The 139,796-nt window shown below is 39.3% G+C and overlaps 11 protein-coding genes across 27 annotated transcripts in view; 5 read left to right on the top strand and 6 right to left on the bottom strand.

Annotated features, from left to right (window-relative positions):
• The window catches only part of c1r (complement component 1, r subcomponent), a 36,323-nt gene extending 32,956 nt beyond the window's left edge, over nucleotides 1–3,367 (bottom strand). Inside the window, exons 1-9 of the mRNA XM_041987025.1 lie at nucleotides 3,260–3,367; nucleotides 2,682–2,895; nucleotides 1,681–1,864; nucleotides 1,448–1,588; nucleotides 1,093–1,298; nucleotides 838–985; nucleotides 622–740; nucleotides 451–529; nucleotides 238–372 (exon numbers count right to left, since the gene is read on the bottom strand). Coding sequence (XP_041842959.1) covers nucleotides 238–372; nucleotides 451–529; nucleotides 622–740; nucleotides 838–985; nucleotides 1,093–1,298; nucleotides 1,448–1,588; nucleotides 1,681–1,864; nucleotides 2,682–2,895; nucleotides 3,260–3,300 — 1,267 coding nt within the window. The 5' untranslated portion in view covers nucleotides 3,301–3,367. The remainder of the gene's footprint in view (nucleotides 1–237; nucleotides 373–450; nucleotides 530–621; nucleotides 741–837; nucleotides 986–1,092; nucleotides 1,299–1,447; nucleotides 1,589–1,680; nucleotides 1,865–2,681; nucleotides 2,896–3,259) is intronic.
• A 14,508-nt stretch (nucleotides 3,368–17,875) lies between these two features.
• c1s.2 (complement component 1, s subcomponent .2) lies at nucleotides 17,876–25,923 on the bottom strand. The gene is made up of 11 exons (XM_041987410.1): nucleotides 25,786–25,923; nucleotides 24,546–24,744; nucleotides 24,255–24,435; nucleotides 22,692–22,817; nucleotides 22,278–22,471; nucleotides 19,934–20,084; nucleotides 19,728–19,843; nucleotides 19,554–19,635; nucleotides 19,315–19,449; nucleotides 19,144–19,218; nucleotides 17,876–19,052 (listed from the first exon to the last, which is right to left on the bottom strand). The coding sequence occupies exons 1-11, from the start codon at nucleotides 25,797–25,799 to the stop codon at nucleotides 18,247–18,249; spliced, it is 2,079 nt and encodes a 692-aa protein (XP_041843344.1). The 5' UTR covers nucleotides 25,800–25,923; the 3' UTR covers nucleotides 17,876–18,246.
• A 301-nt stretch (nucleotides 25,924–26,224) lies between these two features.
• On the top strand, nucleotides 26,225–37,376 carry LOC121641332 (tumor necrosis factor receptor superfamily member 5). The gene is made up of 8 exons (XM_041987411.1): nucleotides 26,225–26,624; nucleotides 26,759–26,884; nucleotides 27,357–27,503; nucleotides 27,612–27,705; nucleotides 29,089–29,138; nucleotides 29,719–29,829; nucleotides 33,990–34,118; nucleotides 35,347–37,376. The coding sequence occupies exons 1-8, from the start codon at nucleotides 26,576–26,578 to the stop codon at nucleotides 35,562–35,564; spliced, it is 924 nt and encodes a 307-aa protein (XP_041843345.1). The 5' UTR covers nucleotides 26,225–26,575; the 3' UTR covers nucleotides 35,565–37,376.
• A 140-nt stretch (nucleotides 37,377–37,516) lies between these two features.
• rbp5 (retinol binding protein 1a, cellular) lies at nucleotides 37,517–39,926 on the bottom strand. The gene is made up of 4 exons (XM_041987412.1): nucleotides 39,452–39,926; nucleotides 38,922–39,106; nucleotides 38,444–38,545; nucleotides 37,517–37,820 (listed from the first exon to the last, which is right to left on the bottom strand). The coding sequence occupies exons 1-4, from the start codon at nucleotides 39,525–39,527 to the stop codon at nucleotides 37,767–37,769; spliced, it is 417 nt and encodes a 138-aa protein (XP_041843346.1). The 5' UTR covers nucleotides 39,528–39,926; the 3' UTR covers nucleotides 37,517–37,766.
• Nucleotides 39,927–40,452: 526 nt separating this feature from the next.
• Nucleotides 40,453–67,797, bottom strand: ptpn6 (protein tyrosine phosphatase non-receptor type 6). 4 transcript variants are annotated; one of them, XM_041988580.1, is made up of 16 exons: nucleotides 61,441–61,517; nucleotides 60,613–60,684; nucleotides 59,487–59,609; nucleotides 57,368–57,562; nucleotides 53,012–53,195; nucleotides 51,941–52,057; nucleotides 51,521–51,646; nucleotides 50,049–50,145; nucleotides 49,834–49,913; nucleotides 49,561–49,707; nucleotides 48,714–48,845; nucleotides 48,413–48,567; nucleotides 47,073–47,140; nucleotides 46,819–46,970; nucleotides 46,481–46,545; nucleotides 40,453–41,388 (listed from the first exon to the last, which is right to left on the bottom strand). In XM_041988580.1, the coding sequence occupies exons 2-16, from the start codon at nucleotides 60,618–60,620 to the stop codon at nucleotides 41,292–41,294; spliced, it is 1,746 nt and encodes a 581-aa protein (XP_041844514.1). In that variant the 5' UTR covers nucleotides 60,621–60,684; nucleotides 61,441–61,517; the 3' UTR covers nucleotides 40,453–41,291. The 4 variants fall into 4 exon arrangements, with proteins under 4 accessions (XP_041844514.1, XP_041844513.1, XP_041844515.1 ...); XM_041988579.1 differs by lacking the exon at nucleotides 61,441–61,517 and adding an exon at nucleotides 61,031–61,358; XM_041988581.1 differs by lacking the exons at nucleotides 60,613–60,684; nucleotides 61,441–61,517 and adding an exon at nucleotides 67,595–67,797 and having other exon boundaries at nucleotides 46,477–46,545.
• A 600-nt stretch (nucleotides 67,798–68,397) lies between these two features.
• Nucleotides 68,398–90,901, bottom strand: chd4b (chromodomain helicase DNA binding protein 4b). Of its 5 annotated transcripts, none has more exons than XM_041987144.1 (40): nucleotides 90,667–90,900; nucleotides 90,179–90,388; nucleotides 89,607–89,731; nucleotides 87,963–88,208; nucleotides 87,751–87,866; nucleotides 87,547–87,646; nucleotides 87,245–87,446; nucleotides 86,994–87,115; nucleotides 86,723–86,846; nucleotides 86,363–86,535; nucleotides 85,648–85,893; nucleotides 85,189–85,392; nucleotides 84,832–85,043; nucleotides 84,372–84,503; nucleotides 84,169–84,268; nucleotides 83,843–84,034; nucleotides 83,299–83,499; nucleotides 82,964–83,101; nucleotides 82,136–82,257; nucleotides 81,867–82,040; nucleotides 81,535–81,676; nucleotides 81,196–81,445; nucleotides 80,976–81,100; nucleotides 80,787–80,879; nucleotides 80,541–80,682; nucleotides 80,155–80,324; nucleotides 79,820–80,009; nucleotides 78,686–78,772; nucleotides 77,287–77,378; nucleotides 76,976–77,109; nucleotides 76,238–76,382; nucleotides 75,952–76,108; nucleotides 75,386–75,471; nucleotides 75,057–75,285; nucleotides 73,976–74,032; nucleotides 73,592–73,762; nucleotides 73,405–73,513; nucleotides 72,660–72,792; nucleotides 72,358–72,553; nucleotides 68,398–69,587 (listed from the first exon to the last, which is right to left on the bottom strand). In XM_041987144.1, exons 2-40 carry the CDS (start codon nucleotides 90,240–90,242, stop codon nucleotides 69,385–69,387), a joined length of 5,904 nt encoding a protein of 1,967 aa, XP_041843078.1. In that variant the 5' UTR covers nucleotides 90,243–90,388; nucleotides 90,667–90,900; the 3' UTR covers nucleotides 68,398–69,384. The 5 variants fall into 5 exon arrangements, 4 of the variants coding, with proteins under 4 accessions (XP_041843078.1, XP_041843080.1, XP_041843079.1 ...); XM_041987146.1 differs by having other exon boundaries at nucleotides 79,832–80,009; XM_041987145.1 differs by having other exon boundaries at nucleotides 86,363–86,532.
• Nucleotides 90,902–98,222: 7,321 nt separating this feature from the next.
• wnt4b (wingless-type MMTV integration site family, member 4b) lies at nucleotides 98,223–102,047 on the top strand. The gene is made up of 9 exons (XM_041988278.1): nucleotides 98,223–98,554; nucleotides 99,031–99,273; nucleotides 99,669–99,822; nucleotides 99,939–100,023; nucleotides 100,118–100,249; nucleotides 100,535–100,677; nucleotides 100,758–100,898; nucleotides 101,017–101,179; nucleotides 101,286–102,047. The coding sequence occupies exons 2-9, from the start codon at nucleotides 99,185–99,187 to the stop codon at nucleotides 101,453–101,455; spliced, it is 1,077 nt and encodes a 358-aa protein (XP_041844212.1). The 5' UTR covers nucleotides 98,223–98,554; nucleotides 99,031–99,184; the 3' UTR covers nucleotides 101,456–102,047.
• A 4,282-nt stretch (nucleotides 102,048–106,329) lies between these two features.
• cdc42l (cell division cycle 42, like) lies at nucleotides 106,330–111,584 on the bottom strand. 3 transcript variants are annotated; one of them, XM_041987809.1, is made up of 6 exons: nucleotides 111,487–111,584; nucleotides 108,279–108,383; nucleotides 108,110–108,182; nucleotides 107,896–108,005; nucleotides 107,430–107,627; nucleotides 106,330–107,287 (listed from the first exon to the last, which is right to left on the bottom strand). In XM_041987809.1, the coding sequence occupies exons 2-6, from the start codon at nucleotides 108,381–108,383 to the stop codon at nucleotides 107,198–107,200; spliced, it is 576 nt and encodes a 191-aa protein (XP_041843743.1). In that variant the 5' UTR covers nucleotides 111,487–111,584; the 3' UTR covers nucleotides 106,330–107,197. The 3 variants fall into 3 exon arrangements, with proteins under 3 accessions (XP_041843743.1, XP_041843744.1, XP_041843745.1); XM_041987810.1 differs by having other exon boundaries at nucleotides 111,420–111,497; XM_041987811.1 differs by lacking the exon at nucleotides 111,487–111,584 and adding an exon at nucleotides 109,637–109,660.
• Nucleotides 111,585–114,114: 2,530 nt separating this feature from the next.
• Nucleotides 114,115–120,866, top strand: mlf2 (myeloid leukemia factor 2). 3 transcript variants are annotated; one of them, XM_041987807.1, is made up of 10 exons: nucleotides 114,115–114,712; nucleotides 114,804–114,882; nucleotides 117,547–117,561; nucleotides 117,668–117,779; nucleotides 118,401–118,436; nucleotides 118,929–118,982; nucleotides 119,125–119,253; nucleotides 119,533–119,692; nucleotides 119,786–119,998; nucleotides 120,399–120,866. In XM_041987807.1, exons 2-9 carry the CDS (start codon nucleotides 114,857–114,859, stop codon nucleotides 119,992–119,994), a joined length of 741 nt encoding a protein of 246 aa, XP_041843741.1. In that variant the 5' UTR covers nucleotides 114,115–114,712; nucleotides 114,804–114,856; the 3' UTR covers nucleotides 119,995–119,998; nucleotides 120,399–120,866. The 3 variants fall into 3 exon arrangements, with proteins under 3 accessions (XP_041843741.1, XP_041843742.1, XP_041843740.1); XM_041987806.1 differs by lacking the exons at nucleotides 114,115–114,712; nucleotides 114,804–114,882 and adding an exon at nucleotides 115,990–116,294; XM_041987808.1 differs by lacking the exons at nucleotides 114,115–114,712; nucleotides 114,804–114,882; nucleotides 118,401–118,436 and adding an exon at nucleotides 115,989–116,294.
• A 915-nt stretch (nucleotides 120,867–121,781) lies between these two features.
• Nucleotides 121,782–126,343, top strand: LOC121642462 (gamma-enolase). 2 transcript variants are annotated; one of them, XM_041989219.1, is made up of 13 exons: nucleotides 121,782–121,903; nucleotides 122,527–122,612; nucleotides 122,735–122,830; nucleotides 122,949–123,007; nucleotides 123,101–123,170; nucleotides 123,281–123,414; nucleotides 123,507–123,729; nucleotides 123,820–124,017; nucleotides 124,533–124,609; nucleotides 125,023–125,147; nucleotides 125,248–125,356; nucleotides 125,653–125,711; nucleotides 125,881–126,343. In XM_041989219.1, the coding sequence occupies exons 1-13, from the start codon at nucleotides 121,797–121,799 to the stop codon at nucleotides 125,948–125,950; spliced, it is 1,413 nt and encodes a 470-aa protein (XP_041845153.1). In that variant the 5' UTR covers nucleotides 121,782–121,796; the 3' UTR covers nucleotides 125,951–126,343. The 2 variants fall into 2 exon arrangements, with proteins under 2 accessions (XP_041845153.1, XP_041845154.1); XM_041989220.1 differs by lacking the exon at nucleotides 121,782–121,903 and adding an exon at nucleotides 121,973–122,108.
• Nucleotides 126,344–128,576: 2,233 nt separating this feature from the next.
• Nucleotides 128,577–139,450, top strand: atn1 (atrophin 1). Of its 5 annotated transcripts, none has more exons than XM_041988931.1 (10): nucleotides 128,577–128,845; nucleotides 130,560–130,694; nucleotides 131,124–131,225; nucleotides 131,593–131,712; nucleotides 131,888–134,685; nucleotides 134,795–135,011; nucleotides 135,154–136,681; nucleotides 137,027–137,170; nucleotides 137,360–137,540; nucleotides 138,709–139,450. In XM_041988931.1, exons 2-10 carry the CDS (start codon nucleotides 130,668–130,670, stop codon nucleotides 138,740–138,742), a joined length of 5,151 nt encoding a protein of 1,716 aa, XP_041844865.1. In that variant the 5' UTR covers nucleotides 128,577–128,845; nucleotides 130,560–130,667; the 3' UTR covers nucleotides 138,743–139,450. The 5 variants fall into 5 exon arrangements, with proteins under 5 accessions (XP_041844865.1, XP_041844863.1, XP_041844864.1 ...); XM_041988929.1 differs by having other exon boundaries at nucleotides 137,027–137,194; XM_041988930.1 differs by having other exon boundaries at nucleotides 135,151–136,681.
• The last annotated feature ends 346 nt before the right edge of the window (nucleotides 139,451–139,796 follow it).

Here is a 139,796-nt window from a genome sequence, read left to right as displayed (position 1 = left end):
AGCAGATGGATAAAACACACACAGAAAGGCTTGGATTAACCCTGTAGATGATTACATCACCTCATGTTTCAAAAGTAGGAAATGTTTTGTATCAGTATACATGGCCCGGAATAAAAATGTTGCTTTAAAACAGCTTAACAGCAACACTGCACACATCCTGCCTGATGAAAATAATTACTGCTTAAATACCAGTCTCAGTAAAGGTAACACGTGTAAGAATGGTAGAAAGTATCTTACCATTTATTCCACCCAGTAGAGAATAAAATGGTTCATTACAGTGATACTGAACAACAGAAAGATACTGATTCTGAAAGCCAGACAGGAAAGTGACTCCTCCATTCAGCAAAGGCTCAGGTTCTCCACAATCAATAACTGCAAAGAGCATGAAAAAAATGTCAGAAAAGCAGATACAAAAAATGTCAAATCATTTTTATTTGAAGGTGTACATACTGTGGCATTCTGGTAAGGGGAGGTGCCACTGTCCATTGCTTTGGCATATGGTAGAGAAACTTTTAATCTCCTGACCTTCCTGACAGAAAAAAGACAAAATATGTCAGGCCACTACTACACCCACTGACCAGTATTACCCATCACAACAAGAAACACAACATTTATTCTAACCATAACCAGCTTGTATCCTTGGTCACAGCGCACATAGATGTGGTCTCTATAGAAATATTCAGTCAAGGAAGGAGTGACCCTGCCTTTAGCTACATTACCGGGTTCTGGACACGTCACCCCTGGAGACAACAACAACAAGTAAGCAAGTGTTATCAGCTGCATAGTTTGCATTCACACTAGGTTTAACTTCTCATTAGTGTATAATTTCACTCTCACTGTGTGTGCTGTAGTCCAGGCTCCAGCCTTTGCTCAGTCCATGGCCATCAACATGGTAGTCCAGTCTGACAGTGTTTGAGTTTGTAGCTATGAGTCCTGGGCTTGTTTCACCACATAGCTTCGTGGGCTTTTTGTCTTGGATGGTCACCTTTGAAACAAGAATAAAGCACAGTTTGTTCACATTAAAACTACTGTATATGTTCCTTCAACCTCTCTTTATTTGTATTTCTTTTGGGTCAAGTTGCTTACAATTACCTCCAACCAATGATAGAGACAGTTTGGACCTTCCTCAGTGTCCATACTCTCAATGTGGAAGTTGTCAGAAAAGTTAAGAAACACTGTGAAGCCAGATTCTACAGAAATGATGTACTGACAAGACAGAGCATGAGGTGGGGGATTCGGGTAGCCGGGACTGAACAGATGTCCCACTGGCTCATTAAATATGCCACCGCCACAGGACACTGGACAAAAAGAAAAAGGAAGATTCACCATTCAGATTTTCAGCTTCATATCCTTTAAAACTCTGAGCAGACTCTTCCAGTGGGTTGAAACAAAGATGTGAAGACCAGACAGTTCGGCAGCTAGCAAACACTTCAAGCATCAAACTCACATTTGCAGGTGCGCTGGTCTGAGCGAAGCTCGTAACCATGGTGACAGGCACAGAGATATGAACCAAGTGTGTTAAAGCAGATCTGAGAGCAGAGTGGACCTGAGCCATCTTGAGGTTCTGGTGCAGAACATTCATCTATGTCTGATGATAACAACGTCACAGAGTTAGTAGGAGACGGGCGGGGTTGTGAAGAAGAGAGATGAAAGAAAAGCTGACAGAGGAAGAAGAACAACCTATTGCCTGGTAATGAGCTGAAAAGCCCACATTCTGGTGGCGTTCTGAGTTGTTGTCATCTGTTTGGAATATAAGGGTGAGTTTGTTGCCTGGAGTGAAAATGGGCTCATAGCCTGGATGATGACCATCAGTAGAGTTCTCATTCCCACAGAACTTCCCCAGGACCTTTTCATTGTAAAGAACCTGACAGATCACACAAAAGTAAATTAAATTGTCATAAGAACCTCAAAGTTCATAGACCTGGAATCAGAGTCAACAAACAGGGCAGAATAATCCCAACTCTCAAGTAAGGGTTAAGGGGCAGTCTACCCCCAACCTCAGGAAAAGAAGGAAGAACAACATGGAATATTAAAAGATGTGTTACATGTTATTGGCATTGCCTACAGTTTCTGTGATAAAGAGCTAACAGGTTAAAAATTATATTGTACTTGAATTTCTTTAAAGGAGGGGGGGGGGGGCAGTTTAAAGTCCGGTTGCCTATCACTTAGCTGAGCTGTCCAAAGCTTATATTCTTCATTTCGTCCAATTGAACAAAAACTATGGTCGTTGGCGAAGTTGTCTGATATAAGAAAGGACAAAGCCTGGCTTAACATTGGCCTGGTATTTCCAAAGTGGAGAGCACTGTGAGAGCTATAGAGGCTGTAATTTAACTCAGAGCTAGCTCTTCTGGACAGTAAGTAAAAACATTAATGTTATAAGTTACTTTGACATGTTCCACAAAATGGTGATATTGTTTTGCTCAGTGTGTTTGTACATTTGTTCGCAGATGAGGCGAGTGGGGGGTGGTGAGGTAGAGGGAGGTGTGGCTCATACACACTTTGTTTTGGTCTACAGGGAGTGCACAACAGCAAACCTTTCACTGAAACGATTTTGCTTTTTGCCCCTTTAACAATAAAGCCATAATCACCAACATAATGTATTTTTAAATAGTTAATGAAAGTACAATAACAAACAGACACAGTCAGGTTTCAAGATGTATGTGTTGAAATATGGCTCTGACTGTAAGTGAGTCGTAATAGCAGCCTCCAGATGTTTCAATGTTCAGGTGTGTGAAGGTGAGTTGTATATGGAAGCCCTCTGGTACACTCAGGTCCCACTGCTCCTGTAGGTTTGGGGGGTATGGCCGTGGATACTGGGGGGACTGGATCTCCCCATGCATGGGAGGATCTGAGTCAGACAGCGGCAAGCATTCACAGACCAACACACAAAGAAACCTGGAGTGGTACATCAAAAAGAAAAAGAGAGAATTCAACCTGTTTATCACTGTGTGATCATCTGTGCTACTAGTCCAAAGTTGATGTAAACATGGAAGAACAAACAAAGTCACGCAATCACCACAACTGTGGAAGCCACATAACACCATTGAGACTCTAAATATAACACTCCCACACATATAAATCATATAAACCTGTGTTCACCTGTGGTATTGTACAGATTATTGGTATAATAACCCAACACGAGAAAAGAAAATAAAACTCCATATGGTAACAGGTACGTCCACATGAAAGATTTTTGGCAGAAAATCATAGTAAAAACTGATTCATATACAAATGGGTTTAAAATTTCATCTAAACTTACCAGATGATCAAAGAGGTCCGCCACATGCTGGGATTTAACATGTCCCTGATCGAACCGATGGGCCAGTGTAGGAGCAAATGTCTCACAACAGTAAAACACTGATGTTACAAGGGCTGTCGTTTCCAGTGTTTAACAACTTGTTGCGTTACTGTGTTGTTTATCTTGGCAAAGCAACTGAATGCTCGACTTTTTGATTTGCAGATAAATAAAAGAATAAAATAAAGAATTATAAAGATCTTGTTATCAGAACACAAACATAACATGAAATTATTACATTGTTTTAGAAGATAAGAAGAATTCTGCTTTGGTTCTTGAATAACCTTTTAAGCATGTGGCTCATTCTCTGTCTACCTTCATTCTACCACAGGAGGAAGATGTTTACATTTCTGGGGCATCACTATTGGTTTAGAGTTGGAAGTGTACCTATCCAGAGGACCTCCAACAGTTGTAGGAGAATCTCAGAAAAGATGCATCCTAGATCATGGAATTTGAGTTTCACTGTCTAATAAAGACTTTAGAACAGACCACATCTGTTTGTTGCAGTATGAAAATGTCTAACTGGACTGGATCACTAAGTTGATGCTGGCAGTGTTGTGCAAGTTAATGCTTCTTATGAACTACTTTAAAGTTCAGTTCATTCAGTTTAAAATGAATAGTTCATATTCATAGTTCACTATTTCTATTTTGAACTAGTTCAAAGTTCAGTTCATTTCAGTTGTTTAAACCCTCTAAGTGCCTAAGTCACAGAATTGTGAACAGGCCATGTTTCCAGAAAGAGTTTAAACTTGATACTACTTTCCACCACCAGAAGGCAGACATGTGAACCGGCCGTCAGCAATTGGCCACGGTTGTCAACGACTGGCCACCACCACTGCAAAACCCGTAATGTTATGTAATGTTATTAATATTGCATATTCCCACTCTGCAATAATAGCTGCACTAAATCACCACTAGTCATCATAACAGTCATTATGGCCTATATTCTTAACCCATAATTATTGCCAAGGCAGTGGGTCACCATAAGGTACCTTTGAAATTTCCCTATTCCCTCACAAAAAAGCTAAGATTTTCTGTTGAACTTCATATTTGTTATATTAAACAGATGTTTAGCCATTAGAAATGCATGTTAGTCAAGCTCTCACACTTTTTATAAATTAACTGCAAGCAAACAAATTACATACAAACAGAAAATCATGTCCTGTCAGGAAGACATTCACTGTCGAGTATACACATTGTAATTGCATAGTGGTTGTAAAATGTACATTTATAAAAAGCTTTTCAGTTCCTTCCTCAAAAATATATTTCAGTTAATAAAAGTGTTTGGATTATAATTAAATAATGGCCAACTTTTTGTTTTTCTATAAAATGTGTTACAGTTGCACTTTATTTTCTAAATCTAACAAAGATTTTTGATCAAACTTTCAAAACCAGACTATTTGGCCTTCATTTGTTTATATAGAACCCTACAAAAGCTTTTGCTAACTTGTGAAAGTAATTTGTTTGTTTTTATAAAACATGAAAATGACAGGGTGGACAATGACATAACAGGGTGGACCTTGGGAATGACAGGGTGGACATGTTAGGAAATGCCATTAAATGATTCCATTAATGCAAAAAAATCTAAAGGAAGTTATATTTAAAATAAACGTCAGAGGTTGTTTTTTCCATCGAGGGGAAATTATAGTTGAACAGACTGGTTTTGATCCATTCAACCTGCAAGCAGCCACTGAATCAAAATGCCCAAAATGAGCCAATTGTGTGGCAAATAAATAAATAAATAAAAAGTTGCCACAAAAAAAAGGTCACACACTCTACTATTTGGTTGGATCTGCTTTAACTTTGATTCCAGCAGCATTTGCTGTGGCATTGTTTCGCTGTAGCAAACTGAGGCCTTTTTATGGCGTTACATCGCTGCCAAATACCTTGATGAGTGTACCAAATACCCTGGTGAGCGTATTTATTACAGTTTTTCTCTATTGCTTAAACACATTTCACGATACTGCCCTCACTTTTCACAAAACTCTAAACACAAAACACTTTTCTAAAGCTACGTACACTAAACCTCACAGTTTCTTTTCAAAACCAACCCATCACACCAAAACAGTTGCTCATATGCTCAAAAGCAAACCCATCACACCAAAACAGTTGCTCATATGCTCAAAAGCAAACCCATCACACCAAAACAGTTGCTCATATGCTCAAAAGCAAACTCTGACACCAAAATACCACTCAAGGCCTGCAAAAATGTAAACACTACTGAGCATCATTAACCACATTACCAAAAAAATTGAAAGCACAATTTTCACAGTGTGAGACTGTTCTTTTTACAGTTTCACAACTGCCAGGATGCATTTGAGCAACCCTTATTTATTCTCAAATATGTTTTGGGCATTTTCTATAGATTTGTGCATTTCATGGGAATAGTTACATAATGCAGAAAATGCAGTAATATCACAACTCAATGCAAAAATGAGTACTAAACTCCATGGAGGATCCATTACACACAATAGATACTGTACAGTAACAATTGAGAACACAATGTTCAGGGTGCGATTTCTTTTATTACAGTACGTTGAAAATTGACACAGTATGTTGTATGTTGACACCGAAATCATGGAGAGGCATCACGTCGTCGGGCTGGGTCGGGCCACAGGACCTCATCAACGTCACAGGCAATATTGTCCATAGCCAAACAACGTGGGAAGAATGCCCTGGCATGCCGCACCCAGCCTTGGAACGCCTCCACAGCCACATCATCACAGGCCAGGTCCATAGCCCTGAGAAGGTTCTCTCTAGTGTAAGGTTGGCGGTCATAGACCTTCCACCGCCATGCTGAGAAGAACTCCTCTATTGGGTTTAGGAACGGAGAGTAGGGTGGCAGACACACATTAATGAATTGCTGATTGATGTTAAACCACTCTCTGACCTGGATGCTGCGATGGGAGCTAACATTGTCCCAGAGGATGACGTATATGGGAAGATCAGCCGGTCCAGGAATCTGCTGGTCGTGGTGATCTGCTGGCCGAGCATTCAGGTGGTCATTGTCATGCAAAACATCTCTGAGCTCTCCTAGGAAGGTGAGGAGACGCTCAGTGTTGTAGGCACCAAGTTCAGCATGCCGGTGGAGAAGCCCTCTAGAACTCATGGCAGCGCAGAGAGTGATGTTTTGGTTGGACTCGTTGTCCCGCTTCGGTCATTGTCATGCCGTGGACAATGACTGTTGCTCTCATTTCATCTGTAATGAAAATGCGTTGTCTTGCTTGCCCTCCTTCTCCTCTCGCTCCTTGGCCTGCTCCTCTTTGGACTGCTTCTCGCCCTCTTTGGCCCACTCCTCGGCCCGCTCCTCTCCCTCCTTGACCTGCTCCTCTCCCTCCTCGGCCCGCTCCTCTCCCTCCTCGGCCCGCTCCTCTGCCTCCTCTGACACAAACTCCTCTCCCTCCTCTGACACAAACTCCTCTTCTTCTGTCTTCATCATCCATTTTTGTTTTTGAACTTTCAGCAAACTGCACTGACTTATATAGGTGTGGTCACATCATTTGCAATAGGTGTTTTCAATTATGAGTCGTTGTGTTTACTGATTGACACCAGGTATGTTCATTGTGTTCAAGTTTTGCTGATTGTGGGTAGCATTTTGCATCACATGAGCTTCACAATGCATATTGGAGCAGAGTTATATGCAAAATGTGTTTTAGCACAGCAAATTTTGTTTTGAGTTTTGAGAAAAAGGGGATGGGTTTTGTGAACAGTGTCTACAGGTGAATTGTGTTTGTGGTTGTGGCAAAAGGGGGGGAGTTTTACTAAATGTGTTTAGGCAACTGGTCATTTGGTTTAGAGTACTGGGTTTTGTGTTTTGGCAATAGAGAAAAACTGTAATTCAGCGGCGCATTTCTTAATCGAGTGAGCGCATTGCTCTGATCGCAGGAGTTTTTAATTACTGGCGGGGCCTTGAACGCAACACAGCGAGCGTAAAACACGCCCCCCCACACTCACCAGTGCGCTCTCGTCGGAAAACTCTGCTCGCTCTCTCTGTTCAGAAGGCGTATTTGTCAGTCGGGGGCGGTAACCTTCTGATTAATCTGATTGGCCAGAATTTTCAGTTCCAATTCGGTGACAGCTCGGGAGTCAGTGTTCCTGCCTGCTGCTCCTGAATAAAGATTTTTTTTTTAAATGACTAGTAATGAGTAATGGCTAAACTAGCTACAGAACGTAAATATAGAGCAGCTGTAACATGAGCTAATATCAATGAGTGTTACCAAATAAGTCAACAAGTATGTGTGAAAGAGTAATACAAGAATAAAGAGGGAAGATAAAAGAGTGATAGTGAATAGAGATGCACAGGGAATCTGTGAAATATAAGTTAATTAGGAATCAAATTTAGGTGATTATTACTCAGTTATTGGTGGAACATGGAAAGCAAAAGGGACAAAGCAGTTTTCATAAATATTTAAACAGTTTAAATAAAATTTAATGGAGAAAAGCCTGTAAGCTCTGGATAATTACCTAACAAGTCATCTGCTCTGTGATTTTCTATTATATGTAGAGAATTCATGAAAAGCATTACAAACTCCAGAGGTTTCCCTGCTACTACACATTAAAATCCCCAGTACATGAAAAAACTGTTCAGCTTAAAATACAACACAGTACCCCGAAATGTCATCTCCGGGCTAAACATAACCAGCAATATGAGAACAAGGTGAAAATACGTTTCCACAAGTCATATTACACATCAAATTCCATGAATCAATGAATAACAATGCACTTGATCAGTACACTGAAGTAAATAATATAAGACCGTGACCACACTTTTTTTTTTTAACTAAAACAAAAAGGCTGTGAGGACATGGTGTAAAAGCACAATAGCTATAACATACAAAGGCAAAATACATTTAAACAAAATTGTATCACATTTAACTATGAGGCCAGATCAGTCTCAATAGGAATGAACTCACGCCAGGTTTTTCACAAATGCACATGCTCTGGTTTGCATTTGTATTTCAGAATCGGAAATGCACACTTGCTGTTTCACAAATGCACATGCTCTGATTCACAAATAGAATTTTGAGGCACACTTGTAAGATTATACGAATTGCTGAACGTGCATTTACGAACTGCTTCTCATTTGTGAACATCTCTGCATTCGTGAGAGAATTCTCTGCGGTGGATTTTGAGACTCCCCTGACGTCGCAGGGTAACGAATGTCACCATTGGTTGACTAATCTGTCAATCAAATTTCCGAGTGTGATTGACAGATTCATCAGTCAATCAGGTGTGTTTGCATTCAGCCAATCATACTGCTCCTTACATTTTCTCCATACTTTTAAACCTGTCGCAGAGCTATTTGAGCATGGTAGTTCAAGTCCAACTAGCGGGCAGACATGGAGGAGACGCAACAATCACAACCTGTAAGTAACACATTTATCTTACATTCCCTCGTTGTAAATCATGTAATTGTTAATTCGATAACATTACATGATTTATGGAGAAAATGTAAGGAGTTCATTCCTATTGAGACTGATCTGGCCTCATATTTTAACAGACGCAAATATGTTATTGCAGGACGTCGACAGAATTTACATGCATTTTCGTGACTTATAAGACTGATATTGCATTGATTTACCTCTGGAAACACAGATTCCAGTGTAGATGACTTAAGCTGTGTGACACGATGCATTAGCCATCAGAAGACTGTGGCCAAGGAATGGACATGCTCAGCAACAATACTCGGTAGGGCTGGGCGATTAATCGATAAAATCGATAAATCGAATTTTCCATTTCTGGAGATTAATTTTTTTGAAAATCTGGATTTTTTTCCATAGTTAGTTAGCAGCAGACTTAGCCCTCCCTCCACACCAGAACGGTGTTTGTGTGACAGATTTTCATTAAAGTGACCCTTCACTCATGCCTGGGATTTAGCTGTGCGTATAACTGCGGTGAGAAATGCTGCTCTCTATGAGATGCAGAAATCAACTTAACCCACAAACCCTAGTTAAGAGACAACCTTCATCAGGGGAATTATTTCTGCAGTGGATCCTGTATGATAAGGATCCAGATGGAAAGAGATCACAGATGCATTGTGTCGCATATTTCTATGTAAGATATGAAGTCGTTTATATGGTGGAAGAGCTATGACATTACATGCTTTATTTTTGCTAGCATTCATCTATATAAACAAATGAACGTTTTTAATAAGTTTATTTATGTTTTGTAAAAGAAAAGGAAAAAAAATCGATTAAAATCGGAAATCGGATTTGGTTATAAAAAATCGGAGATTTTATTTTTAGGCCATATCGCCCAGCCGTAATACTCGGGTAGGCTGAGTACTGTTGCTGAGCATGCCAACTAGAAGCACTCAGACAGCGCAGACCTCCATCAAGCCATAGGGTCACTCACCAGATTTATAAAGTTTCTAAAATATTTGGACCAGCCCATGTGGTACCAACAACCATGCCACGTTTACAGTCATAAAATACCCTTTCTTCCTCATTCTAATGCTTGGTTTGAATTTCAGCAAGTCATCTTGACCACATGACTAAAAACACTGCACTGCTGCCATGTGATTGGGTAAATGGGTAAAATGCACAGGTCAATTTCGAAAATTGGGATCAATAAAGAATTTACTATTATAAATAACTATATTCACTCACAGTAAGACAGTCTTGATCACAGCTTCCAGAATCTTTCATATCCAGATATGTCAGAGACAGTTGGATCTGGTAGCCATCTGGAACCCAGAGTTCCCATTGTTTCAGCAGGCTGGAATAGGACGGTTGGCAAAAATGAGGGGACTGGACCACCCGATGAGTAATATGCTCAGAGATGGGCACCATACAGCACACAGAAAAACACATACTCCTGGAAAAAACTGCAAACAAAGACAACTGGAATTAGATCACAAGTCCAAAGTTGCAAAGATAAACTATGTAAACTAAGAAGATCAATTTTCTAACTTAAAACCTTTAAGGTTGTACAACACTGCTTTGGTTTTCTGCACTTTGATAAAATGGCTGTAAACAATGGTTGTAAATGAGGTCAATGCAAAAATTGTAAAATAAAATGGAAAGTAATAAACAGAGACATCTTTTCATGCAGCATTCAGATCTAAAATCTCGATCAAACTTAGCAAATTTTACAGATGGTGTTGGCTAATCTTTTATCTGGGTGATTAGGATGTTATTTAAGTCTTTAGGAGAAATGTTTAATGCCAAAGTGGGCCATGAGTATTGCTGAGCCTGTAATTTGTTTTCCCTTACACTGGAATTTAACCTTTACAAGGTTTCTGTTTGTCTTGGCAAAACCTGAGTTCAATATGTAAGAGTACTGCACCAGTACTGACCTGACTATTTTTATACAAGGAGCAGAACTAACAGTATAAAACTGTGTTACACAAAAAGTTGCAAAGTATGAGCAGAAGTCTTGCGGTGGACTTCAGGGGGACACCAGTGATGGAAGGTGATCCTATATATATATATATATATATATTTTTTTAAATCTACAAATATTTTTTTATAAACTGTTTGTTAAGAGTATAATTTAAATATGAGAAAGCAAGATGTTAAAGTAGATGCTGAGGTGAATATCATTTGCAGATCAGAATATTCTGATACACCCCTACAAGAAACCTACAACACTGTCCATATATGGAGCCTAGACTTCACTGAATCTTAACAGATAGCAGACTGCTACAGCTGCAGTCGAATGTAATCATAACCTATACAATGCTAAGGAAATCGAATTTAAAATCCTATGAACTGCTGAGGATCAGACACTTTACTGTAATGAAGACATGGAAGATATTTGTCTTTTTCATAGCTTTTTGTGAGACTTCATCTAGAGCTGATGCAGATACAAAAGCAGCCCTGGATACCCTCTATCACTACATCAACGATCTGCAAAGCACCTATTCTGAGGGAGTTTTCATTGTTGCTGGGGACTTTAACCAGGCCAACATGAGGATGGTTCTCCCTCATTTTTACCAACATGTGGACTTTGCAACTAGAGGTGACAACATACTGGATCTTGCAAACACAAACATCAAAGCAGCATTTAAAGCAGCCCCTCGCCCCCACCTAGGCTCATCAGACCACATCTCTGTTATGTTGACGCCGGCATACAGACCCCTGCTCACCAGAACAAGGCCCTCCTCAAAACTGGTGAGTTTATGGTCCGAGGGAGCCATGACAGCACTGCAGGGCTGCTTTGAATGTACTGACCGGTCTGTGTTCAGAGAGGCTGCCACCAAAGACCAGGAGGTTGATATTGAGGAGTATGCTATGACTGTATCGGGCTACATTCAGAAATGTATGGAGGATGTCCGTGAAACAAAATGCATTACAGTAAGGGCAAATGAGAAACCGTGGATGACTACAGAGGTGTGAGCCCTGTTGAGACAAAGAGACTCTGCTTTTAAATCTGGAGACACAGCTGCTCTCAGAATAGCAAGAGCCAGGCTGAACAAAGCAGTCAGACTTGCTAAAAGGGCTCACTGTTATAAAATTTAAGATCATTTTCAGGACCACAGGGATAGTAGGAGACTGAGGCAGGGAATCAAATCTGTTACGGACTACAAGATCACTCCCCAACCCTGTGATGAGAACATCGCCTTCCTGAATCAACTCAATAATTATTTTGGACGGTTTGAGGCACTCAATAATACTCCTGCAGTGAAGGCCACTCCACATCATGAGGAGCAGGTAATGTGTCTTGATCCAGCTGAACAACTGACGGATGTCCTTACAGACATACAGTATTCAACATCTCCCTGCATCAAGCTGTTGTGCAATCCTGCCATAAAGCCTCTGAAATCATCCCGGTTCCGAAAAAACCCACAGTAACAACTTTGAATGACTATCGCCCAGTAGCACTAACACCCATAATCATGAAGTGCTTCGAAAGGCTGGTCAAAGGTCACATCACCTCCATCTTACCCTCTTCACTCGACTCACTTCAATTTGCATATCGCCCAAACTGAAGATGCCATATCCACTGCACTCCACTGTTCACCCTGATGACCCACGATTGTTGTGCTAAGTACGACACAAACCACATCATCAAGAATGCGGATGACACAACAGTGGTGGGTCTCATCCAGGAGAGCGAGGAGAAGCACTACAGAGAGGAGGTGAAACTTTTTGTAGACTGGTGTAGCAGTAACAACCTGCTCCTGAATGTAGAGAAAACCAAAGAACTGGTGATCGACTTCAGGAGGAAACGGCCCGTGCACACCCCTCTCTACATCAAGGACACTGCTGTGGTGATCGTCCCACACACCAAGTACTTGGGGGTCCACGTAGCTGACAAACTCACCTGGTCACTGCACATCTCCTCCACTGTAAAAAAGGCTCACCAGCGCCTGCACTTCCTGCGGCGGCTAAAGAGAGCACACCTCAGCCCATCAATCCTCACCACCTTCTATAGGGGCACCATTGAGAGTGTGCTAACCAGCAGTATCTCTCTGTGGCATGAGAGCAGCAGTGCCTCAGATAGGAAGGCACTGGGGAGAGTGGTGAGGTCAGCTGAAAAAATCATTGGGGTCACACTGCCACCCGTTGGGGACCTGGCGAGGTAATGCTGCCTGTCGAGAGCAGTGTTGGGCACGTTACTTTGAAAAAGTAATTAGTTACAGTTACTAGTTACTTCTCCCAAAAAGTAACTGAGTTAGTAACTGAGTTACTCCACTATAAAAATAACTAGTTACCAGGGAAAGTAACTATTTCATTACTTTTTTAAAGTTTAAAAATGTCAAAGAAGTTTGATTTTTTTCAGAAGAGGTTTCACAGGCCAGGTGCATAGAGTAGAACAGCAAAGACTGGTACCTGAACAGAGGTTTTAATATTTATTGCACCTCAAAAGACCACAACTGGTACAACTGTACTTCAAGAATTTTCTTCATCATTTCCACCTCGAAAACGCCGTCTTTCCCTGAGACTCCGGACTCGCCATCTCTGATTTTTTGTGTGTGTGCTTCTATGTGCTGGGTTTGTGTGTAAACATCCGCCCACCTGGTGTCTCTGATTGGCTTATAAAATTTTCCTCCAATCATCATTACTTAATCGCTTACCCCTGTTTTCACTACAGGGGAAAACACACACACATTTGGAGCTCCTGTGTCTGTGAGCCAAGCTAGCGTTAAACCAAGTGGGACGACCACTTCGTAGCTTCACTCAGTAACTTGTAGTAACGGCATTTTGGTAATGGTAACGGCGTTGTAACGATAGAAAAAGTAATTAATTAGATTACTCGTTACTAAAAAAGGCAACGGCGTTAGTAACGGCGTTTATTTTAACTCTGTTATTCCCATCACTGGTCGAGAGCAATAAGAATCACCAGGGATCCCACTCACCCCTCTCATAGACTGTTCTCTCTCCTACCCTCAGGAAGAAGATATCTCAGCCTGCCATGCAAAACGGTGAGGCTCCGTGATAGCTTCTACCCAACTGCCAACAGACTTTTGAACTCTCTGAAAAACCTCAGATTTTAACTATCTACCTCTGTTATCTTGCATAGATATTTGTATTTATATATATTGACACTGCATCCTCGCTGATGGTTTTATTTACTATATTTTATTATTCTTTAGTTTTTATTCTTAGTGCTTATCTTAACTGTTTGTTGTGGCCAAAATGCATCGTAATCTTGTTCTTCAGTGCATCTATGATGTTATGTTGAATGACAATAAAGGAATCTATCTATCTATCTATCTATCTATCTATCTATCTATCTATCTATCTATCTATCTATCTATCTATCTATCTATCTATCTATCTATCTATCTATCTATCTATCTAGCAAAGTTACCTCAGAATTTATTGTGAATGTTTTATCTTTACTTTTGTATTCACATCATTTTGTGTTCCATACAGTAACTGTTACTTTCCCAGCTGACAATCCCAGTAGCCATGAATCACCAATTTTCAGTCAGGGTGATGCACTGTTACCTTGGCAGGATTACTTACCACTTCAGGGACTCCATCACAAAACATGTTATTTGTCAGGTTTGGTAATTTTTTTATTCCCTTCTTTAGCAAATTAATGCATGTCCTCTAATCCACCACTGGAATGTGCACATACTTCTGTTTATTGGTTAGCGTGACACCTGCCTGAAAAAAAATGACTAAAACACATCACAAGGAGAGCTCTTGGAAATCTAGTTTTCTCTCAAAAAGCTGGAAGACATTTACAAGCTGAGAAAATGTAGCAAACAACAACATTTCAGTGTAAAGTAAATTAAGGTTAAAAAACAAACAAACAAAAAAAAATAGTAAACCAGAAGTTACAGTAGATATCACAACTGTTTCCTCACCCCATCATGTCTGCATTATATGTGCCATCCTTTGCTGGGAGACAAACTGGCATCATATGCATTGGACATGATCGGGTCACGCAATTTGATCGAGGCAATATCATTGTTGAAATGGAAACCATCATAATTGTTGTATTCAGGGTGAATATTGATATTGATGTTGTATTAAGACAGCATACTCAAGGGAGCCTATCATTCTTAGAACCAATTGATGGTATGTTCTGGAGCTTCACTGCCTCCAATGATCCTCTGAAAGCCAAAGACGTGTTCTGTTGGCTGTCCACAAACTGAAGATTATGACCATATACATATTATATTTAACAGAAATAAAGGCTTCATCTTACAGTAAACAATATGTTGATTGGAAAAAGTCTACAATTCACAATTTAAAATTAAATTTTTTCACAGTATGAACCATATCAACAACCTTTACAGTCAGAAAGGCTGTAGTCTCCAGTGTTTAGCACCTCATGGAATTAACTTTTTTTTATCTTGGCAAAACCAAATGCTTTTGATTTGCAGATAAAACAATAAAACAGATAATTGTGAGGATATTGTTGCCAACACAACTAAAATAACATGAAATTAATGCATTATTAAGAATATAAGAAAAATGTTGATATCGTTCTTAAATAAGCCTTTCAGTTTGTGGCTCATTGAGCTACCATCTTCATTCTACCACTAGAGGGGGATGCATATCAGGGATCAGGGAATTTGTTTTTCACAAAGTCTTTTAATAAAGACTTTAGAACACTATTTGTCGCAATCTGAATATGTCAAACTGGACTGGATTAATGCGCTTTTTGTTGTAATGTGGTATACGTTTGCTTCGCTCAACATTTTACCCATTTGGAACCTTTAAAAAGTATACTTAGTAAAGATGGGATGCACTGTGCAGAGACATTAGGGCCTGTATTGAGTAACCCAGGAAGTATTTCCATGAAGCACATATCAAGGCATATATCATTTCAGGGGAGTGACGGCACTGATTACATCCAAAGCCTCGATGCCTGGCTGTAAGTGACTTGTTAAGACTGTTCAAATCATGCACCACTGTGGTGGTAGGTAGTGGAGAGGTAGCTAGATTACAAGTTTTAGTAGGAGTATCACACAAATTCACACATAACTTTCAATGTCATTTATTTTTATTAGCAAGTAATAGTGGTAATGACAGAATGACAGAATAATAATACCAATAACATTAACTTGACCAGTAGATGTTTCTGTTGAGTGTTTTTGTGTTTATGTGCGATGAACGATTGACCCAGTGATTTCACACTTAAAGAGAAACTGATAATTTACTGTTTTGTAGTAACTTGTTCTGTAACTATATATATATATATATAGATAGATAGATAGATAGATAGATAGATTTTATTTTAGATATTTGTTTTTTAATCTGACTGTACTTGTTGTTTTCAGATGTGAGGAAAGGGAGTTGAAAACTCCAGGAAGTACAACAACCTGTGGAACCTACAAATCTAGTAAGTTTTCTATTTCAGCTTCAAGCTACCACATCAGACACTGTATAGACAATATATTTTTTTTTAAGATAAAAATATAAAAGAAATCTTTTTGCTTTAAACAGCGTTCCCGTTGTCCCAGTATCAAGGGGGAAAGAGGGAGTAAAGCACATGGGAAGTCATTTCATAGGAATAAAGCACTATTTGCAGTCTAAGCCTCTGGTCTTTAGCTATGCAGGAAAAATGTTAAATTCTTTACATATTAAAGATAAAATCTACAGTAGCAGATCGAACCATGGAACGCTTTACATTGAGTTTTATTCCACTGCAGTGTGTTAAACACCACTTGTTAAATGCCTATACTACTCAAAGGTGTACAAAGAAAATGTCTGCTATGTGTTAAGTTTCCTGTGAATGGTTTACCAATTACTACACTATGTGAAAAATCTTCATCACAGCATTTTGATCATATCTATGACAACACTATTGATAATAAAACTAGATTCATATTCAGTAAATCAGGCACACTTTATATTTCCCAGAAGTTGCGTAACTAAGGAAGATGTAAGCAGGTTGCCCCTGTTTCTCTCTTGCTGTCTCAGGTTGCTCCTGGATACTACCTGCAGGTTTGTGGTCTGGACTTGTGATGACCATTCTCATCTTTACTGTTGTTTTCATCTTATGGAGAGCAAGACGCAAATCACACAGAACGGGTGTGCACAACACGTCACATGTGTGGGTGTGTTCAGTGTTGTTTTTTTAAACTTTTGCTCTTATTCTGTTAAAAAAAAATGCACCTCAATGGGAGTAACGACTCATGTCATTAGCCACAAGACCCATTTGCTTTGAACTCATAGAGTTGAAGGTCGATGCTTATCTTTTTCATACAGATCCTCCCACTGTTTCCTCATACAGTGTTAACACCAAACATCTTTGGTTAAGTTCCTATTAACACTGAAAAACTTTGTTCCTAATTTAACATGAGTGGTCTCATTTATGCAAAAGTAAAAGTAACAGAAGTAGTTATCAAAGCCAGACAGGTTAAAAAAGGAGCTGCTAAATGTAATGGTAGACAAGCTTCTATCACGATGACAATGAGATAGATAGATAGATAGATAGATAGATAGATAGATAGATAGATAGATAGATAGATAGGACATACTATTTACTACAAAACAAGTGCTCAGTTGGTAGTCCACTTGTCATTCAATAGTCAGAAGGACACAACGACAATCATCTGTTGCTGTCAATGGGCAAGACACATCACCCTCCTTGTCGGCATCGCTTGTGTCCGAATGTGTATGAAAATTTCAGTGGTGGTCGGAGAGGCCGTTTCTGTCAGTCTGCCCCAGGACAGCTGTGGCTGCACATGTAGCTTACCATCACCAGGTATGAATGAGGAGTGGATGTATAATGAATACAATATAAAGTGCTTTGGGTGCCTTGAAACGTGCTATATAAATCAATCCATTATTATACGGTGAGTCTGTGGTGAATTTTCAGCTCGGGTGTGTGTGAGCTGAAAATGCAACAGTTACATTCTTTAATATTTTTGTCTATATTTGTAGTTGTAACAATAACTTTTTTGCTGCTCTCTTGACTTCTTTTTCACAGTTATAAGCTTAATCATTTAGACAACAGCTTTCTGAAAATGATTCTGTAATGCTAACAACATGAGTCTATGAAGTTAATGTCTTCCCATGACAGTACGCCTGTTTGTAACACATAGCTGAAGACACTGAGAGTAATTTTCATCATTATCTTTATGGTCTTATGTTTGTTTTTAATTGACATATAGGCCTACAGTATCAATTGGGGGAAAACATTTCAAAATCGTAAAACTTCTGTGAAATGTAATAGTGAAACTCTTTATTATTATATTGTTACAGTATTGAATATATTGATTCTTGCTGTATTTACGTCACTTTACAATAATTCTGGACATAGTTTGTAATTGTTCAGTAAACACAGAAGAGGAAATGCATATTTTATTTAAGTGTTCAGTCTGTTGCCTGCACATGATTTGCAATAATTTCCTTTAACACAAAGTGATCTGTATAGTCAAAATGCATGAAATGTTAAAATATCATTTGGTTATTACTATTAGCACATTTGATTACAAGAGTTTTAGTTTCATGAGCATAGTCATTACAGAGATATGAATTAATTCCTGCCAGAGTTAATAAATGTTTTTATTAGCAAAGCGCTTTCTTCCTCATCTTTTTCTAAGCGTGTTCTTCTTTCTCAATTGTGTCTTTAATCCATTCTACATAATTTGCCACCTTGGTGTAATAACCCTTGTTAGTTTGGCTAGTTATGGACTCCTCCTTGCAGGGGGCTCCCCAGGACACAATACCTGTCAGATAATAGGGCCCTGCACCTGCAGACAACATAGGCGTAAAAAAAGGACCTCCACTGTCCCCACTGCAGCTGTCCTTCCCTGATGCTCCAGCACAGAACATGTTATCAGTAAAAGTCATGGTTTTGTTTGGTGTGTTCCTACATTCAGCTTGGGATAATACTGTAATATGTGCATATTTCAAGAAGAGTGATATCATTCGTAACTGGTTGTTAAAGTCTGTCATCCCCATGCCTGACACCGTGCCTAGCTCATTTACCGACACATCCATGTTTACCTGTGGCAGACAAATGGGAAGTAGGTTTGGGCCAAGTTTCACTCTGGAGGAGAATCTTACAAGAGCAATGTCATTGTCAAAATTAGTCTGAGCATTGCTGGCAATACCCTTTCTATAGCCGGGATGTACTATGATCTTGCGACTATTGATGACAAATCTATCTGGTTTATTTGTGTCTGCTAAAGCCACGAATCTACCAAAGAGTTCCAAGGAAGTTTCCTCAATCCCATCCACAACATGAGCTGCTGTGACAGCCCACCTGTCATTAATAAGGGATGCTCCTCCTCTGTTTGGAGATTTTATAAGAAGTTGCCATGGTATTTCTCCCAGTTCTGCTTTTTCACCTCCTAAAATTCTGCCTGTACGTGAAATCTCATTTGAAGGTGTACCACACACTGAAAAACACAAAGATTATTAATTAAGTTAGATTTCTAAAATGAGTTTTAAAAAAAGACATGACAAAGTTTAAATAATTTAGCATCCCACCTTCAATGCACTTTGGTATCTCTGCCATGCCGCTCGCTGATACCCATATACCACTGGCATTGCATGTATATGTGTCTGAAAGATTAAAGAAAGCACATTTATGAGATTAATTATAACTAACACATTCATTTAAAACCAGAGAGCAAATAAGTGTAAGGTTGCTTTAATCACCATCTCCTTTCAGAGAGTAGTACTCTGAATTGCAGACAAACTGAATTGCGTTGTTATATTGAGTTTTTTGTCCTGCTGAGTCCACCAGCTGAAGGATGCTGTCTTCTCTCATCAGAGGCAAACCACAATCCAAAGCTATAGATATAAAACATAACACAGAGTGCATTAAACACAAGAAATACAAAGAAAAAAAAAGTTTTAGATAAAATGAGAACTGGATGTGCAGCAGTGGGACTCACGTTCACAGGGGTAACTGGGAGTCCACACACCTGTACTTTGGCAGGTCGTTTCATACTGTAATGATAGATCCTTGGTACCTTCCTACTTAGCAAAAAGATATTTTAATTAACTTAGCAGAGCCTTAACATTTGCATCAAGTGCAAAGCTACGGTTCTGTTTTTTTGTGCACTCACAGTATTCACAACATAGCCAACATCACAGTTTACTGTCACTGTTTGGCCACGATTATATTCTGGATTCTGAGGAGTCACAGAGGAGTGTGAGGTCACCACTGGGCCACAGACCTTGTCTGCAGTTAATATAGAGAAGAATAGTTATGATAATTTCCAACAAACTACTAATTCTCTTTTTCAGTTGTGTGAGGAGGACACTGCAGTACCTCTGGTCCTGAAGCGGAGACTGAAACCTTTGTTGGTGCCAAATCCATCTGAGGTGAAACGAATATGAATGTGATGTGAATGAGTGAGAAGTGGAGGTGGAGGAGGGGTTTGGCCACAGAATGGCCCCAGGGTCCCAGAGTGAGTTACAACCTGTCAAAAAGAACAACAAAACAAGGAAACGTCAACAACAGTGTGCTTTCAGACATCTAGATGAGCTGTACATCATTGAGATATACAGCACAAGTCAAAAGTTTGGATGCTTCAATGTTTCATGGGTGGTTCTTTATTTATACAGTTCTCTACTGTGTACAACAAAACAAAATTAAGAGAAATGTAAACATGTAGTCAGAAGAGTGTTAACAAAGCAAAACTTTTCTCTTATTTAAATTTCTGGAATCCACTCAGTCTTAATGACAGCTTTACACACTGTTGATAGCACTGTACCTTCATGAAGTTGCAGAGAATAAGTCTATTCAAGCTACCAGTTTAAAAGAAAACAGAAGTAAACTCCTGACCACAAGTTAATATCTACAGTTCACAGGAAATTGAGTTAATGCAACCTTTTACAATTAGGCACAGTCCTCAGGAATGCCAGTAAGAAGAGAATTGTTTTAAATCTGGACTTTCACCTGATTTCTACTAATTTAGTTGTCATTACTTTGGGAGATGCAGGAAGGGTAAACTGATGGTATCTGCATTTTTGGTTCCCACTGTCAAGCATGGTGGCAGAGGTATGATGGTGTAGGGGTCATTGATGGTGATGATATTCAGAAATCAAGGCAGCACCTGGACTAGCACAGCAACCCAACATCCTGCAACAATATATATACAGTATTGGTCCATATATATATTGTTGCATATATTGTGCATTTGTTTTGAAAAGACAATGATTCAGAAAGGTGACCACATATATATCAGGAAATTTAACCCAGTTAAGATGAATTGAGATGAGTAGTGATGGAGAAGCAGCAAGCTAGTGATCAGAATGTCAAGGCACTGTTCACACTCCAGTTACTCACTATATAAATCTAAATGTTAAGAATAAATACATCTTTTTCCTACATTTCCAAAAGCTTCTGAGGCCACATTTCTGAGAAATGATGAAGGCAAAGAAATTATTTCCAGTTTGCTCATCATCATTTGGACTACACTTGAATTAAATATTCACCAAGGTTAGTATGACACCACTAAACATTTAGGACAAGTCAGTTTGTGGGTCTGTGGATTTTGCTTTTGTCCACCTCCCATTATACATTTAGTTAGTGTGTTTAAATTCTTGTTTTACTTTGTTGAGCCTCATTTCTGGTGTATACTGTCGAGCCTCTGGTTATTTTAGTTTTAGAGTGTTTTTCTTTGTGGCCAGTCGTTATCCCTAGATATTTTCATTTGTTTTTGTCTTGTCTCCCTCACCATGTTACCAACTGTTTCTGGAGACATTATTCACCTGCATCCACTCCACCCCATCCAGTTTTATGCTCCTTGGTTTTCATTGTTCTTCACCAGATCCTTCCATTAACTTCTCTATGACAGCCTTATGTTTTTACTTCATTTCAGTTTCCCTCTAGGTTTGAGTCTATTCTTTTTCTGTCTTGGCAGGTTTTTAGTTTGAAATAAAGTTTTTAGCTCCAATACTTGACTGTCTTTTGGCTGTTTAGTTCTGCATTTGGCCTCTTCCTTAGCATGGAACATGACAAATATGTGGGCGAGTTTCTTGCTTCAGAAACTATGACGAGTGTCACAGTATGAAAAACAAAAAAGAAATAGGTGTGTTGCAACTTTGGGGATTAAAAAACTCTACATCTCAGCTACGAATTAAGCTAAATGTAGGAAAATCCTGTAGAAAAGTAAACTTGCTAATTTATAAAAAACATGATTTAGAGGAACCTGGAAAAAAACATGAAACTTGAGAACAATCCCAAAGCCATAAAAAGCTATCAAGAAGAAGAAGCAGGTTTTAGGTTCTCTACAGAATCCGCATGAATGAAGAAAAACTGTCAGTTAATAATAAACATCTAATAAACCTTTAATTATTGTCAAAAGTTTGTACTGACATTTGCATTTTTTGTCAAGAATAAATTTCTATTACTTTAAAGATTATGTTTAATTTTTGACATTAGACGTTTCTTCAGTAGATTTGCATAAAAAATACAACAATTAATATACTTACTATAGGTCTCAAGTTAACATGAGATGCTCACTTATTGGTAAATCCAACATTTCAACACTTCGGTCTGAACTTCCTCTTTGCTCCCCCCCCCCCCCCCCCCCCCCCCATGAAAAGATAGAAGCTTTAGAAAAAATGTGCTTTTATGATGTATCTGAGTAGTGTGACCGCACTCCTACCGTCAGTGTATCTATGCATTGGCCATCAGAGCTCTGTTCCACATCAAAAACCTCAGAGAAGTGCAGCTCCAGCTGGAGGTCCTCCTGCACGGACAGGGTGTACTGACAGTTGGAATTCTCTGCGTAGGCACCAGGCCAGGAGGTACTGGATATTTCACCTCTGGTCAACCCCGAAAGATCCTCTGTACAGCTCACTGTGTTTTATATAAAAGATATATAAAAAAATAATAAAAGTTAAGTCAACATGATACTAAGTATTGCAGCATTAGTCCCCTCTCCTCTTGATTAACCACTTCTTCTTCCTTTTTTCTCCCATTTTCACTTCAAGTTTCAGTGTTCTTTTTTCTTCCTGGATTTCTGACAGCACCTTGTTGTTCTTTGCACTGCCAACTGGTAAGAGATCATTTTTTTTACCCGTGCAAGTCTGTTTGTCCTCAGCAAGGTGGTAACCATGGCGACAGGAGCAACGGTATCCTCCGATGAAGTTGTTACAGAAGTGGGAGCATTGGGTGTTAGGATCGTCTTTACACTCATCAAAGTCTAACGGAGGAAAATAATTAAAGGTTAGATGTGCAAAAGTTGGGCAAAGTTTATAACTGTCTTTCAATCAAAACTTCTTCATTTTAAAAACACACTATTTAGAAAAAAAAAACACTTTTGCCTGCTAGTGTGCTTTGGCTCTTGGTGATTAAATAAACAAATAAACAAATATACCTGGTTTGTTCTCAAATTGACATACAGAAAATACACACCATTTCACATGTAATGTCTTACATATCATTATACTGTATCATTGAAGTCTCACATTTATTTTGATCTATTCAATGTCACTTTATTTCATTAGGGTTTCTGTCATTTGTTCATGCACATATCTGCCACTACAGCAAGTTGAGAGTTGAACTTTAGTCAGACCATTGCAAAATGTTTATTATTTTCTTTTTTATTATTTTTTTTAACCATTCTGTAGTAGATTTGCTACTATGATTGTGGTCATTGTTCTGTTCCATGACTCATTTTCAGACAAGCCTTAGCTGCTGACCTTATTTTTAACTTTAGAGTACTTTAGTGTACAGAGTCAATGACTCTGGTGCCCAGGTATGACAGCTGGAAAACAATTCCAAATTATCACCCCTCCACCACTGTGCTTGACAGTTGGTTTAAGGTGTCTGTGTTCATATGTTGTTTAGTTTTCACTAATGGCACTGTGCATTATAACCAAATACCTCTACTTTAGTCTCATCTGTGGGAAGAACATTGGTTTAAAACTCTTGTGGTTTGTTCACATGCAATTTTGCAAGACTGAGCTGTGCTGACATGTTTTTTTGAGAGAGTGAAGAGGCCATCTCTTGGCAACCAATCCAAACAAGACAATCTTGCTCTGTCTCTTTTTTTGATTGTACTGTGAACTTTAAAATTCAAAATGTTAACTGAGGCCGGTAGAGTCTGAGATGTAGCATGTGGGTATTTTGTGATTTTTCTCATTGCATACTTGGCCCTTCGGATGAATTTGCTGGTTGATGCCCAGTTGTGAGAAGATTGAAGTCCTAAAATATTTGCAGCTGGTGAATAATCTTTTTCAGTGTAGAATAATGGACTCAGTTCCTTCCCATACTGACCGGCAACAAGAATTGCTTCTCTAAGATTATTTCTGATGTGTTTCTTATTTGGAAAAAGGGAAATAATAATAATAATTTGCTGCTGCTTGGCACTACTTAGATGAGTCATTTTAGCAAAGTCTACACAGCATTTTTGCACATGAATTATATGTTTGGCCTATTTTCAAATTATTAATTTTTGTACTATTTTACAGAAATTATGAGATGTTTCCATATATACTTCAGGAGCAATTCACTTTTGTTTCAAAATATTTAGACAAAAATTTATTGTGTAGCAATAAAATGGGTAAAAAGAATACAGAGGAATTTGTTTGGACATACGCTGGTCAGGCTTTTATATATTTTCTCTTCAACTTCTCACCTTGGATGGTATAAAACCCTTTGAACCCAGTGTGTCTCTTGATGTTGGAGTAGTCAGAGTGGAACAGAAGCCTGAGGCAGCCACCCGGAGAGGAGAAGAGAAAAGGATTTACTGTAGTCTGAAGCTCCTCATATTTCCTTTGGCCACACAGAACGGAAATGATGTTTTCATTTGAGAAGACCTGAGCATGAACATGAGACAGAAGAAGTTGTGGTAATGAATTTTACAACAGATCAGTTAGTAACCTTGACTTTTTAAGTAAAAGTTTTACAGTTTATATTAAGGCCAGACCTTTATTCCATCATTTTCACAGTCTTGGCTTTCTTCCATATCCAGGTGGATGAGCCTGATGGAGAGGGTTTGACCCTTGGGAGCACACCTACTCCAGTTTAGACTAGAATGAGGTGGATAGCCACTGGGATACCCTGGAGACTCAACCCATCCCAGTAACAGTGAGTGGGCCGAGCAGGAGAGCTGCAGAAGCAAGAGACTGGGAGGAGGGAAAATATTAAATAGAGGTAAAAATGTTTTGTTTTGTTTTTATTCTTCTTTTTCTTATGTGACAAACTGGTGTTAGGCATAAAAAATAAAGAGATACACATCAAACCCTATTTGCACTGAAATATGTCATATACCAGGATATTTCTTCTTTAACAGATCTGTGGATTACTGTATGTCAAAATGGGTAAACTACTGGAAGGCAAATGGCTGGGCCCTGGGTAACAACATTTCCAGGGGAACTGTGCCATACATCCTGCAGGCATACAAAAAAAACAAGGGAAAGTTATCTCTAGAAAGCATTACTTGCAGAGAGAGCACAAAGTATTGATACTTAATGTATCAAAAAAGCACAGAACTACTGCTACTAACATGACAGCAGAGCTAAATAAACGTCTTGCCTCATATGAACCCAAGTAGCTTGTCAACAGCTCAATAAATCGAGAACAACGGAGGACGCTAAAGAAGCCTTTGATGCTTATCTGACCTCAACTGTGAAGCACCGAAGCAGCTCTGTGTTGGTTTGAGCAACTATACCATGAATTGCCTTCCTGTAGCAGCACTGCACAGAAGAGCTGTTCATCAATTTTGGGTAATCATTTGTTTTCTATTGGTATTCCTTTCTTTCAGATTAAGAATGCACTTATCCAGACAAATAAAATAGATTAAAACTAGCACAAAGAGCACAGCAGCTATGTCAAACACATAATTTGGCCTGAGCCATGATCAGATTTTGACATAGTCAAACATTTCCTGTAATAGATAAGAAACAAAGCCACTGTCCAAAACCTCTACAACTATTCCACAAATTATTGAAGCTGCTGTCAAAGGAGGACGAACTCAAAATTAAACAACTTAATTATTATTTAACATTTTTTTTGGGGGGGGGGGAGGGCTGTACAATCTTATATAAAAGAGAAGTCATAAGATACAAAATCACAGCCAAGAAAAAATAGCATCTTAAAGACTCTACCCATCTCCTGAGAATCAATACATTATAGTTATATAATGAAATCCAAAAACCCAGTCCCACCTGAATCGTAACATCGTTATCCGATCAAATCTCTCCTCAAATATACTCTCAGCAAGTCTTCTTCCCCTTTTCGTGTTGATTTATTTTTCATTTTCACCTTCCTCTTGCTTCCCCTCTTCCTCTCTCACTTATATTTTGCACCCGTAAGCATTTATAAAGCTATTTGTAGACTGTTTTTTTTGGTATGCTTGCAGTAATAAGGGAGTTACTGTGAGCAAATGGGGTAACAGGAAGACCAACTGAAAGAAACAATTCTCAGAGTCTACATAATAGATGCAGTTAGCTCAGCACCTTTCCCGCACTGCCTGGACAAAGGTTGATTGAAAACAATAGAGATGGAGCAAAAGGAAGGGGTGTTATAGAGAAAGGAAATATGTCATGACGCTGCTTTGCTTTGAACAGTTACAGTGCCACACTCAGCCTTTTGGTTACGGAAACACATGCACAGCTTACCTCACAGTGAGAGAGCCAGGACAGGAAGGAAATAGGCAGAGACACACGGTCAGAGAGACGACGAGCAAAACAGCAGATGAGGGTTAATGGGGGTTTCCATTGTGTAGGATTAGAAATTACATGACAAGTAGGTAAAAGAGATCTGACATCAGAGGGAGAGTGGAGACAAGAGCGTGAGCATCGAGTGAGCAAGCGTCAGAAAAAACCGTACCCTTTCAGTTCAGCTTTAATCTTGAGGTTAAAAGTACGTTGGTTGAAGACTACATTAGAAGACGGAAGGCTGAACCTTTTACACACAAGTGGAGGAATCTAATTAAATTAGCTACCAGTGACAAATATGACATGCGTTGAGAAAAATGAGGATGGCTGTGAATACTGTCCTGCAGGTTGGTCAAAATCTTAAAGTTTTATCCACTTTCTCTCTTTGTTTAACTTTTCCAATGTGCTGGATTACTCAACATTGCCATTTGCATCAACTACTTTTGTACAAATCAGCTTTTTTTCCCCTTTTTCTCATCAGGAAAGTATGCACAACATAAATGTAATTCTACACAGCAGACAAAATGTATTGACTGTAAACCTGGGACCTACACAGACTCAAAAAACACCCTGGAAAAGTGTTTGTCCTGCAATGTCTGTATACCCTGTAAGTTTAAATATATGCTGTACTGTATGCATGCACATACAGTACAGAAACACTCTTCCTTCCTCTTTGCCTGCTTCTGCCCTTTTGTAAAGTAACAGCAGATATAATGAGCATGAAGTTGCTCTCCATGTTAATGCTAGTACAAATCTTCTTCTTTAAAATCTTTCTTTTTACCATTTTAACCAGCTTTAAAATCCAGCAAACTTAGTTTATTTTTATAAATGCACTGTTCAAAGTTTGCTTCTGTTCCCATGCAACAGCAAAAGTTAATATCTCCAAGTGAGGACACTTTGAAATGTTTTACAGCTTGAGAATAAATGGGGAAACTGTTAAGCGTGTCATTTAGTATGAAGGGAAGTTCTGTTTCAGCTGTAAAACCGCCCACCCTCATGCACAGATTCACTTAAGCACATTTTCTAAAATTCAAAATAAAAAAGCACTAACACAATACTTTTTTTTTTTACTTTTATAGCACACAGAGTGCATACAGTAAGTAACTGTACAACTTCGAAGGACACAGTTTGTGAGTGTGAGACTGGTTTCTTCTGTAGCAATGATGTGTGTGACCACTGCCAGCCACTGACAAAATGTCCTCCAGGGGAAGGAGTCAAGGTTAAAGGTAAGGTTCAAATGTAAAATTCAAAGTTAATAATGCTGCTTTTGTGCAGGAATTCATATCTTATCATACACACAGAAAAAAAAAACTATATTTCATTCCTACTTGTAGCCACTCGAACAACTGACACAGTCTGCGCAAAGTGTGAAGAGGGAACCTACAACAACGTCACAGATTACAGCTCACCCTGCATCGCATATAACAGGCAAGACTGCTTTCCTTTTATTACTCAGATTACCATTAATAAAGCAGTAGGATCATGTACTGTACGTATGCTGGTAAAGAGTGAGTGGATTGTCACCTATTGACAAGAGAAATGACTATTGGTTTCATTACATATCCTTGGTCTACAAACTTGAAACATTCAGCATCCCACATCACACCTACTGTACCTATATTTCATATTTCATGCACAATAATGGAATAATGTAGTAAGAGTTGTCTGAGGCTTGTCAGACAACTGTATACACTACGTCACTGTCTTTCTTGTTCAGATAACTTTGATGGTCCCACTAAACGCAAAATAGACAAGATGGTATGTCAATGCAAAATGCTGTGGTATCCATGCTGTTTGAATGTGCCTTGGATTTTTAATTAAATTACTAATAGTGCTACCAGCGAAGTCCTCCCATACCATCACACCTCCTCCTCCATATTTCTCTACTGGTTCTTGCAGCGCTGTGATTTCTCTCCTGGCTTCTGGACCTTATTGTCTGATCCAATTCTTGAGCAGGTCTATCTGCTTTCTGCACCTCATCCTATCTTGAATGATGTTCAGCCTACTGTTTGACGTTACCTTTTCCTAAACACATGTACAATTCCAGGTGTCCTTGTGTCCTTGTTTGTTGTTTTAATTACCCTTTGATCTGTCCTAATGGGCTCATCTTCCATCTCACCTTTTGGAGGGCCCTCAGGCTGTTTTCTCTTGTGTTGCTTGATGGTCATGGATAGTGCAAGGTTTCCAAGCCACTAGTGAGGAAGGTGACCAGCCTCCTGCACCGAGAGCAGTCTTTTCCCACCGTCAGTTGCTCTTCCCCAGCAGCCAACCAGACTTTCCTGGCTTTCACTTTCTCTTTAGCAATGGTCTCTGATAACCCAGGATGTTCAATCTAGGGTACAGGAGAGGCGGCGTTTCCTGCTCTAATCTGAGATATTATTAGTTTGTGGTTTCAGAGTCTGGTAACTGTAATTAAATTATCCTCTGAAGCAGAGGTAACTCTTGGTCTTCCTTTCCTGGGGCAGTCCTCCTGAGAGCCAGTTTCATCATAGCGTTTGATGCCCTTTGCGACAGCACTTGAGAATATTTTTAAAGTTCTTGAAATTTCCCAGATTGACTGACCTTCATGTCTTAAAATAATGATAGACTGTTGTCTCTGTTTACTTAGTTGAGTGGTTCCTGAAATAATATAGTAATAATAATAGTGTTTTCAGTATTAGACAATAATGAAAAATAAAGAAAAACAATTAAATAAGTAAATAGATGGATGGATGGATGGATGGATGGATGGATGGATGGATGGATGGATGGATAGATTGATTTTATTTTAGATATTTGTTTTTTTAATCTGACTGTACTTGTTGTTTTCAGATGTGAGGAAAGGGAGGGAAATACAACAACCTGTGGAACCTACAAATCTAGTAAGTTTTCCATTTCAGCTTCAAGCTACCACATCAGACACTGTATAGACAATATATTTTATTTAAAATAAAAATATAAAAGAAATCTTTTTGCTTTAAACAGCGTTCCTGTTGTCCCAGTATCAAGGGGGAAAGAGGGAGTAAAGCACATGGGAAGTCATTTCATAGGAATAAAACACTATTTGCAGTCTAAGCCTCTGGTCTTTAGCTATACAGGAAAAATGTTAAATTCTTTACATATTAAAGATAAAATCTACAGTAGCAGATCGAACCATGGAATGCTTTACATTGAGTTTTATTCCACTGCAGTGTGTTAAACACCACTTGTTAAATGCCTATACTACTCAAAGGTGTACAAAGAAAATGTCTGCTATGTGTTAAGTTTCCTGTGAACGGTTTACCAATTACTACACTATGTGAAAAATCTTCATCACAGCATTTTGATCATATCTATGACAACACTATTGATAATAAAACTAGATTCATATTCAGTAAATCAGGCACACTTTATATTTCCCAGAAGTTGCGTAACTAAGGAAGATGTAAGCAGGTTGCCCCTGTTTCTCTCTTGCTGTCTCAGGTTGCTCCTGGATACTACCTGCAGGTTTGTGGTCTGGACTTGTGATGACCATTCTCATCGTTACTGTTGTTTTCATCTTATGGAGAGCAAGACGCAAATCACACAGAACAGGTGTGTACAACACGTCACTTGTGTGGGTGTGTTCAGTGTTGTTTTTTTAAGCTTTTGCTCTTATGCTGTTAAAAAAAATGCACCTCAATGGTAGTAACGACTCATGTCATTAGCCACAAGACCCATTTGCTTTGAACACATAGAGTTGAAGGTCGATGCTTATCTTTTTCATACAGATCCTCCCACTGTTTCCTTGTACAGTGTTAACACCAAACATCTTTGGTTAAGTTCCTATTAACACTGAAAAACTTTGTTCCTAATTAACATGAGTGGTCTCATTTATGCAAAAGTAAAAGTAACAGAAGTAGTTATCAAAGCCAGACAGGTTAAAAAAGGAGCTGCTAAATGTAATGGTAGACAAGCTTCTATCACGATGACAAACTTGCGTTGGGACGCCACATCCTGTTCACTTTCAGTCTGACACAGTTATTTAATGTTATGTGACGCACTGTTCGCAGGCAGATTACTCATACTGAGAAACTTGTCCTACGTACATGGCACAGTATCACCATGTACTGTTTTGGCTGAGTCTGTATTTCATCTGCCGTTTGATTATTTTCCATAGAAACAATATGCCAATACTGGAGCTGACTTTAATATATAATCAGTGGTTGGTTGTCAGTGAGAATGAGTGCTAAACCGATTTTAAAATCACAAGTGCCAGATGTCAGAGTTGTTTGATGATCTGGTGTCAATTCACAAGAAAGAGAAAATACACCTTTAATGTTCTTCTCACAGCGTGTCTGTACTTTCCACATAGTTTAACATAATATGAAAGTGGATATTTTCAGTTATTTCAAAAGAAATTTTGGAAACCTGAGTTTTTTCATGCTGAAGTTTTTACATTTTTATTGCAAGGATTTCTGCTTGTGGTTACCACATTAGAGCTTTGCTACTTGAACTAGTCTTTAATTATGCATTTCTTTGTTTTAGTTGAAACGAAGTTTGTTTTATTTGAGTTAAGGTTTTTCTTTGATGATATGAGCACTTAAACAGAGGTATTTAATTTCTTTTCTTTGCTCTTCTTTTTAAAACCTCTGCTCTAATTTACCTTTTATTTATTGTGGCTTGACCTGGATGTTTTAGTATCATCAGAATTTCTTATTGTCTTCCTTTTGGGCATTTTTGAGCCTTTGTATCAACATTATTTTTATTTGGTGAGCATTGTGGTGTGAATTTTAGCAAAAACTATTCTTTTTGGTCTTTTTTTTTTAATCAATTGTTTCTATTCTCTCATATGTTTTTATACTCTATGGATTGATAATGCATCTTCTGGATGCTTTCAGGGAAAAATCTACACACAAAAAAGCTGTTAAAAAGTCATTCCACATCCGATTTTATTTTTTATTTCAATAAATCACTTTAACACCTTCAGACTTTGCTCAAATCTACCAAACATTTAATAATTTTCAGGATTTTAACCTTTTGAATGCCACTTTAATTGTTTGAAAAGAAAAATCACTTTAATAAATAGTAGGGAAAGGGAGCTCTGGATATTTGATCATTCCAATATCAACATCTAATCAACACCTAAATATCTTAAATATTTTCACACCCCTCACATGGATTCATTATATCACTGGTGAAAACACAAGAATTCCATTTATCTGCCTGCAATGGAAACAAACAGGAAAAGGTGTAAAGGGGGAGGATCTGATGCTACATAAAATATGCTAATGTAATCAAATACTTCTTGTTTCAAGTCTTTGACATATCTAAGACTAATCACCAGTAATAACCCATCACCCTACTTTTTATTAAATGTCTTTTGAATTAATAATTCAAATAATTAAACTGGCATTTAAAGGCTTAAAATCCTAAAAACTATTTGTTTGACAATTTTGAGCAAGTCTGAAGTTGTTTATGGGATTTATGAAAAGAAGCATGATGTATGATGATTTAATAGGAGGGTTTTTGGTTTGGTTTGTTTGTTTGTTTAGTTTTGGTGAATGTACATTTTATGCCATGAAGATGTTTAGAAGGCGGTATATTTGAAGAAGGCACAAGGTTTAAGATGTGGATGAGGTGAAGACTATGATGATGTTTCCTGTTTTCTACCAATCATGGTTTGGTATCCAGCTTACACTCATGTCAACAAGAAACTTGGAATCATGTGATGCACATGCAATAAGAATAAATACATTTTCATTTATATATTAATATTCAGATGTTTATATAATCTGGATTTTTTCCCCCCTGGAGGAGATCTGTTGTTCGATTTGAATCACCTTTTTGCAAACACTTTCTGTGTATTCCCTTATTCATCGTCATTTGGTTTAAAATATGACACAGGACACTTCAAGAAAGCAGCAGGACATCGAGGAGGTTGCCTCAGAACAAAATCTAACAACTTGTCCATTAGGTGCTGCATAAAGATTTGAAAACTGACATAATAAATAGGAGGATTAGGTTTGTTAATCCAGCCCTCATCTCTGTAAGTTTCAGGGTTTTATTAGTGTATTCCAATACTGAAATAGACCATTTAGCAATCTAAGAAATACAGTTTATGAAACATACAGTGTATTGTTATTACCTTGCAGACATAAATAGATTAACATATATGAAATATCATATACTTCTCATATGAGAAACCATATTTAGGAATTCTTAGAACTAAATTACCACAACCTGTCTAATAAAGGAAACCTCACACTTTTTACAAATATCTATCAGTTCAACAGTCAGATAGTGTTTGAAACTGAAAAGATGATGTACAAATGAAGGATCACTTATGAGTTATCTCTTAACTCTACAGCTTCCTTTTAAGGAGACTATTTTTCTTAGAAACTATGGCTCATCTCAGTTACACAACCTTTGATCTTTGAAGTGATTACGTGAGAAATAATTACTTTAGTCAGACATGCAAAATTTAATAGCTAAAGAACATTTTTAGGGTATGTGCTTCAGCAAAAAATAGTGGTTACGACCCTAAAGAAACAAGTCTATGTTTTAAACAATAGTCTTTACCAGTTACATTAGAACCATGAATGACCCATGTATTAATAATTGTATTCACCAAACCTAAAGGTTCAACGTAGATGTTTGTGCTTTTTTTTTTTTTACTACAGTAAATGTTACATTAGTTCCTAAAATCACAAATTATGGGTGAGTTCCATTCTTTAAAAAAAGCTAAAAATAGAGTATATTCTAGTAGATTAAGAAGCACCAGTCTTGCAGATCAACATAAAATCATTTGCATCGTGAAGACAAGCTTGCAAAGCAAGTATAAAGAACCCCCACAGGATGTAGGCGAACACGATTTTTCATTGGCAGTCAGGAGAAGACTTCATGACTGTAATCTCAGATGGTACACCACAAGATATGAACCCCCTGGTTAGCGTCAGTAACAGAAAGCTAGAGCTGCAGTTCCCAGAAACATTCAGAACAAAGCTCTTTGGAGAAACTAAAAAAACCCCCAGGTCTCACGTTCGAGGGTCATGGGGGGAGAACTAACAGCTCATTATCACTTCATATCTCTAATATGGTTCTTTTGTCAAATCAAATCCTACTTAGTGACATCTCTTCATTTAGTTAATTTAGCAACAATAAAAGGACTGTTTAGTTTTCAATCCAACTGAGCCACTTCACCAAAGATACACAACCCATCCTGAAATCTGAGTCAAGCACTTTATTTCCTGCATATCAGAACAAAAAGGTTTAACCCTTGAATTTCATGCAATGTCCTAAAAGGATTGCATCTCCCAAACTGTATTTTCTGTATTGACATAAAGCCACTAACATTCAAGCTTTGACGAAAGACAAATTCATGAAAAATCCGGTAACGTCTGGTAACTAAATGTAGCAGAATGTGAAGTACATCAAATATGGGAGTTATTTAAGTTTTTATCGGGTAATTTAACTGAAAAAACATCATAAAATAATCCGACTAGGTGAGACTTTGTAACTTCTCATTTTTACTTTCAAGATGACACAAATGTGAAGTGAACTGACATCATGTCACTGTCGCACAAGCTGACTATTGAGAGGACAGTGCCACCTATAGGCCATTTGAAGCAGTTTGTTCTATGATTATATATTAGTAGTTTTGTTAGTCTGGTGCATTGGACTTAACCTAACTATATAATTCTTATCAAAGACATGTTTCTGGGTATGAGGTTGAATCAGCTGAGTTGGTAATGTGTTATGTTCTCTGTGGACAGAGAATTTCAGGGTTCCTGTCACTCTGGTGAAGATTCCTCTAACACCAGCCGTCACTCCACCGGATCTGTCTTCTCACTGCCAAGAGACCTGCGCTATTGAAGACTGCAAATTACCCCTTTTCAATCCAGGTAATTAATTCCATAAACACTTTCTTTGTTCAGTGTTTCTACAGTACTGAAGCATAATTGCAATAAGAAAAAGAGGGAAAAGGTGAGTAACAGCTGAAGTGAGACTGGTTGGTCCAAGGTTCATCAAACAGCAAGATAATGATCCAAAACATCAGCGGAAAATAATTGATTATAAGCTTCAAAGGATGGTGGCTCGCAGTCTCCAGGCCTAAACCCTATCAGGATAGTTTCAGATTACCTTAACACAAAGGTCAAAGCAAATCAATTAAATTTGTGTTGTGAAAAGAAACTGTTTACAACATTTGGCTTTCAGTTTAACCCCATACTGCAGGAAAGTGTAACAGTGAAGTATTTATATTAAGGCTTTGTATGTTTACATTTAATAACATATGTGTGGATATTACACATTTTACTTAGCTTTTCATTTTATTTAACTATTATTTAACCCATTAAAACCCAGTGAGGTCAGGATTTCTTTCACAAGGGAAACCTGGCCAACATACTTCAGCATAAAAACAACAAACATCAAAACTGAATTTCTGTCTACTGAATAAACATCAACAACTAACAAACAAGATTAAACAGGTTAGAAACACAAGCTGGCTAAGGCCATGTTGTTTGTAATGTTAGATGAAGTAAAAGGCTTCGAGTAAAACCAGTTCAGACAGCTCCAGGTGATTTCAGTGTACTCTATGCTGCTGAGGCAGCAAAACTGAATGCTCTTTTCCCAAGCTTGATGCACGCATGAGGGACTGTCAAATTACAAAAATGAATGAATAGATTATAATAGATTCCCAAATATGAAGGAACCAGTTTAAGAACTTTGTAGAGCAAAGTCAGCCAATGTGTTTCCCTGAGTACCTTCAAGGATGGCAACCCATTTTTGACATCTAGATCATAGTTGTTAGAAAACTGCAAGTTATTGTGAACCTCAAAGCAGTGACACATTTTAAAGACTGCAGATATTCATTTGAGGACCCCGTATAAAGCAAGTCACCGTAATCAAGAAGAAGCAAGAAGCCTGGTCACAGGTACCAGATGCTTCTTTTATATGTAGTTTGAATGACAAATTCTTGTCTCATACATAAACTCTGGTGGTCTATGTTAATATTAAATGCATTTATTTCAGTGAAACCAACTGCTGTATGAGTGACATCAGTCATAATGTTATGAGCATGTTTTCTTTCCAGTAAAGTCACTAATATGGCTTCTGTCTTATCTTACTCAGACAACCCTACAGAAGTCTGCAGCATAAAAGACAGCTTTGACAGCAGTGTCCCCATAACACCAATGAAGGTTTCCTTTTCATTTGTTGACTCTAATCACATCAATGGAAGCGGAGGATACAGCAAAGGCAACTTTTTCAGGCTGCATTCGGAGCCACAGGAGGATGAGTGGTGTGGAGCAGAATCACCTGGAATAGACCAGGTGTCATCCATGGCATGAAAATACAGCTTTTTGTTGTTGTTGTTTTTTTTTTTAAATGAATCTAATTATAGGATTTACTGCCACCTGCAGGATTCTACTGCAAACTTCAGTTCAAGAATTGTTGGATTTCTGTCAAGTATTTCTAAGCTAACAGCTTTTGCTCCTAAGATGAGAAATAATTTTTATATAAATTAGTTTTAAAGGAGCTGCATGAGTAAAATTAGCTTAGTCTGTGGTCTGTATCTCCAACTGAGTGGTGCATCCATTCTAAGATCATGACATAAAGAAATGCCAATAATAGCAAAAACGCTGCTTTGTGCATCTTATACACCACCAGTCAAAAGTTTGTACACAGTTTTCCTTTAAATTTAATAGATAGTATGTCCAAACTGTTGACTGCTATATTTATTGTATATCTGTGTCATGGAGGTTTCTTTTAAAAACTCATTAGTTAATCACACTTTTGCTGTGTGACATGCTCTTTCATTATCTTTATATTGATTAATCCCATAATCGAACCCTCAGACGCACCCTCACAAGAAGCTAATATTCTGATCATTAACATCAGTCACTTCTAACATGAGAGACTTAATAATTTGGTATCTATTTTTTTCTCTAACTGAACATGACATCCTAATTTGTCTCTGCACACGGATGTGGCTGCTGAGGTATGTGCTGCTGACAACCTGGAAGATCCCTCTGCTCTTTAACCCAGAGCACACAGCATCCATGATTCCCTATAAGAATGTCAAATTGATTGACTTATCAGTTTCCCCTTTTACCTCAGTCTATCCTAAATTAGGTGAGGCCCAGAAAAGGTGCTGATGTGTTTTCTTTGTACAGTTTTCTATATTGTAGAGCAGTGGTTCCCAATCTGGGGTCTGGGATCCCCCAAGGAGGTCCCCCAAAGCACACAGGGGGTCCCTGAGGATTTGAACATTCAGAGTGATTAATGTTCACACACTGGCTGTTTTAGGGGAAAAAAAAGTAAGGCTATATGTTGTTAATTTAACTTTGACTTTTTCAAAGGACAGGACTAAGCCAGAATACATTATTTATGGGGAGAATCTCACTTTTGAAAGCATGTAACCAAGCATGGTTTCAGCACAGGGTGGGGCAGAGGGTTCATGTATTTTTAAGTATTTGCATGAAGGGGGTCCCCAAGGAAAACAGGTTGTGAACCACTGATGTAGAGTAAAAGTAATTTTCAAATAACGTTTTTTTCTTTTTGTTTGTTTGTTTGTTTTTTTGTAGTTTATGCTAAGTTCAAAATTCCTTTGGAAGAAACAGATTTATTTATTTTTTAAGATGTTTAGGTAAACTTCTAATGTTCTTATGTTGTGAATTCTGTATCTACATCATTATAAGCCAGTGTTTCCCAAACTTTTTCTGCAGGGCCCCCCTTTCAGGTTGAGCTTTCAATGAGACGGATTCTGCTTTAGTAGAACTCTTCTATATACTTCTATATATGGAAGTTGAGTAGTTTATTTCTAAAGTAATCAACAGGCTTTTCTTTGTGATCAGGACAAGATGTTTTCAAGTGGTGTTATAACTTGTTTGGCTTCATACTGTAAGATACAAGTATTTTGAGACATACACCGTGGTTTCGCTTCCGTACCCACCATTGACCAGTGCCATTATTTAACAATTACCTGGTCAGACCTAGGGAAAGATTTACCCATCATCATATTTTCTAATTCTTTTTTTTTGGGGGGGGGGTAGATGAAATATTTGTTATTAATTCATCATTGTCCACGTCTTGCTAACAGTGCAAAACCTTTCATTGTTTTTTAGCCTTGCCCCAGTCACCCCCCCCCCCCCCAAGCAAAATTTTGCTTATTTTGACCTCTCAATTTTAGTATTAATAAACCTGTAAATTTTACAAATGTGACATAACAATACCACACACACACACACACAGGTTATTTTATATGTAGCATGTCATGTACACAAGATGCAGAAGCAGTTAATGATGGTATACAATTTGTTTATAACATTGTAACGATATGAGGAAACAAGTTGAGAATGTTTACAGTCATTTTTGCTCTGCTGCTCTCCTCTCTCTGTTTTCACCACCATAATGAACATATACAGTTTTCAGTTATGTTTTGATCTTTAAAACTATTGTTGTTTCTAATAAAAATGTTTCAAACATGATTCAGTTCCTGTAGAGACTACTTTTTAAATGAGGTTATTCACTACTGCATGTCTGCAGCCACTTCAGTCAGCCTTCTTGAAGACCTGCTTGGCAACGATGCCCTGAACTCTCATCTCCTGCAGAGAGGCAATGGAAAAGAAAGAAGAAACAGGCGGGGAGGGGGGAAGGGTGTAAATGAATAATGAGAATCAATTAAACAGTTTGGCACATCAAAGAAGAACTAAATGAGTGATAGGCAACACAAACTTGGTACTGTATCCAAAACAACCCCCCACCGCACATCTCTTTTTCCTTCCCCTCATCCTTTGACCTCATAATCTGTGTTTTTTCCTTTCACCATCCACATATCTTTAAGTACCTTCCCCCTTCCTTCTCCAGCTCCCCCTCACTCTCTCTTCATCTCTCTTGCACTGTTCCCTTCTCCGGCTTTGTGTAACATTTAAAATCTACCATTTTAATCCTTGATCCTTACTGGCATTTCTTTCACAATTCTCTCCCAAGTTTAGCATCAACAACACATTGTTCTGTGTGTAGTGCAACAAAGGTATTAGTGGAACAATGCTGATTGTTTGAAGGTTCCAAAAGCTCTAAAGTTTCTCCCATATTTGCATAGCCTCTCTCATTTAGCATATCAATTTCAGCATCATTTTCCTTCTAAGCTTAAATTTTCCTTGTTCCGACTCCCACCCGCCTCTGCTTTGACCTCTTCGTCCCCCGTCTTTCCGCCATGCACACTCACCAAATGCAGCTTGTCACCCTCCAGCCAGTGAGTCCAGCCCCTTCCCTCTTTCTCTCCACGCTGCACACACACTAGCTTGTCTCCTTCCCAGCTCACTGTCGTCTGAATGAGCAAAGACATGATGTGTTAGTGCGAGCAATTAGTATGCAAAGTAGCTTATAGGTTAAACCGCACGGGAACAAGGGGCTTTGTGGGTCTCTTTTTCATTCTTTTCTGTATTGGACAAAGGAAGATAGTGTTTCTTATTCTGGTCATGCACAAATATCTCAGTGGCAGTGTTTCTATTTTATTACTTTCTGCTCCTCTCAAATTACTTGTAGTAGTCTGATGGTTTGACTGTGGTTACGACACAATCACACCAGCAGGTGGGTCGACTACATTCAGAATTTTAATGTATAAAGCAAACTTGTTTAAGAAGTAAAATAATTTTATGTAAATATCCAAACAAATAAGAGCGCATGTTCAGAGAAACAAACACCTGACAGGTACGACCATCCACTGGTCCCAGATCTTCAGTGAATTCTTTCCCGATTGTAAAATCCATGTTGAAGTTCTTGAAGGTAGTGAGAGTGCGGATTTTCATGGCTCCTGTGTCCGGGTCATGGGTGATCTCTTTGGTGGGCTTCAGCAGACACACAATCTTCCTCAAAGCAAAATTAATATCTGACAGATGAAAGACAAGAGAGAATTTTCACATAAGATGGGGAATAAACTAGATATCATCATTCTAGAGAGGGTTTGTCAGTTCCATTCAGTGCAACCAGTGTTAATGCACACTGTGATTGTGGGAGTCTGGGGTCATAAAAAGGACAAGGTGGTAATTTCATCACACTAATGCGCTGCTGCAAATGAAGATGGTCCACATCATCAAATCAGTCTTAGGCTACTTTAACAGCTCGTCTCACAGCAACAAAGTAAAGTTGACACACACACACACACACACATAAAGTGTTTTACAATTCTAAGCATCAGAGATCTGAAAGGCGTTAAGCATAAAAACACTCGTACCTAAAGCTGCGAGGTAGGCGTCCATATTTTCGATGTCCACCAAATGATATGTGCCGGAGTAATTTGGTTTAGACATTTTCTTTTCTTCCTTCGAAAACTCCAAATTAAGTGTAAAAAAATCTCTGCTTTAACTTATTGTTTTTCCTGCAGAGTCTGGTCGGTTTCGATTCCTGTGGTGTAACTTTTTTTTTTTTTTTTTTTTTTTTTTGGACAATGCTTCTATTTGGCGGCTCTGCGCGAAAAAATCGAGCTGTTGCCTCCGGTTTGGTTAGTTGCACGGGGCTGGAGATTAGGTTCTCTTGCAGGAGGATCCGTGGTTGAAGTCTGCGGCTCCTCTCAAACATGCGGGCTTTCACTCGATGTGCGCAACAGTTTCCAGTCTGCTGTGATACGCTGAAGCAGGCAGACACGGATTTGTCTGTGGAACCTCAGTTTTTCTGCAGGGGGAGGTTCATTCTTTTTATTATCCTCTGATGGATCAGTTGCAGGCAGAGGCGGTGCTCCGGAACCCTGAAATATGTGGAAGGTGGGGGGTAACGTAAAGTACGCCGGGGTGTTGATTTAATGGGAGTAGAGAGCAATACACATCATTTTAAACCCACTGCATGGTTCCCCGTTCAGTACAAAAACAGTTTCCAATCTAATTCTTTGTTCTTTGTTTAATTAAACAGTGTTGGCGTTTATCACAATGAATGTCGAACTATGTTAATCTGGAAGGTGTTTTTAATTACTTTTTTGTATTAGTTTACTACAATGCATATAAACTATAGCTATAAATTTATCTTGTGATTTAGCCCACTTGGATTCTCGCGAGATCTGTGAAATCACATTCTCTGTACAAAACAAAATCCTCATAGTGACTAAAGCATGATGCAATCAAACTTTTAGCATCTGTTTCATGTTAGTAGCTTGTTTTCAAGGAGTTACTATTTATGTTTTATCATAAAAGAATAAATGTGCACAAAAACACTATATATGTTTATATAAAAAATACAAGACTATAAGAAAAAAATTCACATTTATTTTTTTAAGAAATGCATATACATAATTTCTCTATCAGTGTAGAATAACCATTAAACCTAACATGCAAATAGCAAATTCACATCTCTGGAATAAACAAAACGTTTTTGTTTTGTTGTTTTATTGTTTGATTGATTGACGTTTGCTTGCAGTCATGGTTTTGAAATGTATTTTTGTTTGCTCCCCAGGGCCACAAAACCCATCTTTTCAACTTTCAATCTGAAAATTTGCTCATGTGTGTTCAGATGTTAAGGGAAAGGAGAACAATCGCCCTTTTAACTTCCATGCATGAACAATGGAAGTAACTTCCAGATAGGCACAAACGTTAAATCAAGTGTAACTTGATAGATTATTGAAACTTTAAAGGTTTACACTTTGGAGAAGTTATGTCGGCGGTGTAACATATATTTCTGTAATTCTGTAAAGTGCTTGAAAAGAAGAACAGGTTTAAAATGAAAAACCCACTTAATCTTCATCTCCTTCTCAGAGAAAAATCAAACTTTTAAAGTAAAGAATTATTTTTAGTTGCTGCCTAAGTCCAACAACAAGCATTGAACATGAAGGGGCTGACGAGTGGTAGCTCCTGGCAGAGCAACATGTCATAAACATTATGGATGCTTTTACAAAGAAATATCACAGTTCAGCGAATGTAGACACATTCTACCTTTATTTCCTTTTTAAACACAAACATATGGATTATAAAATGTCAAGTTCTCTTGTTATCATTTTTAAATGTAATAATTTTTGTGTGTGCTGTGTTAAAAACTTTTGTAAAAGAGCACATGCATAAATACAACATGATTGAACATCTGGGTTTCTTCTATCTTTTCCTAACTGAGCCACTTTTCTTGTCAGACTTCGACTTTTTCGCATCCTTCTTTCCTTTTGACAGGTTCTCGTAAACATCCTCTGTGTTTCTGGAAAGACAGAAAAAACAAAGCTGTTAAGGAATTTGCTTTAAAAACCAGCAGACACTGATTAGACACAGATCTGAGTGAATAGGGATTGACTAATGAAAGGAGCTGCTGCATGAAAGATATAAAAACAGGCTGGTCACTCAAAGCTGCCAGCTAACTATTCAGAGCTCCAGCTGAGTCAGAGTTTAGTGTTACTTGTTAAATCAGCCAGAAACTGTGTGCTTGTTTCAGTCTCTAATTGGCTAATCCGAACATTGGTCACTAACATGAGTAGTTTCTCTGCCAAGAGGTCACAACAACTGTTGTGAGTTTATTTGTACACAGTGAAAAATATTGTCTATTGTCTTTTTTAAGCTTCATTAGCCAATGAGTGCTCAGTTAACTTTGAATTACAGTGTGTGAAAACTGCTGTATCATGCTGTGTTGTCCTCCGGAGTTTTACAAAGTATTAAACAATAATCATCTATGGCTTTAAAAAGGAAGACAGTGTTACCATCTAGTAGAGTGGGTAGAAGATAGCATTAATCAGGCAGGGAGTGTTGATTGAAATATGTAATCATTCGTTCATTCATTCATTCTCTGTATCACGTCATCCATTAAGGGTCGTGGGGAAGCTGGAGCCTAACCCAGCATTTACCAGGTGAGAGGCAGGGTACACCCAGGACAGGTTACCAGTCCATCGGAGGACATATGTAATATGTAATCACATTGCTTTATTGGAAATGTATGAGGTGTTTTTGGAGCTTGGGTATGGCTCTAGAAGTGCAATGTGACTTTGATTTAAGGTCCAAGGTCTTTATTGTCATGGAATCATAATGAAATTTTGAGGTGTTTCTTGGCTTAAGTGCTCATAAATAAGTAAATAGAAATATATCAGGCACACATAAGTAAAAAAATAATAAAGAAATAAAATATATAAAAGCTATCAGAACACCTCCATATTTACAGAAAATGAGAAAATTCCCAGCAGACAGTAATATTTACAGGGTGGTTAAATTGCATTTGCTTTTGCTTTCACAGCTCTGGGGAAGAAGCTGTCTCTGAGTTTTTTTGTGGTGGTTTTAATGTTCCTGTACCGCTTTCCTGATGGAAGCAGTACAAGCAGTCATTGCCTGGGTGGGTGGGATCGGCTCCAATGTGTCTGGCCCTCTTCTGGACTAGGGCAGTGTAGATGAAGTCCAGATCTGGCAAACTGCGGTCTACAATCCCCTGAGCCGTCTTCACCGCCCAGGCTAAGTTCTTCTTTTCCTGTGCTGTGCAGCTGCCATACCACACTGAGACACAGGATGCTCTCAATGGCGGCTCTGTAAAAGTTCACAAGCAGCTGAGAAGAGAGTTGGGCCTTCTTCACCAGGTGTGAAGTGTTCACAAACCAGGAGGGGTCAGAGGAAATGTGGATGCCCACGTACTTAATACTGTCCACACACTCCACTGCTTCTCTATATATGCAGAGAGGAGCATGCTCAGTCTTCCTGGACCTCCTCTAATCTACTATGACCTCCCTTGTCTTGCTGATGTTGAGAACCATATTGTTATTGGAACACCATTTCATCATTGTTGGAGATGAGACCCACTACAGTGGTATCGTCCGCAACCATGTTGGTGGGGTGGATGGCAGAGCAGTCCTGAGTGAAGAGGGCAGGGTGGAGTACAACCCTCCAACGTTCCAGTGTTGGGGATCAGGGGTGAAGATGTTGACTTCCTTATCCTCACCACCTGGAGCCTGTTGGTAAGGAAGTCACTGATCCAGGCGCAGAGTGATGCTGACAGACCCAGGTTGTGGAGCTTCAGGGCCAACAAGTCCAGGAGAACGGTGTTGAAGGCTGAGCTGAAGTCCACAAACAGCATCCTAACAAAGGTGTTGGGATGCTGCTGGTGAGTCAAGTCCATGTGAAGTGCTATGGAGACAGCATCCTCCGTTGAACGGTTCTCCCTGTAGGCGAATTGCAGTCTATCCAGGCCGGCAGGGATGGCGTCCTTGATTTGCTTTAAGAGGATCCACTTGAAGCAATTCATAATGACTGGGGTGAGAGCAATAGGGCGGTAATCATTGAGGCAGGTGATGGTTGTTTTTTTGGGCACAGGCACAATGATGGAGGATTTCAGGTAAACAGGAACCGTGGAAAGCTGCAGGGACAGGCTGAAGATGTTCAGAAAAACTTCTGCCAGATGGTCTGCATGCGATTTTAGTGTCCGACCTGATACCTTATCTGGACCCGCAGTCTTGCTGATGTTGATCTTTTTCAGGGTGGAGGTCACTTGGTGCAGCTGCAAGGTAAGAGGCTGATGCTGCGCCTCTGGCTGTGGAGGGTGAACAGTACTTCTGCTGCTTGGAGTGTCGAAACATGCAAAGAAGCTGTTCACGGTGTCAGGCAGAGTGGGGTCGTGGCTGACCGCTGGTCTTTGCGCTTGTACTCTACTTGATGGTCTTGATGCCTTTCTACATGTGATATGTGTTGTTGTCATTGAAGTGCTCCTCAGTGCACTGCTTGTACCTGAGTTTTGCCAGCTGGATGCCCTTTTTCAGTTTTTTGCAGGCCCTGCTATAAGCCAGTTTGTCTCCTGCTCTGTAGGCTGCATCCTGGGCTTTTATAGCAGGGACCGAGCTGGGCTGTCCACACATGGCTTCTGATTGGGGAAAACCGTGAGCGTCTTTGTGGGTAGGACAGCATCAGTGCAGAAGTGAACATAGGACAACACAGACGGCGTGCATTCCTCCAGATCAGCATCCTCTTTGAACACTCTCCAGTCTATGTGCTCAAAGCAGTTCTGTAAGGCTGAAGAAGACTCCTCAGTCCAAACCTGAGTGGTTCTGGTGGTGGGTTTTGTCCTGCAGATTAGAGTTCTGTAGGCAGGGATCAACTCCACAGAAATTTGATCTGGCATCCTGAGGTGAGGAGCTGCTGCAGCTTTGTATGCTCCTGGAATGTTACAGTACATCTGGTCCAATATATTAAAGTCTCTTGTCAGAAAGTTTATGAATTTGTAAAATCTGGGGAGGACAAATTTCAATTCCATGTGGTTAAATTCCCCAACCACGATCACAGCCACCTCTGGATTAGCAATCATCTGCGTAGTGATCAGGTAGTACAACTCCTCCAGCGCTAACTTAGCATTAGTTCACTGTGGTAGCTAATCCTTAGTTAGCACTGGAAGAGCCTTTGAATTAACATGTTTCTCTTATACATAAGTTCTCCCTTGGAGTGAGTGTGAAAGTAATTTTTTTTTTGTCTCTATATGTTGGTCTTGTGATGGACTGGTGACCTTGTAAGATATACCCTGCCTCTAGCCTAGTAGCCGCTGTGATGGCCTCCGTCACATAAGCTATGTACAGAAACTGTAATGATGGTGACAGAAGTGGTAACAGCAGCTGAGAGTACAGTGGATAAACCATGGAGGCACCTGAGAAGGTTCTGATGTTCTAGATGAAAAATAAAATTTTCATACAGTGTAAAAAATGAGAGCTGTCATCAGTGAGGACAAACAACATAAGCATGATTAAACTGTGAAGCTACTCTTATTGCTTTGAATAGGGATTCAGGAGGCAAGTCCACACTGTATATTCAAAAGCTACACAAAGAATATTCAACAATGTTGAGCTAAAAAATGTGGAATGCCACGGATTACCACGGTACTTGATTAATGCAGTAAGCCCTTTTAAACTGGACAAAACACTTGTTGGCAGGAAAAAGTATGATGACTTTCCAAAATGCATTAAAAGACACTGCATAAGTCCCAGGTTTTTACCGACTACAACTCTGAACAGTTCTGGCATAAAGAAAACAATTGGATGTGCACGATCTGGTCTACAACAGTTAAAAAAGCACTGAAAACTAATTTTTAACCAAAGCATTACCAACACAGTAAGTTAACAGCACACCAAGTCTAACCATGGTGATACTAGCTGTGAGAAATGAGTCATTTCTCTTGTTTTAATGGGTGCAACAACCTTGAAAATGCCTGCATACATGTGCTACATCAAAAGGGCATTAGATAAAACTAAAGCCATACATGGACAATGGCTAATTCAGGTGACACAATTCAGGGTGAACTGTTGCAATTTCTTTTGATTTCAGATCCTCACACTTGCCCGAGGGTGGGGCTGTCTGTGTGCAACAACTGAAAACAAGAGGAACTAGAAGCAATGATTGTGAACATTATGTTTTTTAGTTAAAAACTTTAAAAGCATAATGATCCATATCTCCGCTATAGTAAAGAATCCTTTAAAGAAATTCCTGGTTCCAGGCAGTGATCCAGATCATCCCCAAAATCTTATCGCCTGTTCCTTATTCCATTTCAGAGATTTCCTGAAAATTTAACCAAAATCTATCCATTACTTTTTGAGGTATATTGCTAAAAGAAATAACTACAGGTCTGTTGGCCACTGACTAAATGTTTAGTCAATTTGATAAGAAAGTAAAAAAGATTTCTCACTAAAATCTGCAGCTGAAATGGTCTGAGAATTAATAAAAGAGAAACTTCTGTTGGTTCATTGTGATACGTTAATGCTGCAAACCGTGGAACTAGCTCTAGTTACAGATTAAACAGACTTAGCAGACCATCAGCACATAGTTGACATCCATGTGGTTTACCATGATGCTCTATTAATTACAAGGTACATCCTGCAACACTCAGACTGACTGAGATTCATAGCAGGTCAAAAACCTCTTTCTCCCATAATTTCTTTTCTTTCCACATTTTATCATTGTGAAATAGAAGCAATAATGCAATAATCTTTTTGTAATAAATTATTTCGATTATCTTGAAGAGGATCTGTTTATGGAAATCAGATTATTATTATTAATTATATGGTTTAAACTACTTCACAAACAGTGCTTGTTTTGAGTAAAATTGCTATTGAAGTAAAGTGAAAAGGACATGTGAGAATATATTTGTATTGTTGCCAGCAGAAAAAAAAAGATTAAAATCCAGTTGCAACTACAGCTCTTCCTTCCACAATTCCCCTTGAGTAAGCCTTGAGACAATGAGGAAGTCATGTTTCTTAATGAAAATAGAGCATCAGTGTGACTTTTAGAGGAGTGGTGTGAATGTATTAGGGACATCCAGTTTGTGCAAATGCAAGCGTACTCACTTTGACACCTTCCTGCTCGCTGGTAGGTGTTTGAATTGCAGATTTCCATATTCAGTCTCAGTTTCCTGAGGAAAAGAGAAACAAATTTGTTTCACAAATGTCTGGGACAAGGTTAGTCAAAAACAGAGAGGTCATGCTGCTGGTTTGGTCTTTGTGGTCGATTGTTATGTCTCCCTGGGTCAATGTTCATCTTTCACAAGCTACTCTGATAACATATCGTTGTGCTGGCATTGAACCAAGTGGCAATGGGCTTCAAATAAACTGCTTAAAGAACAAAGGCCAACTGAAACATATTTCTAGTTGTTTGCTTCCTTATATAAAGTTATTTAGTCTCTTACCATGCAGGCAGAGTCTTTGACTTTGGTGGTCTGTATGTACTCGGATACAGCCAGGTAGATGAATTTGTACTGAGCCTCAGTTTGTACCATACCAGAGCGCTGCTCTCGCACCATCTGGATATATTTTGAGATGTCAACATCACAATCTAGACCTACAGTGAAAAGAGTAGTGAGATAAGAAGTCAGTGGGACAAAAAGGCAAATAAACCAAGTATATATATACTCAAATAGCTCAAAATGGACCATGTTTTTACCTATAGTGTCAAGGGTCTCAAGAATCATGTCAATCACCACAATTGTGCCTGTCCGTCCAATTCCAGCACTGCACAAATTCACAGAGGAAAATAATAATAATTCAGGTGTTTATTAAAAAGATAAATGTAAAAAAAACATAAAGTGAACATCATGACATGTCCTATAGTCATGCTGGCTCTGTATGCTGCTACAGAGCCAATGAGGCTGGAGTCTGTCATAAACTACATATTTGGCTTGATGATTGCACTAAAATAAAAGTCAATGGGGCATTTAATCTTCCACAACTAACCCTAGGAGGTATATTCTTCAACACATGTGAAGAAATTGGCAATAATCTATTACGCTGCTTATGGAGACATTTTCCTTATATGTAAGGATGCATTTGATGCAAATATGCAACTATATAAACATCTTTGCTGATCTAATGGCATCTGGGAAAGTAAGATCAATCCACAATGACCCCACAGGGCCAAAAAGATCTATGGCTAATATTCTGGTACCAGACCCTCACATGTTTTTTTACATACCAACATTGCAGAGCTGCTTAGGCAGCATGAAGGGAACCCGTTCAATGTTATACAGATTTTTTAAGAGAGCAAAATGACCTATAGTCTGTATTTAATGGGAGTGTTTCGCTTGATTTTTTTTTTTTTTTTTTTTGGCATGTGGAAAGTCACAAGAACTAATCAGGAGATAATGCAGATTATTTTAAGCTCAGCCCAGCTGATTTGCTGATCAATATATCAGCTTCTTACTGCAGAACAATATGAGAGGGACTTAATGGTAAAGTATTAGCTTCTGGGAAAGGTGTTTCAAAGGGTTATGAGATTATTTGATAATATACAAAAAAAATGTAAGTAAGTGTTTTAGTTGTTTTTTATGTAAACTGTTTTCTAGGCTAAAATAAGTGAAAATCAATCTGAAGGCAACATATACAATCTCCGACTAGATTGTAAGGGAAATTTAAAAAGAAAAAGTAAAGAAGCACTAAGATAAAGTATTGGAAATCTTACTAGGGTTGTAAGGCTTTACATACAGATCATATAACTGGCATAAGACCAACTTTTAAATAAGCACAAGCCGCTTCAATGTCCCTTAAATCACATAAATTCCAAGAGGATAAACTATCAGGGGACTTAAAGCCTTTTGTTCACTCACTAATGTGCCAGTCTTAATCTAAAAAATGTGCTCATTTTAATCTTGAACCTTTAAATTTAGCTATTTAATGTAGGATTATGAAAACCTTGTAACATATTTATTGCACTAAAACAAACACAGATGTTCATTAGAAGACTGCTGACAGCAGCATCATCACCATGAAGCATTAGCCATCGTTTACCTGCAGTGTATGATCATGGGGCCGGCGTTAGGATGTTCAGCCTGTTTAGCGTTCACTTGGGTGAGGAAGCTGAGGACACCTCCTGGTTCATCAGGCACACCATGGTCAGGCCAGCTGAGGTACTGGTAGTGCCATACGGTACGAGAAAGTTTTGGCTGAGAATGAGAGAAAAATAACTCAGCACATCAAAAAAAAAAGTATTTGAAAAATCCAAGAGCAATATTCACATATTATAAATATACAGAATTATATGCGTGAAAACGAGCAGGCATGAGGTCAGAGGTTGGTGTTTGATAGCCACCTGGTTCACCGGAGATATTTCTAAAACTCGGACTTTGTAATCAGTAGCTTCTCTCTCCGACTCACAGGTCACCACATAGGGGCCCACCTCCTTGGCTCCTTGAGGCTCCGGCCAGTATGGAACACATTTATTCTGCAGAAAAGTCAAGAAAAACTCTAAGTAAATCAAATTTTGCTCCTCTTTATTTCATTTTACTTTTTCAAGGTGCAAGACTGTGAACTGGAGCCTCTTCTACTTCTATTACATGTTTTGATGTTTTGTTTAGTTTATTGCATTCTTAAATTTCATCAATATGTTTTCCATATCTCTCCTGCTGCACCGTAGAAAAACACATGTGGTAATAGCAATGAAGTTCATTAAATTCAAGCCAACTTTACAGAAGTGAAAAGCTGTCTGACAGCTTTTTAGAAGAAAAATAGTTAATAGCCTCTAGCAGGCTTAAGCAAACATAAGAGGAGAGACAAAACACAACTTTTCTCATTTTAATTTTTAAGAGGTCACTGTGAGAGGCTTTGATATAGTATTTGTTTACATGAATTTCTATTTTCAAGCTGGATTCTGACTATTTATCTAACAGTTTAATAAACAGAGCTGCAGTACAACAAGATTGTTTCAGTTCAGACCTCATGCAGCATGCAAGTTTACTGAGTCTCGTGCTAAAAGGGTGCCACAGGACTGATTGGGTTAAAGCATTTTCACTTTTTTTCCGTTGTTCTCTCAGTGGCGATGACACCAAAGACGTTTAGTGATGAACAGATATCATGTGGTTTTTGTCATAATGAAAGTTTCATGCCAGCATACTCTTAAATTCCACACCATCATTTGCAATTGCCATTTTGATACTAACCCGTCCTTTCTCAACTTCTCTTGTTGTCATGACGATCACACATGTGTTCTCCTGCCATACCATCTGCCAGAAATCATTGACTGTTGTTGCTAGGCATCCCTGAGTAGCAATGTAAACTTTCTGTTCCCCAGACTCCCACAGTTTGTTCTGCAAACACAGAGTGAAACAGCAAATCAATACACCAACGTAATCAATGCGGCAAATCTGACAGTTTTCCATCAGGTTTTGATGTAACATTGTGCTGCTGCGAGGCCAAAGACTTTGGGGACTTACTTGCACATAGTTGGCGTTGATGTAATCTGAGCCAACAACATCAGGATCAGCATCTTGCAGGATGACTCTGGTGTCATTGACTTGCAAGGAAAAAATAAATGGATAGAGGGAAGAAATAGTGGGGAAAGAGGGAAAACATTTGATCACAGTTAGCAATGCTATAGGGAATTTTATTCAGAGGATAATAAAAAATAAGAGGATAAAAAGTAACTCACAAGGAAGAATGTTCTTGTATCTGTTTTTGCTTTTGTTTTCTGGTCGTTGGCCTTCTTCTCTGCTCTTTTTCACCTTTGCCTCCATTTTTTGAAGAGCCTGTCAAGAAGGGGAGATGGCAGCTGTGTGTTCCGGTTCTGAACCAGATAGCACTATACATTACACAGAAATTATTAATAAAAATGTTTACTTTAGTAATCCTGAAATTCAGCTCTTAATTTGACCCATTTCTGGATGTACCCAGGGAGCAGTTAGGAGGGGTTAAGAGGGGCCACCATGGTTCACTTCTATTGGTACACCATGGACTTGAATCAGGGATCTCCAGATCTCCAGTTCAAAATGCCAAAACTTATAAAACCTAACTCCATGATGGCCACAAGAACTCAGACCCATATTTAATCAGATACAAAGTAGTGGGTAGTAATTAAGTACGTATACTTTACATGTTATTGCTGTTTAATGCTACTCCATGTTTCTGCTTGACTGTATTTCAGAGGGAAATCCTGTATTTTCTACTCTGTTACATGAATTTGGGTGCTTTAATGACAAAGATAAAAGGTTTCACGGCTAGCTCAACAAAAATCTGACTCTTCCCTTTTAAGCTTCTCAGGTAATTCTAATATCTAATAACCAATCTAATAATTTTATAACTCTATCCATAAAACCGTATATCTACAAAAGTAGGCCACGGGGATTTATGCACATTAATGCTGCATGAATAATCATTTACTGATGGCGTATGTGGTAAATACATTATTAGAGCCAAACAGAGCTGGAGTACATGGCTTCGTATTGCTGCATTGGTACTTTTATTTCAGTAAAGGGTCTATACTTCCTCAGTCACCTCTGTCAACAGATAGAGAAATAACTAATAGTCATTTAATTGATTTATAGTCAACTTTAAGTATTTCCCAGCAGTATTTGTTACACGTCTTACTTTTTATATCATCTGCTAAACGTTTTATAAAGTTGGTTGATCAACAGAATCAATCTAAAGATATTACATTTTCTAAAATGATGAAAACAGATAAATGGATAAAACTCTCAGATGAATCAGAAATGAAAAAAATCCTTTCATGAAAGACCTGTTCTAATAAACTCTTTTTTATTCATTAATTTAATTCATTCCTTCATTGACAATTAACTGTTTATTTTAAGTATATATACTGCATTAGTATTTAATCAATTTCCTTTAATTAAAAAATACAATCTAAATTTTAATATGAATATTAATGACCCAAATGCTGTTGTAAGTTATTGTGTAATGTGTTTTTGGGGGACGGTTTCTTTTCCACAAGATGGTAGCATTCCTCCCTCTGCACAAGTTATTAAATGAGGTAAGAGGAAAAATGTTGATGAACAGTTCTGTCATTTTATAAGATGAATTTTGCCCTCTTCAGAACAACCAAGTGTTTCTTTCACCAATAGTGATGAACAACTGTATGACACATAACAGAGGTGGATTAAATCTTACATCAAATTCCTCCCAGAAGCCTGCCTTGCTCTTCTCCCCCTCGCCTTCTTGCTTTTCTGCGGTCTGATCCAACTGTTTCACTCGGCTGTCGATATCTGCTGCATTCACTCTGGTCGAGTAATACGGCTGCCAGGACAGACGGGCACAGAAGAGTCCGTAAAGATTTCCATAACAGATGAAAGGAAAGCCAGTGAGCACATTACTCAACACCACCATAAAGACAAACGTAAACATGTGAGTAATATTTTCTATCTGTGGGATGCATCGCTCATCTTTTACATTAACGCAAAGTTGAGTTTCTTTTCTCCACAGATCAATGCCAGTCACGTTGTTCACATAGTGGTGAAAAAACGTGATGTGGAGCTCTTCATAGTGTAATATGTTTTCTCTTTGACATCCGTGTGAAGAAGCCCAGTTCACCTGTTTGAGATAAACCCAGTTTCCAGAGATCTCCTCGATGCCTTTGCGTTTGTAGAACTCCACTAAATCTGTCAGTGTGTCGAACATATCTGAGCCTCCAACTGTATACCTGTCATTCTGGACACACAAAAAAACATTTATTTCAGGATTTAAGCACACTGATAGACACATATTGTGTGATACAAAAAAAAAAAAAAGAGAGGGAAATGAAAAAAATCCAAAGAAACTTTGGAGAAGTGAAAGTCACTTAAAAAATAACTCTATAAAGCATTTTTCTAAAGATATTTGAATGAAAGTGACATAAGAGGATTATCAATTAATCCAAAGGGAAACCATACAAAAGCATAACACAGACCTCAAGTATTATTTATTTATTTATTTTTTTTTTTTTTTTTTTTGCATGCATGCAGCAAACACTAGTAAAAGTTTCTATGATAGTAATTTCTAAGCATCAAGGGTTAGAGCATAGTATGACTGGGAAACTTAGCTGATCTCAGTTGCATGCTTATGGGAAGGCCTTTATGACCCTTCCAGTAATCTTACAGTAATCTTTTATAACCAAGCAGAGTGCACAAACAATGCCTCCCATTTAAATAAAAGCTAAATAGTGTTTTCAATTAGGCCAGCCACAGCTAAAAACAACACGAAAAAGCCCTAATGGTGACTGAGTACGTAAAGACAGAAAATGAGCCAGGCCTCTGACACGTTGTTGTGAACAGCCGCTGCTTATAGATTTCAAAACCCCCCAATAATTTTAGGGGATAGGTTTTTTACACTCACACATATATAATATAAAAAGCTTTCCACATTGGTTCATTTCGTACCCAAAAACTGTTACTGAACATATGAAAGTCAAAATAGCAGCAACAGTCTGTTATTGCATAAGACAGGGAAATGAGAGTTTATTTCAGAGTGTAGTGCACAACTCTGGAAATATCCCCCGGAGTCTTTTTTTGTGATGTGAAGCACAATAAGAGTCTCCTTTTTCTGTATATTTACCAGAAAAACGAAGAACAAAAAGAATCAGAAACAGTCTGTCATGCTACACATGCAGTAAGGACAGGCACCAACCTGACACAGAATCTTGATGTGAGAAACCCTCTTTCCTCCAGTTTTGCTCTTTTCATCCGTCAAAACGGAGAGGACAAAGTCTCCAGGTTTGGAGAGCGACTCTCTGACCAGGAAGGTCCCTGGCTCGTCCCGTGCAGTGAGGAGCTTCTCTGCATTTGGGCCAGACAAGTGACCATGGTACCACCTTAGACACAAATACACAGATTATTCATAATGTGCTAGATTTAACTCATTGTGAAAGCTAGTAACGGCCCTTGCTTAACGGAGTTTGAGTGAGGTCATGTCATCTGCACTGGTAAAAATGAGTGTATGGCATATTTTGTTTCCTGCAGATTTTTGAGTTGTAAATGCCTTCTTCAAGAGGACACCTTGACTTTTTTATGAATGCAACATCTAAAAAAACAAGCATTTCCCTGTCTTTCTACAGACTTGTGAGCTGTGAACCGTTGGGGCTGTGACAGCAGTGAGCGACAGCTATGAATATATTCTAGGCTAAAGAAATGCCGTTAAGCGAATGATGTGGTTCGCTGGACTGTTGTGCATACAGTGTAGTACAGTGAAAGCCACAATGCAAATATGGCAGTAGATACACAGTTAAAAACAGCTAAACAGCATACACAGCTATCGCTAGTTTAATCAGGTCACATTTATTTATGTCCACCACTGTTACCCTTTTTGTGTGCATGTGTGTGAACAGATGCCCTGTCAGGTTGAGTGTGACTTAATTTTAGGCACAGTTCTCGATTTCTTCTTCTAAACTTCCTGCACTGTGGTCGGAAAATTTCTGATGACAGATTTCGTGGCTGAACAGGACAAAGTATTTTTAGTCTCTCCCCCTTTCGATATGCAACCCTCCCCACCCCCTGCAGCATACAATATTGTGCCTTTCATAATGGACTCTGCCCATGCTTTTAATAGTTCTTTCATTAATCCAGAGTCCAAAATCAAAGTGACTGCTGTCACAAAAGAGCTCTACCTGATAGATTATTTGCTACAAGAGAAGCTGTGACACAGAATGGGAGTTTTTGCAGTTTTGTAGAAGCTAAAGAGCAGCCTATGCTAAGAAATTACTGGTGCAGGACTGCACCGTTAGTGGACACGTTTAAGTCAACATGCACGAGAGGGAAAATTAATCAGTGTGTGTCTTTTATGAGACCAGACATTAAGACCAGTTTCTCACAAGGTGACCTGGTGAGGAGCATGTAATCATGCTTTGCTCAGATGACAGAGAGTTTGAGTTAGATGAGGAAGACAGTGAGTGAGCAAGAACATGATGGAGTGTGCAATAGAGGAAGACAAGCAAGGTCTGGCCATTGCTTTCAAAAGTGTCAAAACTTAAAGTTTCCAACCGCAGCAACAAAAGGGAAGTTAGATAACTGACAGAGAGAGGTAGAAGGGCAAGGAGGGGGGGGGGCAAAGGGTATAGCTTCCAGCTTCAGTAAAGTGCTGTCACACACACAAATAGAAGAAAGGACTGTCCTCCTTGACTCATAGGAGTGGAACTGCACAAGTCTCTAGCACTTGGACACTAGTCTACTTTAAACAACCTACAGCTGCTCAGTGTTTCCAGCTGGGAGGAAAACTCCACTAGTTAGATACTACCATTATACAACATTGGGGGATCAGCATTAAACCCTAGTTTTGACAGAGCAAATAGATTATGATTTTATCTGATATGTAGCTGCAGTGGAAAAGATTCTTTGATGTATAAGCAGACAAACTATCTTCAGTATCTTGTAACTATATTTAGTCAACAGCCACATAGGTGTAAAAGATATTATCATCAAGAATAAAACAACAAGGTGGTAAAATACAAGTGGATTATGTTCATGTGCAAAGCCTGCATTAAAAAACCATACTTCTAAGGTCATGTTTAAGAACAATTTAGGCATTTATCCTAAGAATTACTTTCATGAGAATGCATTTCTCCATTGAAATTTACCCAAATATAGAGTATTACTTATTAAAAAGGCAGACTATACATCCAGTTATGAAGCAGATGCTGTTTATGCAACTAAAACTGAAAAATTGGATTCAGCTGCACATAATGTCTAAAGGCAACAATCAGATCTAATAAAGTTTCCATTTGAAAGTTGCAAGAGTTTCTCCGATGTAATCGTCATTTTCATTAGTATGTCCAACTCTGAATTGGTCACTTACTGCAGGAGAACATTCGCTCTCCCACACTTAAAATGTTGACTTTAATTTGTGAGAGTTTCCTAAACATTTTACTTTATAAATAAAAGAACTGTAAATTTTAAGTGACCAGCAATACACTGTAAACTTAGCTTAGATCTTCTACAAACAGTTACACTGAAAATGACCTCTTAAACATAGTTTATTTTGTCCAAAAAAATTTTTTTCCTTGTGTAATTGTATACTCTATTAATATCAAATCTTGAATGTAAAATCTTTAGGATGATAGTTACTGCACAAAATCTGAAAATGAATCCTGCTCTTCGCCTATTTCAGTCTGTAGAAGCTCTTTAGTGGCTCTTTTCTGTAAACAAATAATGAATAGTGGTAGTCAAGAATCATTCTTTAACTTTAAAAACACTGGACAAAATCTGATTTAGCCACATTTAAATTTGAGCATAAATAACATTTATCTGATTAAATGAAAAGCAGGAAGGAAATTCTGTGACATCTGCTCTATTTTTTAATTATAAGGAACAGTGGAACATTTCAGAGGTGAGGTTTAAACACACTATAATAACTATGATATCTGAAAAAAATTAACAGCATCTTTTTTAAAACATCAAATTTATATGGTTGCTTGTAAGTTTTTGTTCGACTGATTCCTTCTCCACCATTCTCCACCAATTTGTAGATAAATAAAACAAAATAAGTCACCTCTTTAGAATTATTCAGGTTTGACACTAAGAAGATGTTTTTAAATTATTAATTTTTGTGCCAGAAAAGGAAAGTCATGCACCACTAAAATGAGAGGACAGTGATGTATAACCTAGGATAGAAACTCCTAAAAAGAGAGAAGAGAGACAGGGGGATTTTTGTCATCTATGCAGCTCAAACGTCATTTACTTACTTAGCAGTGGATAATTTTTTTCACATTAACAAGTTTTTGTCAACTGAAGAGTATTTATGTTTCATCATCTGAGCAGTTATTTCCTAGTGGCTGGCACAACACTGATATTCTGAGAAAAACGCAGCACCAAAACAAAAAAGGAACCAGCTGTTGCCAAAATTAACTTGTGTAAAATTAATTAATTGACAATCTATCATTTGCTTGAAATGCACTAAGACTGCTGTCTAACAACACAGCATACAAAAGAAAAGAAATACTCAGATAAATCTGACAAATGTCTAACCTCCAGAGTTCATATGTTTCAGTGTATCGAGCAGGTACACTAGATAAATGAATCTACGTTGATCAGAGATTTTTTTTAAGGAGAGATATTAGTTAGATGTAACTTCTGCTCATTTGTTCTTTTTCACACAGTACCAGTCATTTAGACACACATTCTCATTAAATTTAATGGGAAAGTATCCAAACTTTTGACTGGTAGTGTATTCACTTAAACATGTCTGAGGAGACTCTTAAATGAAAAACCTAATTTACATCATTCTTTCCATCTCTCAGAGAACTCCACCAAGCCATTGTACTTTTTTTTTTTACATTACTTTTGAGTTAGAAGCAAAATGGCAAATTTATCTCTATCTCCTATTGTACAAAAATCCTTTAAAAATTTTCTGAATCCAGGCGGTGATCCAGATCACCTCCAAAATCTAATTACTTATCCCATTTCTGAGATTTCCTGAAAATGTCATCAAAATCCATCCATAACCTTTTGAGTTGCTAACAGACAAATCAACACAGCCGAATGCATGACCTTCGCCTTGTGTGTGGTTTACAGATGTAATTGTTGAAAAAGATGCTGTTGTGATAACGTGCTTGAGTAAATCCTTTTCTACTTCCAACCTCAAATGACGTTGACACTTCACACTTGTAATTCAAAAGCAGCAGCAGCTTTGCAGGTGTGGAAATTAAGCCTCAATAGCTCAAAGCGGTGGGTTTATTCTTTTTTGACTTGCTGTGACAAACAAAGACGCTGTTGCACCTAATTTATTTCAAAATGACCTTTTCCCCAGACGAAAGATCAAAGCAAAGCAAAGTGAAATATCAACCCAAAAGAATATCTTTGCAACATAATTGGTCGTTTAGAAAAATGTAGCTGGTCAGAGCAGAATATATTTCACTTAACCACCTAACCAGACACAGTTACACCGAACGAGTGCAGGAGCAGGCGTCAGAGAGAAGAATGCAAATGTGTAAAACATTAATCTGCTGAAGGGCTAAATAGTGGATGTAAAAATGAGACATAAGGGAGCACAAACCTCTCTGTGGTAGGGTCAGAGCAGTTTACGGGATACTTGAGCTCTATGATGGTGCCATCCTTGTCCTGAAGGATGCCATTCTCCGCTGTGTAGTATTCCACCAGCTCTGACAGGGTGGCAAACTTCTCGCCTCCATACAGGTCATAGAAGTCTCCTGTGTTTTGGATACGGATGTGGGTCACTTGCTTACCCACCCTGGAAAGAAAAAACAGTATGTGTGGTTTATTTATTTATTTATTTATTTATTTTACATTAAACTTTTTTAATAATGAAATATTATTTAAGATAGCACATTCTCACAAGCTTTCGTTTTTTTAGTTTTTTTGTTTGTTTTATTCATTTATTTATTTATTTTTTACGTGTTTTCACAGATTCTATGATTGGTTGAGCCTATCTATTTACTGATTACTATTTTTATATAGTCCATGTGTTTGTCTGTGATGCTTTAAATTCAGGGTCTTATTCTCCTTGGCCTGGGACAAAGGTCAAGATGAAAATGACGTGTATATATATATATATTTATACCCAGTGGTTCCTCATTTATTGCAGGGGTTACGTCCTGAAAACACCCTGCAATAAATTAAATCCGTGAAATGACGACCTTATTAATTTTTCACAATTCAAATGCATGTTAAGGCCTAATTATCCCTCCTCAGAGTGTTTATAGACCTTTCCTAAACTATAATGAACATTTTCAACATTCTCACACACTTTATACACTCTCAAAAACCTACATATATTTAACAATGTGAATTTCTTAATAATCTTAATCTTAACAGCGCATTGATGTTTACCGACCCAATCAAGAAACAAAGCAGTGGGCTGATTCCTATAGTAAAATTTGGACATAGAATGGTTGAAAATAAACTTAAATATGCTGTGCTGCATACAAAAAAAATCCACAAAACAGCGAGACCGCAGAAGATGAACCATGATATGGTGAGGGACCACTGTATATATATATATATATATATATATATATATATATATATATATATATATATATATATATATATATATGAATGTATGTATATAAGGACTCAAGGAGGAGCTCGAGAAAGCCTGGAAAGTGAAGGCAACAGTAGTACCAGTGGTCATCGCATATATATATATATATATATATATATACACACATGTGTGTGTGTATGTATATGTGTTTATATAACTACTTTGCAAAGTACCATCAGACCACCAGCAACACAACTAGTGGATAGCCTCCTTCACCCCTTGCAGTCACAGTTGGCCAATGGCAAGAAAGCCCACAGCGTTAATTATTTTTTCTTTTAAAAGCAAGAGGGCAGGTAAAATATAACACTATCACTTCTTTTAGCATTTAGCTTTAACTTTTATCTCTTACAGATTTATGTTGTGTGAGTCATTTGCTCTCTGAACCATCAAGCATTCTGGATTATAAAAGTCACCCACATAGCCACTGTTTTATGACCCGTTTAAGCGAACATATATTCCTGTTAACTGTAAAGCTACAAAAGAAACAATCAAATATGAAGACACCTGTAAGTAACATAATGCAACTTAACAGAATCAGTTAAGTTTCTAGATGTAACACGTCACAATTAATTTCTTTTACCCCTCTTTCAACAACAGGCTGCAGCACTGTATGCATAAAATTAGATCTTACAATAAAAGCAATCCTCATCTACTTAGATGATTAGTTGAGCCTAACGAGCAAAGGTTTCAGATTTTCCTGTTGTTAATTCAGCTGTGTTTCACCTGTCACATTTTAATTTACCCCACTGAAAAAAATGTGACCCACATTTAATTCTAACAAAGAGAATAAGCATTTATCTGCAATGCTGTCAATAGAAATAACACATTACAATTCAAATTTTAGTTTATGGTGTCTGCAGAGTTCAGTGGAAAACCTTTGTTTCCATTAACCCGGAGTATTCAAAAGTTCAGCACATCTTTTCATCGTTGTAAGAAACAGTGAATTTTAAATCCTGCAGAAGAATTAATGATGTAAATGAACAAGTTGTACATGCAAATCCTTTTGATGCACTGACCTGTCCAAGTGTGTGTAAAAGTAAAAAGGAGGTGTGTAGCCATAGAAAATATTTAAACAGAAATTTTTGGTACTTTTGTAATCTTAAGTTCTTACCTGACAGACAGGGAAAAATCTCCAGCATTTTTCTTGCTGGGTCGAGCCAAAAAGCTGCCATGAACACCCCGAGACCTGAGAATTTCCTCGGCCTGCAGGCCTGTGATGTCTCTGTGGAACCACCTGCATCAGCACACACACACAGACACTATGACTATAACTACATCCAGTACACAGCTTGATTATAACCAGCAGTTAATAACTATGAGCATACAACTCCAAAAAAAAAGACTTTAAACTTCCTCATACAATTGTTAACATGCACTGCAATGTAATGGCCCGAATACAGCAAATGTTATTTGACAGACAAATTAGAACGTAGTTCAACATTTTTTTTATTTTACAAACAGAAATAAAAACAGCACACCCCATTATTTGTTAGTAAAATAACTGTAACAATATTTTTATTATCAGAACAATTAACTTGAGCTAAGCCCTATATCTGGAGAGTTTGATTTCCTTTTGGTCACCTCTGATGAGTATTCATCACTATTTTTATATTTTATTAGACAATTAATACATTAATTTTCAATATCATTGACAGAAATTGAAAATATTCCTAATTTAAAAACTTGCCGTGTGTGTATTATTTATTCTGCTCATCATCATCATCATCAATCATTAAAACCACCTCTGCTATGCTAAAAGAAAGATAAATAAATATTCCAGTATGTGTGGTAGGGCATTTTCAATGTAAGTGCTTAAGAAAGGGTAATTAAAATTGGAAACATTGCACTTGATAAAGAGTTGATGCACATGTTGTGTCTATTAAACTGAGTTTGTGCTTTAAACCCTAGGATCACAGAGGTCAGCTTTTTACATAAGAGCTGAGAAACAGTCACAGTGACAAAGAAGTGACAGCTTAAGGCTAAGCAACCCTGACACTGATGTAAGTATAAGATAAAACACATATCCTACTCAAACCCTGAACTTAAACATAATTTTTCGAGCACACTGTCTAGCACTCAAGATATCACATGATGAGCAGGATGAGTTGACAGCTGGCGAAAGACAAAGAAGGAGGAATGGAAACAGAGAAGTTGTCATCTCGCCTTGCACAAAACACAAAGAACACAACCAGACTGATTAACGGCGCACTGGAGCATCCAGCGGAGGCTTGACTCACCGAACCATGATGTCTCCACACTTTTTCTGAGACCAAAGAGAAGACGAGCGATTGGTGAAGAGTCACTTGAACCTGTGCCACACATGCAGACTCAAAGCTTAGGTTTTTTTTGATCGGTAAGACAGAAAGGGTGGTCTCTTACTTGTACTTCCTCACTTTTTATGCAAGATTAAATTAAAGATAAATTAACTGTCATTATCATGCACATGCTCTTTCACACGCTAACTCGACCTCTGACAAAGAAAGCTCCCGATCTAATATCAAAACTATTCCTTCTACCTTTTTGTATCGTAGCATATTAACAAAACAGCCATCAACACAAACTATCCTCCTCTCTGACACCCCCCTTCTACTCAATCTTCTTACTCTGATCCTGTCCACCCCTGAATGGGAGCAGGTAAACACTTTAAACACTTACTCTCTCAGCTGCTCCTGAAAACTGACACTCACCGAGGCGTTCACACTGTATTTGTCTGTCTCACCTCCTCTGTGTCGCACTCTCTCTCTCTCTGTCTCTCTCTACCCTTCCTTCCTTTTTACGTCTCCTTTCACAAAATAGTGAAAACGAGATAGGAACCAAAATAGCTGACAGGATGGAATTACTCCAGCAAACTTAGATGTCTTTTTTTTTATTAACAACCACAACAATGCGTCAAATCCGACAGCAGAGACAGTTTCAACACCATCATTTCAGATCTCAATCCATGGTTATAACAGCTCCATTGACTGGTGAATCAACTATTCCACTATGGTGACAAGAATAAAACATCCCAAAAAGTACAGTTTGGTCTTTTTTTTTTTGTCTTTGTGTAAAAGACCCCACTTCACCTCACAGAGCATTTGCAACGATTCTCCCCTCTGCCTCCCCACCTGCCTTCTCCTGTTGTCTGTTATTTACTTCCAGGTGTGTACGAATGTGCGCATAAGCACACAAAGGTCGAAGTCACAGAGTGCTTCCTCATTTGCAGTATTACCTTCCCCCACACTACATGCGCGGCTGTGTGTGTGTGTGTGTGTGTGTGTGTGTGTGTGTGTGTGTGTGTGTGTGTGTGTGTGGGTGTGTGTGTGTGCGCGCGCGCTTCACTTTCAGCTGGTAAAAATGTGAAATGGTGGGCTACTTTCATTAAAAAAAAGGAGCTGATATCTCTAAAACTGCTGCTTAAAACTTACATAAAGCAGATAATCTGCACGATTTTTTTTTTCTTAGAAAAAAAGTCTTACATGCTCTAGCACGTAAGAGATCTGTTGAAGCATGAAAGAGATCTGCTCCTCCTGTTGTGACAAAAACACACTGACATCCTCACAAGAACAAAGGTTGGGCTTCTCTGCAAAAACTCAAACTTCTGCAGATGTTCTGCAGAATCAAAGATTTTATGACCTCTGCAACACACAAGACACTTTAGAGGCATGTTTATATTTACTTCAAATTCCTTTTTAATGTCTGTGAACTGCTGACAGTCTTAGTAAAAATGTAAAATATTGTTTTATAACTGGTTCAAAAAGTTGAAAAAGCTGAAAAAAAAGTTGAAAAAGTGGAGAAAACTTCAATTAAAGTACACAGTAGCCTCTAGCCTCACCCCACCGCCTGCACACAGACAGACGCACACAGCCCTGCAGGTGTCGTCGTGGTTAACACCAGCCATTGCAGTTTGCATTATTTTTCTCTCACAGTCATGTCTTCGTCTCTTCCTCTCTGACATGGTGGTGCGTTTCATCTCACGCTGCAATGCAAATAGAGAAATGTACTAAACTAATCACACATGTAGTGTGATATTTCCCTGCTTTGGTCCATTCTTTGATGAATTACTGTGTTACACTACATGAAAGTTTTATATAGCGATTTTATTGTATGTACAGTTGTGCAGTTAAGTCAATGTTTAAAGTCTCAACCATGGATAAAATGCAAGAAATAAAGTTCCAGTGTGGGGAAAGACAATATTAAAGCATGATTCCAGCTTAAACGAACCAGATGTAGATTTTGACTTCTAAATAAAAACTAGTGAAATGAAGCAGAGAACAGGTGGGTCTTCAGCCTTGATTTAAAAAGTGTTTCAGCTGATCTGAGGCTTTCCGGGAGTTTGTTCCAGACACGTGGAGCTGAATGCAGCTTCTCCATGTCAGGTTCTGACTCTGGGAACTGATAAGAAACAGGAACCAGATGACCTGAGGGTTCTGGCAGGTTCATGCTGGATCAAGAGGTCACTGATGTATTTTGGTCCTAAACCATTCAGAGCTTTATAGAGCAGCAGCAGAACCCTCTCATGCATGAATTATGATAAGATCAGTCTGGATTTTTTAGTGTGTTTTTATACATCTTTAGGGATGTAAAACAAGGTTTTTAAAAAACATTTTTTCTATTTTTATTCTATAAAGACACATTTATCTGTCCACTCAAGTGTACTTTGTGCATTTTGTACTGTAAAAAAACATCAGTGTAATAACATGGTAGTTATGTAGGTATAGTTGTAATTTAGATATACGGTTGTAATATGGTATTATGTTGGAATAGCCTGTAAGCCTCACTATTTTGACAAACCTGTTAGCATTTTCGGAGGCTAGTGAGTAGTTGTCAACAAAGTGCATGTATCTTAGAATTTGCTCGAGTCTGTTCAATGGCATTGTATCTGCTATCTGATCAAGACAAAGGCCTCTCTCTGATGACCAGTGCATTCTGGATCTTGGGTGCTGACATTTGACATTATCGTATTCATTCCAAGAAATGTTCTGAACTCCTCTGAGGTCAATGTCAGCTTGTCTTTTCCTTTCTGGACAGCGTACAGGTTTGTATTGTAAACAATGTAATCAATCATATCCTTGGTGAAAAGATGAATGAATAAATCTATTGGATCAGTTACCTCAACATTCATCTTGCTCTCTCCTGAGAAAGGAGGTAGGTCTCCCTCACACTGGTTATCCTTAGCTTTCCAAACATTTCTGATACTCTTTTCCTTTGCTTTTTTCCCCTGAGTTCTGGAAGGTGGTGGTCCCTCAGGTTCATCAGTCTCATTTCTTTCATAAGCCTCATCTCCTTGCTCATCTTCAACTCCTTCAGCAACATTTCCAGCTTCCCCACCTTCACTGTCACTGCTTGATTCTACTTCTCTGTTCGCACCCGTCTGTACTGGCAGGCATTCCTCATCACTGCTACCAGAAGCACACTCTTCCTCACTTGAGGAAACTCCTCTATTACCCTGTATGCCTGTAGTTTTGAGCCCTACAAAAAATGTGGATATAAAAAATACCTCAAATTACATTCTAAAAACATAAAGCAATCGATTTACAGCCAAAGCATTACAGGATATGAATTTTTTTCAAGAACAACATTGGTAGTTATTGACAATGTATTTAGTTTGAAATATAGCATGTGATGCATGATGTACAACTGATTGGACAAATGATTAATCTGTATTTCCTCCAAATATAAAATCAAAACTTGGAAAATCTTTACATAATATGTCACCTTAGATGTTACTTGATGTAATTATATTTTTTTTTACCTGCAGTGGTATTTTTTTTATAGAAGGTAGAAACTGAAATAGCTGAGGTGGTTGGTCTTTCTCCCTGTCTGTCAGCCATCTTGGTTTTACTGACTACTTTTTCCCATTGCAACGGCCTGCCAATGGGATTTTTTTGCATGGGATGATGCAGTACTGTCCAAAACTGCAGGCATATATAGAGAAAAACACATTTAAACAGCTGTACACTGTAGTGACCTCCATGCATGAAAGGGTTAACGTCTATTCTCTGACGAACAGGCAGCCAGTCTAAAAACCTTAGAGCTGGACTGATGTGGTCCACTTTCTCGGTCTTCTCAGATGTAAAGTTACCTATTGACACAAAGTACTTTCTATTCTCTAAATAAGATTTAAACCAGTGTAGCGCAGTGGTGCCAGAGAGGCCCACCCAGTTCTCCAGTTGTTTAAGCAATATGTTGTGGTCAACTGTATCAAATGCAGCATTGAGGTCCAGTTAGACTAAGACTGACATTTTTCCATCATCTGTGTTCAAACATGTCATTAATTACTTTGGTCAGAGTATCTCAGTGCTGTGGTGCTGTCTAAAACCTGACTGGAAGACATCGTAGCAGTTGTTTTGTTTTAAAAAGTCTCTTAGTTGATGAAAAACAGCTTTTTCGATTATCTTACTTAGAAAAGGAAGATTTGAGATCTGCCTGTAGTTGCTCATTTGTGCCTTGTCTAGATTGTCCCTTTTTAGCAGAGGTTTGATATCAGCTGTTTTTAGAAGTTCTGGGAAAACACCCGAAATTAAGGACAAGTTCACAATCTGCAACAGATCTGGCTCCAGAGTCTTTGAGACCTTTTTGAAGAAACCTGTGGGCAAGATGTTGAGACAGCAAGAGGAGGAGTTCAGCTGACATAAGATGTCGCCCAGATCTTTGCTGTTAATGGGATTAAACTGTGTCATTGTGCTTAAACTGGTTTTCAGTGGACACAGTATGTCTGTTGAACCTGCTGTTGATAAACCAGCTACTTGTCTGATATTTTGGATTTTTTTCAGTGTGAAAAATATGGCGAACTCATTGCAGGCCTTGGTGGAATAAAGTTCAGGTGCTACTGACAGATGAGGGTTTGCTAACCTGTCAACAACAGCAAATAAGACCTGAGCATTATGATAGTTTTTGCTAATGTCAGAGAAATAGAACTTTCATGCATTCCTCAGTTGTAAATTATTAGAGTGAAGTTTCTCTTTATACATTTCATAATCAACCTGTAGATTTGTTTTTCTCCATCTCCGCTTGGCTTTCCGACACTCTCTTTTTCCATGCTTTACCAGTGTGGAATTTCTCCATGGAGACTTTTTCTTTCCAGAGACAACCTTCACCTTAATAGGAGTGTGATGGCTTAAGCCCCACACTGGTAATGTAGGTCAAATATTTTCATTATACATTTATTTGCAGATAAATAATAAACTGTATTTGTATTCATGTTTCACCTTGCATTGATGATTTAGAGTGCACACATATCAACAATGGAAGGTTATGTGCTTTAACATGTTTTCTTGTTTTGAGTTACCGTGGTGACGCAAGCTTCATTTCCTGATTCATGAAAAGCGTGGCAAAGGGCTGAGGAGCTTTAAATCTGGGCACCGGCTCGTCAGGCTCTACCATGTGCTGCTGGATCATGGGGTTAGTTTGGAGTCTTTGTCTAGTTATTGTCTTCCATTTTGTTTTCCCCTGTGTGTGTGTTATTTGGTTTGGCCAAACCACTATAAGTTACCCTCATTGTGTCATTGTCGGAGGTCAGTTTTTCTCTCAGTTAAGTATGATTTTGTTTAAGTTACACTTTTGAGTATTGTTAAATTTAGTTGACCTCTTTTAATGGCTGGCTAGTTTATTCATTCTTTTGGATTTTTGGGTCAATAAAAACCCAGATTTTTCATATTACTTTCTGTGTCCTCGCTGCTTTACTGCTTGGTCCCTGACGAGGAGCAAAAGCATCCATAATATTTAACATTTTAGCATTAAAGCAACAAGTTCGTTGGCTGAAACCCTGATAGGGCAGGTGTTAAAGAGAAGACCTGGTTAAACATTCCACTCGTGTTTTCAGCTATACACCGTTTTGTGATTGTCTCCATTGAGACATTTGTGTGAACAGGAACTGTACACTCAAAGAAAATACAGTAATGATCAGATATAAGTAGTTTACTTGAAGTATTTTTATTTTATGACACTTTATACCTTTAGGAGATAATGTATTACTTTCTGCTCTAATATATTTTCTTGAAAGTTACTTTAACAAAAAATATTTTATAGAAAGTAAAAAGCTGTATAACAAACTGTAAAAATACAACATTATGTTAAAGACAAAAAATATCCCTGAAAAGCAGCTCCAAACAATACAGATATGCTTTGAACTTCTTTTATGGTTTCTTCTTTCTGATTACATTAATCATCCCATTACCCTTCAGATTTATATGTAAATAAAACTGTATATAAAGTTATTTAAAGTAGTTTAACCTCCAGTACTCCCAACGGTAAAATGCTGCTTGCATTAACCCAAAACACCCAATAATGTCTGAAATCAATAATTTACCAGAGAAATGAACCAGTAATACAGCTGCTCACAAGTTAAGGCGCGTTACTCATTCCACAGATGTACAATCCTTAAAAGTTATTCCTCCTTTTAAAGTTCTATCGTTACCTAAGTGAGTGTTTATGCAATAGTGTACTTTTCCATTGGTGTGTTTGTACTTTTACTTACTGTAAGTAAAGAATCTGAGTACTTCCTTAATGGCTAGAAACAACAACATAATGTTACAGTATTGGTACATTTAATCCGTTGTTCTTCGGTTTCTGCTTGTGAAACATAAAGATTGGCTCATTCTTTCATTTTTGGAGATTTAAAAAAATAGATATTTGTTTCGGGTTGGGAAAGAAATCATTTAGACATAGCTACACACACGGACATTTTATTTTAAAACAGTTTGGGTATTGAGGCTGAATGTTCCTTTATGTAGGTGTTTGACCTGTTTAGGAGCAGAAAATGCAATTATATACATTGAGACAGTTTTATGCACAGAGATGTTTCCATCCTACCAGTGTTTTTATATTTCCATCTGTATTTAGCCAGTGTTATTTAATAAGTGAGTTTCTTCTCCATTACTGCAGCTTTCAGCAATAATTACTTTTACTAACATGTATATGTACATGAAAAGCGTCTGCTAAATGACTGTAGATAAATAAATCTAAATAAATTTTCTGGTTTTAAATTTTAGGTATTTAAGTCTAACTGGTGAAACTTTAAGTTTCATTAGGTTTTTATTACTTTGAGATGCTATAATGCATATCAACAGTCTAGAGGAAGGAATCCACAAAAGAGAGAAGACATTTTAAAAAATAAAAGGACTAAAACAAATGACAAAATCATAGGAAAAAGGGCAGCGGTAACACCAAAACATATTTGTGACAAAAATGTCAAGTAAAATGGGCTGAACCTAAGACTAAGAGAAAAGATCAACTCACCTACAAGACATTGTGTGGAGTCCTCTCTCCTGGCAGCGCTTTGGAAACCTTGGAAAAACGAATAATCAGCTGCTGCGTGAGGACACGTTCAGGCTTTCTCCACCTTTTATCACAAACTCCTTCAAAATGTTAAATTACATAAATAGAATTTTATGCTTTTCTAAGGTCAGGTTAGCTGTATTTTTCCTAAGAATCTGCAAACTCAACATCCAGCTTGGCTCATGCTTTGCCTCCAACTCTCTTTAATGATAAGATATCAAGACTCAACCCTCCTCGCCCTGTAATTTTCTCTAATTTTTCTTAATTACTCCACTATCTTTGGGAGAAAATTTGAGTTTTCCTGTCCCCTTCTCCCTGTTTCTTCCTCTCCCAACCTGTTCCATAAGCAGCAGTTCCCTTGCCTTTATCTCATTTGCTTCTATGTAAATTTCACTTCATCTTTCAGGGCTTGCATACAAAGTACATCATGCTCTTTGTGAACGGCATGAGTTTGGTGTGAACATTCACACCATCCTAAGCTACTTTTATTACAACATAATATTTACCCAAGCAAGGATCATTGTTGGCTAGTTTTCTTAACACTACAAGAGTCCATACAACCGTTGATAACATTGTTAAAGCAGCAGGGTCCTCCTGTAGAGATCCAGGAGCAAAAAAAGACTAGACTAGAAATGTTTTTCTTTTAATATGTCACCCATTTGAACAAGACGAATGTCTGCCAAATTTCATGACAATCCACACTGCAGCTAAAAAACAAAAATAAAAATAATTATACAAAAACAGAGAAAGACAGAAGATTGAGGAACTGTTGACTTTTTATTGTAGTCAATAAAAACAACAATAAAAACAACAAGGTGGTGACAATAATAATATTTCATGATGCAGAACAACATAACAATAGACAGTAAGAAATTAAATAAGATTGCCATCATTCTCAAAACTGCCCCTTGTACCTTTGGAGCTATTTTGTTTGTGTATTTTAGGAAACTTCCCAGGGAGAAAATCTGTGATGCAGTTAGGAATGTCAAGGTGCTGGTTTGGGTGTGTGCATGAACAGCTGATCCTAGATCAGGTCACCGGACAGGGCAGGTAGAGGTTCAGACACAAGAAGAGGTAACAGATCAGACTGACCGATGCAAATGTGACAGTAACAGTTTATCAGTGGCAGTAGAGATACACATCAATACGCCCTGTTTCATACACACGCATCCAGGAAACACGCACACATTCTGTTGACACACACACATACAGGTGAAAATAATAAACATAAATGACTTCTAACAAAATGTTGGTCATTTCACGAGTTCCTAAAGGTAAAAATGAGCACAATTAAATCCCTTGAATTCATTGATAATCCAAAAGTCACTATAAAGCGCCAAAATACTCCAAACATGCTGCCTTTGCTCTGGTCTGTCCTCTGCTTCATATGTTACTTACACACATTTGACCGGGCTGTCAGGACAGGTCAGAGGAGCTGCCTGCAGTTCAGTGCTTACAACACAAGGGTTGAATCTGACCCCAGAAGGAGAAACGTTTGTATTCAGGCGTTCACAAAGAGAGAAATTACTCTTCTGTATAATCCCATTATTAATCTACAGTTGCAGTCTTTCCAAAACAAAGTCCAGCAGTACAGCTGATGCTCTTCTGAGTCCAGAGAGGAGTCGTCGGAGCAGAGCAAGGAGGACTAACCTGACTGTGCTATACATGGTGGTTGAGGGGGAGGACGTCTGCTACATGGCGGTGAGGTGAGCGACTAGCCTCAGTTGGTGAGAAATGTGCGAGGTAACTGGTCAGCGTTGCACCTGCAGCTGCTGTGAGGTCTGTGACTGGTTCTGAGACGTGACCTCCGGGCCCCTGCTGGCCAATCGGCTGAGGATGTTCCTTTCAGACATCTGCAGCCGCACGGCCACAGGGGGTATTCTGGCGATGGTTGCCGGGAGGCGAGTGACATCAGCTTTCATGTCGCTCAGCAGTTCCTCAAGCTGTTTGAGAACTAAAGACAACACAACAATGAGCAACTAAAGGTTTATAAATGGACATGAAACTTTTCTGATATAATCTAGATAAGTTCAACCTTGAAAGGTTAACTCTATATTTTGCACTGGAAACAGTACATTAAGCTCCTTCCTGTTATAGACCAATTACCTTCTACACTCAAATACATTTCGGTAACATTATACACTACAGTTTTTGACATTTAAAATGGTTCCGTTTTTTAAAATATATTTTCAGTAAACATACAGGCTTTCGCATAATCATTTCTCTTCTTGATCAAACCTAACTGGAGAAAAAAAAGAAGTTGGTGGTTGTTTCTGCCCACATTTCATCACAAGATCATTGTGATAACCACAGACTCGATATTAATTTGTCACAGAACGAAAGCTGTTAAACAGTTAAATAGCTGCAATCTCTAAAGTTTCTTGCTTAAAGTGCTCATGACATGATTTTAACTTCATGTTACTTTGCAACGCAATACTGCAACATGAGGTGGTACTGTACAGTTATAAGTCAAATAGGCTTGTTTTCATGCTTGAAAAGAACACCGCATCAGTGGCTCAAGCTCCCAACGAAAGAATGGGGTTTTTAACAATTTGCTGCCGGGACCCGGATTGGTTGACTCTGAGACTGTGCTCCATTGAGGTCCTTCAGAGTCGTTCTTCAGACAATTTCAGACTGGTCTAAAGAAAGGTGAGCAGAAAAGCTTTTTCTAATATAAGTTGTGCACACTGAAAATACTAAAACAAAAAATGTCTGATTAATGATGTACTCTGATCGATGAATTTCACTGAAATATTCCATAAATTGAATAATGTTATTTAACTGAAGTGAATGGTCTGAAACATGGTCACATGTAAAGGACTGACTGTAGAGCCCTGAACACTGCATGTGATCACATTTTATCTTCTTAGGCCGGGATACTGCCTCGTACAATGGGATGGGTTGACATGCATTGTAATTGGCCGGTTATCATAGACGTAAGCAGGCCACCTACTGCTCATGCAATAACTTAGGATGTGCTGTTCAATGTGTGTGAATGTTGAATAGAGAATCTAATGTAACAGACCTGACAACTGATGATTCTTAATTACGTCAGAGTTTTGCTTATCTATCAATATGTACTGGATGTTCTTAGCTGAACGACACACTGAGCCAGACGAGTTCTATTAAAACGCAAGTTTCAAACATTCATGTCAGAGCTAAAACAGCAGAAGTATTACAAGCTGAAGGCCCTTCCTGTCTCTCCTATGTAGGTTTTGTAACAAGAGCTGCATGGTATTTCATATCATGATGATGGCGTTGTATTTGTTTTTTCCTGTGGGGAAAAAATTAAAAATGTTGGATAAAAGAGCCAATCAAGATCAGGAAGTGGGCTACCAACTCCATAAACTGGGATGAGGGGGCATACATGCTCTCACACACCTGGGATTCCCTACTCCAGAGACCACCACACGGCAGGCGCCGTGGACGTCCCAGCGGATTGGAAAAGTTTACTAGGACGGCCACACCTCCCAAAAAAAAAACACGTCAGCAACGAATCAGCTGACTATTTTTTGTCTGAATAGAAGAAAGACCCTCAAGATCATTAAGAAGATCATTAAGATAAGAAGACAAAATGAAATCTTTGAGCTATTATCATCGAGAAAGACTTTTTGGTTACAAAACGTGGCAAAAAATGTCAAGATCTTGTCATGAGCACTTTAATGTGAGAGAAACTACTTTTAGCTTTAGCATTTATATCAGACATTTGTCAGTGGTAATGTTCATATTTAAATATGAAAAAGGCTTCATCCTTTTTCCTACTGCAGAAATACTACTGGTAAAGACCAAGGCTGCTGGGGGACCACTCATGATGGACGGAGCTTCTCAACTCTCCTCTCTCCTCTTTCACTGTCTGCATTTACAGTATCTCACATAAGTGAATACACCCCTCACATTCTTGCAAATATTTTAACATATCTTTTCATGAAACTACACTTTAGAAATGAAACTGACATACAGAATATCAAAGTTTAGTTTCCACAGTTTGATATTCTGCATAACAATGTTTAATTTCTATAGTGTTATCTCATGAAAATATATACTAAAATATTTGCAAAAACGTGAGGGGTGCACTCACTTATGTGAGATACTGTATGCGAATGTTGAACTCCATTAACTTTGGTCCTTCTTTCACTCTTTTAGTTTGCACTTTTTTTGCTGTCGTAGTTTGTAGTTTTCTACTGCCTTGCATCTTTTTCTGGGTGTCTTGTGACTCTGGAGTTGCATGGTTTTATTTCTTGCTGGAATTAAAAAAAAATGTGTAATGCAAAACTAAAGATGCAAGCAAATGTCTCCGGAACATACGCATAGAGGGCTGCAATGAGATGATTCATTTACAGGAGAACATGTGCACACCACACAGATCTCAAGGACAAGTTGTGCACACATGTTGAACTGGATGACTATGTGAGCGAACTTTCAGGAATGCAGGTTTAAAAGATGGATCAAAATAAACATAAATGTGTACACATCTTCGAAACAAAATGAAAATGTATGAAATGACCTTGCACAAGCTTTCGAACATGTACCCCAACAAGGTTTAAGTCCACCCAGAGTCATAGCAGAAAATCATGATTGGGTTAACACTAATTATTGACTAGTTTCTCAGCTTCTGTGCATTATTTATCAAATTGTTCCCCCTTTTTTAATTTTACTTTTCCTAATGACAAATAATATGTACATGAGAACCCTTTCTGTGTTCTTTTGATTTAGCATGTTTTTACCTTTATGAAGCACTGCATTAGCAGGCTTGTTTCCAGACATGGACTCCTTGCTGAGGTGCTGATGGGACTCGGCGAGACACTCTACCTCACTGAAGCGGGTGTTGAGGGCCATGGAGGGGTGAGCCGGGTCCTCAGTCATGTTCAGGTAAGCTGCCCTGCGCAGCTGTTCTTCAATCACTAACGCCTGCTCCAATAACTGCAGGAAAACACAGACCAGAAATAACAGTGAGATATGACCCCAAAAAAAAAAAAAAAAAACACATACAAACATAACAGTTGTGTACACATGCCCCTCATTTCACCTTGAACCTGCGGGCCAGAAACTTGTTCTTGATCTCCAAGAAGTTTCCTCTGCTCATCTCCCCTTTAAAGGGCTCATTGATGATGGCAAACCGCACATCATTCTGAACATCTTGCCATCGAGCATAGCCATGTCTGAGAATCATCATGGTCAAGAATAACAAGACTGCTGTCTGATCAGTTATCCACTAGCAGACAAGCTATCACTAGGAAACTTAACTGTGGACAATTCCTTTACTCCCTTTTAAAATAACATGCCTGATATAGATTACCAGCCAGAAGTTTGGACACACTTTCCCATTAAATCTAATGGGAGTGTGTTCAAACTTTTGACTGGTAGTGTACATTCCCAAGCTGATTTAAAGGATGAGTGTCAAAGCTGAGTCAGGCACATATTGATGAGGATGTGTTAGTTGACATAAAAAGCTAAAAATTAAATCCTTTTTCCATTGTTTTTGTTCACACCTTACTACATATTCACGACTGAAGATCTCTATTACTATTTTGCTGTGACTGTAAAAATGATTTCTTTACCAGTGTTTGACTGAAGTGTAACTTTTGTTTATGAACTTCACTAAGGTGTTGAGACCTTAGTTTTAGGTTTTCTCCCCCTTTTTCTTTAAAAGTTTTTATGCAAGGTCTTCAAGAAGCTCCTCTCAAACATCCTCTCATACATTAATCCTTGAGTTACAGAAAGAAAATTACCCATGAGAACTGAGTTAAACAATTGTCTGTTTGAAAGGATACTGTATGATTCCAGCCAACAGCCAGTAGTCATGGCGACGGTGCCAAATCTCAAAAGTCTTCTTAGTAACTGTGGCAGCTCTCTCTTCGTTCTGCCACAGAGAGTGAAGTTCTGGGAAGGAGGGCAGATGGGTCAAAATAGGCAGAAATGAAACAGAGAAAAAGAGAAGGGAAAGGAAGAGGTGTCCACCTGTGAATCCTCCGTCAGCAATGTTGAACATGAACCTCTGCTTGGTGGCTTTCTTCTTCTCTTCGCTGATGTTAACCACAGGTGCAGCTGTTCCTCCTTCCTTCGTGTTCTCGCCATTCTGCAGTCTGCCAGACTCTTCTGTTTTCACGTTGTCCTTCTCTTCTTTTTGCTCTGCCAGAAAAAAGTAACTTGAGTACAATGCAATGACAATTGTATATAATAAACATAAGCATTAGTAATGACAAAGCTGAGATAAAGTAAAGTAAATCTGCATTTGAAGTGTCAACAGGATCTTTAAAATAACATCCACCAAGTCAAAACCTATATAACCGTGTCATTGCTGTGTTTAGTGAGTGTGTTTGCGTGTTGAGTGTGTGTAAAAACCTTTTTTCTCCTCTGTGGGTGAGGTAATGTCCATCTTCTCATCTTTGCCCTCTTCAGCTAAAAGAACAGTTAAACACAGTTAAACACTAAAATGGTAAAAGAGAAAATTACTATCAGAATGATGTATTTGGGTTCACTGGCAGTATTTTCTTCCTCTCTTAACTGCATATATAACTGGATTTTTACAAATACATGATTGGAAAACCTGTTATGTTTATTATTACTCTGATCTGTTTGTGCAGTCAGTCTCCTTCTTTATGCATATCCACATAAAATATAAGCAAAGAATATAATGAACATGTCCTGGACCTAAGCTAGAGTATTTTTTATTTTCATTTTAATTAATTTGAACTCTTTGGGGGTTACTGTACTGTTTCTGTGCTGTTTTGTTTTTGTTTTGTTTTTTTTTAACTATTCCAAATTCAGAAACTAGCACGTCTTACTTTAGACCTTTAATGTCAGGCTGTCTTGTCTCTCAGAAAAGCTCTAATCTCATTTCCTCTATCTTTTTCATTTTCCATCTATCCAAATAAGTACATATGTTCTAGGGCTGTTTATGCTTGACTTAATGTCATAGTGTTAGCTAAAACAACGCTTCTATAGTATGATTGTTCCAGCTATGGCTAGACGTTAGGAACTCTTCATATAGCTCCTTGTGGTTGTACTGTAGGTGACAGCATGTCATAACTTGCAGAGTTACCGAAATAGATCCAAATACCTGACATGCTGTCTTTTCTACCCACAACTTCTTCAGCATCCACATTTGCTATCTTCAGCCATTACAGTGCTCACTATGTGTGCTCTATTACTGCAGCCATTAGCATGTACATGGAGCAGGCATGCAGGACAGTAAGAGTCCATTTGATTCACCAATGAGTACACAAAGCATAAATGAACAGCAGGGAACAACTTCACGTCTCTTCTTTAAAATATGCAAATATATCGCCCAGGCCAATGTAGCGATGATGGTGGTTTTTTCATATATTGCGTAGCCCTAATATGTTGATCATGCAAACACATATTTTGTGGCCTGGAATGTCAGATCATAGTTAAACAAAAGGAAATTCATCATTTATCTCACCTTTGGACTTGTCCTCTTCTAAATTAATCTTGCCCTCTAAGTCTTCACCCTTGTTGTTGGTAGAAATACCCTTTTCTACTGCTACTGAAGACTTTTCCACCTCGTCTTTATCTTCATTTTCCTTCTTAACTTCATCTCTTTCCTCATGTTTCTCCTCCTTCTCTACAGCTGAGTCTTCTTTCTTTTCAAGAACAGGGGATTTTTCAGACTCATCTGGGATTTCAATTATCTGTGAGAGAGGAGGTTATTTTTTTTATATAATTAATTAATATTACAATGGCTCCGCTGAATAGGTCAATAGCTGATATGAAGATAACATCAGAACATACCTCTGGATCATCTGCCTTCTTAGCTGCTTTACCATCCTCTCCCTCCTTTTTCATGTCTTCTTTGTCCTCTGTTTTAGACAAATCCTCTAGGATGGCGGAGGGGAAGAGATATAATATTTCTTTCTTTTGATGCTTGTGATTTGTCATAATCAACATCAACAATTTCATTTTCTTAATCTTAAAAAATGTCTCTGTAGGCCAGGAATGGGTTAATGTAGTTTTCCAATGACATCCACAAGGGGGCAGCAGTGTGACTAAAGCTCTTTTTAGGGTCAGGCAAACTAATGTATAACTACCAATATACCAGTAGAAGACAAAATAAAAAATGATCCTCACAACCTGTTGGGTTGTTTGGGAGCAACAACTTAATTTTATGTTTCATGATTATGCATGTCATTTGTCAAGGATAAAACATGCAGTTACTGAATCTCAAACAAAGCATAACTTAAGTACTTGTAATGTTATCTGCAGTCAGTTCATGTCTTGTTGATTAAAAAGTCATTATTAAAATATTTTTTTACATGTTAGTACCCAATATTGAAGTTAGTGTGTTTCCATGTGTTTACCTGGGATGGGAGTGTTGGGCTGTGTGTCTGCAGGGGTCCCAGTCGAAGGGGTTTTGGGGTCTTCACCTGCAGCCAAAGCTGCAGCCCTTTTGTTCTCCTCCAGCTCAGCCATCCAGGGCATCGACCACTGACCATTTACATGTTCGAACTCTTGCACCTGTTAATCAGTACTGTCTGTTAGTCCACCTCTCAGTCTGTGAGTAAACATCTGAAAGCTTTAAACCACACACTTACAAAGAAAAATATTCAGTAACTTTGCATTGGGAACTACCAGAAGGATAGATACCTTTTTCCTTATGAGTGACATCACACCAATGCGAGTAAGCACATGTTGCCGTGACAGGCCCTCACGTGGGACGCCATCAGCAAAAGTCTCAGCTCCATCAGCACCCGGCTCACAAAGGTGGCGCATAAACAGAGACACGTAGGCCCTGCAAAGGATGAGAGTGACACTTCTCAAATTTCTGAATGCACTAATTGACTACAAATTTCCCATTTGTTCTGAAACCTTTTTTATATTTATTTAATCCATTGGTACCAGACATCCCGTGGAAGGGACATGACAAAAAAATATGTATTTTACTCAGTCTGCCTTCCAAGTACCTAGACGTTATACACCATTGGATGATATAAACCATTACAGGCTGCAATCATAACTGTAGATTCAGTAAACACTTATTTCTGACCAGCTGCAAATGGAATTTATTTGAAGCCATACTGTACTCTAGTAGTCGATGATAATGCAACAAAAATAGTCCTGTTACATCAGAAAAGATCCTATAAAAGCAGTCTAGTAAAATAGTTTGTCCACAAGTCTTTTATCCATAAGAAAAACTGTTTAAGAAGAAATTTTAAGAATTTTAAAGGGTTAAATGACTGATCTCATGAAAATGTAATACTTCACAAGTTTTATAACATTAACAATATCCTTTTTTTTTTTATCAAAACCAGTAAAATGTGTGTAAGTCAGATATGTAACTGTATCAATAGTAACAGGACAAGAAGGACAGTATTAAACACTTACTTGAATTCTTTCTCAGATTTCCCTCGCAGGTCCCTGACCAGCCACTGGTTGGTGAAAGCATCCTGGGGTGGCATCCCATAACGCATAACTGCGTTCAAGAAAGCCTTCCTCTGCCGTGCATTGAAGCCCAACACCTGGCAGATCACGTCAGAGGTCAAAGCAAATTTAATCTTGCATTAAAACACAGATAAATCAAGCACTTTCATAATTTTCATTCTTTTTTGTTTTCTCCACAAAGATTTATTCTTCTGTTTTTTCCTAACATGTCCCAAAAGAGAAGAAGTGACTGGAAGGGACAGGAGAGAGCTTACCTCGATGTTCCCACCAACCCTGGCCAGAAGTGGAGGTAGAGGTTTGTCCCTGTCATTCCTCAGACCTTTACGATTTGGTCTGCGGGCATTTGCTATGAGGAAGGAACAAATCAGTCCATCTGAAATTAAAATACTTATTCCAAGAAACACAAAACGTGACATTGAAGGTTAAAAATTAAACCAATGATAAAATGCATGATGATGTGTGCTCTTATCGTCCGACAAATACTCTGTGAAGAATCCACTTACGGCTCATTGCTGATAGTTCTGAAGCTGTCCCTTTTCAAAATTCCCTCCACACTTTTACAACAACCACTTCTTAGGAAGGGCAGTGCTTTTAGAGAATTTAAAATTGGGATTGCAAAAAATGTTTCACCTTTCTTTAGTTTTGTTTTACTGTCACACTGCACTTTACTCAAGTGGACAATACTGCCTAAAAAACATCACAGAGTCACAACAACTGCTCACTAGGGGCAATATTTCCTTTATTCACCACTAACCAACAAGAAAGAACAGGAAAATCTGGCTCATAGATTGGTCAGGACGAAAAACGACTCATTAGCTGCAAGTAAACTCATGCAGTCTTGGGGTTTCTGTTTTTACTTTGGTTTTCAAACCTAATGCGGTTTTCACAAAAATCTGTCCAGTATGATCAGTAGGCGAGGCAGAGAGCTATCCAGCATATTGCGCTACAATGTGTCCAACCTCACTTCCTCCCCTTGCTTTACTGGATGGTCCGTTTGCTTTCACACTGCAAAAGAGCAGCACCAGGATTCACTTGCAAGTGAATGAAGATCGGCCAGTTTTTAAGCGGATCAGAGTCCCAGCACCAGAATGTAAATGTGCATTCACACCACTCCAAACGAACCGTGCTATCCGTGGAATGAACCAGGGTTTGTTTAAAGCACACCAAACATCACCAATGTGAATGTTTGTTAACTTGCAATTGCCAAGCTACGCTCTCAGCAAACAAAAATTGTGTAACAACACACTAATTCTGTGCTGGGTCTGGGACGGAGTTATGGAGACCAACTAGAACAACTAAAATGTTGTGACTGTCATGTTTAAAATTTCAGATTCAGCATAGTATCTATACAGGTGTGTAAATTAATTTTGTGCTATCATTCAATAATACTGGTCAGCAGGGAAGAGTGTTAATAAATACCAACTGTTGCTTCAAAGTGTGTTTTAAACTAAACTGGTGGCATTCAGACATTTATTTGTTCTTTTGTATTATGTTCTTTTTGTCATCTACATGAGCATAATTGTGAGGGTAAAATATGTCAAACATGTACAGGACGGGACAATGTCACAATGTAACTAAGATTTTATCAATTAAGCACACAAATTAACAAAGACTCCATCTCTAAGCACCAGTAATCAACACTTTGAGCTTTACCTTCAGTTCGTTCATCAAAGTCCTCATCACCCTCCTCTGAGGCCACAGAGTAATCTGACTGGTTGTCTGACTGATCCTCCTGCCAATCTAAGTAGAACAAAAAGCAATTATAAATAAAAACCTAATAATCTGAAACTGGTCAATATCCAATTGTGTTTTTTCCTGATGCTGACAAATTTAGTTTTAAAGCTTCAACTTCAGCATGCATGACACGGTTTAGACCAAGTCAACACAGGATATTAGGAGGCAGTATAGGCCACGTCATGCGTGGTTATGTAAACAAAACAGATATAGACAAAACTAGTCACCTCGCTAAGTGATTTTGTGAATATGCTGATTTACGTGCTACTAATATAAAAATAAAAACAGCTATAGTCTGCTGTTTATGATGTGCTGTAACTAAATACAGACATTTCCACAAACTCTCAGCTGTGCCCTCATATGACACTTTCCAGCAGTGAGAATACATCACCAGAACAGACTTTCATGGTGTAAAGTGCTTTTTGCTTTTTGTTAACAGAAAAAAACAAAAAATGTCAACACATTTTCCTGAAAATCTCCAGTGTTCACAAAGAAAAAGAGCTTAGAGTAAAATGGGAAACCTACGGTATGTTTAGCTTATTCTTTCATGTTAGCTGTATTGGTGATGATTTTTTTTCAGAGCTGGAAACAGCTGATTATTCATGTGATCATTCAGTTGTGAGTCAAACATTATCCGCCAAAGATGTTTCGTTCTACTCTTATAAATATCTATTGAAATTCACATCGGTAGAGAGTAAAAAAATTTTAAAATCTCTTTGGAAGATTTACCACATTTTGCCACTTACAGTAATGAATAGTCAAGTCAACTTAAGTCTGATCGTTTTCATAAAGAACAGCTTTTTTATAGCAGACCTTTAAGTTCCAATGAACCGTTTGAAGGTAATCTGAGATAAAAGAAAATGTATCATTTAAAACATCACAACTGAAATACTTTACACAGAATTATAGGCCACAACATTAAAATACAACTTCATGCAAGACAGCGTATCTCTAAACAAGTTAAACCAACGTCACACAAACACAAATCCACCAACAGCACTGCACAGCACACACACACAAGAAGAGGTTGCATTATATATGATTGTTCTGTACCCTGTCTTATACCTCGGTCCTCCTGGGAACCGTCATTATAGTTGACTGGTTTTCGAGTTCTTTTGCCTTTGCCCAGGTTTCGGGCGAGGTCTTCCTGCTGCTGCTCGTAGTGGTGACGGAGCAGCTTCTCCCAGTAGTCAGGATCAACGCTCTCCTCCTGCTTGATCACCTCACGTTCCACCTCCTCCTCCTTTAATGGAGAACAGAATTCATGTAAATAAAAAAACTTTAGGATGAACAAACAGAAAACCTGTGGATTCACTTTTAAGAAAACTATGACTACAAAAGAGATATAATTACCTGACAAAAAGCTAAAATACCACAATCAAATTTACCTCATCATCTTCATCTTTGACCACATACTGGGCCACCTTAAAAGAGCTGAGGTATTCGTTCATGCTCTGAAGCTCAGTGTCCTCCGTGGCATCCTGGTTTCTGTCAAGCAAACGTGAAATCGCCTGGTCATCGTAGTGGATCACACTGCTGTCATCCTCTTTGTTGTCCCCTGAAGGATTGTCAGTGAAAAAAGGACCAGAGAAGCAGAAGATTTAATCTCATCTGTGAAACTTGTATCATTAGAAATATGACTGTTATTCCAATTTACATTTACAAATAAAACAATCACTTTTCTAGTTTTGACCCCTTTTCTGATCCAAGGTAAGCGCTAAAGACAGAAATCAGTTTTTAAAAAGCATTTTGCAGGAAATTAAAATTGTCTCACCATCTCCAACTTCATCCTTGAACAGTTCTTCAGTCCCAAACTTAAGGATGTCATCAAGTTCCTGCTTTGACATGGAACCCGTTTTAGAGCCGAGGCCAGGTCTTACAACAAGATGAGTAAGCATCATCTTCTTCTTTGCCACCTGGAAGAAGAAGCAGGGGAAACACACAAAAGTAGTAAGCAAGTGATCATAAAATCCTGACATTGTTAATACAGTTGTAATAAGTGGTGTTTCTTTAAACAAACCTGTGTGATCCTCTCTTCAACAGAGGCTTTTGTAACAAAGCGATAAATCATCACTTTCCGGTTTTGGCCAATACGATGTGCTCTGCTGAATGCCTGTTAACCGCACGACCTCGTGAGCAATTATACATTTATACATATATAAACAAACATTATGACACATTTGTGAGGTTAAACCTGTGGTTGGCATACCTGGATGTCATTGTGGGGGTTCCAGTCAGAGTCATAAATAATGACTGTGTCAGCAGATGCAAGGTTAATGCCCAAGCCGCCAGCTCTGGTAGAGAGGAGGAAAGCAAACTGCTGAGCACCAGGAGCTGTTGGGATAAAGAGCAGATTTCAAATTAGACTAAACAAAAAAAATCATCTGTCCTAACAGGCTAAAACATACATATCTGAACAAACATCCCACCATTAAAACGATCAATGGCCTCCTGTCTCATGTTGCCAGTCACTCCTCCATCAATTCTCTCGTATTTGTATCCTTCGTTTTCCAGGAAGTCTTCCAACAGGTCAAGCATTTTTGTCATCTGGGAGAAAACCAAAACCCTGTGGCCTCCCTCCTTCAGCTTTTTCATCATCTTGTGAAGCAGCATCAGCTTCCCTGAAGCCTTGGTCAAAGCAGTGCCTTCATACATGCCATTTGGAAGTTTTGGTGCCTCCTGAAATTGGAATAATATTGCGGCATTAGATACAGTGAAAGATTAGATATAATTCCGTAATAAAACACTTCATAGCAAAGATAACCTACTGTGGCAGCAGCTGGAAAGAGGTAAGGGTGATTGCAGCACTTTTTCAGATCCATAACAACATTGAGAAGAGAGACTTGGTTTCCACCACCACGAGTGTTCAGTGCCTCAAAGTTGCGTGTTAGAATAAACTTATAGTATTTCCTGAGTAACAAGAAAGCAAACCAAAGCAGAGCAAATAAAACTCAGATTTACGGAACAAAGGAAAGTGTCTACATGAGCAGAAATCACTTAAAAGATCTGCTCATTTTAAAGAATGAATAATGATGAAACACATATTGATCAACACTGGTTTACTTTAGGAGCCACAGCTACACATTTTGGTATGACCTACTTCTGCATGGGGCTCAGCTCCACTCGGACAATGAGTTCTGTCTTTGAAGGCATGTGTTTGAAGACATCTGCCTTCAGCCTTCTGAGCATGTGTGGTCCTAGCATGTCATGAAGTTTCTTAATCTGGTCCTCTTTAGCAATGTCTGCAAATTCCTCCAGGAACCCTTCCAGGTTACTGCAGAAAATAAATAAGAAATCAACAAAGTTGTTGTGGTTGCATCTACAAAAGCAGTCATGTCTGCTGTGGACACAATGTACGCAGCTACTGACTTGAATCTCTCTGGAGTCAAGAAGTTCAACAAATGAAAAAGCTCTTCCAGGTTGTTCTGAAGAGGAGTACCAGTCAGCAGCAGCTTGTGTTGCAGTGAGTAGTTGTTCAACACTCGGAAGAACTACAAAGAGGCAGAGAAAGGTGGAAAAAAGTCATTACAATAAATATTAGACACTGGGTACATTGATAATAAGCGAAACAGCAGCATAAAGGAGTTAAGGCTGTGACATACTTCACGAGAAGCGGGAACTTTTTTTTGTTATGGAGGCAGCAAGAACAAAATGACATCATTTTGCTCTCGCAGACGTGAATGAGGACATCTTACGGATGTTCTCGACATATCAGCCGAGTCGAACTTTCTTCTCGTGGGGGTCTGAGAAGTATTGTGTCATTGGTCGGACATTCGGGGTAGACGTTGTTAACGTGGGACACAATGAAGCGGAAAGTTGTGGTTTCCGCATTTCCCCTGATGTGAGGTTGAACGGATGGTTTTAATGAACAGCTGATCGAGGTGGTGAGAAAAGTCCGTGAATGCGTACAAACGTGGGATTTAAAGACACGGACACCACCGCATGCACAACCCCGCCTTGCCACGGACAAAGTTTCTCATTAAATATGAAAAACCTGGTCAGCTGTTCACTGCACATAAAAAACACAGATATCCCTCCTGCAGTTCTCCCCACCCAGTCGCATACAAAGCTTCTCGTAAAGTATGAAATCACTGGACCAACACAAACTTTTTTCTTGTTTTTGTGGCCTCAAGAACAAGAAAAAAAGTTCTGGCTTCTCTTGGAGTATGTATCAAGCTGTTTTTTGTTTTTTTTTACCTTGGATTGGTTGTTTTTGAGTCTGTGTGCTTCATCAACAACCAGACAAGCCCATTCAATGGAGCCCAGCACAGCCTGGTCAATGGTGATCAACTCATAGGACGTAAGCAGAACATGGAACTTGACTGGTGAGTCTTTCTGTAAGAGAAAGACGGGCCTCAGTCACATTTCCAAACCAAGTAAGATTTGGCGGCACCATTATGTAAAGTAGTAATCTTTCTGAACTGCTAATTAACGCAGCTAAGGAACAATCTAACAACAATCTGATAGCTGCTTTCTTCTAATGATTTCTTAAAAGGTCCATTTTGCTTTGATAATTTTTATCTATTTCCTACCTTCATCTTTGAGGCCTTTTTTCCTCCTCTGATGGCATTTCCCTCAAAGGAGAATTCGTTCTCTCTAATAACAGCTCTGCTGTCTTTGTCACCAACATAAGTGACCACATACATGTCAGGTGCCCACATCTCAAACTCTCTCTCCCAGTTAATGATGGTGGACAGAGGAGCGCTGACCAGGAATGGACCTTTGGAGTGACCCTGTGGCAATGGAGGAGATTTTTTTAAATCACAATTGAGATGAATGATGTTGCAGATTTACAACTGAAATAAATAATCTGAAATGACTATTTGTTTTGTCCTGCCTTTAGGATAGAGTTCCTTACTTAGAACTCATCCCCTTTACTGGACAAAGTTAGTGTATGTCACATGTCTGAAACCCCAACCACCAACACTGACTGACAGGGGAGGACAGACTGGACAAAACAACTGCAAAAAATATATTTCATTTTGCTGCCATACATATGTATGATTATAAATCAGATCTGGTTAATCATACACTTTAAATGACAAAAAAAAAAAGCTTGCAACTTGAGTTTCTCACCTCCTTATATAATGAGTAGAGGAAGACTGCAGTCTGAACAGTTTTGCCTAAACCCATCTCGTCAGCAAGGATAGTATCTGTTGCCTGAGCCCAAGAAAACCTCAGCCAGTTCAACCCCTCCAGCTGGTAGGGATGCAAGGTCCCTCCTGTACTGTCTAGATAGTCAGGCTGCCGATCAAACTTACTGGTGGGCTGTAAGGATGAAAACAAGAAAATATTGGATACACATCAGCCCTACTATTGTTCAGTCAACAGTATCACTTTATTTGGAACAGTTAAATTAAGACATAATTTCAATTCCCAAAACCAAATTCAGTCATACTCACATCTATGACTGGATTAGCAGGTGGACGCTCTGCCTTTTTGACTTTGACTGGCTTCTTGAGCTTCTTTCCAGGCCGGCCCTCCTCACCCATCATTAGCTCTCTAACAAGAACATTTACAATAATAAAATTCACTAAACCAACCTGCATAACATTTGCTAAATTTGAGCAAAAGGCAACAGAACACACCCTGAACTATTCCATACCTGTGATTCCAGTAAGTCTGTTTGTAGGTGTCGAACTCAGGAATGTCCATGTCTTCACTCTCCCAGGTTGACTGGTCATATGGAAGATCTCTCCATTTAATCAGATAATGTACGTTGTTCTTCTTATCAACACTAACATGATAATGATGTAAAACAAAGGTGGAGTTATTATAAAACAGTGTTGGTGTATATTAGTGTATTTGTTTCCTGAGTGTGTTCTGTTATAGTGTTATTTGAACACTTTCAATTTGTTCTTTAGTATCATTTTGGCATTTTTAGTAATGAAAGTCAAAAAATGTTTAAGTCAGAGCAGCAATGCCTATCAAAACTAAGTCAAATCAATTTAAAAATATGGATTGAAAAATGTTAAATACACTATTTCACTTAGGTCCAACAATGCAAATTGAAAATTCTTTCTTATTTTATTTCATGCTTTGTCCCTGCATTGCATGTCTCCTACCTGTGGTTAAGGACGCGGTGGATCATCAGCCACTCCATCTTGATTCCAAAGCGTAAAAACTCCTCTTCCATGTGGACAAAGAGAGGGTCTTTGTGCTTCCTCTTGGTGCTCTTGTCATCGTCACCCTCTCCTCCAAAGTCTACAGGTGGTGGTTCATCCATGTCTGTCTTCCTCTGATAGTTACGGAACATCACCTGGCAATTCAGCTCCAACTGGGTAAGGGCAACAGAAGGATGCAGAGTACTGAGCATGTTTCTCACAAACAACGAAGGAGCAAGAAAATCTGTGATGCATGTTTGAGAGTAAGAACAAAAATATTATCATCAATAAGTGAAATGATGTCACAGAGTACAGTACCTGTAGCTCCTTCACCCAGGAGCAGTGCCAGTAGGACATATTGCACCATTTCACAAAGAACTCCCTCTCTCGGCGCCCAACCATTGGAGGGGGATCAGGTGCGTCAGCAGGCAGGTCAGCAGGCCGAGGGACAGGCATGGGTGCGGGTGGATCCCCCCAGCGCCATGTTAAAACCTTCTGCACTTTGCCTTTCATCGGTGGACACTGTTAGAAAGTTATAATAAATAAATCAAGAGAGGCTTTAAAGAAAGTCAACATGCAACAGATTTATAATACTGGTTGTAAAATAATAATTATGGTGAAATGAGCTAATTAGACACTGTAACAGTTTATTAAAAGACATGGGAAACTTTTCTCCATTAAGACAAAGGGCTCTATAGCAGAAAATGGAATTTGCAATCCACATGCACACACACGTGAGCATGCGCTGACTCTGATGTGCCAGTGCACAGTGCTCACCTTGCAACGGGGGCAGATCCACTCTCCATTGGGGATCTCAGGGAGAGGAGGGTTGAGGCAGTGGATGTGGTAGGAGGAGGGGCAGGTGTCACAGCAAAGCAGCTCTCCGCCGTCCTTACACACACGGCAAAACTCAATGTGATGATCATCTTCCTCCTCCAGCCCATCATCTCTCCTGTCGTCGTCATCTTCCCCTTCAGCTTCGGACAGATCATCTCTTGCCTCCCACTGAATTCCCTCCTTCTCCTAGTAGCAGAATCACAGACAGAAGGAGGAGGTGTTTGTGCAGAGAAGGGGGGGGCAGACAGGGAGGAAGGTATGCGGAACAGAATGAAAGTAAAGAGGGGGGAGGATTGAGGAGCAAGCAAAAAGGGGGTTGGAGTGTGGATTTCATGTGTGGAGTCAGAGGAGGGAGTAAAAGAGGAGGGACATGAGAAAATGGAGGTTGGGGGAGTCAGATGAATGGTGACGAATAAAAGGATAGACAGGGTGGGGTGTGAGGGGCAACAGAGAACAAAGAAAAAAAGAGAACACAAAAACTAGTCAAAATTACTCCCGGGAAAAGTCAATTTTCCAACAATCACTCCGATTAGTGCCACTTTCTGGGAATCCACTTCTGCACAAATACATTTACAAGTACAGTTCTTTCCCTGCCGTTTCACACTTTCATAATCAGATACTGAAGTCCTGCACGTTTCAGAGGATAGGTACTCACACAGTGTGGACAACTCCACTTGCCCTCAGGTGCCTTCTCCATGTCAGGGTCCAGACAGACCATGTGATAAGCTCTGGGACAGGTGTCACACAAAATTATTTCTCCTCCCTGCTGGCACACCTCACAGTAGTCCTGGTGGTCAGTCTCATAGCCATCTCCATCTTCTGTTTCTACTAAAAAAAGACAGTGATGGAAAAGTAGCAAAGGAAATTAGCTCAGAGAAAAACAGCCCTCACTTTTGCCTTGACTATGATCTTTTTCAGCAAAGTAAAACCTCTGTTATGCTTTTTTTTTTTTTTTAATCAAGCATAGAAATGCAGATAACAGACATTTTATCAAAGTTTAAACTCTGTTGCCAACCTTTCTTCTTTTTCTTTGCACTCTTAGCCTTCTTCTTAGGTCGGCTGCTGCGACTGGAGCCATCTGACACTGAGAAATTCCCGTCATCAAAGTCACTATCAGCATCAAGTTCATCTTCATCGCTCTAATCAAGTGACATGGAGAAGGAAAATAATTAAAATTAACCACTTTATTACGATATAGTGCATCATCAATCGTGAGATACTACTGATTAGATAAGCCAAAAGAATGTAAGTCCACAATCAAATGAATGACAAGAATAATATCTCACAGAGGAGCGCTTCCTTTTGCTATTTAGGCCCCCTAGTTTGATTTTCAGTGGAGCCACCTTCTTGGGTTTCTGTTTAGGAGCAGGCTTAGGTGTAGGTTTTGACCTCCTACGAGCATTCGGACCTGAGAACACAGTAAAAAAAAATGCATTTTAAATATAGAGTCAATCTTAAATCTAGATTGAAAAAATACAATACAGTATAAATTATATTATGTTAAATTGGGAAATATATGTTTCTTATCCTTCTTTACCTTTTCCTTCTTTGGTTTTGGCTTTTCGGAGTGGAGGTGCTGGAGGTGCGGCAGGTGTTAGAGCAGCAGCAGGAGGAGGAGGAGCAGGAGCAGATGCAGGGGAAGCAGTCTCTGCCCCTCCATCAGTCCCTGAAACCACCATGTTCTCCACAGCTGCAGCTACATTAGCAGCTGCCAGGGCTGCATTTGCAGTGGCACAACCCTAAGAGATATAATACAGAGGGTGAAATTCAAATGTCAAACACATGAGTGTTAAACATTATAGAAGAACTAATTTTGGTTACAACTCTGATTTGCATTACCTTTAAAGGGTTATTTGTGCTGAATTCTCGCCATTTAGCCATCATTAAAGTCATCATCTTGGACACTGCAATTTTAGGGTTTTTTGCTGCAATTAAAGGCCTACAAAAAACAGTAGAAAAGAATTACAGGTGCTCTTCATAATTCATGATTAAAGATTTAATAGACAATTACATCAATGTCTAATTGTAAAGGAGTTTACTCACCTAACAAATTGGCTGAATGCCTTGTAGTTTGTAAGGGAGCTGTAGTCTTCCTGAGTAAAGACATGGTCAATGTCTTTCATGCCCCAGGCTTCTAGCAGCTGGGTGGAGCTTTTAGGCTATGACGGGAGGAGGGACGTTAAAAGAAAATCTGAATTACACACTACGTCCACAGAAACGAACTATACTATGCACGACTCCCTCTAAATCTTTACCTGGCAATCATCTTCATCGTCATCGTCATCATCTGGGTCTGGATCTTTACGTTTGCTCTTTGAAGTTCCTTTCTCTCCTGCCCCACCTCCTTTCTTTTTGTCTTTGGCAGAGCTTGAGCGTTTCTTCTTTTTCCTCCCAGGGGCATAATCACTTCCTTCACTCTCTGACCGCATGCCTCCCTCATCTGCATCCCTCTCCACTGCCTCCAGTCCAATGATTTGCTCTGGGGAGCTGACTGGCAACTCCTACAAGATAAAGGACCACTTTGCTAATTACACAAAGACATTGGTGCTTACAAGGTTTTATTAATTGGAAATTAAGAATACATTCTTTGTATTTTGCCTCTTGTCTCTTGTAAAGGTTATGTTTTGTTATTAGGTTGAGAAATGAAGAGTTATTATATTCAACTGCACTAGTCCAAGCCTAACTAATTTCAGATTAAGCTTAAATAGTCACTTAATTAAAGTCATTTTTAATAAAATTCAGGCTATACCTATATTTTAAAATCAGATTTCAAAGTATCAAATCAAATAATTTGGTGCTTTGGTTTATTTATTAACTAAATGTGGCTAGGTTTTGGGCACTCATTAAACAAAACAAGCACTCCAACGATGCTGGCTTAGGCTCTGACAAATTTTTAATTTCCTATTTGCCAGATCATCAACATATTCTAAACACAAAAAAAGTAAATTAATTGATTTATCAGCCATTGGGTTTTTGTGGATAGGGTTGAGTCCCACAGATGCCATCATATCCTACATTTTTTTTTTAAAAAAAAGCCTGCTGTTGTTTTATTGGGAGATGCTATAACTGTGAGTGTCTGGTCTACAAACTGATAAGGTAGGAGGCTAGTGCCAAAGAAGCATCCATGTAAATCTCAGGATGAGGATTTTCCCAGAGGAACATTACAGCACAGAAATAAGCAGTGCTACTCACTTGACTAGAAAGTGTTTACTACAAACATAATTAATCATTATTTAACTAAAAAAATGCATCACTCTGGAATGTTTTGAATTATAAGGGAACAAATCATCAATAATTTGTCGCATAAAAAGCCCCTATCTGTTATAGGATTTCTTCTAGTGTGTTGATTTTAGAAAACACGAGGCAAAATTTCACACCCCCATCTATTTCAGTGACGCTATGATGGAGCTTGTTGACAGGCTACTGCAAATCATTATCAAACAGAATATAGGTTATCCCACACACCTACCCTGGTAAAACAGGCCCAAAACGGGTGAACTTCTTGAACAACTTCAAAAGTCTTAATTATTGTGCCAAATTTTGTTTATACCTGCTTATATTGTTGCCTTATAGTAGTAATACTGTGGTACCCCTTGTCATAACAAAAAGCATTTTCTTTCCCCCTTTACTCCACCAGGAAAAAGAATAATTTTCAAATCTTAATTATACTAACTTCCTATTTCTATTATAATAATTTTTTCAGCGCACCAATAGGGAAAGACGTCTGTAATTATTATTATGCAATATTGGTTGCATAGTAACAATTAGTCCCTTGACAGCTTCAACAAAAAGGTTACTAAAATCAGATATGCCACTGATCTTATAAAATTGGTTCCTTAAGCAACTGATTTAAAAAAACTATCTGTAGCGGCAAAACTTGGACAGGACAGCAAACTCACCTCTCTGATGGGTCTCTGCCTCTTGCTGCTCCTGCTCTCGCGGTTGCTCTTCTTCGCTTTCTTCTTCTTCTTCGACTTGGGTACCTCGTCTACGTCAGAGACAGCATCCTCCGGCTCGTCCTCATCTGCCGTAGACACGCTTGCATTAGTGAGTGTACACGCGGACAGTTAGCACCGCGTTGCAGGCCGAAGGGAAAAAACAGGAGACCGCGCACTGACACGACTGGCAAACGTCCGTGCACACGCGCACACATGCACAACGTGAATGCCACAGCAGCTCAGGTTGAAACTTAAAACTGGTTTCTTGTCGTTGAAACTTTGACAGTTCACGCCCACACTTGTGAGGACACTCTAATGGTCCGCGGTATACACGGGATTCACAAAATAAAAAAGATAACTCGAAACACTTGCTTACCAAGTTAGCTAACTAATCTATCATGGCGAGTGACGGACGACCCGAGCCGACTACTCCTGGTTAGCTCCAGCTAACGTTAGCATCGCGTTGAAGGCGAGCTCAAGTTACATAGCTGGACCTTCTTCGGGAGCGGAAAAAGAAAGAAATGCGAGCTTACCGTGAATAAGTGTATGCTGCTCTGCGGCTCCAAAGTCTTCCCTCTCATCCTCGCTGCACGACATTTTCCCTACGTTTTAATTTTACTCCTTGCAGGTCGAATTAATCCCTACTAAACCTTGCTCCTCGGCTGGCGAGGGAGGAGGGAAAATGACGTGGGACTGGTGGAGAATGGACCGGGGGTGTCCAGGAAGGGAGGGGGTGGTGTGAGCTGGAAAAATAAATAATGATAAATAGCACAGGTTGATAGATTGCTCATTTGTTATTATTTACAGAACATGTAATTGTCCACCTGTCTGCTCAAACAAGTTGAATAAAAACATGATTATCTCTGCTTGGACATGATGTTGCTGATTTTCAGGTATACTGTACACAAGGTTGAATGAACTTAAGTGTGACATCTATCGATAGTTTCAAAATAAAGAAAAAAATCGCACTGTCGAGTTAAATCTGTTCATCAAAGAAAAGTTAAAGCGTAGAAATCCCTACCTTCACACGCTGGAAACTTGCTGTAGTGTGCGTGTAGTCCCGGCTCGAGGTGTTCTCTTTTTCGGTGAAAGAATTGATACCAATTAGGCTGTTTGAGTATCAGTTGTTGTCATTTGGTATTCATTGACAAAGCCCAGTGGGATATTTCTTGTTTTTTTGTTTGTTTTTTTTTTTAAAGAAAACAGCAGTCACTGAGCCAAAACACGCGGCTCCGTCCCCCCTCTTCTCTCTCTCCAACCTTACAGGCAACGCTTAGCTAACGTCCTCACAAACACACAAAGGGGGCAGACATCCCATAATAATCACCCCCTCCCACACTTAGACAGGACTCTGCATAGTTACCTCGCAACGGACAGACCATAATACTCTGCCTGCCCCCACCCCCTCCACCACGCGCGCGCGCGCACGCACGTACACTTCCAGTGCTAGACATGCACGCACTAGACTCATAGCATGCACACTCATTCCCCTTTCCACTAGTAGTCCCAGCCCCCTTAGCAACCCCGTTGTCATGGTAACACCCCCTCCCGTTCCTCTAGACAGACCATAATACTCCAGCAGTGGCGGCATACATCCCATAATATGCAGCACCTAAAAAGACAAGAAGGGAAAAAAACACTCAGATGGTCTCCAGGGCACAAGTCCACTGGTGACAGACCATAATACTCAGTGAGCCTCCACCTGGTAGTAAGACTATGCCAAGAAGTCAAAAAGCCCTTGCTGTTACACCTATGTGGTCTTCGGACAGGTAGACCAAATGCCAGCAGTGCCGTGTGCAGGTCAAGAGGCCTTGAGCTTGATGCTGGACTGACCAGACTGAGGTATTCTGTCTTAGTAGTGTAATTGTAACTTCAATAGGCTTCTCCAAGTCTGCCTCAGTGACTACAAACACTGTCATCAGATCATGTGTTTCAACTTTTCCAGCTGCATCAATGGCCAACAGGTGTGCAATAACATAACAGTGATGGAAGGTCTTGACTGGATGCTGTCAAAAGCAACCCAAAAACACACACACAAATCATCTTCGAGTTTAGCTTGCGATGCAATAAAGAGGACTTCAGCTGCACATCATGATCCTCATTGATGCAGTAAATAAGGCATAAATCAAACTAGCCACTAAACACAGTGTTTATTTTTTCAATACCACAATTTAAAGGAAATTACTTTATGATACAAGAAGTCAACACAAGTGCTCAAGCGGACCCATGTGAGTTCATTCTTTTTTAAATTCAGACTTATTATAACATGTTAACCTCTATAAAACCACTTTGAAATTGTGTCAGTGGCCCTCTTTGGCATCTTTGAAGTCACTAGAGCAACATTCACTGGAACAATAACACATGTGTGAGCCGTAGTCATATACTCATATGGAATACGTGATGAAAAATGTATATCATATATGCATCATGGGTCTGATGATGTTTAATGTTAATGTCAAATGACAATTTAAATGAAGTTGATTCATAAAAACACACATCTGGCATTAAGACCTAACTGAGTTGTAGCACCATAGCCATAACTACTGCAAAAACAGACCAATTCCAGTAAATATGATTAGATAAAATACATATTTCTCTTGTATAACTGCTACATCTCATCTCTCCTTCATTCTGAAGCATATTTCTCATTTAGACTGATGAAAAAACGATTGTAAATTAATTAAAAAAAGGGGGGGGGCTAAAGCCTGGCATCAGCTCACAAAGGTAGAATTTTAAATCTAATATATTTAAATTCTGAGTTTGTCCTTATTGTAGCTTGAATAACAGTTACAAGGAAGCACTTGAAGACCTCACATCAAATCACACTTCATACAGAAGCACTTGTGCACATGTCAGAAGTGTTCACTCATTTCCACCTCTGAATAGCACCTCATAATCACGGTATATGATTCAGGCATGAGCAGTAATGTGACAGTATGAGCCCATTACAGGCTTTTTACTCTCATCAAACATAGTCTCTCGTATTATTTATTTCTACACCCTCTGCATCAATTTTACATTTTGTGGATTTTTTTTCTAATCATAACTAATCTTAATTTGCTTTATATATGGCAAAACCATTGAGCTCTCTTACAGAAGTTCAGATAAATTTCTGTTTGGCTGCTCATCACGAGTGTTACACCTGATTGACCCACTAGCAAGCTGCTCCTTGTCATGGCGTTAGATGTGTCACTAAAAAGATTGACAGGCACAGATTACTACTTTATAATCATGCATTGCATTTTTGATGGGTTTCCTCTATACTGATTATTTTGTTGTTTTAAAGTATGAGTTATCTTTTAATTTTAGACAGATATTTTCCAATAGCAACAGTAGTAATTCACCGATTTTTTACTGCTCAGTACTGAAGATACTGATTATCTGAGCTTTGCTCTCTAAAGGCCAGGAATATACCTGTGGACTGTGGAAACTGAAAACAGAATCTCATATAGAAGCTGCTTTCTTGTTCATAGTAAGAAGAGATATTTTCTTCATAAACAGGGCAGGAATAGTGAAAATGTGAGCTGAAAGGCCTCTTCACTCTAACCCAAAGCTCACTATGAAGTATTTCCTTCTCTGTATTATATCTAGATCGCATAGCAACTGCTTATGTCTGGCCATTGTCTGTTACTATTGCTTGAATACTCCTTACACATGCATGTATGCGTGTGCACATGTGCTCACGTGCAACACCGTCACCAACACCTCATCCCTCTATCTGTTCTCTCTATCATATGCACAGCTATCCTTCCACATCATATAGGCCGCACCCTCCAACACCACCATATCTCCATAACATTCATGGGTCATCCATTCCCTCTGCCCCCTCCCCCCATGTGCACACAGATCGCCGCCCACTCTGCCACCCCCACTTCCCTGCCTGACAACACCACTGCCTGCCATCCCATAATATTCATGCACACACTCCACACACATTCATACACAGCAGTGCATTCAGCCCTTTGTTGGCAGAGATGCCTGAGCAATGCAAGCGTGCTCATGCACAGCAATCATGTCTATGCCTGATATGATTATTGCATCTGAGCTCAAACTGCTACGGCAGGTAGCGCACAAGTGCTGAGAAGTAACAAAACAGATAAAGTGGGAGCTAAAGGTAGTGGGTCACATTTCTGTCTCTTAATAACCTTGCCGGGGGAATTCGTTCATGACCTCCAAAGTCACCCTGAGGTAACAATCCTGAATGAGACCAGTCATCTTTTCTATGACAAGCTTTAATAGATGGAGGATCAGTTTTACAGTTGCCCAACCTCACAACGGAGTTTCCCAAAGTCTGCTTCTGCTTCCCTCTATAACAGCGGGAATGCAAGTCATCTCTGTATATGTCATGCTGAGGCTTTAACAAGCATCTCTTATGGCTCTGCAACCTGGCTACAGTCAATCAGTACTTTACCATTTCAGCATGATAAAATGTCCACAAAATGGGGGAAAGATAAAGATAAAAAAAACAGAGGGCAAGTTATTTACGAGAGAGGGGTGAAGGGATGAGCATAACAGAGGCGCCGGACGTGACAGTGGCCAGCTCATCACCATGGCGTTGCTGTGGGAGACAGCAGAGGACGTCACTTGGAGAAACAGGGGACACAAAGGAGGAATACGACACGAGGAAGACTAAAAAAAGAAGGGAGGGGGGCCTAGAAGAAATACGCAGATATACGCAGAGGAAAGTGTGTATGAGAGATGGGGTGAACAAGAACTGGGTGTCAAAGGGTTCAGGCAGACAGGCCATGAAATCCTGGACAGGGACATGACAGAGTCTGCAAATGTTTGGTTTCAGTTGCACATTGACTTATTCCACAAAGGAGGCTCCAAGAAATGTAGTTTCATCAGGTGTGGCAGGGCTATTTCACCTACCTCACTTTTTGGGCATTTTAAATTAAAAGTGTCTTTGAAATTAAATGTTTTTGTTTATAGAAATCAGGAAAATTACCAATGACCTCTTGTCCTGACTCAAGAATAGAACATTACCATGTCAATACAAATGATTTTTAAGTTTCTCTCTATAAAAAAATTACAGTTCCAGCAATTAATTTGAACCACCACCCCTACAAATCGGGACCTGTTTTCTTGTTGACACACACAGTCATAAATATTGCAGAAGATTATGCACAACATACCCAAAGCTTTTCATTATAACAAACCTGCATTAACTCTAAATACAGTTTGAACCTGAGTTGAACAAATTGTAAATCAGATTAGTATGCTGATGTATGATGTAAAATGTGGGGGAAAATAGAAGTTGTAGTTAAAACCAAACCCCTCAAACTATTTTGGTGACATTTTTCTTCCATTAACACACACACAAACACACAAACTGAAAATTTAATTTTAATTAATTTGATGCTTCAACATTGTACATGTTTACTTCAAACACGTAGCATCTAAACCTAATCATAATAGAGGAGAACCTCAATAAACTACAGAACAAAGCGTACATGTCTATTTTAGCAAGCTAGCAATAGGTTACAATTCTGACTGCAGAGGAATTTATGTAATTTGGTGCAGTTAAGATGCATCTAAACAACTTCCATAAACAAGTTGTATTCATTACTTTGACTAAAGTCATTCCAATGCTCTCATGCAGCATCTAAAGTAAATCTAATCTTAGCAGTGATGATCACACTCACTTGCTTTCTAAACTAACTAGCCTGGTTTAGAAAGACAACAAAGCTGCTTTAGCTTAACCTTCTGATCATAAACTATTTATAAAGTAAATGTTTCTGACAGGTAGAATTCATTCAAGGGATTTCGCACATTTAAGTTGCATTTAAGCAACTTATTTGAACAACATTGAGTATATGTATCACCTTTAACAACAAAAAAAGGATAATTTCACCTCACATGTGCACAACATAAATTAACTCGTAGCAGAGAAACCAAATAGAGTAGGGCAGGGTAGGGCTGAGTAGTACTAGTAGAAAAGAAGTTTAGCTTACTAAGCTAACTAGCCTGGTTTAGCAAGACAGAAAAATACTAGGCTGTTTTAACATGCTTTTAGTTGTCTATAAATGTCTTAGTGGTCTTGTGCCTTTTATTTATCTACTTTTAAAGTAAGAGCTCTTACGGAGCCTGAGGTCCTCTGGTACCAGCCTTTAGGTTGTTCCTAAAGTCAGGACTAAAACCAACAGCGAGGCCTGTTTCCACCACTACGGGCCCTCATCAATGGAACAATCTGCCAGGGAACCTCAGGGCTGCAGAGACTGATGATGATTTTAAAAAGAGCCTCAAGACTCACCTTTTTCATTTAGCTTTTAACTGAATTGGTATCTTATTTATTTTAAAAACAAATTTCTTTTGTAATTTTCTAAATTCTGTTTTTAATGATGTTGTTTTATTAAGGCACATTGTTTTTATTAGCTCCTTTAGTTAAACTTTTATACTTCTGGTTCTTATTTGTTCTTATTGTTTATAAGTTTATATAAGTTTCTACTTTCAACATTTTAAGTCTAGTATATTCCTCATGGGGACCCTCCAGCCTGGGACCATTGCCTGCTTGGTCTGCAGGATTGTTGCCATGGGGATGGCTGTGGTCTGGGTGGCTAAGGGCCCTGCACTGCAGCCCAAATGGCTGTGGTGTGTGCCCTGGCCTGCCCTCATGGTGGCAGCCTCTGTGGTCATGGTGGCTCCTGGTGTGGACGGATCCCCAAGATATCGTTTCCTCACAGTAGTGTAAAGCCAGATTATATTCTTATTATGTTAATCGATGGGGGCTTGCTTTGGGTATGAGTGTGTGTGTGAGAAAGATAGGTTTTAATTGCTGTTTTATATTATCTTCTATTTGCAAACATTGTTTTATTTCGCAAAGCACTTTGTGCTACTTATGTATGAAAAGTGCTATATAAATAAAATTTGATTTGATTTGATTTATATGTTGTGCTTCTGACCATAAACTGTTTATAAAGTCAATGTTTCTCACAAGTACAAATGTTTTTATTTGATAAGGTGCATTTATGTTGCATTTAAACTATTCCCAACAAACTGTTTCCAAATCACTTGTAGGACAGAGCAGGAAATAAAAAGAATTCGGTTGCTCTGCTTGCTAACAACAGATACATTTATGTGATTTGTTGCAAGTAAATTTAAGTCAAACAAATAAATATCATTGATGACTGGTGAAAAAAAGTTACAGAAAAACAGCACACCAGAGGTTCAGTGATGTTTATATTGTGATTTATTATATCTCTGTTTTGGGGGGATAGAAATATCAAAAATTACTGTTTTATTTTTCAATGTTTGTTTGATGTAGTCCTTAAGGTGATCACTTTAATAAACCAAGATACAAACAGTTGTAAAATTAAATGCAAATACCTGTAACTTTCTAGAAGTGTCATATCCAATGTGGAATAAACGTGAAGCACTCGTTTATAAACCAAAACGGAAACACAAACACACAAAATGAAAGTTAATCTGCAACACTTTTATTGATAAAACCATATACTCTTTCACTGTCAGCACTAACTAGTCGCAGTTATGCTATTCTGACACATAGATGAGATTCACTGTGTCATTAACTTTTCACTTAATTCCTGTCTCTGCTTATACAACATATAAAGGCAGACATATAAATATTAAACAAGTGCTGTTACATTGAACTTTGAAGAGCAAATTTTTGTTGTTTACACAGAAACATGTAGTCAGTTCCGGTTACAGCATCAGTCAGTAGAATTTCAGACTCCCCTCAAATATTCAGTTCACACGCATGTCATTAAATTTAGTTCCTAAATCTATTTTTGACAAACCTGTTTAATTTAATCTTTACTGCTTTTCTCAAACCAGAGTGTAACAACCATTCACTTTTTCCTCACGCCTTCCCTCGCTCCCTCCTATCTTGTGATTTATTTGCCTCAGTTCCAATATTTGTCGGGAGTGTGTTTTCTTCCCCTTGTCTAAATGTCACCCCTTCTTCTAAGACAATATAAGGAGTGGGAGAGAAGGAGAACTAGGGGGCAAATGTGGGGGACACAGAGGAAGAGGAGGGGGAACTCGTAAAATGAGCAACAAAGTTTGGGAAAATTAAACATTAGGTAAGATACTTTCTCACATACATGTATGTGAAAACAGGAATGCTTTATCATATTCATTGATGATGAGACTTTGCCAGCCATCATACAGTTTGATAATTCATTTGAAAAGTTAAACAAAAGGAACAAAACAGCTCCACTTCGGATTGTTTAGAGTTTCTCTGCAGCAAATGCACACACATAAACATGCAAGCGCTAAGAAACAATTAGAGCACATATAGCATGCGCACCAACAGATTTATGACGGTTAAATAGTGGAATACAGTATATTTATCTCTAGACTAGGATCATATTTCAAGTATCATGTCAAACAAACACTGTAAAAAACTCACGGTTTTAATACTTACAAGTGCAATCTTTTTCAAAAGTCACCTCCTCCTCCCTGTTTCGGCATCACTCCACACCCTGGATCACGCCTGTCTTCCTTCACCCACCCTCACTCTCTACCTCCTTTAAAACCCATCACTGCCATCCCACTGCTCTCACACATTCCTGTCTGGATTAGACACATTTTTCTTGGGACGGAATTGAGCACAAAATGACAGAATGACAGAACAGTTTTCTTTTTTCTTTTTGGAAAAAAAAGTGACTCTTATTGGCACTTCTGGATTTTAATATTCTTTTTTTGGGGGGGTGTAAAGTCTCCTAATTTGTGATTTAAGTTGGACATATGGAATAATTTTGACATTTAAAGGATGAGTTTTGATTTAAAGTTTTTGTAAGTATGTTTTAGCTGACAGCACTGAAGAACAAACTGCAACCACTGGGCTGATCATTTTTTGTTTTTCTTCCTTTTTTTTAAAATACATTTTGGAGTTTGATTCACCTCAGTCCATAAACAACACCTGGCTATTACAGAGATACAGACGGGTAAGAATCAATGCTACTCATACAACCCAAAAAAGTATTATTATATGTTGTTTAATGTCTTATAGATAGATAGATAGATAGATAGATAGATAGATAGATAGATAGATAGATAGATAGATAGATAGATAGATAGATAGATAGATAGATAGATAGATAGACAGACAGACAGACAGACAGACAGACAGACAGACAGACAGACAGACAGATAGATAGATAGATAGATAGATAGATAGATAGATAGATAGATCTAGAAATAAAGTGAAATATTGTGAAGTAAAATAAAATTAAATTAAGTAAGGTAAAAAAAATAGGTAAAAAAAGAAGTATAAGTAAACTTGTAATTTAGCAACAACTGAAATGAGCGTCAGTATTGTAATGGACTTGTTCCAGCTTATGAAAATATTCCAAATGTGATGTAGAAGAGGCTGAGCAAGTGCAGCAGTGCACTTGACATTAATTTGTCAAAATTTCAACAGATATGTGGGGATTATCCCCCAACTCTGGACTAGAAACATAAGGCCAGAATACAACAAGCACACAGACAGGACAGATTGCTTCAATTGTGGAGACGGGCAGCGTGCTGTCCAACGATCCAGCCTGACGCACGGAGACGGACAGACAGACAGTCTGATGCCAACCGTCTCCCCTGTCAATCTCACGGCACCACTCCTCCTCCTGTTGCTATGGGCAACCCACCCCACCATGGCAACCAACTGGCTGTAAGTCTAATGTGCAGGGGAGGAAGAGAAAGAGAGAGTTTGTTTGTCATGCTATAACTTTTAAAAGATGGTGACATGTCTCTAAATCTCTTTCAGTCACTCCCCTCTCTTTCTTTGTCTCACTTCTAGTGACCTTTTCTCTTTTCTTTCTCTCTGCCTTCACTGTGCCTTCTCAGTCGTCTTTCCCTGGTTGTTTCCTTTTTTCCGTCCGCTCTAAAATTTGCCAAGTTGTTACCTCCTCATCCTTTTTGTACATGCTGTACTTCTTTTTTTTTATTTTTTATTTATTTATTTATTTATTTATTTTCCCAACCTCTATTTGGTTATTTATTTTTCCTTTTTCTCACGTAAACCTGTTGTGAATCACTGTAATACTTACCATTTTTGTGTGCCAGCTCCCTGGCGAGGCTGCCTCGCTCCAGGCCCGTGTCTGGTGCTGCCCAATGTGGACGGCTAAGGGGGCTGACTCCAGGGCAGGTGGGGGTGTGCAGGGCACGGGGGGAGGTCATGGAGTCGGTACGCAAGGCAGCAGAAATGGTCATCGAAGAGGTATGGCAAGAGAGCATAGAGTCCGTGTCACACATCACTATCAGTGTGTTTTAGAGCTGATAAACTTTACAGAAAAGTCATATTGTCTCTCTCATGCATGTCATTGCCTAACTTAGTGCCAGCACCAGTTCAGAAACCGTCGCTGGAATTGTTCCACCACCCCACGTGGGATCAACGTATTTGGCAGAGTAATGAACCAAGGTGCATTCATTGCTGACATGATACAATAGTTAAACATCTGATGCACAAATTCATACACAGTGTAACAATTACTTTTCATTTGGTATGATTGCAGGCACTCGTGAGGCGGCCTTTGTGCATGCTTTGTCTTCAGCAGCTGTGGCAATGGCTGTGACCCGGGCCTGCACCCGTGGGGAGTTAGAGAGGTGTGGCTGTGACAGGAAGGTCAGAGGTGTCAGCCCCGAAGGTAAGCTTGGTCTTTGTTTCATGAAAATGAAATAAGTAAATCCACTCTAAGTCATATGGAGCATTAAACGGCTGTTTGGATGGTCGAAACTTTTAAGCATGTACCATGAATGTCAGCAAGTGTTTTCCACTTAGCTGCCATAAGGAACATGCCTGGTTTTGTTGTTACTTCCTCACAAGGCTTGGAGTGAATTTAAAAATAAAAATCAACCCTAATTGGTACATAAATTGAAATATATCTACAGGATGTAATGATATAGATAAACCTTGTTGGGCTCCACTTCAGGCTTCCAGTGGTCAGGGTGCAGTGACAACCTGTCCTATGGTGTGGCTTTCTCCCAAACATTTGTGGATGAACCAGAACGAGCTAAGGGGCTGTCAGCAGGGCGCCCGCTCATGAATCTCCATAACAATGAGGCTGGTCGAAAGGTTAGAGAGATTAGCATCAGTTTTGACTTCCATCTCAGTAGTCTGTGTGGCTGTTACATTTCTTTTTCTCCCTTTCTTAGGCCATACTTCACAACATGCAGGTAGAGTGCAAGTGTCATGGAGTCTCTGGCTCCTGTGAATTGAGAACCTGCTGGAAAGTCATGCCTCCGTTCAGACGTGTTGGCATTGTGCTCAAGGAACGCTTTGATGGAGCCACAGAGGTATCAAAACAAGACTTGTTCACTTGTTTTATTTAGCTTCTTCTGCAACATATAAAGTTACCCCGTTATACATTATAACCTTGAAACACACTGTCATTTCACATCATCATCTGCTTAGGTCCGCTTGACTCGAATTGGATTGAGGCCAGCTCTTCTACCCCGTGATCCCCATGTCAAACCCCCTGCTGCAAGGGACCTCCTGTATGTTGCACCCTCTCCAGATTTCTGTCATCTCGACCCTGATAATGGTATCCCTGGGACTGCTGGTCGGAGATGTAATGGTAAGATCAGCCAAACCATGTCACAAGAAAATAGCACTTCAGCTAATCCAGTTATCAATAATAATGATCTAGAAACTGATACTGCCATGTTTTGAAACGCACCCAGGGACATCACGGCTGGCACCAGATGGATGTGAGCTAGTGTGCTGTGGGCCGGGATACAGAGCAGGCCGGGCTGAGGTGGTGCAGCGCTGCTCCTGCAAGTTTTCCTGGTGCTGCTCAGTTCGTTGCCAACAATGCAAGAATACAGTCACTATTCACACCTGCAGAGTGTAAAACGGCCCATACATGACCAGGCTGAATGAGCAGGAAGACCCGAACAAACCACCAGACAGTCTCTACAAAACACAAAGCGGAAAAGTACAAAAAAGATGAGGAGTTTTTTTGTTAGTCACATCTTTGTCACCAGATTAAATTAATTACTGTCCACGAGTAGACTCATTTAAACTAATGTTTTCCCTTTGGTTAGGCAACTCTGATCTGAAGTTCAGAAATCAGACCAAACATGAAGAAAAAGAGCAGCATCAAAGATTAATAAATGCAAAGACAATAATCTCTTCTATCTTAAACTGATGCTCTATTTAACAATACTGAAACAGTCAGGAACAGATGTGCATACACACAAATAGGCATGAACACACACAACAGTAAATAAAAGATTGACCTGACAAAGCTTTTAAAGCAGAACTTAACCAAAACTAACGGAAAACGTTGCAGCAATCTTTTTTACTTTTTGAAAACCATTTTTATTTTGTCTTAGACTAGGTCTTTGAACATTTACAGTATTTATGTCATCTTTTCAACTGTGGTTTATTTATTTGTATAACAGTGTCTTTGCTTCAATTCAGTCTCCAGCAGCAAAAATTACTTCTACTTACATCAGAGTCTGTCTTGTTTTTTGCTCCTCACCCTCATATGAAACTTCTTCATGCTCATGCAGAGACAGTGCTTTTAGGCCTGTTGAAGAAATCTAATAAATACAATAGCTTGTCCATTCTGGGTTTGGGTTTCTTAATAGTGCAAATCTTTTCTTTTGTTTTTGTGGCTGTTATTTTTATTTTTTGTATTTTTATACTCATATTTGAAGGTTAGAAGCAAAGTTAAAGTTACCATATTTTTTCAACACCTGCTGAAAGGTCCTAGTTTTAATAGAACTGTTTGGATTTTAATTCCAATCTGCTGCATGTGCAAAGGATGGTGCAACATTAAAGCAGCACTTTAATCCCTTCCTGGTTAAAACTCACCATGGAACTTTACTGCTGACTTTTATGCTGCAATAGTAGCCGCAAGTGTTAAGCTGCATAATCTATATTCAGTGTTTCTATGCCACTGCATAAAAAAGGCCACTGAAAACTCCTCTTTTCTGTACCACATGAAAGAAATCAACACAGGTTGTACATGTTTGGGGAGATAGCTGAACATTTAGAAAAGCTTAAGAGCAGTTGTTCTCAACTCCAGCAGCAGAGTTGAAATATGCTCCTGAACACACACAACTATCCCTTTTAATAAACTCCAAATGAATCTAAACGTTTTATACTTGTTTGCTCAAGTTTAGAAATATGCTGTGCACATGTGCATGCTAAAAGCACCATTATTATTACCATGATGGTTTTCTATATGACACAGTATTGCAGTATGTCTTGTCCCTAACTAGAGAAATTGCTTGGTTTAAGGTCCTGCAATTCAAAGGTTTAACAAATAGTATTTTATAAACTTATGTCGTAGCAACTGTGGGATGGACTTAAAAGTTACTCTGTCTGTAATCAAAGTTTTTATTTTATTCTTAAGCTGGTGTAGAAGCACATGAATGCAAGTCCCTACCATATAGTCCAAAGTGAGCAAACTTAAATAAAGCTATTTTTTCAACAAAAAAAGCCCCAAACATTAATATGTATGCAGCCAACAGGTTTAACTTGAGCAGTGTAAAGAACATGAAGGCTATGGAGTTCTGGTGTTGTTTGTTTTGGACTGAAATTTGGTTTCTTACATGCAGTTATCTATCTCATCTTATATAAAGTAATGTAATAACAGAATATCATCTGGTCCTGACTTTAGTTAAATACTCAGCCACAGTGCAGAAAAAAGTATTAGTATACCCTATAAATCAACAGATAATGCGCACCGACGTCACCATGAACAGAACTGTGGGATTGATTTGCCAGTTTAGGGGAACCCGAGTTCTGTTTACATTGGTTCAGCAGTGGCTCTCATCTTGATCTCCATCTTATTTGTCATTTTCGGACGTGGTCTTGGTCTCATCATTTTTTCACCAAGTTGTGTTACTTCGTGATAAGAGCACAAAAAGGAAATTAACCAGTGGAATTTCATACATTTCCATGTTGAAGGCAGTGCAGTGATAAACACAGAACACAGTAGACTTCTGCAGAAACTTTTCCAGGTGATATGGTTCTGGCTGGCTGTGGTTTGGATATATCAAATCAAATTTTATTTATAAAGCACTTTTCATACAACAAGTAACACAAAGTGCTTTCCACAACAACAGCATTTTTTTTAAGTTAAAAACAAAAGTCATCACACACTCAAGTTAAAACAGTTTAGGAAACACACACGCGCAATCATACTTTCTTTATCTCTCTCTGTCACACATGCACACAAAGCGCACATAGAAAACTGGGGTGATGTGTGCCTGTCCTTTGGTTCTCGACAGCACATGTGCTGCTTAATTCGGGAGTAACTCTAAACTTGAAATACTCTGCTTTTAGGAAGAGCAGAGAGCAGGGTATTACAGTAATCTATTCTACTGGAGATAAAAGCATGCACAACACCTATGTGCTGGCAAGAGAGAAATGTGCGGATAAAATCCAGCTCAGAGTCAAAAAGAACGCTCAAGTTTCTCACACACAGAGAGGGTTTAAAATGCTGCAGTTTTGATGAAAATGATCTCTTTCTTGTCTTTGGGGCTGATAATTCATCCCCAAGTAGCAATATGTACAAATTAAAAAGCACTGGGCTGAAAAATGAACTTTGGGGAACCCCACATTTTATTTTATGGGTCCTTAAAGAGCACAATTAAAATAAAACCATTTAAAACTAGTACCTGAGTGGTGAGGTGGCACACCCGGGAATTCATGTAGAAAGGGTTAATGACTGCAGATGCAATAAGTATGTGATTTTAAGTGAAACAGTACCAATATGGAAGAAAGTCCCATGTACAGATGAGAACGTCACTTTCCTCGGCTAGACTGTAACCTGACTCCCAGTTTTGTTCTGTCAAAAATTCAGGACTGTTCACTCTTTTCAGACTTATCAGAGTAGATCTTCCATCAAAGCCAGTAAAAAGTTTTTGTATATTTTATTGTTCTTGTATAAAATAAATATACTTCCTCATATCTTTGATTGCTTTCATATTCCACTGCTTCTTTTGCTTAAACAAGAAGTATTAAATTAATTATTTAATCTTGTATATTTCAACATTTTCCTTTTATAATGGCCATAATATATTCATTTATTTAGAAATGAATCCACATAGATGAATAGATAATATATTTAATTTCGTAATCTAAATATCAGAACAATAAAAGTTTAATTAACATATAAATGATTAATATGACAGCATAGTTGCAGCCAACAGTTTGTAGACTCGGTCTTCTTCCATCTGGTTGTAAAATGGCTGCATGAACATTTAATGATCAGTAGTCTCAATTTTAAATTCATGGCAGGTGTAGGTGTAGGCACTTACACCAAACACAAAGTAAAGACCGATGTCTAAGTCTGAAACAGGTGGAAACACATCTAAACCTAAATTTTATTCATTGTTCACAGCTTGTACTGATTTGTTTTTGCATCATTAAGACCTTTAACCTCTCTGGTGATTTTATTATGGTAAGGACGTTTTAGACATGGAATTAAATGGAAACTGCTGGGTTGTTCTGTAGCTGGGTTTCCACACGTGACAAAGTCATGGTGACGTCACATGCACATTCTCTATAGCATGTAGAACCTGTTATTCAGCAACCTCTTTATGCATAATCACTTTCTCACTTTGTTATGGAGGACTTTTGGCCCACCTTTCTTCACATGGTATGGTCACTCGACTATGCACAGCTCTAAATGTCCCACTACAGCATTTCAATCAAGTTGAGGTCTGGACTTTGTCTGAGTCACCCCAACGCCTTGATATTTTTCTTTTCCCGCCATTCTGTTGTAGTTTTGCTCCTGTGCATGGGATCATTGTCTTGTTGAATCACCCGATTTCAGCTTCAGCAGTTGAACAGATGGCTTCACATTTGACTCTAGGAGTCAAAAGAGTTTATGGTCAATTCAGCGACGGCAAAGTCCTCCAGTTCTGTGGCTTCAAAAGAAGCCCCAATCATCAACCCTCCACCATCACATCTCACAGCTGATGTGAGAGGTTTGTGCTGATATGCTGTTTCGTTTTGACCATAAGTGGTGCTGTGGATCATGGCTAAACATCTCTACTTTGGTATCGACTGTCCAAAAGATATGGTTTCAGAGTTTTTGTGGTTTTTTCAGACACAACATTGGAAACATAGGCTGTGCTGCCATGTTCTTTTTAGAGAGAAGAGGGTTTCTCTTGGTAACTGTTCCAGCTGATGACTTTCCTCCTTGCTACTGTGTTTATACACAACTAAATACTCCAGACCAGAAAATAGCACAAGTCCTGGCTTTTATAGAGGTGTACATACTTAATGATGATCAATTGATTAGCAGCACCTGGCTGATAGTCACCCTCCTTATTCCTGTGTAAGGCTAGACTTGTTTTTTTACACAGTGCCTCTGCATTGTGGCTGTTGTCAAATAATGATGAAGTATACGTCTTCTTTTGTTCATTTGAGATTATATTTAGCTCATTTAAATATCAAATGATTTTTTATTATGTCCTGGTACCTCATACCATAGAATAAAGAAGTTGTGATGCAGCTATTGATCCCTGCTTTGTGACCAAAGCGATGAAAAATAAAATAGATATTCAATATTTCAAAGTTGATGCACTTATGAAGCAGGTAAGGAAAACAAGACAAGCTTTTTTTTTCTGGCAGTCTAGAAGTAGTTCAGTAGTAGTTAATGGGTGCATTCAGTGTCATCTTTTGGCCAAATTTCTCACTTTAGTATTTTGTCACGCGTAACAAGCAACATTCCTTCTAAAAACGTACAAAAATGTATCTCCATTCATTTTTAGTAGAACAATTTTATTAAAAATATCCTGTGATTACAAATTCCCAGATATTTACTAGAAAAAGTTCATCATCAGTTATTAAAAATATTACAACTTAAATTGTTATCATTGGTCAAATAACAATTAAAGAAAAAAGATGGATGAAATAAAAATTCAAGTTTCAAAAAGAAGAAAAAAAAAAAAAATAAAAAAAATAAACATAAAAATTTCCCAAAACAGAAATAAAGAATTTATATAAAGCACATGAAGAAAAAAAAGTCACCTGAAGAATTAAAACTGGTAATAAAAATGCAACTGACCTCCCAAAATAGTAGCTGGGAACTGGAGGAAAGTAACCATGACATACAGCTTTACTTGGATGGAGTGACAATAAATCTCTTGGGCTTTTATTATTCAATCCAGGAAAAAGTACCACTAAACATTGACTTGCCCATGTTTTACCACTTCCCTCTATCCCATTTTACAACGCAGGGTGAGGTAACAACTACTTTCTCAGAGACTATTTCCTTTAAAAAAAAATGGAGCACAGAGCGGTAAGAGGCAGGGGGGGGCCTGCCCCACCTGGATATTAAAAGAGAACACTGATTTATAAAAGCTTTGAGAAAAAGAGATAAGTGGCACTTACTGGACACTGGAAGTTTTACACCCTCAGCCTCTTTCAAAGTTTCATGTAAGGCACAGTGGACATGTGTGTTAGGATACTTCTCAACGGGACAGCACTCACCATCTTATTTGGTTTGTCCCTTTTTTTTTTTTTTTTTTTTTTTTTTAAACCTCCTCTAATGGATGTTGATGTTTCCAATAAAAAAAAATCCATGCAATTCTTATACCATTTTATCTCTTATTGTTGACATTCATATCTATAGGAGAACACACTTCCTCTTAGTTTTGGTCTCAGGGGGCTCCAGGGCTGCCAGTATGGCTTCATCAAACACATTCTTAAGCCCTCGCTGTTTAAAGAGGAATAAAAAGAAGAAAAAAAAAGAAACAGGAGAAGAAGAAGAAAGAAAGAAATCACATATGAGATAAGGAAATTGAACTGTCAATTTTGACAAGTATAATGCTGAGGCAAGGTGGACATTCACTCCATACCTGTGTTAGTGCGGAGCACTCCACATATTTAACAGCCCTGAGCTCGCGTGCCAGCTTCTCGCCACTCTCAGGGTAAAGGGGGCGCTGTTTGTTCTTTGCCAGCTTCTCCACAGTGTTGTTGTCTTCCCGCAGGTCTACTTGTGTGCCCACCAACAGGAAAGGTGTGCTTGGGCAGTGATGAGAAATCTCAGGGACCCACTGGAAACAAACAAACAAAAATAAAAAAAAAATAAGAATATTTATATAATATTTTTTCAGTTTCATGACTTAAATTATCTTGCTAAACTAAATATAGGCTTCAAATCATTTTCAAATAGCTGCATTTTTATTCATATTTTGATCAGTTTATGCTGAAAACTTACATTCTGCTGAATAATTTCTGTCAACACTTGACATTGAACCACATGTTGTAAATACTTGAGATCAATGATGTCGGCTCAGTGTAAAACAATATTTGAAAACTGACCTTTTCTTTGACATTTTCAAATGATGATGGGGAGACGACAGAGAAACATACAAGGAACACGTCTGTTTGTGGGTAGCTGAGAGGACGCAGCCTGTCATAATCCTCCTGACCTGAGAGCAAACAGGAGACAAACAAAGAACATTTTCTATTAGTTGTTATTAGTTTACAGAAATGAAAATAGGATAGAAGAAGAGAGACTTTAAAGGACATTTACCTGCTGTGTCAAAGAGGCCGAGCGTGTAGGGCTCTCCTCCAATCATCACTGTCACTGCATAATTGTCAAAAACCTTTGAGCACATAAAAATACAAGCAAGTTGAGAAACCAGAAGCCAGTATTGCAGCTATAAAGAAATATTATAATTAAAGTGTAGGGGTGCTCTTACTGTAGGCACATATTCTGAGGGGAACTTGTTGGTTGTGTAGGAGATTAGTAAGCAGGTCTTTCCGACTGCACCATCTCCTACCACAACACATTTTATAGTCTGCATCTACAAAGAAAAACAGAAAATAAGGAGAGAAAAAAAATGTCAGCAGAAGCCATACACCAGAGATTCAGACAGACGCAGAGAGGAAGTGAAACATACGCTCTGTGCTGACTCGCCAGGCTTCACTAATGTCAGGAATGGCTTCATTTACAGCCAGTAAAACAAAATGACAAATATGTACACATTTGCATCAACAACAAATGAACTCTGACTGACAGAAAAAATAATTAGTTTCCTTTTAAATTAATCTCCAAATGATTTTGGAGATAGCCAATAATGTGATCATTTGCCATAAAATATAATAAAAAAGACCCCATTAAGTCACTGTCATGAATGGTAAAGAAAAGCAGTAAAGTTTAACATATGAGGAGCTGAAAATATATAATGTTTGCCATTTTTCTTGAAAGGCAACTAAAACAATTTGATCAGCTTAAAAACCAAAACAATACTTGTAAGTGCATAACTAATAACAGTGTTATAAGGAAGTGGAAGAAAATAACTGAGAAAAATCACTAAAGCCCTGAATTCTATGTATATCTGCTATATTTCAAAGAAATGTATCTTTTATTCAACGATTCCTGTATACATAGTTTAAAAAAAAATCATTCATACATCTCTGAACCAGAGAGTGAATTTCAAGAAAGCTAAAACAATATGAGGCTTAATGATTCCAGGTGCAGAAGATGGACTAACTCTTAGATGGACTCTTAGAACCAAGAGTTCACTCCACTAACTCCTGGGTTAGCCCAGTTCCCAACCCTTTCTATCCCAGTGCTTCCCGACCTGGTGCCTTCCATGAATAGTTCCTATTTAACTGGGAGAACGCAACCAAGCTTCTTGCCACCTCACACAGTTTGCCAAATACTACAGATTCTTGCTCAGCCTGTTCTCCACCTAAACTTTAGATTTTCATCCACTGCCTTCTTAAATATTTCTTTTTGCAGAACACAGCACTTCTAAACAGGAACAACCTCCCCAGCAGGACAGTAATACCAATGCAAAAAGACCCTACCACAAAACCCAAAGAGCCCTGATGATCGAAGTTAATGTCCTGACACCAGACAATCCTCTTCTCAGAGGCCTTTAGGCAGAATGAATCCGACCTATTCAACATTAAGTAGGTGGTCATAATGTTATGACTGATGCTGTTTATCCTTATTTTAAATAGATGCCAGTAACACATTTAAAAAGTGTTGGCACAGTGGCAAAAAAAAAGAAAAAGAAAATTAGTTTAAGAAGAAAAAAAAAAGTACTACCTTTTCCTAATAGTTTATCATTCCATCTGTTCCTCCCAGCATATACAAATTAGATGCATAAAGCAACCCTGAAAGTAGCCAGGATTGATTAGTACTGGTTCCTACAAAAAACACTACATAAAACATGCAAGCTATCTGATGGCTCTGCAGATTCCTCAGCCACAACACCGTTCATTTCTTTTGTACTGAATATCATTTAAACACCCTTTACAAAAAAAAAGGTTTAAATGCTGTACAGTACATAAGCAATCAAAATTAGGTTAATGTCATGCAGATTTTCTAAAATATACATTGGTTATTATATGTGGTAACATAAAACTTATGTTATAATATATCCCTGTACTCTATTGACAGTGTATTAGGTACACCTTTGCAAAGCTAATGCAGTCTCAAGAATGTTTTATTTGTGAAAATGTTCATATTGATATATAGTTAAATACTTTTCCATAAGGTGTTAGTTTGGTATACTGAATTAGAATCAAATAATTTAAATATTTGTCTTATTTGTCCCATCAACTTGAACAGGGATCTCCGGTTCTTGTGAGTTACTGTCCTGCAGGTTTTAGATGTTTTCCTACTACAAGATTTCACTCAAATGAAAAGGTTTGCACAAGCCTATTGATGAGCCATTGATTTGAATCAGGTGTGTTGCAGCAAGTAAACATCTGAAACCTGCAGGTCACTAGCTCAAAGTCTCAAGGACTCAAAGTCAAATTTTCCAAAACCAAAACATATGAATAATTTATATAAATCTCTGTTAAAGGCGCATCTACCCGACAGTTTATACAAGCACATATGTAATGACAGGGATTTATTAGTGACTAACAGAATATTGACAACTTTTGATCTTCTCCAGCACTTTTACTTGTTTATAGAGTTTTAAACATACCAAAGCATCAGTTCATGTGTAAATAGCACAATCAACTGTTTTTGTTACAATAATAATCAAATTAATCTGTCATGGAAATTAGTTAGGGTTGGTTCAAAATTAGGTCCACCAAACAAGCAAATGTTAGTATCTATATCAGTTAATATCAGTGATGAAGCTATTATGATATGATGTATACTACAGTCAACGTGAACATTATGCATTATCAAACTTTAGCTTAAAATTTTCAATACATTTTTGTGATAATTCTTGCGCAATATAACTTAAGCAACGTTTTTAAAAAGGTTGCCAAAGTGAAAGATTTCGTAATTTCTTCACTGCTTGAAGAATGAGAATAATCCCTCTCATCCTTTTCACGAGGCTTGTTATTACATGTGCGGACAAAATTATTACTGATGACAGTGGCTAACTTCCGCATATGCTACATACCAAAGGAAAAAAAAGAAGAAAAAAGTCACAACGTCAATTGGAAGCGGATACTGTACATTACTTCCGCTAAATAATTAGCCCATTGGATAAAATTAACTAAAAAAACTGCTGAAATTTAAAGCCGAAACAACTGTAATGTAAAAGGTTAAAGCAACATAGAACCGTCAGTTATGACTGAGAAGTTAGTATAAATTTACAGAGAATTGTGATGAAAGAAAAAACTTTAGCGTCTGCCAAATACTAAATGAACGTCTGGATTAATTTGTAAACTGAACTGAACTTCACGCCATAGCAACGGACAAGAAAATGTGAGCACTACGAGACTCTGCAACTGTTAATAATGACAACGTCATTAACCAGATTCATTAAACCAACAATAAAATAACAATCGATAGGAAACTTAAAACACCTTGTGAATTCTTAACCACTCTTAAAATTCCATAATCATAGGAGACAAATACTTACGTCCAACAGAGTAATTAACGACACTAGACTATTTCAAACTGTTTCTCTTTTTTCTAGCTCTACTCACCGTTTTCTTCAGACAGGTTAGGCGTTGGTTACATCCGGGTTTGAGAGTCGAATTATTTTGTGCGCAGGCGCAAGTCCCACCGGCCACAGCTTGCAAAGAGGAACGGAAACACTGCCACCTGGTGGACAGAGATCTACCCAGCTAACAAAGGAACGTTCGGGGATGATGATGATGTATGAAGGTCGCGGGAACGTTAGCTGCTACCTTCAGCTGACGTTCCCTGGACGTTGAGATGGAAAGTTTTCTGAACGTTCGCTAAAGGTCGCAGTTAACCTTCAGGGAACATTCCCGCAACTTTCCGCGAATATTCGCTGAATGTTGCAGCTAACATTCAGGGGACTTTCCTGCAGCGTTTGCTAAAGGTTACAACTGTAATCTTCGGACAACCTTCCCCGAACCCTCGTTTCCCTTACCTGCCATTCTCCAAGGACCACCGCAGCTCCTACTTTAGGCAAAAACTCACTCATCTCGGGCAGTATCAAAATTTCAAAGGCAATCTTTATACATTCATGACACAAGTTTCCCTCATGTGTATCCTCATCCCCTCAGTATTGTCCGGACTACTTCAATATCACATTAGATCTGAACCAAATCCATCCATTATTTACACCTGTTTTATTCAATTTTGAGTCGCGGAGCAATTATAGTCCTGCCTGGTGATGGTAATTAATAATTATTAATTACTATACAAAATATAACTGCAAGCACCATAACATTATTAACTTTTAACAGATTTACTAAGTTAAACTGTTTAATTTAGCATCTAAACTCTATAAGGAACTTAACACAAGTCTATATTAAGGAAAAATAATAAATACAGTGAAAACTATGTGATTCAGAATTACTCATTTCACAAAGTCTTAGAATTTATGTACTAGTACACCAGAGTAGAAATGACTTATGAGATTCAAAATGAACCAAAGTCCAAATGTGTCTCTAGAATTCAGATGAATTATTAATCAGAGGCTGCATAATGCATTTTCATTATATTAGAGATATTATTTAAATTATAACTCAAAATCAAAGCTCAATAAATACTAAACAGATGTTCACACACTGTAATTTTATTTAGGATTAAAATATAAACAGGCTAAACAAAACAAATAAAAACACAGTTCTTACTAAATGTTATAGATAAACTAAAATTAAAATACAATTCTGTATTTAAACATTATTTAACAAAACAACTCACACCTGAGTCTTTCGGAGAAGCAAAACCCCAGAAACACTAAAATTGTTGTGAATAAGTACAAAAAAGTTTCAGTTTGAAAATGTTTCAGTCTATTAAACATCTCAATTGACTGAACAGAAAACCAAATTAGTCCGAAAAGATGGTGTTCATAATGGAATAGTGACTTATATATTTCAGTAATCAACTGGTAAATTAACCAACAATTTACAGCTGGTTTTTTGCCAAATTATACTTTCCACATGGAGTATCCTGAATCATTGGCACCACTTGTAAAGAAAGACAGACAAGAGAGGTCATGTTTGTATATCTGGTGTTCCTTTGTCCAATACATAAGTAGCATGTCCCAAAAATTTTGTTTGCTTGGTTGCTCCTTTGGCGCATCCTGGTTAACTGTCATGGCCTAATGAGATTCTTTGATGTTTTATTTTCCATATCCACAAGCATATGGCGGTTTGCTCAGGTCCAAGTGAAAGTCATCACAGTGTGGTTCTGTGATGGTGTGTTTATCCTCCAACTGTAAAGACTGTGTGCCCCCTTCATCAGTGGTTTTCAAACTGCTAGTAGTTAGCTACATTGCTAGAACCACAGCACAACTCGCCTTCTCAAGAACTTTAGAAACTTTTTATTCATTCTTTCTTTCTATCGCTTAGTCCTTTATGGGTCGCCTATCCCAGCATTAACAGAGGCAGGGTACACCATGGACAGGTCATCAGTGCATCGCATTTGTCCATAGGGACAAACAACCATTCACACTCACACTCACAGTGAGAATTTTAGAGTCATCAATTAACCTAACATGCATGTCTTTGGACGGTGGGAGGAAGCTGGAGTACCTGGAGAGAACCGATACACGGATACACTGGGAGAACATGCAAACTCCACACAGAAAGGGCACCACCCTGAAGCCTCCCTCCAGCCGAGATTCAAACCAGCGACCTTCTTGCTATGAGGTTGCGGTGCTAACCCCCACACCACCATGCAAGCCCAGGAAAGATGGGTTACCACTACTATTAGAGAGCAGCAGAGCTGCAGTGTTTCAGCATCTGAGGACCAGCTGGGAGGTGATTCCTGATGGCACATTGGGGATTTGAACCCAGATCCTCTTGACCCAAGCCCAGCTCGGTAACCAATAGGTTACCATGAACATCTAAAATAGGCTAGCCTAAATTCATTTCAGTAACACATTGGAATAATATAACAGATGCATTAACACAGTCAACAGGCGTTTGCAGAACGTTCCTAAAGGTCCCAGCTTTGGAACCTTTAGGTGACCTTCAGGCAACGTTCCACGTTCCATATGAAAAAGGTGGAAACAGGTGTCCAAATGCTCCCTTTGATCTTATAAGCATGCAGGACCTGTTTGCTCCCATTTTCATTTTGTTTTTGATGACCTGGTTCTGCTTTCAGTTTGTGTTTTGTTTGTTTGTAGGTTTTCTCAAAAGAAAGAGCTGTTGAGTTTTCTTCAGAAGCTGTGGGAGTTGTCTCTTGCTCTGTGGGACCGAGGACTCGACCTGCTGGGCTACGAACTGCAGCCATGATTGTGCAAGGAGCAGGGCTTTCTTTCCTGCTTGTTTTTTCAAAGACTTTTTGTCTTTGTTTACCTGTGACTTTCCTCCTTATTATTTGTGTAAGAGGGCAAAATAAAAATGAGAGCTTGGACTGTGCAGCTTTTATCTAGAAAAAAACAAGGATTTATCTGCAGAACCTCAAATATATTCTGTACTTCTTCTTGAATTTTGACAAATATAAAATATTTCTCTCTTATTAAGATTCAACAATAAACTCAGATGATGCACAAAACAGCCAGAGAGACTGGCCAGAGAGGTAAGAAAGTAAGAGGTAAGAAACACATTTAACACCTTGTTGTATTAACATCCATATGTTGCTGTAAATTACAGGCTGCAGTTTTACATCTGAAGTCAGAACAATACAAACACTATTGATTGGGAAGGTGTGGAGATGAAACGTGCTTTGAGACTTTAAACAGGAGGTTGATGAAATCTAAGAGGGGAAGAGATGACAAAAAATGAAATGGTAACTTTTTAAATTCTATAGCTCATACAGTACTGTCCTGCTTTGGTGAAATTTATGTCTTAATTTGAACTAAAATCAAAATGTCTTTTAGGTGGGGGATACAGAGAGTCGACCTTCCTATCAAGACAGGAGGAAGAGGAGAAGATGGAGCTGCCAGAGCAGCGACCCAGGTGAGTCTCTCCTCCATCACCTCATCACAGCCGAGACACAAACCTGAGAGTTAAACACAACCCCGTCTCAGCACCACAGGACCCTTACACAATGTGGAAGATGATGAGATAGAGTCTGAGGAGGAAGAGGAAGTGGGAGGTAGGAAGAGGAGGAGGTCTGACAGCTGCTTCAATGACAGCTTGTCGTGCTGTGTGATCTGTGAACTGGGTAGCAAACAGGACGGACACGGCAGCCAATCATCTGACTAGCACAGTTAGTTAGTGACACACACACACACACACACACAAACACTTAAATCATTATTCTTGTGGTTTATAACTTGGATTGTGTGTATTTATTCTGAGAGATCAGAGATCACAGTTGCAGCTTCCGACTTAGCGACAACTTCAGCATTGAATATGAGGTCGAGTCCATCAATTTGGATGATTATAATGAAGATGATTCGTCTCTCTCTGCAGATGACCAGGTACCACCTGACTAAAGATCTCAAGTCTTTAGTCCCTGCAGTCAAAATGCAGTTTTTTTAAACTTAATAAAAAAAACTTCCTCAAAATCTTCAACAGAAAACCAAATTTAGAGTAATCTGCCACTGAAAGTAGTCCCTTTCGAAAATATTGAGATTTCAAAGGTTTAGATTGTAACCCTTCTTACCTGTGTCCAGGTGTATGAGGGGACTATCTTTGAGGCAGATGACGATGAATCCCTTGATGAAGGCAAAGATCACAGAAGCTGTGAGGATTAACACAAGTTCCACAAATCTACCAAAGAAACTTCAGCCCTTGTCCTCAATTAGGTGGCTGTGTTTTAATATGTCTAGCACTAACTGGTCGTGGTGACATGCATTTATTTCTTTAGGGTCACGTGTCTACCATCTTACTATCATAATGTAGTGGCCAACTGGGAAACTTGCATCACTGATTTCAGTAACACCTGTGGTAATCTACCTTGAGGGGAAATGTATTTTATTAAGTACGTCATTTATGTTACTGCGTGTTAAGTTTATGGGAAAATATTTGTCTGTGTGTGAAAGTCTCTTGGAAAAATAACTTTATTTTGGGGAGGGTAGAAAGCTGCCGGAAATTGCACTTGTTAGCTTTGATGCTAACTTGATAGCGGCGTAGCTTCTCTTTGTCAGTTGACTTCCGTTTTCATGTTTGGACCAGAGATTTCTGGAATTTACTGTGAGCTTAGAGTCAAAGCTAAAATTTGCACACATAAACAATTGTACAACTGTCCTGTTTTCCTTTGGGAGTTAGCGACAGGTGTTGTATTTCAGCCCGAGTTGAGCGCGAATCTGTTGTTTTATTTTATCGACTGTTTACCTAGTTAGCTGGCTAGCATCAGCCAGCTGAGTTAAATCACCTACCATGTTTCGTTTCTTGAATGACGGTGATGACGACCCATATATGCTGTGAGTAATGACATTTGTGACATTTTATATGTACACTGTTATGTCCTTGCGTTGTGAGAGGTAGAAATCTACATTTCGGTGTGCAAAGTTATACATTTTCTTTGTGCCTTAAAGCAAGTACATTACGTTATTCTAGCCAGCTGCGGTGGGGGCCTTCAGAGGTCCACCATATTGGATAGACAATAACACAAAAAAAGCTCACATTGTCCAACAATATTTTATTATTATATGTATAACGGCGGGAAACAATCAACCGTACTCGTGTGACTTACCGTAGTTTCCTAAATAATCATTAAGCTATTTGAAATTCAATTTTTGGTACATTTGTAGTGTCTCAGGTCTTTCTTGTTCAGTATATTTACATGAGCGCATGTATGGAGATGAAAATTGCTATGCATAACCCTCCTGTGTGCTAAATACCCAAGTCATCCAATTTATCTATTTTGAAGTCACTGATCTGCTTTATAGGGCCACAGATAAATACATCCTTAGCTGCATCAATTCCAGATTTTTGGAGTCTCTTCTGGAATGCCAGATATTTGATGTATCAGCTTTACAATTAAACGACATTTTGAGGGTTTATTTAGTATTTTATTTTCTACCTAATTACTTGATTTGTATGCAGGAAAGAGCTGATGAAGGTAGTTCCAATTTTTAAAACTTTTATTCTTTTAAAATTGATATTTTCTTACTAACAGTCACAAATATTAAATAAATTAAGAGATTTGAAAAACAGTAAAGGATCATAGCAGGTCATTATGTTCTGCAGTATGACAGTGTTTTCTTTAATAAATTTTATCAATTAATTAGAATATTGCTATAACAACATTGGCTAACTTTATTATTTATCAGTTAATGCTCAGATAGCAGCACCAAATAAAAGTTGAAAATGTTTTGGTGAATAACATATTGCATATTTGAGAAGAGTTCAATCATTTTTCTCAGGCTGCACTGAAGCTCACACACAAGTGGACAAGTCTTCTCAAATAGAAACTAGCTTTATTATTTTAAAATAAATTTCATTGACCACAGATAAATTGCCTTTTTTATGTTAATTATAAAATTTCAGTGCTCTAGAAATTAAAACATCACCAGTCTGTTTCACCTTAACCAGACTTTTAATATACTGAGGTCGTGCAACTGGCCTCATAAATTCAGTCAAGCATAGAAACCTTAAAGTAAAAAAGCTCTGTCACTTCCCCAGTTTGATCATTTTTTTTGTTTTTGTTTTTTCTTCCTGTGCTGCTTTCAGCTTACATTCGCCTATGTAAGTATAGTTTGCACAGCAACACTCAGTCAATTCATGAGAAAAAAAATAGACTAAATCCAAACCAAAACAGAAACACTATGTAATCTTTTTGATTTGTTTTCAGGGATCCTTTTGCAGCTCACAGGCAGCAGATGAGGAGTATGTTTGGACCATTTGGTATGGACCCATTTTCTCTTGCTCCCCAGATGCAGCCACACCGTGCACCACGGAGACCGGTAACAAGCCTATGCATTGATAAGAATATGCTTGATGCCCACATATTTTATTTATTTATTACTTCTGTCAAGGCAGAGGTTTTGTTTTCTGTATGTCTGTTAGCAACATAACTCAAAAAGTTATAGATGGATTTTGATTAAAAAAAAAGTTTCAGGAAATGTCAGAAATGGAATAAGGAGAAAGTCATTACATTTTTGGGGTGATCAGATCACCGTCTGAACCCAGAAATGTTTAATAAAAGGATTCTTTACCATTGGAAGTTATGGATAATTTTGTTATTACAGCTTCTAACGCAACAGATAATTCCACAAATCACTGGGGGGAAAAAAAACAATATACAAGATGACATCAAGGTAGATGTTAAATACACTAATGATTAACCCAGACTGCCATCACTGGAGAAAGTTTGCGTTTTTTATCAATAACTTTTAATCGTTGGCATGGAGTTGGTGACTTGGTGGGCTGTTGTTTTTTTGTCATGTTTTGGGGTTTTACTCAGGTGAGTGACCCTATGGCTTGGCAGAGATCTGTACTCTGAATGCTTCTAGTTGTATTTTATTTATATTTAAGTTGTTTTTTGTTGTTTTTGTTTTGTTTGTTTTGTTTTTTTTTTTCCTTAGGCTGGCCCACTTGTTCCATTTGGCATGATGGGAATGGTAAGTAGCTAATTGTGTACTAGCGCCTTTTTTTAAGTCTCTTAGCTCTGAAAATAAGGTTGTAGAGGCAAACGCATTTACTTTTGACTATTTTGGCTTGTGATAATGTTGAAAGCAACAGAACGTTTTTATTTTCCTCCATCTTTGTTCCTACTGCCACCTTCTGAAAAGGCTGAGGTCAAGTCAGTTGCCACGTTTAAAATTGAATATACGCTGTCAAATTAGCTGTCCCTTAATTTTAAGCCAGTATTGTCACTGTAATGTGTGGATAAGAGCTGCACACACCTCTACAATGATTTAAAAAAAAAAGATGTTACAATTTTGAACTGGAGGGAAAAAACAAACATGTGTTTTACCAAATAAACTTGGGTTTGATAGCTAGCATTATATCTGGTCAGCCTGCTTGAGTAAAGTCTGTGAGAAACATGTGAAGTGTAAGTATTTTAAAGATGCATTTCAGCTAATTTGAATTTCAAATATCTCTGCTTGCAGGGTGGAGGTTTCATGGATATGTTTGGCATGATGGGAGAAATGATGGAAAACGTGGTGAGCATTTCTGTTCCATTTACAAAGTAATTACCACCATGAATGAAACATTTTTATTAGTTGTTCTACATCACACCTTCTATTTGCTTATGGTTTGTCTTTTGTTTTGTTTTTGTTTTTTTTCCTTTTGCCCTTCTTTTAGGAAAGAATGTCCGGCTCACCAAACTGTCAGACCTTTTCCTCTTCAACAGTGATCTCTTATTCATCCTCAGATGTGGGGGCTCCGAAAGTTTATCAACAAACACATCAATCAAGAACAGGCCCTGGAGGGGTAGGAATAACTAAAAACTGTTCAAATTGGAGATAAGAAGTAGAAGTATTTGTATGCCAGCAGGCCAGATAAGTTCCTGATTGAACCTTAATGGTTTGTTAATCGCATGGCAGTGACCTTCCGGCCTCATTAACACATGAGATTACCAGTAACTGTGATGACTTTAAATAAGTCATGTTCATAATGTTATAGTTGTCATACAAATATTTCAGAGTTCATGCAGAGGGCAGAACATCATGCTTGTTAAGTAACCAGGTTGCTTCTCACTTTCCCCCTCAGATCCGTGAGACCCGGCAGTCTGTGAGGGACAGCGAGAGTGGCCTTGAGCGTCTTGCCATTGGTCATCATATTGGGGAGCGTGCACACATCATTGAGCGTTCACGAAATCGCCGTACCGGAGATCGCGAGGAACGGCAAGACTACATTAACCTTGATGAGAGTGAGTCATGCTGCTGATTTAATTTATTTATTTAAGGAAACAAGACCCAACTCTTCTAACAGATGTTATATATACATCTATTTTATCTGGTAGGTGAAGGTCCAGCGTTTGATGAAGAGTGGAGGAGGGAGGCAGGAAGATATGTTCCCCCAAATGCCCGTGGGCTTGAGTACGGCCAAGATCGACGCGCAGGAGGACAGCAGCTGGCTCTTACCGCCCCTCCCAGCTCAACACCTCCACCTCATCGACATGAGTCCCCCAGACACCGTCAGCCCCACGCTCGTCCACGATACGACTGGTGAAAAGGTAAAGCAAACTTAACCAGACTAGGAATTATTCTAATAGCTTTCCATGTCTTTAGGTCTGAGTATTAGACATGTTTATATTTTGCAGAGCACAATGTCATTTCTTTACTCTTTCTACTTAAAATTAAGGGTTACTTCTTAGCTTCAAAGATTACAATAAAATAATTCACTTTTTTATTTTAAAGCAGATGCAGAGATCTAGCCTAATTCAATTGCTGTTCTGCTCTGTTTAAAAAGGCTTATAAAATGTTTCCTTAGAGAAATTGTTCTTATATTTCTTGTGCTGTTAAGATATTTCTTATAGTATGATCTATGGCTGCGATTTCAAATTATTTGCCCAGCAGTGGAATTAATCTTTTGTATTTGGTGTAATGACGGATCTTGGGTCTTTGGTCTTCCAGGTGCCCTATTTGGCAAGCAGATGTAAGGAGTTGAAGGAACACTTCCCTGATGCTGTGAAACACGCTGAAGACGGAAGTTGATGCTTGCCACAACTGCCCGTCATTAATGTTTGATATGACTGGACTGTCTGAACATGAGCAACATATGATATATATATATATATAAATACACACATGCACAACAATACATCACACAATTGATAGTTGCATCTACAGTTCATCCTCTTTACTGTTACACAGAGATGCAGACACCCTTGTGTAAACATGGGTGTAACTACACTCACTTTATATACACACACTCATTCTCAAAACTTGACATGTGTTTTTGCCTGCTGCACGAAAGTGCTGCAGTATACAGTACTTCTACTGTACAGTCCATTTATGTTTGTGAGGACACTAGTGTGTCGGTGAATTGAATTGTATACTGTTAACTAATTAATCTAAATAAAGATGCATTAAACATTGTTAGATAATTGCAAAATGTGTCTGGTGTTTGACTGCATGTTTTAAATTATGAGATGGTTTAGCTTCAAATGCAGTATGGAGGTTCAAAACAACATCTCTACCTATGTGTTTATTAAAAAAAAATATGAATTGACAGTTGATTGCAGGTTGATAAGAGCGTAAATCTGTAGCTAACTATAACTGAACAGATGTATCATACATTATACCCTGTGCATGTGCATGTACTCATGCTCCTCCTTTGCTGTGCAACCATGTTCACAGGTCATATGATCTCCAGATGGTGTATGCAAACGTAGCAGCCAATGAAAAACTTCCTCTTTTCTGACAAATCTCTACCATTGTGAGCTGTCAGCCTTCCTCCTGCTGTGTGCTCTGTATCTTTAATTACATCCATGCCTATTTTTAAATGCTCCCCCAAGCAACCCCTTGCTCCTGTCACCTGTCTACCTGTCGTCTTGTCTTCTTTCATCTTCATCATTTGATCTCCAACATTCCCTTACAGCGCGACTCATTTGGTGCTGTCTTTGCAGAGATCTATCCTCCAGTGGTTTCTTGTGATGTGTTTTCACTTACATCTTAAAGTACAGAGATGTTTGTTTCCTTTTTAAACAATGTCAGCATGTGGACAAGAGAACTGTCTAGACTTGACACAACTACAATCATTTAATGTTAAGCAATTTGCAAGAAAATCTTCATAGCCACGGGCTGTAGCGGTGAGGAGAATGAACAGGATTGTGCTGGCACGAGGAAGATGATGGTAAATGGCATTTAAAGTGGTTACAGTGCAGAACGGATTCTTTTTTTGCATCCTTAGTAACACAAATATCCATGCAACTCCAGATACTCCATCCCATCCTTTTTTTCTCTCCTCCTTTTGTTGCCTCCCTTGCTCCCTTCATCTTCCAATGACTCACACATTCCCCCTCCCCCCTCATGTCATACGTTTTCACCACTTCTCCTCCCACCTTCTCTTTCCTCTATCTCTGCCTCTCATTCGCCAACATACGCTCACTCTCCACCAGGCTTCAAACACACGGCAGGTAATGTTAAAAAAGATTGATCTACTTCTTCATTCCCTCCATCCCTCAAAGCCACCTCCTCTTCCTCACCCTTCTCCTCATACCCTGTTCACTGTCTTCTAACTGTCTCATCTCTTCATTGGTCCATATTCTCAGTCACTGACTGAGACAGCACAGAAATTGAACTGGCTTGTGGTCTGGAACAGGTTGACAGATTTTTAAATAGGTATGCATTATTGGCTTTTGATTTATGCTTCTATCTCTTACTCGGTGTGAGTGTGTGCGTGAGAGAGTGAGAGCCTCTTCCCAGGGAGCCTCTTATTCCACAGCTTTCCATCCATAAAGCTGCGTCACTATAATCATACTGTGTTTTTCTGAGATGAAACGAGTGAGAAGTCACTTGTGACTAAAACAGAATTGAAGCCTTTACATACGACTTAGCTGCAACAAAATCCATTTTTAAAGACGGCTTTTAATATATTTTATGAATGGTTTTCACATGCATCTACATTTTTCTGCACCATTTCTGTATTTGCATCCTTGTCTAATCAAATTAGATGGAATGACTTGCTGAATTTCTGTATGAGCACATAATCTGCAGTAAAACTGTGAAGTAAGGCAAATGATTTCTTGTTTTAATATAGGATGTCTATAATAAATATTGTTGCCCGGGAGATCCTGGACTCCAGGGGAAACCCTACTGTGGAAGTAGATCTGCATACAGGCAAAGGTAAGACAAATTCTAATAAATATAAATACATTAAAACACAAAACCCTACCATCTCCACCATTCTGAATCTTCTCAACCTTTCACCCTTTATATGTAACTCCCATCCTCCACTTCTAATCCAGGTCTGTTCAGGGCAGCTGTGCCCAGTGGTGCTTCGACTGGCATCTACGAGGCTCTGGAGCTTCGAGATGGAGATAAAACTCGCTACAAGGGCAAAGGTAAGCCCTTGATTCATGTCATCACTTCACCTCTTATAACCGATTTCTTTTCCTTTTTTACCCTTTGTCCAAGAAAAACAACACTGAGTCTTTATATCTCGGTGTCTTGCTGTTTAAGGTGTGACCAAGGCTGTTGCTCACATCAATGATACCCTGGCACCTGCTCTCATCCAGTCTGTGAGTAGCCACTACAGAACATGGTGACAGACTGGAGAAGGAGGAGCATAAAAATGTGTTTACTGATTGAGTGACATTTTGCTTGTCTTCTAGGGAATCAGTGTGCTAGAGCAAGAAAAAGTGGACAACATGATGATTGAAATGGACGGCACTGAAAACAAATGTAAGGGTACATTTCATGTACAGTGACGTGTACTAATGTGCTTCTGCACCACTGAATACTCCATCGACTACATCCATGCATTAAATGGCTGCTTCCATGTTTCCTTCCAGCCAAGTTTGGGGCCAATTCTATTCTTGGAGTGTCACTGGCCGTATGCAAAGCTGGCGCAGCAGAAAAAGGTGTCCCCCTTTACCGTCACATTGCTGATCTGGCAGGAAACAGAGAGCTGGTCCTTCCAGTTCCTGTGAGTTTTTGTTTCTAATATTGTAAAAACGCTACCCTCAAATAAAAATAATGAAATATTATTAGCTTTCTCTTATCTGTCCCTATTTTTAGGCTTTCAATGTGATCAATGGAGGCTCTCATGCTGGTAACAGATTGGCCATGCAGGAATTCATGGTTCTTCCTGTGGGTGCAGAGTCTTTCCGTGATGCTCTGCGTGTGGGGGCGGAGCTCTACCAGACACTGAGAAGTGTCATCAAGGAGAAGTATGGTCAGGATGCTACAAATGTGGGAGATGAAGGAGGGTTTGCCCCTAATATACAGGAAAATAGTGAAGGTAAGTGTCATGATCACGTAAAACTCTCCCCTTTCCCCTTCTTTAGATAATCTAATTGTATCCTATGCTTCTCCTGGTGTTTCCTCTCAGCCCTTGAGCTGATCAAGACAGCCATAGAGAAAGCAGGCTTCACAGACAAAGTGGTGATAGGAATGGATGTGGCTGCCTCGGAGTTTTTCAGTGAGGGCAAATATGATTTGGACTTTAAATCTCCACCTAATGCTGCCCGCAACATCAGCGCTGAGGAGCTGGCCAGCATCTACCAGGGCTTCATTAGCAACTACCCAGGTGTGTATTGTGATGCATGATAGGCATATGCATGGGATTCTACCCCTGACATGGATCAGACATGTCAGAGATATGTATTTTACATAGTGTTGAGAAAGGAGAGTATTGATTTCTGCAGACCTTTAAGCCACAGTTGCCTGGAGACCCAATGTCAGTGTTACTCCTCTCAGAAAACAGATGCACCAGTCTATGTTTATTTCTACCACAGGCGCATTTTTGTTTTCACATTTTAGATAGAGAGAGCTCATGCAGACAAAACAGAACTATGGAGGGTTTCTCCGCCTCAGTGAGAGGTCTGGGAGAGATGTGTTGATTATATGTGACTGCATATTTGACAACCAGGGAGGTTTATTACCCCATCAGTGGTGTGCATACTGCTTTTGGGACAAGTGTGCATGTCTTTAATGCGATGAAGTGTTGCTAGTATTGTCAGTGTGGCTTGCCTCTCATAGGAGATTGTGATAAATGACTAAGGCAAGAAAATTGCCACCCTTTTACCCATCTCTTTCCTTCAGTGGTGTCTGTAGAAGATCCATTTGACCAGGATGACTGGCCTGCTTGGTCACAGTTCACAGCCTCAGTGGGCATCCAGGTAAGTCTTTTTCTTGGTAGAATAACACAGCAACACGGCCTTTGGAATATTTAATTAATTACTGGAAACAACTACCCTAATCTGATTTTAATTTCCAGTGGTGGAGCAAAATTTAATATGCAGAAGGTAGAGTATTCTGGAGACTGAGGGCATCAATTAAAAGGGCTTGGTCATCATAGGTTTTTAACAAGTGATGAGGGAGTGAGGTTTCAAATGTGATGATGATCTAAGAAAGCTCATAGTAGAAAGAGGGATAATGTGCTGCGGGCCAAATCAACAGTCTGTCTTCAGTTGATCAATAAAATTTGAGCCAAAATGAAGAGTCTACCCTCTTCTTCACCAATCACTACACTACTGATCATGACTAAGTAATCGTACTTGTGTCTGTCTGAAACTTTTTATGTGCTGTGCAGGTGGTCGGAGATGACCTAACGGTCACAAACCCACGCAGGATCCAACGAGCTGTGGAGGAAAAGGCCTGCAACTGTCTGCTCCTCAAAGTCAACCAGATTGGATCTGTTACAGAGGCCATTAAAGCGTGTGTTGATTTTCTTTTTGTGTTTGTTTTTTTTTTTTTTAATTCATCATAAACTTGAGACATGTGCAGCCTGGTTCATTTATATGTCCTTTCTTCTCAGATGTAAACTGGCCCAGGAGAATGGCTGGGGTGTGATGGTGAGCCACCGCTCAGGGGAAACAGAGGACACTTTTATAGCTGACCTGGTGGTTGGTCTTTGCACTGGACAGGTAACACATTCAAAACCAAGAAGTTTGCTGTCCATTCTCCATTTCATAATGCAATTGATTATACAATGTTTTTTTCCTTTAGCATCACATGCAACACACTTTTAATTGTCTGTCATTTAGCATAAATGAGGCAACACAAAATTTATAAATACAGCAACTTGACTGTGTATTTGTCCAATCTGTGAGTAAAATACTTTGTGCAGTGGTGTAATGGTAGATTTAGCATGTGGTAATACAGTAACAACATACTGTAGATATAAAGTCCATTAAATCTGGGAATTTTTGTCTCTCATCAGATAAAGACTGGAGCTCCTTGTCGATCTGAACGTTTGGCCAAGTATAATCAGCTCATGAGGTAGGTTTTATAACTTAAACTGTATATCTGTACATGTCTAAGAAGTCCTGAGTGCCACTTAAAGCATTTTTCCTTTCCTTTTATTTTCTTCCTTCTTTCTTTCTCCTTCACATTCATCTTTCTGCACTCCATTGTCTCTATGTTCTTCCTCACCCTCTCTTCTTCTCAGGATTGAGGAGGAGTTAGGTGACCAGGCCCGCTTTGCTGGGCACAACTTCCGCAACCCCAGTGCCCTCTGAGTGTTAATGTCATTAACAGTGGTGCATAAAAAAGCACACATATAAATTGTTAAATTTCGCTAAACAAGTAGAAGATTTTAATGATTTTCTCATCTCACTGAATTGCAAAACACATAAAACACACATAGATAAGTCTTAAAGTAAATAAAACACACAGATAATACATTGTAGCTGCAACATATTGATCTAACACCTCAGTAAGTAAAGTCACACTTCTCCTGGTGGGATTGTTTGTATCTTTCTCTTTCTTGATCCCTTTGACGGTCTCGTTTTCACTCAGTGTGGAAGTGTTTTAACTTTTGTGCTGTTGTTTTGTCTGCTTCCTGTTAATACAAAATTGTATCTGTTATTTTCTTGGAGGTTAAGCTCAATAAAGAGATGGATATATCTCAACTCTAAAGTTCTCTTCGTATATGTTAAAAGACTTATACTCCTCTTTAAGTGTGTGACACTGCTGCTACAGTCCAAAATATTGTCCTTACAGGATGATACAGGCTTATAATATTAACTTTACCCAGCAGGGATAAAAGGGAATGCTTTGAGATTTCTTGGATTTATAAACAGAAAAGTACAAGTGTGATTAATAACATAATCAGCTCTAAACCAAAGCTTTAAAATAAAATAAAATAAAATTATGTGTTCGAGGTGTAAAGCCTTTCAGTTGTGCAGGAAGCCGTAGTGGCATGGTTACTTTAGGAAAATGATTAATTAACTGTATAGTTGTATATACCATGTGGGGATTTCTGGTTGGAATTTATATTCTTTTTTGGCCTCTTAGAAATATTATGATTTAAATTATTGCAAATAAATAGAATAATATGTGTCGTAGCCTAATATGCAATTTTGTGCAAGAAATTTAAGGAAACTATCATTTTTTTATTTTCTTGTGTTGCTTTTGAAGTCGTCTTGAAAAAAATTACTTTGTGAAGGTCCTCCAAAGTTTTTTATTTAGTTATTAGTTGCTTTATTTATTAATTGCATTCCAGCACTCATACCTGACTTTTTTGTAAGCCACTTAACTCTGACCTATGACTGAGAGGAAACTTTGCAAAGAACCTGTTTTAAATCGAATCTTTAGGCCCTTTGTTACTAGCAGCCTATCTCAAAAAGATGTCCTTTGTTCCCATTTCTCATAAACAAAAAATGCCAAAGAATACACTTTGACAGACATTAAACATTATTTTTACGCCATCAAGCTGATTCCAAAAGAACTATTAGTTGAAAACTTGATATTTCTCAGAATGGTGTGCAGTGGATCTTTTAAAAAATTAGGAGACTGGCCAAGTGAAGCACAAAAGACAAAGTGGTTAAAAAAAAAAAAAAAAAAAAAAAAAAAAAAAAAAACAACTATCTACACCAAACAATCAGATCTGCAAATGATGTCCAAATAAAATTTAAAAAAGCAACGAAAATCAGTGCAGTGAAGACCTAACATGGGGCCTGAAAAGTGCATCTAGAAAGAAAATCAGTGGTAACGGGTCTCATGGAGTGATGAGTCCTTCTCAGAGCCCCACCTCAACCTAACAGAGGCAGAGTGGGATCATCTGGACAGAGACTGGAAAAAAAGACGGCTTCTAATATCTTTCAAAAATGCTGGAAAACTATTCCTGAAGAATACTTAAATAAATTACAATAAAACATGTCTAAGAAGGTTCAGGTTGTGTTGATGAATGCAGGCGGTCATAGCAGATATTGACTTATGGAACAGCAGCTGTGTCGATGCACACGCTGTCCTTACGGGGACTAAACAGCAGAGGGCGCGCGAACAGACCTCGGTTCCTGTCGTGCCAGGGCTGCTGGTGACGATGATGAAGGAAGGCTGGGGCCACGCAGGCGCACCGTGCACAGTCTCCGGTCGGGTTGCCGTGGTTACCACACAATAGGAGACGGGACAGGGGGCTGCGCGAAGGGGAGAGGAGAGGGAGTGAACGACAGGAGCGGGGAGGAGGAGGAGGAGGTCTGCAGAGCCGCTTGACTGGACACACCGCTGCAAGCCTTTCCCAGACAGGGAGCTGCTGAACAGACTCAGCGCAGGAGAGATTTAATTGTTAATTGATTTAATTATTTCAAACGAGTTGGGCCTTCTTTGTTAAGTCGCTGACAATGACAGTCATTAAAATGCTTTTTAAAAACATGTGTTTTTAATATACTTCTCAGGTTGGTTGACAAATAAAGTGAGAGCTATAAGAGCTAAGATATGACATTTCTCCCTCTTCAGGTTTCACTGCGAGATAAGGTGATAGTTATTTAGTTTGAGCAGAGCCTCTCCCTACAGTAAAGGTGACTCTAAAGGGACTAGGCAAGAGAGACCCTCCCTCTTGGTCCCCTCCCTCTTCAGAGTTTTGGCCCTCACTCTGCGCCTCTCTTCCTCTTTCTCCCTGTCACACTACTCCCTCCTTCTCCAGCCTCCCCTTCTCTCCTTATGCAAATCACGCCCTCACCACTCTCCCTTTCCCTCACCCGACTTGCATCCCTCTCTCTGGCTCACCCCTCTGCTAAAGAGTGTGACTGTAAGACCGGAGAGGGGTATATATATTTATATATATAAAAAACAAAAGTGCAAGTCGTCTTGGAGGAAGAGGGGGAGTAAGTAGGGTGGGAGAGGGGGGCAAAATAGAAGAAGGGGGCGAAAGGGGGTGGGGAAGAGGCAAGGGTACGCATCAATTTGTACAGTCTTCAGTTGGCACCCCTGTTTTCCCCTGCAACGAAAAGAGATTTCTTCTACCTTATTGTTAATATCATCGGAGCCCGTTGCAATATGAGCCAGCGCGAGCCTCTGTTGACAGACGCCTGGGCTCTGAGGTGTGCATGTCAGCGTGCAACATAAAACGACAAAACAGGGAGAGAAAGGAAAGGCAGAGTGGGAGTGGGAGAACGCATCGCTGGATATTATAGGTAAGAAGAAGGAAAATGGATGCTTACACTCTTGTATTTGGAGCTTTTCCTGATGGCCACGTTTGTGCTCTCCCTCCCATTTTTCCTTTGTGCGCTAATCATCATCTTGCACTATGGCTAAATTATGTCCCGGTGAATTAATGTTAACACGACGCGCACCCACATTCCTGCGAGGAGAGGGGGAGAAGGAGCCGGTTCGAAATGCAATGATTCGCCATTCCGAATCATATTTCTTTTCAGCATGTGCAGCGTTTAGAAACAGCCTCTGCACAGGCTCCCTTTCTGATTGTGAACATGTATGTGCTGCCGAACACGTCGTCGCTGATGGACTGTGCTCCGCCGCGGTGGTCTGTGACAGTGCTACATAGCAGCTTTGGCCGGTCTCCTCTGCGTGTGTATCAATAACATTCGCAGGAAGAAAGAAGAAAGAGTCGTTGCGGTGGTGATGTAAGCAGAGCAACTGCATGCTGCTGCTTTGCATCACATGCAGGGACCAGTTTGTTGATGATGCATGCGCTGTGTGCTTGCATGAGTGTGCCAGAGGAACTGGCGGTGTTAATGCCGCTGTTGATTGAGACCTAGTTGTTTGCTGACCATAGCCAAAGACCTGCATGTGGACCACAGACAGGCTAGCAGCCACCTGTAACTGAGATGCATTGTGTAGCCCATACAGAGACCCAAAAGCAGGGACTGAAGGCTTCTACTACTGTTATTAACTAAGTCATGTGTTGGTACATTAGGGGACGGAAAAGTCACAATACACATGTTCCTTTCCCCCAAGACTGTGTATATACATTTTGTGACTTAAATATTTTACTCTAAAGCCTGAGTTTCTCACTGCAGCGTGTACTAATTGATGCATGGCCATGTGTAGCAGAGCTTATACAAGATTTAGCTAGCTTTCTTTGAATATACTCCTGTTTACAGGAAGTGTACATGCACATTACCTCAGCTCTAAGTGTTCTTTTTTTCATTCAATGTGTGCACTATTTTTAGCCTCATTCATTATACATGAGCCATTTTTTCTTCATAGTGGCACATGAATGAATGGGTTAGACGAGTACTTGCAAAGTACCTACAGTTCATTGTCAACCACAACCAGACGATAAAGAATCTTGACATTGTGCATTTCCCTAATGGCTGGCTGAATAAATAAGCATGTAATTCTACTGGCCATAACCAGGTCATGTGGGTTAACCACAAGTGGCTGTGGGTTGTTGTAGGGAAGGTGAAAGCAAGGGAGGGGGTGTGGCTCCATATTCCCAAGACGTTTGCTGGAGTTCTCTGTCTTTTGCAGGCTGCAATCCAAAATGAAATTTCTACTGTTTAAATTTTCTGCTATCTGCATTTCAGGGTCGTAGTTCTTCTCAAACTAGTGCAGTCTGTTGGTGAGAGTGGGTTAACCTCTTGTGCATGTGGGTTTGGGCAGCTGTGGTGAACGCAGAGTGCAGAGAGGAGACTGTTTTGAGTGCAGTGATGAGCAGTTGTGCCAATACAGTGTGGAGCATGCAGGGAATTTAAATGCTGTTACCTTGCTTTTGCTTTTGTGTGCTCGGTTGCTTTCAAAATTTCACAAATTCCTAAACTTCTTTCACAGTGAATAGAGCAAATTATTGCTTCATCCTTTCATGATGTTTTTTTTTTTTCCCCAAATTCTCTGTTGGGTTTTCCATGCAGACTGAATCATGTCTTCTCTGTTTGTGCTTTTTCACAGGTTTTGGTAGCTCTCATGGTATAACACAGCCCGGTCAATCCACAGCTGGAACCAGTTCAGTCCCTGCAATGGCTTGTGTTGTAAAATGGATGTTTTAAAGAAGAAATAATGAAAACAAGGACACACAAAGAATCGGTATGCCCAAGGCCTACGTCTGCTTTTCATTGGAGTGTCAGAGATTCTTTAATTCTTCTATATTTTTAAGAGTGACTTCATCTAAACTCATTTTAAATGTGGTATTCTTTTTAAAAAGCTACAACGAATAAGATGTAGAATATTTATTTGGTTTTGGCAGGCAGTAATGTGGTCAAAACAGATTATTGTTAAAACCTGGCCATGTTTTGAACTTGACTTTTTCTTCTCTCCTCTGTGTTCTTCTGCCTTCACTTTTTATACCTTGTTCTTCCTCTCACTTCCCTCCTCTACTTTTTGTTGCCCATTCAACACACTGTCTTATTTTTAATCTTTTTTCTCTTCTATTCTCCACCTTTTTTTTGGCTAATCGTTCTACGTCGGACACTTTGCAACACCTGCTATGTTTTCTTCTTTGGCTGGACTTTGCAGATGCCCATGCGCAGTGGGCGACGACGGGGGGCAAGTGAAGAGAGAAGGGGTAGACGCCCGCACCCCAGCCCCACTCGCCCTGAACGCAACGACAGGCAGACGGTTAGAGTCCATCTCTTTTGATACCTTTTCAATTCTCTCTAGTTTGGCATACATTTTTTTATGTGTGCATGCAATTACAAAAGTCATAAACAATAAAGACCTGTCTCTGTTTTTAAATAATTTGAGTCTGGGTGTGTGTGCTGTCAGTGTATGAGTCATCAGTATGATTGCCACAGACATACCCTTGCAGTGTAAGGATTGTTCGATCCTGTGTTGTGCACCATAACACATTCAAATCTTTGATGTTTTGTGCTAGATATTGATGTGTGTGTACGCATGCAAGTTTGGCTTTGTTCTAAAAACAGATATAGGCTTGTTAAGGATTCAAAAGCATCACAACAGAATTAAAAATCTTGTGTTGTTTTAGCAAAGAGGTGCTGGTGAGGATTTGGCTGGAAATCGCTTCAGTCGCAGATCACAAGGGCATGATTCATCTGAGAGTGAGGGGGAGGAACTTGTGTCTCCTCCAAAGAGGCAGAAAGTTCAGGTTTGTGTTACATTTCATCAGCTTGTTACATAAAGTCCAATTATAAAGCTGCATTTCAAATAAATCACTCAGCAGTTGCTGTCTGAGCTAGAATTGTATTCTTTCCTTCCAAAATTATATACACAGTTAGCATTATCAGTGTTCACCTCATACATAAATTATCTTTTCTTGTCAGGATTCGGCCTCTACCCCAAACCCTCCAACATCAACACACTCGACTGACAGCTCAACTCCTTCCAATGTCCCACCCCCAACCTCAGTTGCCAGCCAATCCCGTGAGAGTGACAATGAAGATGGCCAATCCCAGGGAAGTAGGAGTTCAGTTGTAGGAAGCCTGGCCAATAGTAGTAGTAGTCTGAGCAGCGGGCGGGATATAGACCAGGACAATCGTTCCTCATCTCCAAGTCTTTCTGCTTCCCCCCTGGGTAGTCTGGACTCTGATTCTGATGGCCCTGACTCACCAAAGCAAGGTGAAAGGGAGAAAGGTAAAGAAGGGGGAGTGGGGAAGGTCACAGGAGATGATAGGAGAACGCTGCGAGAGGGGAGGGGGGTAGAATCCTGTGGAGATGGAGAAAAACGAGATGGGGACTCAGCTGAAGACTGTCAAACTCTGAAGCCCCCATCTACTCTCTGCTCCTCCTCTGGTCTGACTTCTTCTCTTCGTGGAACAGGTGACTCACCAAATGATAGCAATAGTGCACGGAAGTCATATTTTTCCCTGGACTCCAAACTGATGTGTAAAGTTGAGTATGGTGCACCAGCAGGTGTTGAAAGTGGCAGCAGAATGACTTCCAAAGCTAGCACACAATGTGCCACCAAGTCAACTATCTCTGCAGGAGATTTTTCCCACAACAGCCCCAATATTTCCCACTCCTTGCCCCCCCCACTTCCTCCTCCACCTGCCCTGAAGCCTTTGGAGCTTGGAGGACAAAACTTGCCTGCTGAGGTTAAGACAGAAAGAGAAAAAATAGAAAAGGGAGACAAACTTCTGGACAAACCTCAGTCCACGCCTCCTTCTCTGTTGCCACAGACTGGCCCACAGACGCAATCCCAGTCTCAGCCTCAGAACCAGCCTTCTAACCACCCCCACCACTACAACTCCACCAGCTGGCAGGGTGGCACAGCAACTGGTTGCCAAGGGAGTTGGGGCTACACCCGTTACCCAGGCAACCATCCACACCAACCACAGCATCAGCCCCCAGTACAGCAGCAGCAACTTCCCTCCGTTTACAACCCTCCGTCCTCTCGCCATTCCTCCTCCCACCCCTCTTACCTACCCCATCCTCACCCACACCCCCACAGGGAGTACCTTCCCAGGTACACTGGAGGGGGAGGGGACAGAGAGAGAGGGCCTGCAGGAGAAAGGGAAAGGGGAGTGAGGGGGGACTGTGGGGGGAGGGAGATGAACCGAGAGTTTTCTGCTCCCATCAACAACAACAATAGTAGTGGGGGAAATAGTAATAGTTCTTGTGGTGCGATGGGTGGGCCCAACAGCATTCAAGGAAGGGAGTATGGGGGTCTTTCAGTAGGTCAGAGCCGGGAGTACCAAGGTTCTGGAAGAGACGGACCTAACTTGGGTCCAGAAAGAAGAGACTTTGGTCCAGCTTTCAGGGACAGGGATCGTGAAAGGGAACGTGACGGAGGAAGGGAGTTTAATATGCCAAACCAAAACCAGAGTAGAGACTTTGGCCCCAGTGGAACTGCAGGGGGGCATCCCAGAGACAAAGATGGGAGCAGATGGGGTGAGTTTGGAGGCCAGACAAGAGATGTTGTTAGTAACAGTAACCCCAACAACAACTCCATGCCACAGGGAAACCCCCCAAGTTCAACTGGTGGGCTACCAGGCACCCCTATGCTGAACCGTGACCCACCTGCATCACCCCAAAACAATCCCAGTCACCCTCCCCATTCATCCATACCCCCACACCCTCACTCACATCCTCCAAACTCATCAAACCGGGACTTCCCTTCTCCCATTGATCAGGCACAAACACCCTCATCTGGAGCAGACCACTTTCACAGAGAGTATCCTCCTACAGGAGGAAAAGACTTTCCTCCAGGAGCACCTCCTGCTGGCACAAATCGGGAGTATTTAAGCTCCCCTGGGGTAACTCAAAACCTGGGACGAGAGTATTCAGGACCTGGAGGATCCCAACACTCCCATCAACCTCACCCCCACTACCAGTCTGGGCCCAAAGACAGAGAGAGAGACTCAAACCACAGAGAGTCTGCTTTGTACCAAAGTCGTGGAGGCCCAAATCAGCCTCCTGCACTCTCTCCCTCCTCCTCTTCCAGCCATCATGGACCATATCCCCATCCACCATCTCAGCCTCCTCTGCCCCCACCTTCAGCTTCCCATACCCAACCACCCCCTTCAGGTATGGCACCCAGTGCACGTCCCCCACACTATCAGTCATCTGCCCAGACTCCTCCAACACCCCTGTCTCCTTTACCCAGCCCATCTACCAACCAGATGGGAGCCTTCTCATCTTTTCCCCCTGGCTCCTCCTCTGCACCCAACATACAAATTCCTGCATCAGGCGTGCCACCCAGTTGTTCACCTGGATGTCGCCCTTCCCCTTTCCACAGCACTTTGAACAACCACCCTCAGTTCAGTGGAACATATCACTCCAATGGGAACAACGGCAGCAACGTGGCCAGCAGCAGCAGCAACAGTAGTGCACCCGGTAGCAGCAATACCATCTCACAGTCACTCTCGCCTCAAAATGCCACAAAGGGACCTCCACCTCTTAGTAACTCCGCCAACAACAACAGTATCTCAACACCTGCCTCAAGCTCTTCACTCCCCAGTGGAGAGGGACATTCAGATTCAGGCCCGCCTCCCACACCTGTCATCAAGGAAGAACCAATTGAGGACAGAGAGGAGGGTGAAAGCCCACCACCGGTGTTGAGAAGTCCCTCACCTGAGCCAAAACCTGTGGACATTCCTATCCATGCCAGCCAATCAGCACGGTAAGGTCAAAACTGCATCATCTTAAAATTGTCACTGCCTCACTATATTCAGATAAACAGAGAGGAAATTGCTTGTAATAGTTGTAAGTGCTGCGTCTCATGATTCCAGGTTTCACAAGGTCCTTGACCGTGGCAGCGGGAACTCCTGCGCCCGCAGTGATGTCCTCTTTGTCCCATTAGATGGCTCAAAACTATGGAAGAAGAGGAATGAGATGATAGAGCGAGCCCGGAGGGAGGTCGAGCAGAGGGCCAGAGACTTAAGAGAGAAAGAAAGGGAACGAGAGAGAGAGCGTGAGCGTGAGAGGGAACTGGATCGGCATCTACAGGTGTGCACATTTCAGGGTAATAATTACGTACATTGTCAGATTTGATGGATTTGATGTAGATCAAATTGATTGGTTTAATGGGGAAAAAAGAAAGTAGGTCAGAGCAAATGTTATTTACTTTCTCTTGTTTTCTCTTTAGCAGCAGAAGGATATCAGCACTGCCGGAGGGGGTCGCCAGGGCTCATCCCTTTTTTTCCATCCCTCATCCTCTATCATTCTCGACCCTTCATCTTCTTCTGCTTCTTCCTCCAGCAACTCTGTCTCCCATCCACCTTCACACCCACAGCATCACCCATCAAATCCACATGCTCACCTGCCTCCAGCACACCATCTCCACCCAAGTCTTTCTCACACTATCCCCCATTCCCTCCTCTTACCATCCATGGGAGGAGCATCAGCAGTGGTTGGAGGTCCTCAGGGAGCTCTGGGGATAGGGTTAGGAGGTCCATATTTAGGCCCTGACACACCAGCACTGAGAACTTTGAGTGAATATGCTCGCCCCCACGCCATGTCTCCACTTGGGGCGGCAAGCCGTGCTCAAGCACACCACCCTCAAATTCACCATGGTCACCCCCATGTTCACCCCTCATTCTTCCTTCCTCAATTTCAGAATCATGCTTTAGGCCACCCACACCACCTGCCCACTGATGCAGCTACAGCAGCCGCCATCTTGGGCTTTTTGTATGGGGGCAGCCTTGAAGGTGGTCCAGGTGTTGGTGGCCATCCTGGGGTGGCAGGAGGCCCAGTACCTGGAGGGATTGGGGGTGCAGGATTAGGAGGTGTTGGCTTTCCTCACACTGTGGCAGCTCACCGAGACAGGTTAAAGACTGGATTTGAATTCAAAAGTGATGAGCGGGTTTACCCACCAGGATCCATACCTGATCCAGCAGCTATTGCTCTCGCTCACTCACATTCACATGCCCATGCCCATGCCCATGCCAATGCCCATGCCCATGCCCATGCCCATGCCCATGCTCATCCTCATCCTCACTCCTTTCTCCTTGGAGGAGGTGCAGCAGGAGCTAATGAGGTGTCACTCTACAGCACTCCTCCCCCTCCAGCCCCACCAGGACCTCCGCATCTTCAGAACCCAACCCTAGCACCAGTAACTCGACCTTCCAACCCTCCTGCCCCGCAGTCCCTGTCAAATCCTCCTCCTTCATCTTTACTCCCACCTTCTCTACCTTCTCATCCGTCATCTGCTCCACCTGCCGCTTCCTCAGCCCAGGCGGCCTCTGCCGCTCCTCCAACAGCTCCTGCTCAAACTGCTCCACCAACCACTAACTCAGCCTCCCTTCATCATCCAGTACCCCACTCATCTTTTCCCAGCTCCCTGTCCTCTCATCTGCCACCAGCCCCTGCCCCTTCCGCTCCCCCTGAAACCTACCCAACTCCTGCCCGTTCCCCTGCCTCCTATGAGCGTGACAGAAGTGGAGAAAGAGAGCGGGAGAGGGAGCGAGACAGAGCAGCTCTGCCAGCCTTTGGGGACAGAGAGCGAGAAAGAGGAGGAAGCGGTGGAGGTGGTGGGGGGAGTGGAGGAGGCGGGAGTGGAGGTGGAACAGGTGGAGGAGGAGAGAATCTGGGGCGTCTTCAAATGCTGAATGTGACGCCGCATCATCACCAGCATTCACATATCCACTCGCATCTTCACCTGCACCAGCAAGACACAGGTACCAACTGCTACTAACAATGCTATCACTGTCACTGTTAACTCTCATTAGTCTTCACATACCTCAAATAGATAATGTCAAGCAAGAATTATGCATTATAAAGTTTCATGCGCATTAATATTATATTTTGTAACTTTTCTACTCAGTAATATAGTATGATATATATGTCAAAATGAGATCACTGAATGCCTTAACAAGAGCATTCATAACTCTGTATCCAGCGTCCTAGTCCTTACCAAAAATTGCTATAATACCTCCCCAGTGCCTTTTTTAAGTGTTGCAAGTGTCAAGCTTTGACTCCTATTAAATATCTCCTGTATTTTCTATTACATCATTGGCATCCAGCGGCGGGCGGGGTTCACCCCCTGATGGACCCGTTGGCATCGGGGTCTCCTTTGGCACGCCTCCCTTACCCAGGAGCCACACTGGGCACCCCCATCCTGGCTCACCCCCTCACTGACAGCGAGGTGCTCCGCCAACAGCTGTTCGGTGAGGAGAAGGCTCCTCGTCCATGTACTCGTTCAGTTTTCTTCTCTAAAAACACAGTGCTAAAAACTTTATGAAGTCACATTTTTATTCCTGACGGTGATGATTGATCTTGGTCTTCCTCCTGTCTTTCTTCTCTTTTTTTTTGTATCCTCTCCTGTTCCTCCTCTGTCCTCTCTGTTATGGTAACAGGCGCTCCTTTCCGTGACCTGCCCCAGCCGTCCTCCCTCACTGGTCCCATGTCAGCAGCCCATCAGCTCCAGGCCATGCAGCAGGCCCAGAGCGCAGAACTGCAGATTCAGAGACTGGCCCTGGAGCAACAGTGGATCCACCATCATCATCACCACTCCCTCACCCAGGACGAGTATTACAGGTACCGGGGCTGTGTACTTTGTTAATGTAGTAGTGACTGAATATGTATGACTCCAACTAGCCTGACTCATTTAGTTGAAACAGTTTAATCGAGTCCCCAATTTGCCTTGTATTTTATGTCATTCTCCTTTCTTTCTGCAATCCTCATGTAGCTGTTTTCAAAATCCCCCTAACCTGGGAAACAACGTCCTTTTAACCTCAACAAAAACTTTGAGAATGGCAACTCTCCATAATGGTTTGGATCATTTAATGAGGTTTTTGTGGTGTTATAAAGGTTCACAGGAAATATGTTTATAACAATTTCTGTCTCATTATGTTCGTGCAAGTTTCCCAACCAGTTTCTCCAAAACAACTTTTCTTTTGGCGTAATTTGGAGAAACACAGATGCCTTATCACCACCCAAGATGATCAAGTTTTTTTTTACAGATTTGCAAATAAACCACAGCAATTTTTTCCCTCCTTAATTAGAAGCTGTGGCCTGTGATTTGGTCTTTAAATAGCATTTTATTTTTGACCCTAATATGCAGAACATTCTCACATCTTAGGAGCTAGAATATTTCATTAATTAAAATATGAAAAATTGACTCTAATGGTTATTTTTTTGCAGTAATGTTAATTTTTCAACTCTTATGTTGTGAATTCAATAGATATATTGTACATGTTTATTGAGTTGGACACAGTCTCTAAACTGAGACCTGCTGTCTTAATGATCCATCTGGCCCAGCTGACCCTTCTGTACACAACCGCCATATTTTAGATTAAATCCCGCCCTTTGACCAACAGCTGTATTTTCAATGTGGCAACATTTGGTCTTCATAAGACTGTTTACCAGCTTAATCCCATTAACTTTCTGTATTTGTCAATGTGCTCCATCATGCATGGATGCAGAGGAAAAGAAAATACAACAAAACAGACTGAAATTGTATCATAACCTAATTCTTTGTTTGGATTGTCAGGTTGGAGAACTCTGCTTGTAATGCATTTTGAATAGTGGTTAAAAAAAAGCTTTGATTGCAGACAGACGCCAGATAATTTAACTCTACTTTTCTGATAAACTAAAACTTGCAACATCTGTGTATGTTAGTGATAGTTGCATGAACGTGCATGTGTCTGACACTAAATAAAACATTTGTTTACACTGTAATGTGATTTAATTTTTGACCTTTCAGTCACCTGAAGAAAGAGAGCGACAAGACCCTGTGAGGGAGGGGAACGACAAAGAGCAGCACGGAGAAAACTAAGGAGAATTTGTGCAAGTACACAAGTATAAAGCAACAGAAAAGCACTGAAAACAATGAGGGGAACAAAGACTTATAAACAAAAGCTGGACTAATGGACAAGATTCTAAAAGATAAAAAAAACAAAAAACAAGAGGAGGGTGTGAAGATGTCGCACACACTCCCTGCTAACTGCACCAGACTCTGGTGCTTTCCTGCTTTATGTTCTCCAGTCCTGTTTTGTATTGTGCTCTGTACAGTATATTAGATGAGAGCTGATGATAGTGAAGTACAGTATGTGTAAAATACTTGATGCCAGAGGGAATGTGTACATGACTCTCTTTTATGTTGTTGCATGCAGCTAGGCGCTTATTCTGAACTGGTGGAACTTTTGGTTCTATTTTTAGTAATCACCCCCTCTTTTGTATGTGAGGGGCATTCTATATGCATGAGACCAGCAATTTAGTGTTCTGTTTATTATCAATAGTATTGTTATTATGATTATTGTTGTCTGTTTGTTGATAATGATATAATTATATATACAGCACATATTATTTGTATTATTTTTTTACATTTTCATGGTATGGCAGTCAGTTTTTATTTTTTATTTTCAATTTAACTTGTGAACCAAGATGCAAATGAAGGCAAAAAAAAAAAAAAAAAAAAAATCTGGAAATAAATTATAATCTCTCTCTCTTTTTTTCTAGTTTCTTGAGTATTCTTGTTTGCACTGTGACCCCCCCCCCCCCCCCCCCCCCCCACACACACACACACACACCCACCTCATGTACATTCAGACTATTTGCCCTGTCTTTGTTTTATACAAGTCACTCATGCACAAAGCATATCGAATTCCTCTCACTCCTCCCCCTCCCCCCTCTCTCGTCTTTCTCTTCCTCCCTCTCTTTGGTGAGTGTAGCTAATAGGAGACACATGGGATGAGTGTGAGACATGGGAGTTGAGTCGCTCCAGTGAACACCAGCCACCCTGTAGTGCAAGCATTCCTTACTGCACTGTAAAAATGAGAAGAAAAGAGAAAA

The sequence above is a fragment of the Melanotaenia boesemani genome, chromosome 6, assembly GCF_017639745.1.
Source record: "Melanotaenia boesemani isolate fMelBoe1 chromosome 6, fMelBoe1.pri, whole genome shotgun sequence".
In the NCBI taxonomy this organism is placed as follows: Eukaryota; Metazoa; Chordata; class Actinopteri; order Atheriniformes; family Melanotaeniidae; genus Melanotaenia; species Melanotaenia boesemani.
This window is presented reverse-complemented; position numbering and strand designations above follow the sequence as displayed.

Excerpts from the sequence above, each read along its gene's own strand:
- cdc42l (XM_041987809.1), bottom strand. The coding sequence starts at position 108,383 with ATGCAGACTATAAAATGTGTTGTGGTAGGAGATGGTGCAGTCGGAAAG. Across the intron at positions 108,183-108,278 it reads CCTCAGAATATGTGCCTACA|GTTTTTGACAATTATGCAGT; the intron begins GTAAGAGCACCC and ends ATGTGCTCAAAG. Across the intron at positions 108,006-108,109 it reads CGGCCTCTTTGACACAGCAG|GTCAGGAGGATTATGACAGG; the intron begins GTAAATGTCCTT and ends GTTTGCTCTCAG.
- LOC121642462 (XM_041989219.1), top strand. The coding sequence starts at position 121,797 with ATGTCATACGTTTTCACCACTTCTCCTCCCACCTTCTCTTTCCTCTAT. Across the intron at positions 123,171-123,280 it reads GGACGGCACTGAAAACAAAT|CCAAGTTTGGGGCCAATTCT; the intron begins GTAAGGGTACAT and ends GTTTCCTTCCAG. Across the intron at positions 125,148-125,247 it reads GTTACAGAGGCCATTAAAGC|ATGTAAACTGGCCCAGGAGA; the intron begins GTGTGTTGATTT and ends CTTTCTTCTCAG.
- ptpn6 (XM_041988578.1), bottom strand. Across the intron at positions 49,914-50,048 it reads ATACAAGAACATTCTTCCTT|TCAATGACACCAGAGTCATC; the intron begins GTGAGTTACTTT and ends TTTCCTTGCAAG. Across the intron at positions 48,846-49,560 it reads GAGAAGTTGAGAAAGGACGG|AATAAATGTGTTCCATACTG; the intron begins GTTAGTATCAAA and ends ACTTTTCTGCAG.
- c1s.2 (XM_041987410.1), bottom strand. Across the intron at positions 19,636-19,727 it reads TTGGCTATGTTGTGAATACT|GAAGGTACCAAGGATCTATC; the intron begins GTGAGTGCACAA and ends TTTGCTAAGTAG. Across the intron at positions 19,053-19,143 it reads GATACCAAAGTGCATTGAAG|TGTGTGGTACACCTTCAAAT; the intron begins GTGGGATGCTAA and ends TGTGTTTTTCAG.
- LOC121641332 (XM_041987411.1), top strand. The coding sequence starts at position 26,576 with ATGACATGCGTTGAGAAAAATGAGGATGGCTGTGAATACTGTCCTGCA. Across the intron at positions 26,885-27,356 it reads CTGCAATGTCTGTATACCCT|CACACAGAGTGCATACAGTA; the intron begins GTAAGTTTAAAT and ends TTACTTTTATAG. Across the intron at positions 27,706-29,088 it reads CCCTGCATCGCATATAACAG|ATGTGAGGAAAGGGAGGGAA; the intron begins GCAAGACTGCTT and ends TGTTGTTTTCAG.
- rbp5 (XM_041987412.1), bottom strand. The coding sequence starts at position 39,527 with ATGTCTAAACCAAATTACTCCGGCACATATCATTTGGTGGACATCGAA. Across the intron at positions 39,107-39,451 it reads CGCCTACCTCGCAGCTTTAG|ATATTAATTTTGCTTTGAGG; the intron begins GTACGAGTGTTT and ends TTCATCTGTCAG. Across the intron at positions 38,546-38,921 it reads TGGATGGTCGTACCTGTCAG|ACGACAGTGAGCTGGGAAGG; the intron begins GTGTTTGTTTCT and ends TTGCTCATTCAG.
- mlf2 (XM_041987806.1), top strand. The coding sequence starts at position 116,251 with ATGTTTCGTTTCTTGAATGACGGTGATGACGACCCATATATGCT. Across the intron at positions 117,780-118,400 it reads ACCGTGCACCACGGAGACCG|GCTGGCCCACTTGTTCCATT; the intron begins GTAACAAGCCTA and ends TTTTTTCCTTAG. Across the intron at positions 119,254-119,532 it reads CAAGAACAGGCCCTGGAGGG|ATCCGTGAGACCCGGCAGTC; the intron begins GTAGGAATAACT and ends TTTCCCCCTCAG.
- atn1 (XM_041988926.1), top strand. The coding sequence starts at position 130,668 with ATGAAAACAAGGACACACAAAGAATCG. Across the intron at positions 131,226-131,592 it reads AACGCAACGACAGGCAGACG|CAAAGAGGTGCTGGTGAGGA; the intron begins GTTAGAGTCCAT and ends GTGTTGTTTTAG. Across the intron at positions 136,682-137,026 it reads CCTGCACCAGCAAGACACAG|CGGCGGGCGGGGTTCACCCC; the intron begins GTACCAACTGCT and ends ATTGGCATCCAG.
- chd4b (XM_041987144.1), bottom strand. The coding sequence starts at position 90,242 with ATGTCGTGCAGCGAGGATGAGAGGGAAGACTTTGGAGCCGCAGAGCAG. Across the intron at positions 86,847-86,993 it reads GCAAAAGGAAGCGCTCCTCT|AGCGATGAAGATGAACTTGA; the intron begins GTGAGATATTAT and ends TCACTTGATTAG. Across the intron at positions 85,894-86,362 it reads AGTGGAGTTGTCCACACTGT|GAGAAGGAGGGAATTCAGTG; the intron begins GTGAGTACCTAT and ends TTCTGCTACTAG.
- wnt4b (XM_041988278.1), top strand. The coding sequence starts at position 99,185 with ATGCCAACCGTCTCCCCTGTCAATCTCACGGCACCACTCCTCCTCCTG. Across the intron at positions 99,823-99,938 it reads CAGAAATGGTCATCGAAGAG|TGCCAGCACCAGTTCAGAAA; the intron begins GTATGGCAAGAG and ends TGCCTAACTTAG. Across the intron at positions 100,678-100,757 it reads ACAATGAGGCTGGTCGAAAG|GCCATACTTCACAACATGCA; the intron begins GTTAGAGAGATT and ends TCCCTTTCTTAG.